This window comes from Dama dama, chromosome 4 (genome assembly GCF_033118175.1).
Source record: "Dama dama isolate Ldn47 chromosome 4, ASM3311817v1, whole genome shotgun sequence".
In the NCBI taxonomy this organism is placed as follows: Eukaryota; Metazoa; Chordata; class Mammalia; order Artiodactyla; family Cervidae; genus Dama; species Dama dama.
Window position 1 is genome coordinate 60,424,829 of NC_083684.1, and position 141,323 is coordinate 60,566,151.

The following is a 141,323-nucleotide window of genomic DNA, read 5'->3' on the forward strand; positions in this document are numbered from 1 at the left end:
GGTAACCGTGTTTGTTTTCTATGTCTGTGGGTCTATTTCTGTTCTGTAAATAAGCTCATTTATATATATGTATATATTCCACCTGTAAGTGATATCATATGATATTTCCCTTTCTGACAGTAAGAATACATTTTAAAATATGATCTGGTATATATGGTGATTGTAGCCATGAAATTAAAAGACGCTTGCTTCTTGAAAGAAAAGCTATGACCAACCTAGATAGCATATTGAAAAGCAGAGACATTACTTTGCCAACAAAGGTCCATCTAGTCAAAGCTGTGGTTTTTCCAGTAGTCATGTATGGATGTGAGAGTTGGACTATAAAGAAAGCTGAGCGCCAAAGAATGGATGCTTTTGAACTGTAGTCTTGGAGAAGACTCTTGAGAGTCTCTTGGACTGCAAGGAGATCAAACCAGTCCAATCTACAGGAAATCAGTCCTAGGTGTTCATTGGAAGGACTGATGCTGAAGTTGAAGCTCCAATACTTTGGCCACCTGACGGGAAGAGCTGACTCATTGGAAAAGACCCTGATGCTCGGAAAGATTGAAGGCAGGAGGAGAAGGGGATGACAGAAGATGAGATGGTTGGATGGCATCACCGACTCAATGGACATGAGTTTGAGTAAGCTCTGGGAGTAGGTGATGGACAGGGAAGCCTGGCGTCCTGCAGTCCATGGGGTCACAAAGAGTCAGACACGACTGAGTGACTGAACTGACTGACTGATGTATATGTGTATATATGGAAGGCTGCAGACATCAATACTATGAAGAGGGAAGTTCCTATCTATCTAGGTCCTAGTTCTTTCAATAGTAACAAAAATAGCTAATATTTATTGATTACTTTCTAGTGTTAGGAACCATGCATGATACAGTTGCATACTCTGTGGGTCTCATTATTCATGGATCCCATATTTATAGAAGTACTTACTTGCTGGAATGTATTAAGGACCACAAAGTCAATAGGCACCCATTGCCTTTGCAGAGTCCTTCACAGAACCGAGCAGAGCAGTGGTATCATTGAGGATCTCAGTGTCTCTGTGTTCCCAGTTGAGAGACAAGACAACAGATCTCCATCTTCCTGTTTCAGCCTTCATACTACAAATGGTTCCATTTGCAGTGCATGTGTTGTGTTTTCTTTCTGGTGATTTTTCTGTTTAAAATGCTTCCGAGTATAGTGCTGACCTACACTCTGGTGTCTTAAGCCCAAGGAGGCTGTGATGCATTACCTGGAGAAAATACGTGTGTGAGATGAGACTCCTTCAGCCTTCAGTTATGCTGCTGTTGGCTGTGAGTTCATTGTGAATGAACCAACAATATGTATTGAATAAGGTGTCTTTAAACAGAAACACATAAAACCAACCTATGTGTTGATCACTTGGTGCCCATGTTGTGAACGTGTCACCCTGTATTTCACTCTGGAACCATGAGTCAGCAGTCACTAACTCAGCATTCATGGCAACTTTATCGGACATAACATGGCGAATAATGGGAATGGAGTGTATCGTTTTATGTGCACGGTGAGCCATGAGACATCTACTGTGCTTATTTTATTTTTAGTAATATTCTCATTTTATTTTATTAAATAGTGACTTATCTGGCTTTGCCAGATCTAAGTTGTGGCATGTGAACTCTTAGTTGCGACGTGTGGGAATTAGTTCCCAGACCAGGGATTGAACCCCTGCATTTGGGAGGGCAGAATCTTAGCCACAGAACCACCAGGGAAGTCCTTGTCCTTATTTTATAGATGAGGAAACCGAGGCTTAGAGAAATCAAGGAAATTGCCTGTCATAAGTGGCACAGTCTGGATTAGTAAATATATCCCTTTGATGACATGCTTGCTGCAAATATATTCTTTGACCGTCAATGAATTCTTTAAGGAAGATCACAGCTGTTTAGGAAATAGATGTCCTCTGCCAATGGGATTTTTTTCCCATTGCGTGAACTGGGCTGGAAAAGATCGAGGGCAGGAGGAGAAGGGGGCGACTGAGGACGAGAGATTGAATGACATCACCGCCTCAATGGACATGAGTTTGAGCTAACTCTGGGAGGTGGTGATGGACAGGGAAGCCTGGTGTGCTGCAGTCCACGGGGTCACAAAGAGCTGGACATGACTGAGCGACTGAGCTGAACTGAAAGAGAAAAATAGAAAATGTGAACGGGGCGGGAAGACTCAGTGCAGGGAATTCACCTGAATGTACTTCTGGGATGACATATGGATGGAGTGAGTCAGAGAGGCTCAAATCTGAGTGTACACAGAGATTACCCGAGGACCTTAAAAAAGTGTGTAAATCAATTGGCACTGGATACTGTTCCTTACAAATGTTCCAACAAATGATTCTTTGTGTTGCTGTTCTTATAAAAAGAATCTTGAGAGTCTGCAAAACCACAGGGAACGATATTTTTCCCTTCCTCCTGAAACTCTACCTTCTAGTCAGTATCTAAAAAACTTTTTCTTCGTCCCGAGGCATAGGGGATCTTAGCTCCTCACCCAGGATTTGAACTCACACCCTCTGCTTTGTAAGGTGAAATCTTAACCACTGGACTGCAGGCAAGCCCCTGTAGTCTGAGTTTTGATTGCCTTATTTGTTAGTTAATTTTATGGGTCAACTTGGCTGGGCCATGATGCTCAGATATTTGGTCAAATGTTATCTTGGAAGTTAAGGGGAATTTTTTTTTTTTTTTTGAGGGGGTGAGATTTATTTTTATATATGTGATTAATCTATTTGCTGCTTTTACATATGTTTCATTTCATTTTTTTACCAGCTTTCCTGAGATATATATGATCTATAACTATGTAAGATAAGGTAAACAGTGTGATGATTCAATACATACATATATTATGTGAAATGATTCCTGTAATAAGGTTAGTTAACACCTTGATCACCTTGCAAAGTTACCATTTGTATCTGTGTGTGTTGAGAGCATTTAAGATTGACTTTCTTATCAATTTTCAACTACACAATATTAGATCTCCAGAATTTGTTTATCCAGAACTGAAAATGTGTACCTTTTGATCAACATTGCCCATTTCCCCCACTCTCTCAGCCCCTGGCAACCACCAGTCTACTCTGTTTCCATGAGTTTAGCTTTTTTAGATTCCACATATAAATGAAATAATATGGTACTTGTCTCTCTCTGGCTTCAAAGAAGAAAAAAAATTTCTCTCATGCATCTTTGTTCATCTCTTTCTCTATAATATTGCTCACGGCAATGCTATAGGGTAGAACTCTAACCCAGAGAGTTAGAGGTGGTCAGTAAACAGTGAGTTTTCCATACTAATTGGTGGAGACTGGATGTTGGCAATCCAGTTTTAGCTCTCTGCAGGGTAAGTGCCATCAACCCCTTTCTATGCTTTCAGTTCAGTTCAGTTCAGTCGCTCAGTACTGTCCGACTCTTTGCAACCCCATGAACCACAGCACGCCAGGCCTCCCTGTCCATCACCAACTCCCGGAGTCTACCCAAACCCATGTCCATCGAGTCGGTGATGCCATCCAACCATCTCATCCTCTGTCGTCCCCTTCTCCTCCTACCCTCAATCTTTCCCAGCATCAGGGTCTTTTCAAATGAGTCAGCTCTTCGCATTAGGTGACCAAAGTATTGGAGTTTCAGCTTCAGCATTAGTCCTTCCAATGAACACCCAGGACTGATCTCCTTTAGGATGGACTGGTTGGGTCTGCTTGCAGTCCAAGGGACTCTCAAGAGTCTTCTCCAACACCACAGTTCAAAAGCATCAACTCTTCTGAGCTCAGTTTTCTTTATAGTCCAACTCTCACATCCTTACATGACCACTGGAAAAAACATAGCCTTGACTAGATGGACCTTTGTTGGCAAAGTAATGTCTCTGCTTTTTAATATGCTGTCTAGGTTGGTCATAACTTTCCTTCCAAGGAGTAAGCGTCTTTTAATTTCTGTGCTTTACTGCATCTCTAAATGATTCAGCATGAACAGAGGACTAAAACTCAATCCGATGGCATGCTCTATTAGTCAGGGATCTTGCTTACAAACCAAAAAAGTTGGCGTTGGTTAATTTAGACAGTGCTGTGTTTAGTCACTCAGTCATGTCCGACCCTTTGGGACCCCATGGACTGTAGCCCGCCAGGCTCCTCTGTCCATGGGGATTCTCCAGGCAAGAATACTGGAGTGGGTTGTCCCTCCTCCAGGGTATCTTCCCAACCCAGGGATCAAACCCAGGTCTCCCACATTGCAGGCAGATTCTTTACCATCTGAGCCACCAGGGACGCAATTTAGACAGACAAGCAACTTCGTGCAAATTATATTAGGAGAGGCTCATGACTACTGCAAAGTATGTGAAAACTTCAGAGCTGAAGGAAATGAAATTTTAGTTCTTGACAAGTGCAGGTGAAGGTGACGTGAAGGAAACCCACCAGGTCCTTCTCTGTGGTGGGCTTTCTCTCTCTCTACTTTAGGGTCCTCTATTCTTTCCTCTATATCCGGTTTCTCTTGAGTCTGAAAATTCAAGTTCTCTGTGATGGAGGAATGTATCTGAAACCACATCCATCTACAGTGGCCACCTGGCTCTATTTGTATGCTTGAGCCATAGTCACTCCATTTTGATTTTTTAAAAAATAATTTTATTTATTTATTTTTGGATGTTCTGGGTCTTTGTTGCTGCACGTGGGCTTTCTCTAGTTGTGGCTCACAGGTTCTAGAGCACAGACTCAGTAGTTGTGGTACAGGGGCTTAGTTGCTCTGTGGCACGTGGAATCCTCCAGGACGAGGGGTCGAACCAGTGTCCCCTGCATTGGCAGGAAGATTTTTACCTACTGCACCATCAGGGAAGTCTGAAACTCATTCTTTTTTTTTTTTTTTAATATTTATTTATTTGGCCATGTTGAGTCTTAGTGGCAGCATGCAGAATCTTTAGTGGCAACATGTGGGATCTAATTCTCTGACCAGGGATGGAACCTGGGCCCCCTGCCCTGGGAGTGCTGAGTGGTGTCAACCACTGGACTGCCAGAGAAGTCTGAGCCTCATTCCAACACTTCACCTAGTCAACACCCATGTTTCCACCTTCCGTCCCGTCTCAATTATCACTTATTTTTTCTTTTTAAAAAAATTATTAAAATAATGAATTTTAATACATTTTAATTTTTTAGGTGCACAGAAAAATTGAGCAGAAGATACAGAGATTTCTCATATAACCTGCACCCCGTTACAGGAACAGCCTCTCCATAATCAAAATTCTCCAACATCGGTTCTGATCTATGAACCCACATTGACACATCATTACCACCCAGAGTCCATACACTTTTTTAAAAGGACCCAATTTTACATAACCAGCAAGTTAAAGTGCTGAGGCTTGAATATATATATATATATATATATATATATACACATATATATATATATATATATATATATATATATATATCAAAACCTTATACTCCATAATCAAAATCCCAATTTATTTACAGCCAATCACCTTCCATTCGTATCTCAGAATAAAATTCTTTTAATGAGAGTCTTACATGCTCCTTTCCCAACCAAAATTGTACAATCTTTCCCATGAGAACAACTAAACATCTTCATGTCCTCCCCTAAATAAATCTCACCATCAGTCACAGTATTTCCAAACCTTGTCCTTGTTATAATTCTGGGTGAGTGAACACCATGCTTTCCCAAACGAATCCCCATCCTTGGTACATTCCCAGTAAATGAGGTGTCTGTACCAGAAGGGAAACACACATTTTGCAAAGTCTACAGAGAAGAGAGAAGTAATCAAAATAAGAACACTTTTCATTTTGTACCTTGTCTCTGTCATCACACACACACACACACACACACACACACACACACGTATGCACACATGTTCCCACTCCCATCTGCTCTGCTCTGTTCCACTATATGCATATGCAAACAGCATTGGTGAGGGATTGAGGTTCTGCTGAAAGGTTTCTTTTCAAGGTAACATGGTCGAAGCACTCAGATGCCTGGTGCAATGTGATTTTTCTCACTGTCAGAGAACCGTTCATCCCTTATTTCACAATTTAATTGACTGTGAATTCCCGTTGCAGAACCCTCTTGTGATCTCACCCACCCCCAGTGCCTCCACCCCAAGACCAACATCACCACCTTGAATTCCGAGTCAAGACTCTCACCTTCTTCAGAACAGTACTTCCAATATCCTTCGTAAGTTTCATTCAAGGAACACCACTTGTGTTTTACCTTGAACTGGACACAGTCATAGAAGATTCCATCTCTATAGTGGAATGGAAAGAAACACTTGCCCTCTAGAGAAAACAAAGATTCGGGTCATCCCTCTCTGGGACTGTTCATTGAGTTGTTATGTTACTTTCCTGCTAGGGGCTAGAAGGGGGTTTATACTCAAAAGTCAGAATCAGGACCCAATTTTATTGAGCAATATTGAGTCACACAATATAGTGGAGCTGTTGGAACTCTATTAATAAAGGTTTTTTTTCCCGCTTGTTTGTTTTATACTCCTACATCCATCCCACTATTTTCTATGGCATCAACAGTCTTGAAATTTTGCTCAGAATTTGACCCCGGTTCCAGAAATATATCTTAAGCTTAGAAACATAAATGTAGGCATCTATCTATTAAATGATTACCACCACCTCCCACCATATCTCTTTTCTTCATCCTCTTCCACCATCATACACCCTCATCCTCACACACACAAGCACGTACACACACAGCTATTTATACTATTATATTTGTGGTTTATTTCCATACCTGATAATATTAATATGTGGTATTTCTCAACCCCAGCACTGTTTTTGTTCATAATATTCCTAATTACTATTGGACATTTTTTTTCTATATTAACTTTAAACTCAGATATTTTTCTATTGGATTGGCAGAAATTAAAGTGCAGAAACAGACAGTGCCAGTGAAATTTCAGAGTGGTTTCTCCATCTTGTTTTTGTTTGTTTTGTTTCTTGGCTGCACCATATGGGATCTAAGTTCCCCGACCGGGGATCGAACCCAGTCACCTGCGTTGCAAGGCAGATTCTTAATCAATGGACCACTAAGGAAGTCCCTATATTACATTTTATGAAAGGAGAAATAAGATCATATTTTTAACCAGGAAAATATCCCACTGATATCCCTATTTTTACATTTTTTTAAAAAAGTATGCTTGTTAGCAGAAGTTTTCTGATCAACTTACCTTTGACTTCTGGAAGATGAGTTATAGTTTCTGAAAAATAAATTTGAAGTTGACATTTATTTCATTATTCCCATGTCTTTCATCCAAGAACATGGCATGATCTTCTACTTTTTTAGGAATTTGGTTTCTGTTCTTCAATATGATTATATCACTTACTTTATATAAGTCCCGCATATTTCTTCCTGATGTAACCCCAAAACATTTTGTGACGTTGATATAAAACAGAATGACTTCATTTTCTATCAGTGTCTAGTTGGTTCTTACCAGTATAGAGAAAAACTACTGATTAATGCACTGATAGGTCTATCTTCAATTCAGTCATGTAGCCTGATTCTCTTTCTAAAACTAGTCATCTACTAGTCTTCCTAAGGACTTTAAGTATACAACCATAATTTTGCCTGTTATGTTCTGCAGGCTTACAGATTATTTCCTTTTGAAAATAGCACATACATTAGAACCACCTCCTTCCAATGATTTTCATCAGTTCTATTTATAATAGACATCTCAGTGGTTTCCTGGTTTTAGTTGGAATGACATTAGGATTAAGGATGGTCATTTCAGCATGGTTAATAACAGTAAAAGAAAAGAGAAAAGAATCCAAAAGTGTCAGTCACTAAGGGAATTTTAAAACAAAATATAGCTTTATAACATCATACAAGCATCAAAAATGATGAGCATATAAATAGATATGGAAACAGTTACACTTTGTTTTCAAATGACAAAAGGCATTTTCTATTTCATTTCATTCTATAAGATGTTATCTTTGAAAAATAAAATCATGTTATAAAATTGTATGTAATGAAGATATTTGATGACCTAAAAATATTATCAGTAAAGCATACAGTAAAATTATGATTTCTCTCTTCTTTTTTCTTAACTATTTTTTAACATGGAATGTCCTTTATCTTATATACAAGGACATAATATAGCAGTTTCATGAAAAATATGATTTCTTACCAAGAAAAGAAGTACAGTATTCAATTGCTTCACATTTTACTGCAAAATTTTAAAAGACTTTTCAACTCACCCATAGTTGGTGAATATTTATCTGAAAGACACAATTTTAAACAAATTTTCAATTCACTAGATTTAGCCTTTAAAATAAAATAAAAAGAAAATACTTTACCAAATTATTCTAGTAAAAATAATATTTTAAAGGTAAAAATTCAATGTTTATTTCCAGTGGTGTTATTATGGGTGACTTCTAATTTTTCCTTTTGCTTTAACTGTACTTTCCAAATATTGTGAATAAGGCACAATTAAAGTTATTTTTTTAAAAAAGAAATTCAGCAGGCAAAAGTAAATGATTTACTTTTTCCACCTTCCCTACAAAATAAATCACACAATAATAGGAAAAATGTATTTTATCATTTCACCATTATTTCTTGTTTTGTTTTATTCTATTTCTTTTCAGTACTGGCTGCAAAGTAAAATTTGAAGCAACCATTTACTTAACTGTCTTAAAATGAGATCCAATTAGTTTTAGTGTCTATTAAAAAAGGATCTTTTCATTAATTTCACAGGTTTGTTGTGAAGATTAAATCAAAAACATATGTTTTGAGCTAACTGCCCAGAGAGTAGTTAGCAAGCACTTCGAATATGATAGCAATTGTACTGCAATGATAAGGCTTTCTCTTATTACAACAATCCTGATTATTTTCTACCATTAAGTGTAAGACTTATTTAAGCTTGCGATCTGATATGCTTAGTCGCTTCATTCGTGTCTGACTCTTTGCAACCCCATGGACTGCAGCAGGCCAGGCTCTCATGTCCATCCATTCGGTGATGCCATCCAACCATCTCATCCTCTGTTGTCCTCTCCTCCTGCCTTCAGTCTTTCCCAGCATCAGGGTCTTTTCCAAAGAGTCAGTTCTTCGCATCAGGTGGCCAAAGTATTGGAGCTTCAGCTTCAGCATCAGTCCTTCCAAAGAATTTTTAGGGTTGATTTCCTTTAGGACTGACTGGTTTGATCTCCTTGCATTCCAAGGGATTCTCAAGAGTCTTCTTCAACACCACAGTTCAAAAACATCAATTCTTTGGCACTCAGCTTTCTTTATGTCCAACTCTCACATCCATACATGACTATTGGAAAAACCATAGTTTTGAGTAGATGGACTTTGTCGGCAAAGTTATGTCTCTGCTTTTTAATACGCTGTCTAGGTTGGTCATAGCTTTTCTTCCAAGGAGCAAGTGTCTTTTAATTTCATGGCTGCAATCATCATCTGCAGTGAGTTTGGAGCCCAAAAAATAAAGTCAGTCACTGTTTCCAACCACAGTGCCTCAGATTTTCTTCTATAAAATGAGGACCAAAACTTTACCTACCCCAGGGGACTATTAATGGGGCGGCAGAGGATGAGATGGTTGGATGGCATCACTGATTCCCTGGACATGTGTCTGAGCAAACTCCCAAAGATAGTGAAGGACAGGGGAGCCTGGTGGACTTCAGTCCATGGGGTCGCAAAGCATGGGACATGACTGAGCAACTGAACAACAAGGGACTGTTAGGAGGAACAGATTATTACACATACAAAGTACTTAGAATGCTGCCTGAAACAAAGAACTTAATAGCCTGTAGCTGCTATTGTTACCAAGAATGTTCTAACTACTGAAATATTATCACCATCATCATCATCACCATCATTTCATCACAACTGTCATCATTAATAAGATTCAAGCCAATGTACAAGATACTGGGTTGGCCAAAAGACTTCATTTCAGATTTTTGCATAATATCTTATGGGGAAACCCGAGCAGACTTTTGTGGCCAGCCCAATACTTGTTTCACAGTATCACCTGTGTGCAACATAAAATTATAATGTGAGCCTCACTGCTTAATGCTAGAAATTTTTTCTTCCACTCACACAGAAGGGAGGGCATTAGACAATTCTTTGGAGTATGTGGAAATGCTTGCATGACACAAAGATTTTAAATATTTTTAAAAGGAAACCTGACCTAATCACAACAGCAAAGAATTATACAGCATTTGTGGTAGGAATGTAAAATAGTACAGCCCCTAAGAAGTTTCTCAAAAGATTCAAAATAGAATTGCCATAGGATCCAGTAACCCCACATCTGGGTATTTATCTGAAAAAACTGAAACCAGGATCCTGAAGAGATCTGCACTAGCACATCATATCATTGCAGCACTATTTACAGTAACCAAGACATGAAAGCAACCTAAATGTCCATCGATGATGAATGGATAAAGATGTGGTTCATATACAGAACAGAATATTTTTCAGCCTTAAAAGGAAGGAAATCTGGCCATGGGCAAAGATATGGATGAATCTGGAGGGCATATTATGCCAAGAGAAATAAACCAGACCTAGGGGGAAAAACACTGCATGATTCCACTTTATATCAAGTGTCTAAACCAGTCAAACTCATTCTGTGAATGTTGTCACTGCGGTTTACTCGCTAAGTTATGTTCGACTCTTTTGTGACCCCATGGACTGCAGCCACCCACCCTGGAGAAGGAAATGACAGCCCACTCCAGTATTCTTGCCTGGAAAATTCCATGGACAGAGGAGCTTGGTGGGCTATTGTCCGTGGGACTGCAAAGAGCCACACACGACTGAGCGACTAACACTTTGCTGAAGTTTAACTATTAGTGTTAGCCAGTGGGCGGTCCAGCCCCACAGGAGACAGAAATGGTAAGAGGCAACGGATGAAAATCCCAGAACTCTGGGTTCACATGGCATTTCAGGGTCTGCCCACCTGGACAGTCCTTCCTGCAAGTGACCCCACTGTCATGGGATCCCTGAGTACGCCTCGAAGCTTGTTCTAGTGGAGAAATTACATTTTGTGCATGGCACATTTCTCACCCTGGAACAAGATCAATCGGATGAGCCTTCTGTGAAGTCTGGCCAGGTCAGTCACATGTCCAACTTCAGGACAGGCAGATAGGTGATTTAGCTTGTTGTTGTTGGTCAGTCATGTCCAACTCTTTGTGACCCCATGGACTGTAGCCTGCCAGGCTCCTCCGTCTATGGGGTCCTCCAGGCAAGAATACTGGAGTGGGTTGCCATTTCCTTCTTTAGGGGAATTTTCCCAACCCAGGGGTCGAACCCATGTTTCCTGCATTGGCAGAAGAATTCTTTATCATGAGCCACCAATGAAGCCCAGGTGATTTAGCGCTTACAGTCTTCCTTCTAGCCTGTGAACTACTGGAGTGGAGGTACTCATGTCATTTAATCTCTGCTTCCTGTGCTCCTGAAAAATGGAAAGTGTTTGTTGCTCAGTCGTGTCCAACTCTTTGCGATCCCGTGGACGGTAGCCCACCAGGCTCCTCTGTTTATGCAATTTTGCAGACAAGAATACTGGAATGGGTTGCCATTCCTTTCTCCAGGGGATCTTCCCAACCCAGGGATTGAACCTGGGTCTCCTGCTTTGCAGGCAGATTCTTTACCATACAGGATCCAAAACCTACTATCTCATCGCTCCTAAGATGCTAAAATACTTGGCTTTTCATGTTCAAACATTTCCAATATCAGAATGTCCCCTTACACCTGCTGGCATCTTATTATCTGCAGATCAGGTTGCTATGGAGACGTGGTGGTTATGCATGCACTGAAGATGACAGTATTCAAGAAGTCAGCATCAAAACGAGTAGTATGGATGTCTGCAGCTCAAAAGAGAAACCCCTGGAGACAAGAATAGGCTTTCTTAACCTCTGGGTTACAAGAGGAGAGAGAGGCAGTGAATAAGCAACAGTTTCAAAGACTCAAAGTAGATCACCCACTACCTACTTGTTAAGACTGGCTCCCTGCCCAGGACCAATGAGTTTTAGTTGTTGTATGCATTGTTTCAGGAAATGCTGCCATCACTGAGATTCTGTGCAGCCAAAAGATAATGTTATATGGAAAAATATGACTTTAATAATTCAGAAGGCCAGACACAACAAGCGGAGAAATTTTAGGAACATCTTAACTAGCTTCTTTCACGTATAATCTCCTTCTTATGAATGTACAAAAGTGACATCTTGTAAAAAACCTATGTATAAGCAAAAGTGTTGTTTTTCAACAAGTGTAAAAAAAGTCTAACTGATAAGGTAGTACTAGTCATACCAAAAGCATCTTTTCCTTTTTTAAAAACAATTTAATCAATACTATGTTTGATTTATCTTTCCATGCAAAGATGACCTGAAGAATACTTGAAAGTAGTTTGTGCAAGATCATAGTTTTTTGCCATTCCATATAAAAGTTGTTTTGACAACTCTATGTAAGTCTCTTCAGACATGTAAGAAATGCACCCATAATGAAATCCCTTCTTTTATTGCCACTTTATAGCAGTTGAAGGCAACATGATTTTGGTAAAAAGAATTAAACAGTCTTTCCAAAAATTAGTTCCATTTTCAAAACATCTTCATAAGGCATTTAAAATATATTAGCATGTGAATTCCCTGGTGGAGCAGTGATTAGAACGCCGTGTTTTCACTGCCAAGGGCCCCAGGAACTAAAATTTCACAAGCCTCACTGTGTAGCCAAACCTTCCATCCCCCCAAAAAAACAAGACATAAGTACATAAACAAAATATATTAGCATGAAAGGAGACATGTGGTCATCAAGGAACATGACTTCTGTCAACAAAATTTTCTAATTCACATTCCTGTTCTTTGTCAAATCATCTTATTAAAAAAAAAAAAAGCCTAGGGCTTCCCTGGTGGTCCAGTGGTTAAGACTCCATGCTGCCAATGCAGAGGTCATGGGTTCAATCCCTGGTCAGGGAACTAAGATTCCACATGCCAAAAGAATTTTCTAAAAAAAAAAAAAAAAAAAAAGTTCATCAGTGGGTTGTGTCTATTTTATTTTCAAAAAAAAAAAAATTACAAAGAGTATCTTTTTCTTTCTGAGGGACCACGAGATAAAGATGGCCCTTACCCTTCATGGCGTCTCTGATTTGATTACATATGGCAGGAGAGGTTTTCAAATGTCCAGCCCCAGATACTGTCACACCGCTCCTCACCTCCCTGTTGGGGACCAGCCACACTGTGGAGCCAGGAGACTGAAAGCAACAGAAGCCCCACGGGCAGCGCCATGCTCCTCCCTCCAGGGAGCAGTGGTCCACCGGGGCGGACCCTCAGGAGTTTATAGCCACAACCCCTGTCCCCTCCCTGTCCCCTCCCCTTCATCCCTCCTCCTCTTTCTCCTTCTTCTGGTTTTCCATCAACCCCAGTCTCCTCCTTCCCCTTTCCTCTTCTCACCTGCCTTCTCCACCTTCACCTCCTCCTCTTTCTTCACCTTCCTCTTCTCTCTCTCTTGGCCCCAAAGCCAGACCTCCTCCTTTTTCATAGGAAGATACACACACAAACACACACGCAATAATAAGTTGGCATTCAATAAGACAAGGATTAGAAGTCATCACAAGGAATTTCCAGTTGTTTCCATGACAACAAGGATCACAGGAGCAGTCAGAGATTCATCCAAGTCTTGGACCTTACCGGTCTTCGAAAGCCAGGGCTGAAGAATCCCCTGCAGGATGCCAGAGAGGCTGGGGGAAGCAGGTTTGTTTCAGGAATACAGACATCTCAGTGTACGCTCCGTGAACCTTCGGTGTGAGCCAAGGTTCTCTCATGGCCCTTGATAATCTAGCTAATGAGTTACAGGTGACTGCAGTTCTGGGAATGAGCAATGCACCATTTATGGTCACTTACATCCCACAACTCTGAGAAGTAAGGTTAATTGGTCAGTCATGCAGTGAGCAGTACAAACTTGGACTCAGTTATAGTAATTGTTGCTTTCTCTTCTTGTTCGTAAAAAAACCAAACAAACTACTGGCAGCGCTAGTGGTAAAGAATCTGCCTGCCAATGCAGGAGATGCAAAACATTTGGGTTTGATCTCTGGGTCGGAAAGATCCCCATGAGTAGGAAATGGCAACCCACTCCAGTATTTTTGCCTGGAAAATTCCATGGACAGAGGAGCCTGGAGGCTACAGTCCATGGGGTTGCAGAGTTGGACACAACTGAGCGCATGTGTGTGTGTGCGCGTGCACACACACACACACACTTCCCTTCATTCTGGAAAATTCTCAGACTCTAGGAGCTTCATTATCCAGCTGAAACCTGTCCACTTCCTTGCAGCTCAATATCCAGGAACTCTTTCTCCTCTGTTCATTAATATTCTTGTCTAAGATCCCAGCCCCCGCAAGACCCCATTAATATATCCATGGTTGAATTTTATGAGCCTCATAGATATGCATGAGATCCCCTTGGGACATCATTAACCATGGGGTTATCCCACCCAAACTGCCCCTGATTGTAACCACTTACAGAGAACCCTCCTTGGGGGAACTGCAGTCTCATCCTACAGACAGGTTGGAGCCAAAACAATCGGGCCAGTCCCCAGATAATCCAGCGATTTTGGAGGCAGAACCTTAAAGAGGGCTCACGGAGAGAGCTAGGGTGGAAACGACTCTCTCAAAGGTATACCTCAACCTAGAAACCCGGGACGGTATGAGAATCGGGACCTGGGGGCCCCCACAGCAAGGAAGGGAGGGGTCTAGAGCAGCGCTGTCCACTGGGACAAATATGATGTGAGGTGTTTATATCATGGTGGTCACATTGATAATAAGAAAAATAAGAAGAAACAGTGCCATTTAAAAAATAATAATTTTGTTGAACCATGATATCTAAAAGATCACCTTAACAGGTCCTCAACATAATATTGATGAGATACTTTACATTTTTTTACACCCTGCATCTTCAGAGTCCAATGTTTTATACTTACAACCTATGATGATTCGAACTCGCCGCGTTTCAAATGCTAACGGGCCACAAGTGGCCACCACATGCAGCTCTAGAGCTCTGGAAATGAAAATCCAGAGAAAGCGGAGGAGGAAGCCTTGAGGGCAGGTCAGGAGTGGGTGAAATCACATTGTGTGAACAATGTCATGCTAAGGAATGCTGCCTTTACCCTGACTTTGGGGGAAAGAGACGGAAGAAAAGGAAACTAGCCTAGACAAATTGCCTGCTGAGTTCCTGCTAGCGGACGAATAGCTTCATGGTTCTGTGAGTCTTTGCATTCACTCCTCTAAGGTAAGGTTCACTCTTTCTGTTTGATGAGGGAGGAAGCTGAGATTCAGAGAGCTCTTTCCGAGGTCCTGTTCTCCTCCCTCCAAAGGCAGCCTGAATCCATAATAGAAGAGGGGTGTGTGTGTTTGCGGGGGAGACTTATGTGGAGGTTTTGTTTCGGACATGGAGTTATTTGCTGCTGAGAAGTGAAAGAACTCGGTATTTTGAAGGTACTCTGCACTCCGGTGGCTTTATGCTCATAAGCTCCCTTAATCCTCACAATAGGTGTCATAGTTGGGTTATTATTTCCACTTGACAGATGAAAACATTGAAATCTGGAAGTCAGAGAGGTGAAATGACCTTTCCAAGGCTACCCAGTAGACAAATGGAAGAGGTGGGCTCTGAACCCTGATTGGTTGGGTGCCATTCTTTTCTCATTGCTCCGCTGTGATATTTTTGGCTTAAGAAAACCAGAGAGCAGAGGCTGTAGGCTAGGCTGTTCCCTGGCCTCCCACTCAGCACCTTAATACTACCTGGTGTGGCTGTTCTTGTTTTCCACCTTGGGTGATAGATACAGATGTCTCAGATCTGACTGTTGAAGTCAAAAATGGTGTACAGTTCCTTTTGGTAGCTGCCAAATAAACAATATAAATGGTAGGGTTGTGTAATAGTTATTGAATGAATAGATAAAAGGATGGATGAAGAAGAGATGGGGAGATGGAAGGATGGATAATGGACAGAAGAATTGAAGGATGGATGGAAGGAAGGATGGGAGATGAATGGAAGGATGGATAATGGACAGATGGGTGGAAGGACTGAAGGACAGATGTATGGATGGGAGGAAGGATGGGTAGATAGATGGAAGGATGGATGATGGATAGATGGACAGAAGGACTGAAGGAAGAATGAATGGATGAATAGATGAATGGAAACAGGTGAACAGATATTAAGAATACAGAATATCATTAAGTAGGGAAAGCATTTGCTAGACAGTAACATTCTCTGAAAAGTTTGGGAGACAATAAATAACAAAAAGGAAAAGAGAGAAGAAAATCTTAAAATATTCCCAAAGTAAGTTTTCTTAATTAACTAATTGCGGCAGATCTTGCTTGGAGTCACTCTGCCAGTGATCAGTCAAGTGTCCACACGGTCTCTTAATCGCTATGAAATGCTGGCTCTGAGGAAGACTCGGGTATTCTGCCTTGCCCTATAGATGTTCCGTAAATTTGGTCCCTAAGAGCTACTTTATAAAGTCAATCCACCCTTAAGCCAGCTATCTATGTAGATTTGAGATTTTGTCATTTTAAATTTGTAATTTTGTAGTTTTGCTTTTCTGCATAGCTCTTCTATGTTTTCTTTCCAAGTCTTAATTACTTGCATGTCTGTGTATATATGTATATGCAACGTGTACATATTTGTGTATATGTATTTAAATATCTATCATGTGTCTGCCTGCAATGCAGTAGACACGGGAGATGCGAGTTTGATCCCTGGGTCAGGAAGATCCTCTGGAGGAGGGCATGGCAACCTACTCCAATATTCTTGCCTGGGAAATCCTATGGACACAGGAGCCTGGTGGGCTATACAGTTCATGGGGTCGCAAAGAGTCAGACAAGACAGCTCAAGCACCGGCAGCATAGACTATGCGTACATGTGTATGCATGCATGTATATAACCATATTATGTATGCACACAGATACAACATGTACAATTTTTGTTTTTAGTTAAGAAAACCATGTATATGGTAGATGTACCATATACATCTAAGGTAACAATTTACATGGGAAAAGTCTCACATGTGCACTGGGCTGTTTATTTCCACTTCTCAGAGTTGACCAATATTAACTGCTTTCTCGCGTGTCCACTCAGGAGAATTTCTGTGCAAGCCCACGCAAAACACAATTGCAGTGTCTCATGGAGAACCACAAGGCTCTCAGTGGCTGATGCTCTTTCCCTCCCTTGGCCCTCAGCGTGGCCTGGTCACATGGACCTCCTTCTGGTCCCTAGGAGAGCCCTCTCTGCTGTCTTTGCTCTTACTGTCCCCTTGCCTGGGATGCTCATCCCCACGACTGTGTAGCTGACGCTCGGTTGCGACTCCAACCTCACCTTGGTCATGCTCCGAGGGGACCTCCCTGATTGCCTAAAGCAGACACCTGTCAGGCACCATCTACCACAGCCCCCTGCTTATTGTCTTCATTGCACTTATTCTGAAATGATTTTGATGATTTTTTTTTTTATTGTGGTAAACTGCACATAACCTAAAATGGACTTTTTTGGGGGGGGATGCATCATATGGCTTGAGGGAATCTCAGTTCCCCCACCAGGGATCAAACCCAGCGCTGTGAGTGAAAGGGTGGAGTCCTAATCACTCCCCGTGGATATCCGGGGAATTCCCTAAAATGGACCATTTTAAAATGGACTAGTCAGTGGCATTAAGTACATTCCCAATATTGTGCAACCATGACTCCCATTTTGTTCTAGGATTTGTTTATCATCCCAGATGGAACCTCTATTCCTTTTTTCTCTCTCCCCCATCCCAGTAAAATACTAGGCTTTAAAAAAAAATTATCTTCACCTGTGCAGGTGACCACACTATATCGTGGATGCATAACAAATGTGTAACAAATGAGTAAATGAACATCTGAGTGAATCAAATAGTGGATATAGATATTTTTACATACACTTGGAATCACACTGTCCACTATTGTCTAGAACTTGGACTTTTCACTTAATACTGTATTTTTTCAGCAGAATATACACATCCAATTCATTCTATTTAAAAGTATCTCAGGGTTGGCCCATGTGGGTAAATCAGAACTCACTGTACCAGTTCTCTCGCGTTCACTATTCATCTTGTTTCCAGTCATTGCTATTAGACAAAGTCCAGATGTTTTTGAACATTATGGTCTCCTGTAATTGATGCTTCTCCAGCAAACTTAATGAAATGTGACCCTTATTTGAGGAACAAAAGCCAGATTCACAAGAGATTTGGGGGGGATGGTAGGGTTGGGGAAGCTGACAATCTTTGAAAGGTTTGAGGTATATTGGTTTGGCAGCTGATAAGGTCATGATAACAGGGTGTTAGAGGAAGCAAGATGTAGATTAAGAACAATCAGTTCAGTGTGTGATTGAAATAGTAGCTTTGAAGTCAGACTTTGAACTGTACAGAGAGTGTCATGATGGTTAGGGTGAGCACCTCTTTGCATCCTTAATTCTTCAACCAACCTAAGGTGGTACCCCATTCTCAGACTTGTTTCCCTTCTGGTCAAAGCTGGGCAGTCTTTCTGGGCTCCAGGCAGAGTGGTTAGTAACAGTCACAACTATGGTATCTTAAAGTTAAGAGAGTCTTAAAGTCCGAAGTTGCATTGAATCCTCTCATGAAACTTGGCTCTGAGATAAGTAATAAAGCTGGTAATTAAACTTGTAACTCAGTTGATAATAAAGTGGTTATCACTCACTGGCATTATATATGATTTGAGCTCTGGGCAATTTGAAAGGGTGAGGTTTGTGTCTTTGTAGCAGTATTTTTATTAGAAAAGAGTCCATTGGCCTTTAACATCCGGCCCTTAGTCATCTGCTGTTGATGAATTATGGGTTTTAGGGTCTCATTTAAAAACCTTTTCCTGATGCATGACAAATGTCATTGGTACCTACTCATTTATTTGTTTGTATTTAGTTTTGCTGTATTATTTATTTTCCCAGCATTTTTTTCTCCTTATGATTATAATATTCTTTAGTATTAAGCCAAGGCATTGATCATGTATCTGTCTCCATAATGAATTAATAAACTAATTTCCAAAGGAAAAAAAAAGAAGAAACTTGGCTCTGTAGAAATGCACCCCCAGTTTGGTTTGACGATGAAGCACATAGCCTCTTTGGGTTGCCTGGTTTGAGTTATGTGTCTACTTTCATAGGTCATCACTGTATATTTCCATGCCTATTTTTCTATCACACAAACTAATAATAGTTCTGCCTCCTGGGGTTTTTAATCGAGTTTTTTACAATTAATTTTTACTTATTTATTTTTGGCTGCCCTAGGTCTTTGTTGCTGCGCTCGGGCTTTCTCTAATTGCTGTGAGCGGGGGGCTATTCTTCACTGTGGTTTGCGGGCTTCTCATTGCAGTGGCTTCTCTTGTTGTCGAGCACGGGCCCTAGAGCTTGGGGCTCAGTAGCTTTGGTACACCGCCTTAGGTACCCAAGGGATGTGGGATCTTCCTGGCCCAGGGATCGAACCTGTGCCCCCTACATTGGCAGGCAGATTCTTAACCACTGGACCGCCAGGGAAGTCCCACCTCATAGGGTTTTATGATAATTAAATGCTAATTAAACAAAGCACCCAAAGTTATGCTTTGCACACAAGTGCTCAGTACATATTGACCTCTGTTATTTACTGAGCTTATTTATTGAGCTCATGTAACAAGAATTCTGCTTAGGTGGTCTCATCTCATTCTGAAAACAGTCCAACGGGGTAAATTTCAGTAGTCCCATATATATACCAAGACCCTGAAAGTCAGTCACTACCCGTATCACGTCCAAGATCCCCTGGATAAGCTGGAATTCACGTCTGGACCATCCTTTGTCAAAGCCACAATGATAAATATATTTAGCAGTTGTTAAAACAGATATTATGAGAGGCGAAATGCTCAGAATCACAAAGCCAGCTTATGAGGAGGACTAGGGTTGGAAATGATCTTTCCTGGACATCTTCCAGGATGACTGACTCAGATGGGGACAGTGATGACGAAAATGATAATGACTCATATTTACTAAGCACATTTTATGGTGTTCAAAGCCTTTTGGGTCTGTATTAGTTCCCTATGGCTGCTGTAAAAAAAAAAAAAAAAAATTCATCCAGCTGAAAACAACGCAGATCTAGTCTCTTACACTCTGTAGGTCAGAAGACTTGCTGGGCTGCAATCAAGGTGTTGGCAGGGCTGTGTGCCTTCTGGAAGTTCTAGGGGAGAAGCCATTTCCCAGATTTTCCAGCTTCTAAAGACTTGCCCCTCTGTAGGACTTCCCTGGCAGTCCAGTGGTTAAAATCTTGCCTTCCAATGCAGGGGATGCAGGTTTGATCTCTGGCTGGGAAAACAAGATTGCACATGACTGGGGGCCAAAAAACCAAAACATAAAACAGAAGTGATGTTGTACCGAACTCCATAAAGACGACCTGCCTTCCTTAGCTCATGGCCCCTTCCTGACATCACTCGAACCTCTACTTCCCTTGTTCCATCTGATTTCCTGCCTCCTCCTACCTCCCTTAAAAAAACAGGCATTTATTTATTTTTGGCTGCACTGGGTCTTCACTGCTCTATGAGGGCTTTCTCTAGTTGCAGTGAGCAGGGGCTACTCTCTAGCTGCAGTATGTCGGCTTCTCACTGTGGTGGCTTCTCTTGTTTCGGAGGACGGGATCTAGACACGTGGGCTTCAGTAGTTGCAGCTCTCCACGCCAGTACTCTTGACTCTAGAGTGTGGGCTCAGCAGTTGTGGTGCCCAGGCTTAGTTGCTCAACGGCATGTGGAATCTTCCTGGACAAGAGATCGTGTCCCCTGCCTTGACAGGTAGATTCTTATCCCCTGCACCACCAGAGAGGTCCCTGCCCCTCTCTTATAAGGACTCTTATGGTTACTCTGAGCCCACCCAGATCATCCAGGGTAATCTCCCCATCTGAAGATCCTTAATGTAATCGAAATCCCCACCGTGTACTGCAACATATTCACGGGTTCTGGGGATTAGGGCGTGGACATCTTTGGCGATGATGAGAATCTGGATATTAGCATCTACTAACTACCTCACCCTGACTTTTGGAGGCAGCAGCAATTACCATCATTGTCTCCATTTTACAGATGAAGAACTGGGACCAAGAGCCTTGAATAACTTTCTTTTTTAATTTATTAGGGTATAGTTGCTTCCTAGTGTTGTGTTAGCTCTGCTGCACGGCGAAGTGAATCAGCCATATGTATTTACAATCACCAGGAAATAGAAGCAAATGTCCACCGACAGACGACTGGATGAAGAAGATCTGGTGCATAAACACGATGAAGAACTTTCTTAACATTGTAAAGGTTCTAAGAGGCAAAGCTTTCCAACCAAGTTCAGGCCTTTAACAGCATTCCAAATTCTGCCTTTGGGGATATCTTAGTATATAGGCCAAAGATGATTAATTAAATTTGAATCTTGGGAAAGGGGGTTTGAAAGGAAAACTTGAGGTGAATGAATTAATGGAGGTATAGATATTGGAGAGTATGGTGAAGCAGAGATATAAGCATGAAATTGTAGGTGGTAAAGAGTTTAGAAGAAGTGGTTCAAATCTGTCTCTCCCCCATATTCACAAAGGGTAGTTATTATCTTGCTTGTACACCCTCCATCATTTGCAAAGTACTTTCCAACATCTATGGCTCTTATCATAAGGTCCTTTGGTGGGTTTTACTCTCCCTGACTTGATGACTGGGAAAACGGCACCCACGCCGGACCGTGGGTTGACTCCAAGAAGCCAGCAGCTCGCTTGCCTACCAGCCAACAGTGTGGTGACAAGGGCAGGAGGCCAGCCCCAATGACCCCGTGGCCCGGGACAAAGTGACCTCCAAAGCGTGTGGACGTGCGGGTACTTGAGGAATCGCTTGGTCCGAACCTGAATGTTCCAGACGTTCAGCTACTAAGACTCACTTTATAGCCCATTTCTTGCCTTGAACCACCCCCAACCTATTTTCTATTAATATCCACGACTTGATCCAAGTAGACTCATTAACCTTCCAGGATGGCAGTCCACATCAACTCCTCGAGTCCGCACAAAAATCCTTTATGATACACATGTCTGGTGTCCCATGCAAATGTCTGGTCTGAGTGGGGGCTGGGGGCAGAGCACCCAGGGGAAGAGAAGAGCAAGACCCTGAAGCATAAGCAAGCTCAGCTGGTCTATGCAAGAAACAGCAAAAAGACTAGTGTAGTCTGAACAGATCACAGGAGGGGACGAGAGATAAGGAATGAGCTTTGAGGGGAGGGCTTAGCATAGACTGTGAATTTTATGATAAACGTGGTGGAGAATTCTGAATTGATGAATGCTGCTTCTCCCCACTTTAATCCGTCCAGTGGCTTTCGGTTGCATTTTAAAAATAGTTTTATTTATTTCATTTTGGCTGGGTCTTTGTTGCTGTGTGGGCTCTCTCTGGTTGCAGCGAGCAGGGTCTACTCTCTAGTTGCGGGGCGCAGGCTTCTCATTGCAGTGGCTTCTTTTCTTGCGGAGCACGGGCTCCAGGGCGTGTGGGCTCAGTAGCTGTGCTTCCCTGGCTCTAGAGCACAGGCTCATAGTTGTGGCGCTGGGGCTTAGTTGCTCCAAAGCCTGTGAGACCTTCCGGGACCAGGAATCGAACTTGTTTCTGCTTCATTGGCAGGCAGATTCTTTTACCACTGAGTCAACAGGGAAGCCCTCCAGTTGCATTTTTTAAATATATATATATATATATATATATATATATATTTATTTATTTACTTGGCTGTATTAGGTCTTAGTTGCCCCACGGCATCTTTAGCTGCCGCAAGCAAACACTTAACTGAGGCATATAGGATCTACTTCCCTGACCAGGGATCGAACCGGGACCCTCCTCTGCATGGGGAGCATAGGGTCTTAGCCACTGTGCCACCAGAGAAGTCCCAAACTTGCATTTAGAAAACAATGATGGCTTTGCAGGGTCCACTCTATTTGCCTCACCAAGCATTATTCATAGCGCCAGATATGAGTAGTATCTAGTGACACCACTATATCCCACTGGAGTGATATAGTTCCAGCTCGTCTTATTCCTTGAACACATCTAGCTATTTTTCATCTTAAGCCTTTTCTCACATCCTGCTGTCTCTGCCTAGATGAGCCGCAGACACACAGCCTGGCTCCGCTCATGTCTGCTCATTCTTCTCTTCCCCCGGGTCTCAGTTTACATGTCATTTTATCTGAAGAGACTTCCCGACCTCGAAAACCTTGCCCCTGTTAGCCTTTATCACAGCCTCTGTTCTCCCGCCTGACTGCTGTTCTTTGTCACTGCACGTTCTCATTCCTCTGATCCTGAACCATCGAGTCAGACTTTCTGAAACTCAAGAGATGTTCAGGAGACTGAACAGTTCTTTGGGGATGTGAAGGGGTCTGCTCCAGAGAAAAGCCCGTCTGGGGATTGCTCGGTTTCAATCTCCCCCTTTTTTTTGTCACTCCTCAAATCTGAGGGGGTACAGAGGTGGAAAATGGGAAAAAAATAGAATAAGGTTTGGATAGAGGAGTTAATCGCAAAGTCAGCAGGGGAATTCTATTTCAGCAGCCCTGTATAGCAGACTGGAAGAGACTGGATGTATCATCAAAGGGAACACAAGAAGCGTTTAGGGGAGAGACGGTAAAACCCGGACTTTGATCAGTAACGGTGGGGACAGAGAGAGGGGGGTGGATACAGGAGCTATTCAAAAAGTAGAATCACCTGGGTTTGATGACTGATAGGATGTAGGGAGGAGACGGGAAGAACAAAACTTTACTCTTGGGGGAGTAACTCAAGAGACTGGGAAGAATACTGACAGCAATTGAACCTGCTCTCTGTCACTTACCATCTGTGGTCTTCGGATAAGTTATGCAACCTCCCAAATTCCAGTTTCCTTCTGCAAAATGGAGATGATCACCATGCCGGCTCCTCCGCCTGCTGGAAGGAGTAAAGTGGATACAAAACCTAGACCATCTAGCAGACAAGAGGCACTCAGTAACTGGGAGCCGGTAGTAGATAAGGCAATAGTAGCTGGGCCTCTAAGGAAACCCAGACCGCCTAGGCTAAGACCGGCATTGTCGTTTCTGCCAAGAATGGCATATTTATATGTCACTGAGGAAATGGCATAGAGGCAACCAGAGCCAATAGAAATTATGATTGATGAGGATAGTAATGCTGATTGATAAGGTACTTTTCATAGCCAGCCGAGGAGATGGGTGTGGTGCATGAGAACCTAGTGGCATCAAGTATGTTGAGCGTCTAGCCTGGAATATAGTAAGTGCTCAACAAATGCTTCATTTTTTCCTTTCCATCACACCCTTCCCTCCATAACGACAGAATATATATATGTATATATCTCCCTGCAATATGGAAGACCTGGGTTCGATCCCTGGGTCGGGAAGATCCCCTGGAGAAGGGCTACCCACTCCAGTATTCTTGCCTGGAGAATCCCATGGACAGAGGAGCCTGGTGGGCTACAGTTTGTGGGATCAAAAGAGTTGGACACGACTGAATGACTAACCCTTTCACTTTTCACTTTGTAAGAATAAGCTATTTTTTTCCTTACCCCCTGGGGATAGAAAGAAAATAGCCTGCATGACATCAAACCTGGGAGTTAGTGGAAGAGGAAGGAAACCCATGGGGACCAAATTTTTGTCTTCCTTCAATCCAGAAAGAAGAAGCCAGCCGAGATGAATGGATGGCCCAGTTACCTGGTGGGGTGGATGGCCTTCCTCCTCTACTCCTATGAAACAACTGGAAGTGAGTATGCTGGGAAGCGATGGGGAGGGTTTGGCACCTGGAAAGAATGCATGAAGTAAAGATGACTGGATCCAAGTGGGGAGAAGATAGCCTAGTAGAAATCTCAGGCCGACATGGGGTGTGGCCCCTGGATCTGCCACTTTTTCTCTGTGTGACTTTGGTCATGCCCTGTAACCTCTCTGAAGTCAGTCCGCAGCCTTGAAAGAGGAATAATGGCATTTACCTCCTGGGACAATGTTGAAGCCTAAATAAAACAACAGACACAAGCCTCTTTCAAAGATTCAGCGCAGGGCAGTGAAGTCGCTCAGTCGTGTCCGACTCTTTGTGACCCCATGGACTATAGCCCACCAGGCTCCTCCACCCATGGGATTTCCCAGGCAAGAATACTGCAGTGGGTTGCCATTTCCTTCTTCAGGGGATCTTCCCGATCCAGGGATCAAACCCCGGCCTCCAGCATTGCAGGCAGACTCTTTACCATCTGAGCCACCAGGGGAAGCAGCACATGGTAAGGGGGATATAAATATTTTAATATAAAGGGGGGGGGGCTCTATAATTCCAGTACACTGAAAGCTCAGAATCCCCTACTTGGACGTTCCTTTTATACTCATTTAAAAAAAAAAAATTGTGGGGCTTCCTTTTTGGCTCAGTGGTAAAGAATCTGCCTGCCAAGGCCAGAGACACAGGTTCAATTCCTGGTCCAGGAAGACCCCACATGCACATGTTTATAGATTAATTTATTCAATACACATTTTTATATTTATTTACTTATTTGGCTGTGACAGATCTTAGTCACAGCACTCAGGATCTTTTAGTTATAGCAAGTGAACTCTTAATTGCAGCATGTGGATTCTAGTTTCCCAGCAGGGATTGAACCCTGGACCCTTTTGCACTGGGAGTGTGGAGTCTTAGCCACTGGACCACCAGGGAAGTCCTTTCAATACATATATGTTGAGTGACTCCTAAGTGCCTGGATTTGTGCTTTGGTCCAGAAACATAACAGTAAGTAAAACTCATGCCCTACACTCAGAGTGCTTATGATGAATGGAAGAGAGAGATACATAAACTGATAATATTATCTTAAAAACTGAGTATGTCACTGCTATATTTAAGATGGATCACCATCAAGGACCTGCTGCAAAGTGCAGGGAATTCTGCCCAATGTTATGTGGGTGGCCTAGATGGGAGGGGAGTTTGGGGGAAAATGGATATGTGTATATGTATGTCTGAGTTCCTTTGCTGTCCACCTGAATCTATCACAACATCATTAGTTGGATATATTCCAATATAAAATCAAAAGTTTTTAAAAAATGGTAACTACGTTTACAAAGATTGGCCCAGAATATTATAAGAGCAAGCTAGTGTGTTAATCCAGGCTGAACTAGGTCTTGATGAATGAGTAGCAGACAGCAAAGTCGTTGTGGGCAGGATGAAGAACATGAGCAAAACTCCAAAGACAAAGAACATGGAGGAAGGTCAAGGGAATGTTAATCGCAGAGTGAGAACAGAGAGGTTAGCAAGTCTCGGATTATGGAGGGTTTTAACCCAGTTAAGAAGATTAGACCATCTGCTGGACTACTTTACAGATGGCTAATAGTATCTATTAGTGTTGATTTTTGCTAACAGCTCCCAAGGATAAACTTAATTCTGTACACGGGGTACCAGCCTGCCCCCTCCCCACCACCACCAGCAGCCTGTATACTCAGGGGTGTTCCTGGGTGAGGACAATCATTGATGATGATGACAGTTAACTTTTGTTGAATAGTATCTGCCCACCATGCAGGAGACTCGGGTTCAAGCCCTGGGTGGGGAAGATCCCCTGGCAAAGGGAATGACAACCCACTGCAGTATTCTTGCCTGGGAAATCCTATGGACAGAGGAACCTGCCGGGCTACAGTCCATGGGGTCGCAGAGAGTCGGACAAGACTTAGGAACTAAACAACAACAACATCCTAACTGTGGTCCAGTGTTTAAGAATCCGCCTACCGGTGCAGGGGACACAGGTTCAATTCCTAGTCCGGAAAGATTCCATATGCCAAGGGCCAACTAAGCCCATTTACACCACAACTACTGAGGCCCTCGCACCCTAGAGCCCATGCTCTGCAACAAGAGAAGCCACCATAATGAGAAGCCCGTGCACCACAACTAGAGAGTGGTCCCCACTCGCCACAACTAGAGAAAGTCCATGCATAGCAATAAACACCCAGCACAGCCAATAATACATTTTAAAAAGAGATGTTTAGCAATATCCTTGGCCTCTACCCAGTAGATATCAGCAGCACAACTACCAGTTCCTCCCTCTCCCTCTTGTAACAACCAGAAATGTCTCCAAACATTGTCTAATGTCCCCTGGAGGAGGGGAGGTCATGATTGCCCCTTCTCCATTGAGATCCATCATTCTATGCCCAGCTGGCAGACAGAGAAACAAAGAAGTGTGGATGGTTGATTGGAAAATTTTTTTTGAGCCAGGAAATGATAACATCATTTTAACCCACATTTTATGAGTCATAACTTAGTCCACGGCCCCACCTAACTATCAGAGAAGCTGCAGACCCTTCTCCAGCAGTCTGATGGTTAAGACTTTGCCTTCCAGAGCAGCAGGTGTGGGTTCGAGCCCTGATCAGGGTGCTAAGATCCCACATGCTTTTCAGCCAAAAAACCAAAACATAAAACAGAAGAAATACAATAACAAATTCAATAAAGACTTTAAAAAACATGGTCCACATCAAAAAATCTTTAAAGAGAGAGAGACAGCAAAATGGATTCTGGCTACAAGCTCAGAAAGAGAAGGAAGCTGGGTTTGGCGAATATATGGAAGCTTTGCCTCACCATCTTTGTAACATGAGCTAACACACATGCACACACATGCAGGAAGACAGCCATGTACATACATGCACACACATGCATGCACATATGTGTGTGCACACACATAACCTATCAGAGCATCTTACTCATAGTAACCCATTATTATATCTTTGAGGGAGGGAAAGAGGAATGTGGAGGAGACGGCAAAGTGAAAGCAAGGGCTGTTCCGATCCTGCTGAAAAAAATCCAAGTCCTCATTCTAATTGTTGTTTAGTTTCTAGGTTGTGTCTGAATCTTTGTGACCTCATGGACTGTAGCCTGCCAGGCTCCTCTGTCCATGGTATTTCCCAAACTAGACCACTAGAGTGGGTTGCCATTTCCTTCTCCAGGGAATCTTACCAGAGCAGGGGTCGAACCCATGTCTCCTGCATTAGCAGGTGGATTCCTTACCACTGAGCCACCAGGGAAGCTCTCACTCTACTAGTTCTGCTCAAAAAAAAAAAAAAGAAAGGTATTGACTTTAAATCACTCCTTGTATGGGTCCTCACTTCATTCTCCATGAAATGAAGAATTGGGTTAACACAGCATTCATTTCATTTTTTTAAGGTGTTTTTTTTTTTTTCTTGATGTGGATCATTTTAAAGTCTTTATTGAGTTTGTTATAATATTGTTTCTGCTTTATGTTTCTTTTTCCCTTTTTTGGCCTCAAGGCATGTGGGCTCTTAACTTCCCAACCAGGGATCGAACCAGCACCCCCCAGGTCAGAAGACAAAGTCTTAACCACTGGACAACAGGGAAGTCCCAGAACAGCATTTCTTAAGATATGTTTCAGGGACCACTCATCTCTAGCCCTATTGAGTAAAGGGGAAAAAAATAAAAAGGACAACTCAATATATTCTGTTTCACTCTTGTTAACTAAATCCTCATTTGCAAAGGGACTTTTGTGATGAATCCGTCATTGAAGAAACCTGTTTAACACTATTTCACATGGTGTTTCCCAAACTTATTTTATTCTGTCAGTTATTTTTTGAGCACCTGCTATGATCAAGTCCCTCTTCTAGGTTTTCAGGATACCTGGTGTAAAAGATAAAGTCCCTGTCCTGGTACAGAAAGATAGAAAAGTCAAGAGTTGTGTTTCCTAAACTTTATTCATTCAAGTTCACCCCCTCCATACCTGCCACCACCTGCATGCCATCAGAAATATTCTGTACTCAACATTTCTCTTTCAGTGTGCTTACGCTTCCTGAATATGTTTATTTTAAACGAATTGTTAGCATCAGCCCTGTAATCTATAAAAGCACTCCTACTGCCATAAACAGGAAGTACCAATAAAAATAAATTCTATGAGAGCAAAAGCCTATTATTAAGTTCTAGTAGATACCATTGTCCTAATAGTGCTTTGAGCCTGAGTCCTGCTCTCTCTCTCTCTTTTTTTTTGTTAAAAAGGGAGATTATTACGTATTAGAGACATGGTAGTGAAATACTAGCATTAAACTGAGGCTTTTTCTTTTATGTCATCAGAAGGATTGAAAAAGCATTGAAAAACGAAATGGTTTTTTAGTCTGTGATTCAAAATTATTTCACGTGTGTCTTTTCAAGACCAGATGGAATCTTGTAATTTACCAAATTTTTTTTCAAAGATTTTTTGACATGGACTATTTTTTAAAAAGTCTTTATTGACTATGTTACAATATTGCCTCTGTTTTATATATATATAATCTTTTTTTTTTTTTTTTGGCTGCCAGGCATGTGGGATCTTAGCTTCTCCATCAAGAATCAAACCCCTACCCCAGTGAACCCACATCCCCTGCATTGGAACATGAAGTCATATCCACTGGACTACCAGGGAACCCCCTAACCAAAAGTGTCTTGTATGACATTTGTGGTAGCCATGCTAGTTTGGAGACATAATGTATCTTGGTTGCCTTCATAGTTCATGAAACTCATCCCTACTACTCTGGGTCCAAACTTAAGCTGGAAATGTTCTTAAATGTCATTAGGAAGTTAGATGCAAAGACTATACATGCAGACTTCAGGCCATCATATAAAGCAGACCAAGTCTCATCCTTGGCTCCTTCTTTGGGACTAATCCCCTACTTTGTCCATCTGTCCTTCAGATAAGAAAGATCCATGCATCTTTCCCTTCACCTACAAGGGTTCTACTTACTTCTCTTGCACCAGAACCAACAGCTTATTCCCTTGGTGTTCGACCAGAGCCGTGTATGACGGACGGTGGAAACACTGTATGACAGAAGGTGAGTGGTACCATCTCGTCCTGTCAGCAGGTGTCCTCAGAGCATGGATCACAAATGAGAATGTGTAGGCGTGGATAATATGATCTTTTCTTTTGGCAGACCAAACACTGAGTGTTAATAATGGGTAAGAATGTTAAGGATCAGAGAGTGAGGAGTTTCCCAGCTGTCTAGGGTTGAGGACTCAGCACTTTCACTGCCGAGGGCCCGGGCTCAACCCCTGGTCAGGAAACCAAGATTCCACAAGCCACATGACATGGTCAAAAAAAAAAGGGATAATGGTGTTAAAAATAGTGCTCTTCAAGACATGGAAGCAAACTAAATGTCCATCGACAAATGAATGGATAAAGACGATGTGAGATACACACATGCGCGCGTGCGCGCGCGCGCGCGCGCACACACACACACACACACACACACACAGGAATATTACTCAGTCATTAAAAGGAATGAAATAATGCCGTTTGCAGCAACGTGGATGGACCTAGAGATTATCACACTAAGTAAATCAGAGAAAGACAAATATCTCATGGTATCATTTATAAGTGGCATCTAGAAAATGATACAAATGGACTTATTTATAAAACAAACAGACTCACAGACACAGAAAACAAACATACAGTTACCAGAAGGGAAACAGTGCAAATATTGCAATAAGGTGAGTCATATGAATTTTTTGCTTTCCCAGAATATATAAAAGATATGTCACACTGTACTGCGGTCTAAACATGCAATGGCATTATATGTCTTTTAAAAAAGTACCTACCCTTAATTTAAAAACTCTCTCATTGCTCAAAAATGCTAACCATCCTTTGAATCTTCAGTGAGTTGTAATCTTTTCACTGGTGGAGGTCTTACCTTGATGTTGATGGTTGCTGACTGATCAGGGTAATGGGTGCTGAAGGTTGGGTGACTGGCAATTTCTTAAAATAAGACAACAAAGAGGTTTACTGTATCTATTGACTCATCCTTTCATGAACAATTTTTCTGTAGCCTGCGGTGCTGTTTGATAGCATTTTTATCTACAGCAGAACGTCTTTCAAAATTGGAGTCAGTCCTCTCAAACCCTGCCGATGCTTTATCAACTAACTTCATATAGTATTCTGTATCTTCTGTTGTAATGTCAACACTTTTCACAGCGTCTTCACCAGGAGTAGTTTTCATCTCAGGAAAGCACTTTCTTTTTTTGTCCATTAGAAGCAACTTCTTATTCATAGGTTACATATTTCATGGTACCTCAAAACAATTACATGCATCACATCAAATATCATTGATTGGGTTTCCCTGGTGGCTCAGTGGTAAAGAATCTGCCTGCTAATGCAGGAGACATGGGTTTGATCCCTGGTCCTGGAAGATCCCATTTGCCTCAGAGCAACTAAGCGTATGTAATAAAAAGGGGAAAAAAATCACTGATCCACCATAACAAATACAATAATAATTTCAAAGTGTGGAATATTGGGAGAATTACCAAAATGTAACACAGAGACACAAAATGAGCCAATGCTCCTGGGAAAATGGCTCCAACAGACTTGTTCAAGGCAGGGTTGCCACACACCTTCATCCTGTGAAAAATGCAATCTCTGCAAAGCACAATAAAACAAAGTGACTAAAAACAAGGTGAGCCCGCACTGCCTCTGTTGCAAAGTCCTCTGCAGTTCAAACAAATCGGGATCAACTGGTTGAAACTGAATAAGAAAATTACAAGTAGATATATATATTTTTTAATGCTGGAAAAGAGGTCCACAGGGGCCTCCCTGGTGGTTGAAAGGTTAGGATTCTGCTCTTCCAATGCAGGGGGCACAGGTTCAATCCCTGGTTGGGGAACTAAGATCTTGCAGCCAAAAATGAATGACCAGAGAAAAGTGAACGCACTCATGGACTTCTCTCTGTGCAGATTACCCACGGTGTGTCTTTCCCTTCATCTACCGAGGAAAGCCCCATAATGGCTGCATCACGGACGGCAGTTTCTTTGGAAGGCAGTGGTGCTCAGTCACTTCCAGCTTTGATGAGAAGCAGCAGTGGAAATACTGTGAAACCAATGGTGAGGCACGGCAACAAGGAGGGTGTGTTTGGTGAGGGTGGGGCCGGTGGCCAGTAATGATTCTCGTGAGGGCATGGGGCAGGGCAGTGAACACGTGTGCTCAGTTGCCCAGGCGTGTCCCACTCCTTGTGACCTCGTGAGCTATAGCCCACCTGGTTCCTCTGTCCATGGGATTCTCCAGGCAAGAATACTGGAGTGGGTTGCCATTTCCTCCTCCAGGGGATCTTCCTAGCCTAGGGATCAATGCAGGGTCTCCTGCATTACAAGTCCCCAAGGCCAGCATTAAAAACCACTTGTGCTGAGGACCAAAACCATGGGCTGTAGTTCTGACACTGGTTTTCAAGGATTTCTATTTCTAGAATCAACAGTAATTAGGTTCACCCAATGCCACACCCAAACTGCATTTCAATGCATCTTAACATTTACTCTTACTTCTAGGCTTCCTCTTAACTGAAAACCCCCATTCATTCTCTTGCCTCCTCTGTGTTAGACCCTGATCCAGAAGCTCTATATATAACAACCCAATGAATCTTCCCATGGAAGCTCTACCAGATGCTATTTTTTCCCCACTATTCAGTAAATAGTCCGAATAAAACAATGGCCCAAGGTGATGTCAGAGTTAAAATGTGAATTCAAGTCCATTTGACTCCAAAGCCTGTGCCTTTTTACCTTCTCACTAAGCACTGCTGCCTCTAGAGATGAAAATGCATGCAAAGCACCTATCTACGACTACACTTATTCCTACGTAAGATTCTGCATGTGTGTGTGCTAAGTTGCTTCAGTCCTGTCCGACTCTTTGCAACCCCATGGACTGTAGCCCGCCAGGCTCCTCTGCCCATGGAATTCTCCAGGCAAGAATACTGGAGTGGGTTGCCATGCTCTCCTCCAAGGGATCTTCCCAACCCAGGGATGGAATTCGAATCTCTTCTGTCTCCTGCGTTGGCAGGCGGGTTGTTTTTTTCTTTTTTCTTTTTTTTTACCACTAGCGCCACCTGGGAACATAAGGTTCTAATTATGTTCATTTCCATTATTATTTTCAGAGTACGGGGGAAACTCTTTCAGCAAGCCCTGCATCTTCCCTGCCATGTACAAAAATAATGTGGTCTCTGAATGCCTTGAGGATGAAAACAACAAGCTCTGGTGTCCAACCACAGAGAACATGGATAAGGACGGGAAGTGGAGTCTTTGTGCCGACACCAGTACTATGGGGAAGGGGATTGGGTGGGCATGGGTGGATTCCTTCATTCATTCACTCAACAAACATCTATTCCAGCCCTACTGTGTAACAGACCCTGAGCCGAGCACTGGGGCTATGATGATGAATATGCAGATTCCTGCCCACAGAGATCTGATGAACAAATAGCATAAAGAATGCCATAATACAACAGGCAAAAAGGTGGTCTCCTTAAGATTCAAGAGAAAGGGGCCAGTATAAAATTTGCAAAATATTAAATACCCAACACTCATACAAATAATGAGTATGCTATATGATAGGGTTTTGAAAAATCTGTTAATAATGGAACTGGAAAGATGGTGAAGCCAAGTCAAAGGACTTACAAGAAGCATCCAAGGATGCTCAAGTCCTTTATATAAAATGGTGTAGAAGAGTTGAAAGTGAAAGCTGCTCAGTTTTGTGTCCGACTCTATGTGACCCCATGGACTGTAGCCTGCCAGGCTCCGCTGTCCATGAAATTCTCCAGGCAAGAATACTGGAGTGGGTAGCCTATCCTTTCTCCACTTCATCTTCCCAACCTCGGTATTTGCGGGTTGTGGATCCACAGATTCACTAACTAGATATTGCATTCCTCAAGTGGAATATTGAATCCTCAGAGAACCTGTGACTACTGAGGGCCGATTGTACATAGTCAGTGAAGAAAAGAATGCCAAGCTGAAGCAAGATTGCTAAATTAGATACAAGATCCGTTAACATCTAAAAACAATCAAACCTTTGGGTTTATCTTGTCTACCAGATAGAGATGACTGGACTCTCTCTTGAACAGATTGGGCTTCCCAGGTGGCACAGTGGTAAAGAATCTGCCTGCTAATGCAGGGGCCCCAGGAGACTCAGATTCCATCCCTGGGACAGGAAGGTCCCCTGGAAGAGGAAATGGCAACCCACTCCAGTATTCTTGCCTGGAGATTCCCATGGTCAGAAGAGCCTGGCTGGCTACAGTCCATGGGGTTGCAAAAGAGTCTGACACCACTTAGTGACTAAACAACAACAATACATCACCCCTTCGGCAGAAGCCTCTGAGCAAAGCTCAAACAACACAAGCTTAAGTAAGGATGAAGCCTTCACTGTAGTGTAAAGACACAGGAGTAACCACCGTCTTATCTCCATTTCCTCCCTAGGAATTTCCTCATTGGTTCCTGGCTTCCCTTGCCACTTCCCGTTCAACTACAAAAACAAGAATTATTTTAACTGCACCACTAAAGGATCAAAGGAGAACCTTTTATGGTGTGCAACCTCTTACAACTATGACCGGGACCACACTTGGGTGTACTGCTGATGCAAAGGTGAGCTCTTTTCCTTCCAGCATGATTTGCTGAGTTTTCCAGCAAGACAAGTTCTATTTCTCAGAGAAAAGGTGAACTTAGCCAGGGTGGGGGATGCTGGGACAACTTCCCAAAGTAGAAGACTAAAAGAAATCGGGATGTCTCTGAAAAGCAGAGGAGCAGGGTGAGGAGGCGAGCGAATGATTTCAGAACCAGAAATGTGTCATTCCAAAGTTTAGGTCTGGGAGGATTTGGATGTGAAAAACTCAGAAAGTGGAATTTCTTGAGTTGAGACTTTAAATGAAAGGACAAACTTGAAAGGAGATAACCAAGACCTCTCTGGTCCCCCTGATGACTCAGCAGTAAAGAATCCGTCTGCCAATGCAGGAGGCGCAGGTTCAATCCCTGGGTTGGGAAGATCCCCCAGAGAAGGAAATGGCAACCCACTCCAGTATGCTTGCCTGGGAAATCTCATGGACAGAGGAGCCTGCTGGACTATGCTCCATGGGGTCGCAAAGAGTCAGACATGACTCGTGACTGAGTACACACACACACGTCCCCAGAAACCTTGTTGTTGATCCCTTACCTGCTTCACTGAGTAGCTAACCAAGGAAAAGCTTAGGTTCACCTCTCACCCTCTCCCCAACCTCAGCCCATACATCATCAACTGTCTCCAGAGGACCCATTTCATCCTTCCTTTTTTCTATTCTTTGCCTTCCAGCTTCCATATTCTAATGCCTAAAACAATTCTCTCTGGACCTTCTACACTGACCTTGTCACATTGTAATTCTAGAATTTGAAAGTAAACAGAAGCCCTCTCATCAGATATGCGACCATGCTGGTGATTCCAGCAGTATTTATCCTTGCGATTGCATGTGGCTTGAGTGAAGTCGCTCAGTCATGTCCGACTGTTTGCGATCCCATGGACTGTAGCCTACTGTTTGCGATCCCATGGACTGTAGCCTACCAGGTTCCTCCGTCCTTGGGAATTTATAGGCAAGAATACTGGAGTGGGCTGCCATTTCCTTCTCCAGGAGATCTTCCCAACCCAGGGATCAAACCCGGGTCTCCCACATTGTAGGCAGACGCTTTACCGTCTGATAGAACCAAAATGGGTGACTCTTCCTGAAATTTAGTTTGATGGTGAAAATTATCTTCCATGTACAGAGGAAAGGCAAAGAAGTCGGTTTGGGACTCTAGGCGCCGTCTTAACAGTTGTTGGTGGTGTTGTTTAGTCGCCAAGTCGTGTCCGACTCTTTGCGACCCCATGAACTGTAGCCTGCCAGGTTCATCTGTCCATGGGATTTCCCAGCAAGAGTACTGGAGTGGGTTGCCATTTCCTTCTCCAGGGGATCTTCCCAACCCAGGGATGGAACCTATGTCTCCTGTGTCTCCTTCATTGGCAGGTGGATTCTTTGCCATTGTACCACCTGAGAAGCCCCCATCTTAACAGGGTGAATACTAAAAAAAAAAAACAAAAAACAAAAATCCACAGTCGTCTTCAATCTGTGGCTGTGTATAAGAACATTTTTAGTCTCCAGTCTCAAATTTGTAACCATCAGAGAGCTATCTCGGGATTCCCCTGGCGATCCAGTGGTTAGAACCCCATGCTTCCACTACAGGGGGCACAGGTTAGATCCCTGCTCACAGAACTAAGATCCCCACATGCCGTGCCACAAGCAAGCAAAAACAAGCAAACAAACAAACAAAAAGAGCAGAACCATTTCCTTGCAAGTCCTGCTCCTACCGAACCTATTACAGCATACGTGAGGTTGAGGTGCTTATTATTCACTGACTTGATCCCATGAGCCAGGTGAGGCGCAGGGGGTATCTAACTGCTCTTGGCTCAGCTGCATCATCTTATTCCCAACTGAATCTTAAAAATCAACATGAAGTCACTTCTTAATTCACGTTACATTTGAGTCAGTGTGTACCTGTTACCTGAACACTGGCTTTTGATTTTATTTTCAAGGGAAGGAGACACGTCTCCAGTGGAAGGCTGACATATTAAGTCTGGAACCTGCTTCATCTTTTTCATCGAATCTTTCAAGCTTAGATAATCACCTTTAGAAAGAACCTGTTCACCATCTAGCTTCATCACTTGGTCCTTTGTGAAGAACAGAGGGAAAATGTGGTCTAACCACCAAAAGGGAGCCCCACATTAACTCTGGGGCTGCCTTTTCCGCTTCCTAGAATGACAGATATGGTGAGGGATCCAAAAGTGTGGGGAAGGAAGCACTGGTGAGTCACACGGTGCAGAGATCAGAGTCTCAGCCCAGGGACTCTAGGAAATAATTGCAGCCTGCTGTCTCTTTCTGGGAAGTTACAGACTTGGGTGGAGCATTTGTAGGTACTTATTAAATCACTAATAAATAAATTAGTTCATCAATGGAGGGTAGAAAATTCATTGCAAGATGGCCTCAACTATTCCTTTATGGTGCCTGTGACAGACATCAATAATCGATTACAGAATCTGTTTCCTGTGAGCCCAGATGCAACCTCATGTTGTTGATGTTCTTCCTCTCCATTCTCTCCTTCCTTCTCCTCTTCCCTCTCCTCCTCCTCTTCTCCCTCCCTGTCCTCCTTCTCCTTCGTAAAATCCCTCTCAGTGGACTTCCCCAGTGGTGCAGTGGATGAGAATCTGCCTGCCAATGCAGGGGACACGGGTTGGATCCCTGGTCCGGGAAGACCCCACATGCCGCAGAACAACTAAACCCCTTTGCCACAACTACTGAAGCCCAAGCTCCAGAGCCCGTGCTCTGTAACAAGAGAAGCCACCGCAGTGAGAAGCCCATGCACCGCAATGCAGAGTAGCCCCGCTTACCACAGCTAGAGAAAGGCCACAAACAGCGGCAAATATCTGTCACCATCAAAAATGAATATTTAAAAACAAAACAGAAAAACCCTCTGAACAACTACTACCATTGTCCCTCACCACAGCCAGACATTAGGAATAGATTTTAGCCATTCAGCCTTGTTCACTGCCAGTCTGATCGTTACATTCACATGATGTCGCATTGATGTGAGAGACACATGAAAGCTGAATGGTCGGTCTTTTTCACTTTAGTTTAACAGCCAGAGCACAGATCTTCACTCAATCATATAAAAACACCCTAGTAAGCGTCATCGTCCTGTTCCCAGATCCCACATCTCCGTGCCTTGTTTAGCGCTTTCCTACATCTCATTTTCTACCCCCCCCCCCCACCTCCTCACTCACTACTCAAACTGCTACTCTGTTCCTTGAACTCATCAAGCTCACTCCAGCCTCTGCCTTGCTGGTGCTGGAGTTCTCTTCTCCTCTTGAGCTTCTGTAGCTCTCCTCCTCACCTTGTTCAGTCTCTGCTGAAATGCCCTGTGATGGAGAGGGATGTGTGTCACCAGGTCTACAGAAGACTTGCCGCCCACCTCTGGGGAGTGCTGTCTGCAGGCAGCCTTCAGCAGTCAAGCTGGAATCAGGGATGTCCTCCGCTTCAGAGAGCCCTCCCTTGCCCGAGCTTATGCCCACCCCCCAGGACAGTCCATATGCAAGAATTAACTACGGGCAGATTTAAAGACCTGGCCATTTCAACCCAAATGAGACAAGTTGGAAGAGCTGTGTCAAGAGCGCCTGTGGACTCCGCTGAGATTCTTGAGCTTGCACCATTGTTCAGCTTCTCCCTCTGCTCAATCCCAGTTCCTTCCCAAGTATCGAACCCAAGGATACAGTTTGATAAACCTCCTTCATGCTCTCCTCCACTCTCAGACAAGGAAGAAACCCTGGAACCCAACTGGAGACAGCTCACCTCTAAGTGCCCTCCTGACCTTTTCAGTAAATTAAATTTCATATAGACTTGCTTATGTGCCTTCCCTCCAATTCTCTTGGTATAACCACTCCACTTCCTCAAAGTATTCATCCCACTCTTAAATGATCATTTTTGTCTTCTCCCCTCACATCACACTGTAGGCTCCAAGAAAGTAAAGACTTTATCACTTAACTATCTCCAGGACCTAGAATAATCCCAGGCTCATAGCACAAACACGCACTGTCCACTGGGGCTTCCCTGGAAGCTCAGCTGGTAAAGAATCCACCTGCAATGCAGGAGACCCCAGTTCCATTCCTGGGTCGGCAAGATCCCCTGGGGAAGGGAAAGGCCACCCCCTCCAGTATTCTTGCCTGGAGAATCCTGTGGACGGAGGAGCCTGGCGGGCTACTATCCATAGGGTTGTGAAGAGTCAGACTCGACTGAATTGACTTAGCACAGCCACATGGGGCTATTTAAATTTAACAAATAATTCATAAAACCAATAATGTATTAAGAAAATGTTATTGACTTACTGAAATAAAAATCAAATGACATCCATATTCTCAGCCTCCCCACATCTAATACTCAATAGTGACACATAGCTGGTGGCTACCATATTGGATGGTGCAGCAACTCTAGAGCATTTCCATTATCACTGGGAGATCCCATTGGCTTGTGGGGCTCTGGACTACAAGCTTCTTGAGGTCAAGTAACTTATCCTTGCTCTATTTCCATCACTTGGAACAGTGCCAGGCACATATCAGGGACTCAGCAAATATTATGTTTGAGCAGGTGCAGGAATGATTGGATGGGTGACTCGATGACTGTAGAGATGGGATGTGATGGGTAAGATAGGAGGTTGAAGTCATCTGTTAAATGGGATATGAACTAGGACACTTCTCTGTTCCGTACCCTCCAAGGTCCTCAAAATAGCCTCTAAGAATGCATGCTTTCATGAGTTGACTCCTGATCCACTCAGACCCCAAACCATCTACCCCTCTCCAACCACCCTGGTCTCTTTACAATTCCTCCAGAACTCCAGGTGCAATTCCTGTCTTGGGCCTTTGCATTTGCACTCTATCATGTCTGAATTGCCCTTTCTCAGACATGCCCCCAGGGCTCCATAAACTCCCTGATGTGCCTACAGAGAATGCAACCCCTCCCCACCTCCAGAACCTTCTCATTCTTCAACCCATTTCTGCTCCTTTTCCCCCCACATCTCATCACCTTCTAACATTCTAGATATGATTATATTTACTCATTTATTTTGTTCTATGTCTGTCTCCTCACATTATAATGGAAGCTTCTTGAGTCTAGAGTTTGGGGCTATTTTATTCACTGCTATAGCCTCATTTTTCCTCATGCTTGGAAAAATGTCTGGCACATAGCAGGCACTTCAGACGTTGCTGCTGAATAAATTAAAGGTAGAAGGGGGAAAGAAGGAAAGGAAGGAATAAAGAAAATAAAAAACATAAAATAGTCTTGGGATAGTGAACAGCATGGCCACAGCGAAGTTAGAAAACATTCCACTTTTTAAAATTTAAATTAAAATTTTCTACAAGGGAGGCTATTGAACTAGGTGAGCCATTCTCCAGGTCTATACTTAGGACTTTAAAGGTGAAAAAGAGGGACCTCCCGGGTGGATAAGGGGGCGTCCCAGGTGGCTCAGTGGTAAAAAGAAATCTGTCTCCCAATGCAGGAGACTCAGGAGACTCCTGTTCGAATCCTTAGTTGGGAAGATCCCCTGGAGAAGGAAATGGCAACCCACTCCAGTATTCTCACCTGTAAAATCCCATGAACAGAGGAGCCTGGCAGGCTACAGTCCATTGGGTGACTAAGAGCTGGACATGACTGAAGCGACTGAGCGCACACACATGCTCCCACTGCAGGGGGCCCAGGTTCGATCCCTGGTCAGGAAACCAGATCCCACACGCTGCAACTAAAGCTCTTTAGTACTGCAACTAAGACCTGGCTCAGCCAATTAATTAAGAATAAATAATTGAAGAAGGTTTCAAATGAACTCTTTATTTGGAGGACCTTGGGGTTACCAAAGAGGTAAGGAGGAATATATCTTTCCAATTTCTAACACAGATCAGGGTCAGGGTATGAGGGAGAAAACTGACTTCCAGTCTAACAGAGGGACTATCCCTGTATGGCCCCTGACACAGAAGCAGGGGGCTTCCAGGAATGGCTTCTTGGTGACCCGGCTGAGCCAAGGATTTGGAGGTGTCTGTCCTCTCTCTCTTTGCATGATGTCGTTTCGAGGGGGGCTAATCCCCTGGGGGATAAGCTTGCCCTAAACCTTGATAATCCAGATTTGTGATTTAATTCGGTGACCGAAGCATCTGACACAAGGAGGAGGAAGTCGGGGGCTAGAGAGATGAAAAGAGACTGTGCTTCAGGGAAATCAAGTTGTGGGGGGCGGGGGGTGGTAGGTTCACTTGGATGCCTCTTTAATTAACCCTTTCCAAACCCAGTCTCATCAAGAACCCTGTTTCTAGCCTCATGATGGACATGCCTTCTTCGACCGAGAGGAAGAAACTAAGGGGGTTCAAGGCAGTTGAAGCAAGAATGGGGAAAGGTAGACGCTGTGTTGAACTTTCTGAATCAAACAGGAGAAGAGACTATTTTCACCCAGAGGAAGTGGGGGAAGAGACCCTGCCAGGTTGGAAGGATTTAGGATTACGAGTTGAAAGATGTCATTAGTCTTTCTTTGGGATTTGGGGCAGTGGCAAGGAGACCCCAGTACTGTTCACACAGATCTCTTCCTCCTTAATCTAGTTCCAGGGATGTAATATAACCCCATCTGGCCAAAGCTATCATTTCTAGGCTACCCTCAATCCATAGCGCTGCAACACCAGTCTCCACCCACCCTCCCACCCTCTCTCTCTGGAGGGCCCGTGGGGCACGTGGTCCTCCTCTCCACCATGACTTGATCCACGTTGAGCAGGTGGAGAGAGGCTGGGGATCCCAGGACCTCCTCAACGAGACATCATCTTCACAAACTCTGCAGAAACAAAATTTCTGGTGAGGCAGAATAGGGATTTGTGTGTGTTTTTAAATTATTGAAGTATAGTTGATTTATGTAGAGGGGCATGGCAACCCTCTCCAGTATTCTTGCCTGGAGAATCCCCGTGGGCAGAGGAGCCTGGTGGGCTCCAGCCCATGGGGTCACAAAGAGTCAGACACGAGTGAAGTGACTTAGCACGCACACACACAGTTGATTTACAATGTTGTGTTAGTTTCAGGTGTACAACAAAGTGATTCAGCTATACACATAGATGTAGTCTTCTTTTTCAGATTCTTTACCCATATAGGTTATTATAGAATACTGAATAGAGTTCCCTGTGCTCTACAATAGGTCCTTATTGTTTATCTCTTTCATATATATTATACATACTAGTGTGTGTATTAATCCCAAGCTCCTAATTTATCCCTCCCCCACCAAGTGAGGACCTGTTTGTAAGAGCAGCTCTCATTAATTTTTTCAGCCCTTACTACATGTCAGAAACCACTAAAGATCTTTGGGAAATTAATGACTTGATCCCTCTACACCTCAATTTCTGCTATTTACCTTATAAGATCTTTCACATGGCTTAACCATATAATGCTTAGAAGACACAGAGTTCAATAATTAGTCATTGTGAGTCTCTGATTTCATCTTTTCAACCAATCCAGGAGGGTTAAATACCATTTTACAGATAAGCAAGCTGAGGCTGGTGAGGTTGACCAATGTGCCTGAGAGTGTGTAGATGGTGAGTGGAGAACCCTGGAAGGAACCCCGGTTGTACCTGACTTTGCCGTGACTCAATGTCAGGTGAACTTATTGGTCCCACCCAGGTCTCAAGGCTCATCGGTCCTTCTCTTGCCTGTGGTTGGCCCGAGGGTCTAGTTCCTCAAAAATTCTACGTCTTCCAGATTTTCACTGATGTCTACTATGGGGCATCATGGATGAATTTGAATATCAAACTAAGGATTTTAGACTTTTGCCTTATAGACAGCAGTCAGATGCTGAAATTTTTGCACCAGAGAATGTCATAATGAGACCATGACATGCCATATCTGTGTCTCCCACAGAAATGACCCCCATCCCTTCCTCTCAAGACTCCAATCTTTCTCATTTATTCAATCAGTCAATGTGTGTGTGTCCTCCGTCACTCAGTCATGTCTGGCTCTTTTGCGACCCCAGGGACTGTAGCCCAGCAGGCTCCTCTGGCAAGAATTTTCCAGGCAAGAATACTGGAGCAGGTTGCCATTTCCTCCTCCAGGAGTCTTCCTGACCCAGGGATAGACACGTCTCCCGCGTCTCCTGCACTGGCAGGCGGGTTCTTTATTACTAGGGCCACCTGGAAAGCCCAACCACTCAATACACGTGTTGAACTCTGTGCCAGGACCTGGGGGTATAATGATGAACCATTTTGTCAGTGGCCTCAGAAGGAAACAGGTCATCAACGACTGGAAGCTATCATGATGTCATGTGTCAGCATCACCGCAGAGGTGGGTGTGGGTGTTACGGGAGCTCAGGGATGCTGAGCCTGGCCAGAAAGATGGGGAGGTGGCACCATCCAGGAGCATAACTGAGGCTTAACCAGTGAAAAGATGAAGGCTGCTTCAAACAGCATACAAGCAGAGGAATCTCTAGTGCACGATTTCTTTTAGTTTTTCGCTAAAACTTTGGGAGTAAGGTGTCCTTACCCCCATTTTGCAGATGTGAAAACTGACACTGAAAGACAGAAAGTGACTAGGATAAGACCACATCATTAGTAAAAGACGATCCTGAACTTGAACCCCATGAACCTGACCCCAGCGTCCCAGCAAATAACTAGTCCACTCTCCTTCGGATGGGACATTCTGTTCCTATGACAAAGGTGCCCAGGGAACAAGGAAGGGATGGGAGAGGTGAGGTCGGAATCGGCTTCTGGACAGGGTGTTCCAAGGAGTGGCCAAGTGCAGATATGAATACAAGGAGAGGTGAGAGGCATGAGCTTTTGGAAATGACATGGGCAGAAAGGGAGGCAACACACAGTTCCGAAATCTAACCCTGGCTCCTCCAACTTCAAACTGAGGAAGAATGAGAAGGAATGGCCAACTTGGAAAAACAATCACCCTGGGGAGGTAGGGGTGTCTGCCCCAGACAGCGTCACCTTCAAAGTCGACGGTGCCGTCTCCATTAACGTCGGCCTCCTGGACCACCTCGGAGATCTCCTGGGACGTCAGCTTGTCCCCCAGGAGCCTCTGCATGGCCTGCTGCAGCTCCCCCAGCGTGATCGCCCCATCGCCGTTGGCATCAAACTGAAGCGGGGCACAGGGAACAATGTTAGCCGCAACAACCACATTAATAATGCAGTGTGTACTGATCCCTTACTGTGAGGCAAGGACTCAGCTCAACAGCAAGGGCCTACTGAAAAGCACAGGGAGTTATACTCAATATCTTGTAATAACCTATAATGGAAGGGAATGCTTTTAAAAAGAATATATATGTGTGTGTGTATATATATATATTTGTGTAAGATGGCTCAGATGGTAAAGAATCTACCTGTGGTTCAGGAGTCCCGGGCTCGATCCCTGGGGCGGGAAGATCCCCTGGAGAAGGGACCGGCTACCCACTCCAGTATTCTTGCCTGGGAAATCCCATGGACAGAGGAGCCTGGCGGGCTACAGTCCATGGGGCCACAAAGACTCAGACACGACTGAGCGACTAACACACTATAACTGAATGAATTGACTGTTCACAGAAACGAACACAATGTTGTAAATCCACGATACTGCAATAAAATTAAAAAAAAAAAAGGCGGGGAGAGAGAGAGAGAGAGAGGCATTCCCTGGTGGTTCCAGGGGTTAGGACTTGGTGCTTGGGGCTCATCCCTGCTGGAGGAATTAAGATCCCTCAACTTGTGGCCAAAAAAACACTCAGTTAAGAGGTTTGGTTCATCATCTGCTAAATGTCAGCTCCTTGAAGGCAGGTTCAAGGACCCTTGTTCCCTGTTGCATGCTTACCCCTTGGGATGCTGCACACCTTTAAAAAAAAATTTTTTTTTTTTGGCTACACCGCACTGCCTGCAGAACTTGGATTCCCCGACCAGAGATCAAACGTGCACCGCCTGCAGTGGAAGCGCGGAGTAATAACCGCCCGACCACCAGCGAAGTCCCTGCATGCCTTTAACCTACTAGAAAGTCTTAGAATGTCAGTTCTGCGTCCAAACGTGTCTGGGAGCCAACTGTCCTCCGGCTACACCGATGCTAACCGGGTTCAAACCACAATCCTCTCCTGCCTGGATCATGGCTGACAGCCTCCTGTCTGGTTCCAGCTGCCACTGCAGTCCTGCCTAATCTGTTCTCTACCCGTCGGAATTTGACATTCGAGTTCATGCAAAACACCAGTCAGGGACTTCCCTGGCGATCCCGTGGTTAGGACTCCACACTTCCACAGCAGGGGGCATGGGTTTGATCCCTGGTCGGGCACTAAGAGCCCAGGTGCTGCGCGGTGTGGCCAAAAAAATAATAAAAATTATTAAAAACAGCACCAATTGGTCTTGTCCCTCCCTAGCTTAAAGTCCTCCAGTGGCTTCCTAGCCCACCCAGAAGAAAATCCTGCCACCGGTCCACAACAGGCATGCTCCTATGGGGTGAGGACCTGGCTTCAGCACCTCTGAGACTTTGTTTATCTCATCCTCCTCCATCTCCGGCTCATGCCTCTCCAAATAGGACAGGCTTCTTGCTCTTCCTCAGACATGCCTTCCTGCCTTCCAGCGTCCCTACCTGCTGCTTCCTAATCCTGAGATCTGATTTCCCCTAGAGCAGTGCCCTGTCCAGAAGAAATATGGGAACCTCACGGGTAATTTCAAATTCTTCTAGCAGCCGTCCCCCCACCACACACATTTAAAGGGAACAAGTGGAATTAATTTTTTATAATTGATTTTACTTTAAAATATCATTTCAGCATGCAATCAATTTTAAAAGTATTAATGGGGACCTCCCTGGTGGTCCAGTAGTTAAGACGCTGAGCTCCTACTGCAGGGGGCCTGGGTTTGAGCCCTGGCTGGGAACTAAGATCCCACTCGCCCCACAGAATGGCCAAATAAATAAATAATATGTCTTTTAAAATTCATTAACGAGCTATTTTACATTCTTGTTTTCTCTGGGATTAAACTATTTTATTGATGGGCTTCAGAGGAGGATCAAAGGGCTGGGAGGACAATGAAATCAAATGTTTTTCTCCCATTTGGAATCTCCCCAGCTTCATAGTTGTTGAAAAGCTGTTATATACTTTCAGTGCTGTATTTCATAAGACTTAGTATAATACCATACTGGAGTACTTATTTAGTATGTCCTTAGCATGGCTAGTTAACACAGCCAGCCTCCAAGGACACTCAAGCTAAAATAGTAAACCTTAATCCAGCGTGTATCTTACACTCAGAGCACACCTCAATTCAGACACGAATGTTATAAGAAATACCTGATCTGTGTTTAAATTTGGTAAAATACATAGTTGAGAAGGTAGATTAGTACACCCAGTTGTTCCACATCAAAGTTTTCCAATAATTGCTTTGAGTATTCATTTTCAGATTTAAATGAACTGAAATCATATTCCATTGAATGCAAATAGAAATGAATTTAATAGAAATTAACCAAAATTAAATACAATTATATATATGTACATGGACATATTGCAAGTCTCATTCATTGGCAGGTGGGTTCTTTACCGCTGAGCCACTAGGGTTTTGTCCCCCATTGATGACTAATCATAGAACCCTGGGGTCTCCTTCCACCACCTCCAACATTAGGAAACTCACTTCCTTGAAGGCATCTCGCATCTCCTGGACACCAATCATCCCAGCCGTTTCTGCAAGCAATTTGGGGGTCATCAGCTCCACAAAGTCATCAAAGTCTACACGGCCACCCACTGGGGACAGAAGAGGCAGGTCTGGTGAGACTTCATACGCCCCTACCTTCCATTCCCTCATTTTGCCCTTCAACTCTGTTCAAGAAATAGATCTGCTCCAATCTCTCTGCCTTCTAAGAGCTTCCTCTTTCAGCCAACTCAAGCCCTCTTGCTCCTCTCATCTGAACAGGAGCAGGACGTACAGTGGAAGTAACTAACTGCTGATGTGACCTTAGGAAAAACCTCTTAATTGGTTCAGACCTAGGCTCCCTCATCTGTAGATTTGGAGAAGAGAGAGTGTGAATTAAATGAGCACCAAATCCCTTCCAGAGGTGAATCTCCTTGAATTCAGTGTTGTTTACTCAGGAACATGCTCAGATGCAAACCCATGAGCAATCTTATCAATCACAAAATCAACTCTAGTCTCCATCTAAAGACCCATCTTTTTTGTTACATTATTCAGCAACAATTAGGCTCCAACTCCAAGTATGTTTTCAGCATCAAATACAGGTCCAATCCTGCACTCCACTGATGAATCTTAGTGGTGGTAGCAATGACCTATATTTAATAGGCATTTACTGGAGGCTAAGCTTTTACCTGTATTAACATCTTTATCCCTTCCTTTCTACAATCTCACTAAGTAAGGAGTGATAACATCTTCACTGGGTGGACGGGGAAACTGAGATTCAAGAGTGGGGTTAACTCTGCTTCTCATAATGACTACAATTAGTAAACAACAGAACTGGGACTTGAACCCAAATCTATCTTAAAAATCACCCTTTTAGCCACTTCACATGCTGCCTGCCTAAGTACAGTCTGAGCTGTTTCCTTCCAGACTTCTAGCCCTGCTTCCCTCCTCCCCATCTCCAACTCTACTCTCAACCTCCATGTCCTTCCTAACTTCACTTTTAACCCTCCCCCAAAGCCCCATCATTCCTCCCACCCCCAAGCCTCACAGTTCATCCGGATTTGCTGGCCCAGTTCAATCAGTTCCATCTCCGTGGGCATGTAACCCATTGTCCTCATGAGATTCCCCAAATCCTTACAAGAGATGAACCCATCTCGGTCCTTGTCAAACTCAAGAAATGCTTCCCGGAGCTCTGAAAGTTAAGAGGCAAGAACTTTGGGGCAACTTGAAACAGTCATTGGGGAAATGGAGCATCCCTTGAAACTGTCAATGAGGCACCAACTCAAGACTCCTCAAAAGAGAATACATTTAATAAGAATACATTTTAAATGTATTAAATTAAATTAATTAAATTAAATGTAAAAGAATACATTTAAAAATGTCCAATAGGAGGGATATATGAAGTGTGTTAGCAAGAGGAATAATTCCCGAGACCACTAAATGATAGCACTGAAGTCCTTCACATTGTTGGGTGAAGTAATGAGAAACTTCAAAATCACCAAGAGACAAAAAAGAACAATTCTGGACTCATCCTTAAAACTCAGGCATCATTCATGGGTCTCCGAGACACTTGGGGGTCAGGATGGCTTCTGAACACTTTGGGAAGTACTTAAACCGCCACAAAATCACAGTTGAGTGGGAAGAGAGAGTGATGTAAACTTTTTGTGTTGAGGGATTTATATTGAAATACACAAAGGAACAGAGTGCAGGTGAATGGGCGGACGGTGGTACGGGGATGTTTTGGGGGAGAAATCGTTACCTTCAATCTCATCTGGTCCCAGTGGTCTTTCCTAGAAAGGAAGGCAGGGAGTGGGGGCAGGATTTGGAAAGAGAATCAGAGATCCACATTCATTTCTCCAAACACGTCTCATCCTCATCCTTTCCTGGTTCTTTTCCCTTCTCCCTCCCCTCTACCCTCCTCACCTTCCTCCTCCCACCTCCTGACTCCCCTTCCCTGGCTGTGTGCTCCTCCCACTCCTCCTCGCCCCTTCTCATTTCCTCTCTCCCATCCTTGAACCTTAGTCTCTCTTCTCCTGCCTTTCCCCAGTGCACATCCATCCCACTGTGCCGAAACCGATCCTGGAGGCCAATCTCCTCCTCCAGATGAGGAAAGTCAGAATCAGTTAACATATTCAGAGTGCTAACTGTGCCAGGCTTCCACAATCATTTCATTTAAACTTCAGAACCACTCTGTGAGGTAGAGCCAAATACCATTCCCATCTTACTTAAGAGAAAGCTGAGGAACAGAGAGGTTAAGGAACCTGTCTGAGGTCACACAGCTCATAAGTGGCTGGGTGAGAATCTCTTGGTGTCAGAGCTGTGTTCAGCAGCATCCAGGCAGGATGAGCACCGCCAGCATGATCAGTTTCTGAAACCTTTCATATTGCCACTAGCCACGCCAGGACATACCTGAAGTGTCAGGCTTGAGCACATATCACATCCCCAGGGAAATTCCATCAACCCCTGGCCTCTTTCACCAACCCCGCTCCCCATACCTTGGAGACTTTTCCCCACCTTCTCTTTTTCAGTATCCCCTTCCCCCCTCCAGTTGGGGCTTCCCTGGCAGCTCAGAAAGTAATCTGTCTGCAATGCAGGAGACCCAGGTTCAATCGCTGGGTCGGGAAGATCCCCTGAAGAAGGGAATGGCAGCCCACTCCAGTATTCCTGTCTGGAGAATTCCATGGACAGAGGAGTCTGGTGGGCCACAGTTCATGGGTCACAAAGAGTCAGACACGACTGAGCGGCTAACACTTTCACTTTCTCCCCAGTCAGTATGTCTTAAAGACTAACGGTGAAAAGCATGCCCATTGGAATCAAACGGTTCTGGCCCTGCCATTCACTAATTGTCAAAGCTTAAAGCAAAGGACTTCATAACTCACAGCCTCACCTTCCACATCTGTAAAATGGGAATGAAGGTATTACGGACCTCATGAGTCATTGATTGTGAGGATTAAACAATATCAAGAATGCAAAACCGTTTGCACAAGTCTGGGCACACAGCAATGACTTAAGTGGCAGCTACAGACTTTCCTGGTGATCCAGTGACTAAGACTCTGTGCTGTTAATGCATGGGGGCCAGGTTCGATCCCTGGTCAGGGAACTAGATCCTACATGCAGAAACTAAGACCCAGCACAAATTTAAAAATTATAAATGGCAGCTACTGTTATCCCCACCACCACCATCGTCACTGGCATCACTATAGGTGTCCGTAGAAAAGAATGATGTTGGTCAACGGTGACGTCACCCCAGTTCCCCTTTTCTTTGTCTCCTCTTTCATCTTCCACCTTTCGGTCCTGACTTCTGATTTCATCCTCCCCTCCCTGACCCACGTGTCCCCACCGTACTCTCTTTAACCATCTCAGTTCATGCTCTCCGCGCCCCCCCCCCCCCCCGCCCCGCTCCCCTCTTCCACTGTACCGGTCACAGCCCTTCTCTTCCCCTCATCCCAGCTCCCTTTGCCCTTCCCACCGTCCTTCCCCACTGCCCCCAGCCTCACCCGCTGTTTCTCCGCGATGCCTTTTCTTAGGAAGATGCAGGCAGGGCCCATGGGAAACTGCATGGAAGGTGTCATGGTGGAACTCATCAGGCTCCAATCTCAAGACGCCGCCCCCCCCACTTCGGGTCCCCCTTTGGTGGCTCAGCCTCCTTTGCTTCTCCGCCAGTCCTCGGCCAACTCTGCCTGCCTCTCCCCCGGTCACCTTGGCTCCCTTGGGGCTGTGACAGCTGGGTGGGAAATCTCTACTCGAGTTGGGGAGGGATCACAGTTGTTCCTGCCTCCCCATCTGGCTTGAGGGAGACCGGAGTGAGGCGGGGAGCAAGTGTCAGGCTCTGACCTTTTATCCCCAGAATAGAATTGGAAGGATAGTTTCAAAAATGAGGATTAGAGCAGAGAGCATCCATTCATACAATGTTGCAACAGGCATGTGGTGTGATCGGCCTAAGCCTGGCCTCTGCTGGCCTTTGTGCACGTGAAGATGGAGAGGGCATGGCCCCTGGCTTCCAGGAGCTCTGGAGTAAGCCAGGAACGTGAGTAAATGAGCAGAATGTGAACATCGCGTGACAACCTGACTTTGACAATAGGCATGTATAGTGGCTAGTTCAGTCGCCAAGTTGTGTCCGACTCTTCGCGACCCCCATGGACTGCAGCACACCAGGCTTCCCTGTCCCTCACCATTTCCCAGAGTTTGCCCAAGTTCATGTCTGTTGAATCGGTGATGCCATCCAATTATCTCATCCTCTGATGCCCTCTTCACTTCTGCCCTCAACCTTCCCCAGCACCAGGGTTTTTTCCAGTGAGTCAGGAGGGTGGTGTTTGATCTTCCTCTGCTCATCTCCTCCTTTCCTTTCTTCCTGAACATTTCAGGGCAGGAGGGGCAAGGTAGGCATCCATGCCGATGGGGGTAGTCAAAGGCCACGGTGAAGCGATGAAGAGACTTCCCCAGTGAGGGAATTTAAGACCCTGGGCTTCCACTGCATGGGGCGCAGTTTCAATCCTCGATTAGGGAACTAAGAGCCCATGTGCCACGTGGTGTAGACAAAAAAAAAAAAAAAAGAGGTGGGTGGGTGGGGAGGCGATAAGGGTGTCTGCATGGCCCAGAGTGTTGGGGCCTGGGAAGGTGAGGATGAACCCATGGAAGAGCAGCCTGGTATGGGATACTGGAGCATGAGCTGGGTGACGAGGTTTATCTCCACGTAGGTATCACATCACCTAGGGTAAGGGTTAGCACTGTGAGCAGAGTGAAGATATCCACTCATGGAGGTGGTGTGGTGTAGGGTGTTGAAGCCAGATCATGGCGAGAAAGGTGTCCCCACAGGAGCAGATGGCAAAGAAGGGAGATTGGTTACACATGGGATTATACTAAAGATAATGGGAATCGGGTTTCTCACTGTTGGTAAAGGGAGCTTTTAATACAGAAAGGGGAAAAGATAGAACAAGCTCTGTGGTGTTGGATTGGAATTGGAGGCACTGTTATACACTCATGGACTTCAATACATAGGGAGGGATACACAAATAAACGGGCTCCCCAGGTGGCACTAGGGGTAAAAAGTGCCTGCGTTCCAACTCAGAAAATGTCAGAGACTCAGGTTCTATCCCTGCATCGGGAAGATCCCCTGGAGGAGGGCACAGCAACTCACTCCGGTAATCTTGCCTGGAGAATCTCCACAGACAGAGGAGCCTGATGGGCTACGATCTATGGGGTCGCACAGAGTCAGACACGACTGAAGCAACTCAGCACACACGAACGCATACAAGTAAACACAGACGTCACGTGTCTGTGGGGACTCAGGAACATATATTCTCTAGCTAGAAGGACACACCCTAGTGTTAATGAACACCTCTAGCTTCCAGACCCTGACCATTCTTCACCAAATAGCAACCAAGACTCCTGGAAGCAACGGCTGATTTCAGGTCTGGAGCAGGACAAGTGTTACAGGATGAGCCTAAAATGTATGTCTTCTTTTGCTGTAAAGCAAGAATGTGTTCAGAGAGTTATGGGGGCATGCCAGAAGAACAGAGGGGCTTCCCTGGTGGCTCAGCGGTAAAGAAACTGCCTGCCAATGCAGGAGACCCAAGTCCGATCCCTGGGTTAGGAAGGTCCCCTGGAGAAGGAAATGGCAACCCACTCCAGTATTCTTGCCTGAAGAATCCCATGGACAGAGGAGTTTGGTGGACTACAGTCCACGGGGTCTCCAAAGAGTTGGACACTACTTAGCAACTAAGCAACAACAAAAGCTTGAAGAAGCTCCACTGGCTGTTTGATGGCAATTTGAAAATCAAAATAATAATAAACTATATCAGATAAATAGGGAGCTGGGAGTCTGTACAAATATAAAAAGTACAAAGTTTGATAATACATAGATAGCTTAAAGCACCTCCACACAAAATACCGGGCTTCCCAGGTGGCACTAGTGGTGAAGAACCCTCCTGCCAATGCAGGAGACAAAGAGACCTGGGTTTGATCCCTGGGTCAGGAAGATCCCCTGGAGGAGGGCATGGCAACCCACTCCAGTATTCTTGCCTGGAGAATCCCCATGGGCAGAGGAGCCTGGCGGGCTACAGTCCATTAGGGTAGCAAAGAGTCAGATGTGACTGAAGCGACTTACCACACACACATGTACAAAATACTAATTTCAGAAGAGTCACTTTATAGTGGGGAAACCCCATAGATACTTTCTTAAATAGTTAAAATGAAGGTCACCAGTAATGTAGCAAATCAAAATGACACATTCCAACTTATATGCGACTATGAGTTTTTGTTCCTGCAAACCTGACTGCCCTCCCGCCGACTCTCCCCAGAGCCCAGCTCTAAGCATCTTCTCCCGATGGGTTCCAACTATTTTTGAGAGGAAGTCGATGTCACCAGAACATGGTCTCCACCACTCCCCTCAGCTCCAGGTTCATCTCTTCAGGGTCCATGTACTCCAACATGATTTTTTCACTCCAGACCTTACCAGGTCCCTTCTCTGCCTGAGATAAGGTTCCACACCCTGTAGCAGCACGTGGGGCTCACCGCCAGGCACTACAGTTGGGGGCTGAGTGCAGACTGCCCAGACCAAACCCTGGGCCTCCATACTCTCGATGGTAGACCTGGGGAAAATTACTCACATCCTGTGCCTCAGTGTTCTCATCTGCTTAATGGGGATAATGAAAGCATCTCCCTAGCAGGGGTGTCATGAGGGTCACTAGTGAGCGAGATCCCTGCCCAACCCTGGCAGAGCAACATGGACAGTCATGGGTGCTTGAGGAGTGTGCTCTCAGGGGCCCCGCAGGGGTGTGGGGGGGAAGTGTCCTTGGTTCCAGTTTCCTCAGGAAGACCCTGTTCCACGCCTAAGGGAACCTCAGGATTCCGCACAGAGCTGGTCACTGGGATCCCCAGACACACAATATTTAACAATATGTTACTTGAACGTGATAAATATGGATGCACATTAACTTGCCAATGCTTTAAGGTAGAACTCTTAACTATGAGAAACAAACCCCATTTGTACAGTGGTGTGATCACAAGGGAGTTTATTTTTTTCTTCCACTCCCACCCCACCCCCCATGACAAGAAGTCCAGTTAGGCAGCTGCTGCCCTTGGTTCACTGGTTAACGGTTATCAGGGTGACTTTCTCTGACTCTCCTGGCTTGTTCCTCATGATCACAAGGTGGCAGCCCCTGCTCCAGCCATCATGCCCACAGTTGCATGTACACGTGTGCTCAGTTGCTGAGTTGTGTCCGACACTTTGCAACCCTATGGACTGTAGCCCACCAGGCTCCTCTGTCCGTGGGATTCTCCAGGCAAGACAACTGGAGTGGGTTGCCATCTCCTCCTCCAGGGGAGCTTCAGGGGTCAGATCCCAGTTCTCCGGCAGCGGCGGGTGGACTCTTACTGCCAAGCCACCAGGGCAGCCACACTGTCACACACGACCAGAATGTGAACTGTTGAGGCCATACCCCCCAAGCCCAGCAAGGACACAGAGCAGGTGTTCAATAATTATTTATTGAAAAAAAATGACAGAACCCCGACCCCCGCTGAAACCATCCCCTCACACACACCTGACTTTCAAACCCCACATGCGCAGGGCACCACCAGCCGTGCAGAGCACTAGCAGCCACACCCCCGACCCCGGCGCCCCCAGCCCCCCGGGCCAGCAGGAACTCTAGTAGAACTCTTCCTGCTCGGAGTCCGGCTCAGCACCCTGCTGGTTCTGAATCTGACTTTGCTTCTTGTACAGACCGGCCACCTGAGGTGAGAGGGTGGTGGTGGTGGAGTCAGAAGCCCCGGCGCAGACCCACCTTCTTCCCGGCCAAATCAGCCCACAGCCCATGCTCTCCGAGAGGCTGGCCTGGCGAGGTGAGCCCACCCCTCTACCACGGGCCTCACCTGGGCACTGGTAGTGGCCTGCTCCGGCTTCTTGTCCTCACGGACACGAATAAACCGAGGGAAGCGGAGGGAGATCCCCTTCTCACTGTCCACCTGGGGGAGGCGTGGGGGAAGTGGTAAAGAGAGCAGGCAGAATTCCCCATCCAAGGTCTCCTCCCTGCTCCTGTGCCTCTGGGCCTCAGTCTCCTGATCCATACAATGGGGCTAAGTGATGGGTCACTGTAAAAATCACATCAGGTAAATGTTTGGGGCTGCACCAAGTGGCAGAAGAACTGGGGGCTGCTGTGGCTTCTGTTGCCATTATTACTAGGGCTGAAATGCCAGAGGGCACAGAGCCAGAGGTGGACTCTAAAACCAGACTTCGGGGTTCAAATCCCAGCTCCCAACTCAGAAGCCAAGTGAACCTGGGCATTAGGCACCCTCGGACTCGCTTTTCCCATCTGTTAAATGGGAAGGTCGGTGTTTTTCTGAGGATGAGTGTGAACAAGTGCTGTGCCTGCTTCACTTAGGTGCGTGATAAATGCTGCTCCCACTGCTTGTTACCAGGGAACCCTGACTGCCCCAGGTGAAGGAGTGAGAAATTTCAAGAAGGAAACGAGGTAACAAGTATATAAGCTTTGCCTTTATGTGGAAGTCTGCTGCTAAGCAGAAATGCCCATGCCAGATTTTGAAGGATCAGAAGAAATCCCAAAGGGAGTGCATTTTTAAAGTTTCCTATTCTTCAGTTAACTAGATTTCAATTTTAAAAAATTCTATTTCCTGTTCTTTGGAAGGAGGATGCTAAGAGCTGCCCTAGTGCTGGTCGGTGGCAGGAAGTGGGGGTCCCCCGGGACACAGACCCTTTGGCAGGCGTGGAGAATGGAATCACTAGTGAGAGAAGTTAGCCAAGGAACATTAAACCTTGGAACGTGAAAACGAATTACCATTGATCAAGAAACAGAGTAGTTTCTTTTTCTCGTAAATGGTCAGCAGGAAGTATCCTAAGTTTTTACTGAAAAGAACTGTTTTCAAAAATTATTTAAGAGCTGAATGTGAGACTGATATTTAAGAAAGTGACTTCAAAAAAAAAAGTGATACAAATGTGGGCTTCCCTGATGGCTGAGCAGGTGAAGAATCCACCTGCAGTGCAGGAGACAGGTTCCACTCCATGGATAGAGGAGCCTGGCACGCTGCAGTCCATGGGGCCGCAGAGTCAGATACGATTAGTGACTAAACAAAACTAACTGAATCACTCTGCCCTACACCTGAAACTAACAGAACTTTGTAAATCAACTATACTCCAATAAGAACATAAAATTAAAGACAGAAAATGTAAAAATTTGAAAGTCAAAGAAATCAATTTCATTGTTTTCTACTCCTGGGGAATTTTTCTTTTTTTTTTTTTAATGAGACTGATCTCATTGTCTGAAACCCAAATAAAACGCCAGCTCCGGTCTTCCGAAGCATCACCCCGGAAGCACAGACATGGGCCCCAGAATCCCCTCCCGCTGCTCTCCTGCCACTCAGCAAGGATTCTCTCGGAGGGTCTCCTCAGGGTCCCCCAGTTACTCACCAGGCCCCGGGCCGCAGGGTAGATGGGGGACAGGGAGAGGTCTGCGCACTTCACCTCCCACACGTCGCTGGGGTCCAGCCAGTGGTCGGGGGCCACTGCGCCGTCGGCCCGGACGTAGGAGCGCGGGGTGGGCAGCACTAAGGCCTGCAGCCGGTGCGAGAAGGGGGAGAAGGTCTTGGATCTAAGTCAAGGATGAGGGCTGGGGGAGGGAGGGCAGTGAGGAAAGAGGGAGAAGATGGGGAAGGGGAGACACAGACAACCCTCAAATTAAAACGCGGGCAGGGGAGAGGGTGATGAAAGAAACGGGAGGAGGAAGAAATGGAGACCCTGGGAGCCGAGACAAGAAATTAAAGGCAGACAGAGAGGAGCAAAGACCCAGAGATGGAAGTCAGAGACCGAGAGAGACAGAACCAAGACGGGGACACAGAGATCAGACACAAACACGCAGGAAGCCAGAGCGTGCCCCAGACGCCTGGCATCAGGACGGCGGACACCCCACGAAGAGGGGCTGCACTGGCATTCCGAGGGCGGACCCGGGGAGCCAGCAACACGCCCGGCCCTGAGTGCAGCAGACAGGGCTCCCTGATGGCGTCTCTGCCCGGAGCTGGCAGGGCTGGGACTTGAACTTGGACGTGCTGGGCTCCCCCAGCCAAGCCTCCCGGAGGACAAGGGTCCCGAGCGGGCAGGGAGGGCTCACCTGGAGCCTCTGGTGGTGCTCTTCCAGCTCCTCGTCACTGAAGCCAGTTCCGAGCTGCAAGGAGGACAGGGGTCAGTAGCTCTGCTTCCCCCCAGCTCCCGCGGGCCCAGGATGAGCCTGGTCTGCTCCTCCCTGCCCCCCGCCTCCGGGGTCCACCCGGCACCTTGCAGATGGCCTGGAACTCCTCGCTCTCCTCATCGTACGAGGCCAGCAGGAAGCCCCCGTACCGGCCGGCCCGTTTCCCCTTGCCCAGGTAGGCACCAATCACCACAAGGTCCAGGGTGTCGCCCACACCCTCGAGGTAGTCCTTCTTCAGCTGGGGGGAGGGAGGGTCAGAGATGAGGGTGGGGAGTCAGGTGTGGACCCCACTACTGGTGTGAGGGGGGGCTGGGTGAGAAAACCAAGGACAGACACTGGGAGGAGAGTGGATGAGGGACAGGTTTCTCGGCTGATGAGAAAGGGGCCACTCTGATGAGAGGAGGAGGGGAGATGGAGGGGACGGGTCAGATGGGGAGACTTCGGGGGGGGTCACCCCAGATCCCCCCTTCCTTCAGTATGGAGGGACATTCCACTGCTTCACAGGGAGAACATTTATCCACTCATTCCATAAACTAAATTAAGTGCCAACTGTGTGCCAGGCAGGAGCTTGTTCCTACCCCAGGGCCTTTGCACTTGCTGTGGCCCTGCCCCCGACTTTACCTTGCTCATTACGCCCCATCTCTATCCCATATGCATCCTGGCTGACCTTCTGGCGGAAGGCAAGAACAGAGAGCTCCCCAGGCTCCCTCATCTTGCCATCTGGGGCATCCAGATAGGCGGTTCTCCACCAGCCCTTGGTGAATTTGCTCACGGGGAGCAGTGAGGGCCGCAGGGCCGAGGCGGCTGCTGCGGGAGGTGGGAGGGAAAGAGCCAAGGGCTCCAGAGCTCACATGGGGTGAGGTGGGGATGAGGCGCAGAAGCTTGGGTGGCTTCTGGGCCCCGAGCTCAGCGGGTAGGTGGGGTAGGGGGGTGGGCGGCACCTTGAGCCAGTTGTGTGACCTCTTGGCGATCTCGTAGGTGGCGTCCACGTCCAGGGTCTTCACCATCAGCCCCTCGCAGGAGTCTAGGGACCACAGGAGGGCCACGTGAAGCCCCGGCTCACAGCCTCACCGCAGCCATGGGCGGGACTCTGGTCCAGTTGTCTAGGGTGGGGTGGGGTGGGTGCAGATCACGGAGTGGGGAGGGACAATGTGGAGGGGCACAGACCTCGCGGGACGCCCTCACCTTTCACCGACTGCTCCAGGAACTCGGCAATCTGCTCCATGTCCTTGGTGTCCAGGGAGGTGGCAAAGACGAACTCGCCCTCTGTCTCCACGAAGTTCTCCCGGAGCAGCTGCCGGCGTCGGGAGAGGGGCTCACGTACCAGGGACTGCAGGGCGGGATGAGAGAGACGGACGTCACCATGAAAATAAAGAGGAAAAGCCCAACTTCGGGCGAAGCAGGAAGCAGGTGGGTCACAGGTCACCCTGTGGCTGATGGAGATGAGTGTGAAACGGGGCATCAGTTTACATTTTAGGCAATGCTCTAGTGTCTGGCTTAATAGAGGCTGGATTCTCACATCTGCTCCTGCCCTCAGGCTGCAGTAGGTTGTTCTGGTTGCAAGACAGGCACACAGATGGGGAGGTGGAAAAGGGAGGCCTCAGGGGCCACACTTTTAGAGAGCTGCTGCCCAAGCGTGGCCTCCCAGCTCAGCCCGCTGGTTCCCAGGTTTACACACCCCCTTCATCCCCTGACCACCCGAGACACAATGCCAGAACTCACCTCTCCGTTGAGGTAGATGAGATCGAAAGCATACAGACACACCTGCACCTGGATCTCTGCCGCATCCACCTCCTGGTGTTGGGGCGGGATGGAGACCCAGAGTGGGGGGTGGGGAAAGGTGAGATGGGGCTGGGTGGGTCCCCTCCCATCACGCCCGAGACAGACACCCAGTCACCTGCCACTCTCCCCTTCTCCCAGCCAAAAGGTTGCATGCCTATAAGCACAGCGATGATGCCAGCCGCTGGCACTGAACTATGATAGCAACCATCTCATTCCTCTCTGCTAGTTATTTACTTGCCCAGCCTCCCTCACAACTAGTGGGGTGACATGACAATTCTGGCCAATGAAAGTAAAGAAGTTTTCTGGGGTGCAGGTTGAGGGAGCTCCTGGAACAGATCTTTCATAATAAGAAAAGAACCCTTCCCTCCTTCCTACTTGGCATGCTGGGATAAGAACGTGATGGCTGGAGCTGTGGCAGCCGCGTTGTAAAAGGCTGAAAGAACTACATTCCAATTGACAACTCTGTCTGTCTGGGACAGGGCAAGATTGTGTAGAAGATGACGGCAGATGCTGGAGTAGGGCAAAGGCTACCTTGCGTTTGCGGGTGGTGAGCACTTGGAATGGTTGGATCTGCTTCTTTTCCCGGTCCCAAGCTACAGCTTCTGTGTCCAGGATGAAGGATGTGACAGATGGGAGTTTAATCTGAAAGGTGAAAGGGGAAAACCCAGAGCTCATGAGAGGTGGTGGATGAGGCCAAAAGACAGATGGAGAGAAACCAGTTTCTTTCCCTTCTGCATGGAGAAGATCCAATGACAAACTGATGCCAGCCTTAGAGACACGTATGAACACAGACCCCTTCTGTTCCCCACTGAGAGGGGAAAAAAACTAGGTTTTCTGAGGACTTACTATGTGGTCCCACAAGCTGGAAACCCAGGAGCCTTTGTTATCTTCCTCTTCTGCCCACTTTACATTCAATTCAGCCGTAAACGTGTCCATTTTCTCTCTGAAACCTCTAAGTCGTCCATTTGCCACCACCTCGCCAAGCCCAGTCCAGCCTAAGCATCCTACCAGTCCCCCTGCCCCTGCACTGACTCTGTCCAATATACTCTCCTCACAGCAGCCAGGCTGCTCTCAGCAGACCTCACGTCTGCTCGGTGCTCACCCCTGCTGAAAACACACGGCTCCGCAGAGCTTTGGAACCTCTCCTTGGCCAGCCCCCGCGCCCCTTCACCTCACCTAGCCCTTCAGACTCACTCTCTGCACCCCCACACACAAGCCTTTCTGGTTCTGGAATGGACTGTGCCCCTCCAACCACAGGGCCTTTGCACATGCTCTGGACTTGAGAATCTGCATGGCTCCCAGGGCCATCCACACTGTATCCTGGGCTGTGTTTCGTGACGGCCCTGTCTTCCTGACACCAAGGCTAGGTCTTATTCTGTTAAAGGCTCAGAGGACGCTGGACCTTTTCTTCAGAGCCTGATCTCTGAGTGAACTCAGAGGCAACAGCAGAGCTCTGATGAAGACCTGCCTGCTCTGCCATCTGGGTTAAAGTCGCTGCCTCCAGCACAGGGCTCAGCACAGAGCAGACGCCCAGTAAATACTTGAATGAATGGGTGACAGAAGCCAGATCTCACTGACCCTGTACTGTGACCGCTTACACGAAGCTCTAGCACAGGGAAGACGAATTTATACCAACGAAAAAAGCAGATCGGTGGTTGTTGCCGCAGGAGATGGATGGTGGGGGTGGGGAGAGGGGCCTGCCTGGCATGGGGCACAAGCAAACTCTCTGGAGTGATAAAAACATGGAAATGTTTTATATGTTGATTACGTGGCTGGGTGACCTTGTCCAAACTCTTCAAATTCTATACGTAAAGTCAGAACCTTTAATGGAAGCTACACCTTAAGTTGGTTTCAAAAATAAACAGAACTTAGCACATCACAGGAGCTCAATTAATGCTTGCGCTGCACTGTCCCTCTGTCCTCACTGCTCTAGGAAGGAACAAACGTCCTCATTAATTACGGAAGGCTACTCCTCTGTGGGCTTCCCTGGTGGCTCAGTGGTAAAGAATCTGCCTGCACTAGGGTTCGATCCCTGTGTCAGAAGATCTCTTGGAGAAGGAAATGGCAACGCACTCCAGTCTTTTTGTCTGGGAATCCCATGGACGGAAGGGCCTGGCAGGCTACTGTCTATGGGGTCACAAAGAGTTGGACACGACTTAGCAACTGAACAATAACAAAGTCCTCTTTGACTGAGATCTCCTAAAGTAGGTCCAAACAGCCCTTGGGAGCAGAGACAGCCTGGCTCCAGGGCCCTAGAGATCCAGCGCTATTTACAGACTGTGGGGCCAGCGTGCAGGCTTCATCCCAAACTCTCTCCCCATCAGAGCATGATTCTGCCTTTCCCAGCCTCGGCTGCACCAGTGCCCGTGACCTGGTGCTGCACAGGGGACCCCCCAAGCCTGAGTCAGCCGGGGGTGATGGGAGGTGCCCGGAAAAGTGCTAACTTTCCTCATGGGAGGGGACAGCAGCTGGAACCCCTTTCCCATCTGTCTTTCTGTCTAGAAGTGTGGCGGCTACCTGGAGACCAAGGGGCCAGGCATTGGGATGAAAAGGCAAGGAGCAGAGGACAGCAGACCCAGCTGGGTTTGGGAAGACCTTGGTCCTCAGCTGAGCCCGCCCATGGCCACCCGCCTTCAGATTTAATGGGGGAAAAAAAAAAATCTGCAGGCGTTCTATTATCTATACCCCAACATACTCCAATCTCCTTCCAATCACTCCCGCTGCACCGGGCCGGCCTGGCTGGCCCTCCGTTCCCTGCTCCCCTATCAGCACCCCGACAGACCACCCAGGTGGAGCCAGCGGCAGGAGCTCACCTTGGGGATGCGGCTGATGATGTCGGGGTACCTTCCAGTATTGTCCTCCTGATTCCTGCTGAAGATCTTCACCTCCCCGCCTTCCAGAACGTGGATCTGCCACCGTGGGGGAGGGGAGAGGGACTCAGAGACGGGCCCACCCCCGGGAGCCCCGACTTTCTCTTCTTGACCCCACTTCCATGGGGAGGAGGTTCCAGAAGCTCTGCAGGAGAAACTGATGCTGAGACCTGAGTGAATCCTCTCCTGGGTTCAGAGAGCACCTCCGAGGCCTGTCTGTGGAGCCCCTGCCACCTCGGCTTCATCTCCAGTCCACACCCTCCTCTCCCGGCTAGCAAAGGTGCTTTGGGGTGTGTGTGTGTGTGTGTGTGTGTGTGTGTGTGTGTGTGTCCCCGGCTAGCAAAGGTGCTTTGGGGTGTGTGTGTGTGTGTGTGTGTGTGTGTGTGTGTGTGTCCCCGGCTAGCAAAGGTGCTTTGGGGTGTGTGTGTGTGTGTGTGTGTGTGTGTGTGTGTGTGTGTGTGTGTCTCCCCGGCTAGCAAAGGTGCTTTGGGGTGTGTGTGTGTGTGTGTGTGTGTGTGTGTGTGTGTGTGTCCCCGGCTAGCAAAGGTGCTTTGGGGTGTGTGTGTGTGTGTGTGTGTCCCCGGCTAGCAAAGGTGCTTTGGGGTGTGTGTGTGTGTGTGTGTGTCCCCGGCTAGCAAAGGTGCTTTGGGGTGTGTGTGTGTGTGTGTGTGTGTGTGTGTGTGTGTGTGTGTCCCCGGCTAGCAAAGGTGCTTTGGGGTGTGTGTGTGTCCCCGGCTAGCAAAGGTGCTTTGGGGTGTGTGTGTGTGTGTGTGTGTGTGTGTGTGTGTGTGTGTGTCCCCGGCTAGCAAAGGTGCTTTGGGGGGTGTGTGTGTGTGTGTGTGCGCGCGTGCATGCCCGGCTAGCAAAGGTGCTTTGGGGTGTGTGTATGTGTGTGTGTGTGTGTGTGCCCGACTAGCAAAGGTGCTTTGGTGTGTGTGTGTGTGTGTGTGTGTGTGTGTGTGTGTGTGTGTGTGTGTGTGTGTGTGTGCCCGGCTAGCAAAGGTGCTTTGGTGTGTGTGTGTGTGTGTGCCCGGCTAGCAAAGGTGCTTTGGGGGGGGGGGTGTGTGTGTGTGTGTGTGTGCCCGGCTAGCAAAGGTGCTTTGGGGTGTGTGTGTGTGTGTGTGTGTGCCCGGCTAGCAAAGGTGCTTTGGGGTGTGTGTGTGTGTGTGTGTGTGTGTGTGTGTGTGTGCGCGCCGATTTGTCTGGATGTTGTGGTGCTGTAAATAACATTCTGGTTTTCATGATTTACATGTATTCCCTTTAACGTGTCTGGATCCCAGTCCTTGGGCAGAGCTGTATTATGTGCCACAGCAGCAGCAGCGTGTTTATCGCCCCAAGAAACAGTAGCGTACGTGTGTATAACACATGACTTCAAATATACATGTGTGCAAGTCACTATCGCTATCTTGAGTCACCTTACTGATTTTCTGCTCAGCGCTGTATTTCGAAGATCCATCTGTGCTGAGTCTATCGAATCTACTGCGTGTAGCCTGTACCACAGGGTGGCGCCCACCAAGCTCGCTTACCTGTCCCCAGGTGAGACCAGGGAGCGGCCCCCACCCCCCCAGGACAGAAGAGCCACCACAAGTATCCTCACAGCCCAGACCAAGGCCGTCTCCGGCCCTGGGAGCCGGGACACACGTCCAGGTAACCTGAGGGGGACGCAGGGCACCTGTCACATTAACACGCCCCCCGGCAGCCCAGGCTTGAGCTCCCACTTCCGTGGGTCTGGACTCTGATGACATTACCTAGTGAGATCTGTTTCCAGAGGAGCCAGTCAGGTGGCTATTATCACACCACTGCCTGGAGTGGGAACTAACGCCCCGAGGGCTGTGCGAGACCAGATGAGGAGTCATGGCGAGCCCGGCCGGCCCTGAGCTCGGGTCTGAGGGACCTCCCTTACCTGTGCCCTCTGCCCATCGTATTTGTACTCGCAGGTGAAAGCTGCCTCCTCAAAGCGCTTCAGGACCTCGCTGACACCCCGGGTGGGGTGGGCCAACATTGGTTTCAGGGGAACCCCTGGGAGGAGAGGAGAGAGTGAATTCAGATAGAATTTACTGGGGGTGGGCGGTGAATTCACGGAGGCGGGGTAGAGACTGCTAATCGCACTCAGAAGCGATGCAAGCAACACCTGGGTTCTGTCATCACAGAGTCTGGCCACCCCTTTCTCGAAAACTAAAACAGAAACGCCAGTGGTCTCTGGTCACAAATATTAGAGCGACAGCCTTGGGATTATGAAGTGAAGAGAGAAGGAACTTGGGTGGGTGAGCCCTGGAGCGCGGCGCGGCCCTTCCCCTGCCGCCTGCCTCCCTCCGGGCCCTTCCGTATACAGAAGAACAAGAAGCTGTCTGCCTGCCGCCTGCCCCGCTCCGGGCCCTTCCGTATACAGAAGAACAAGAAGCTGTCTGCCTGCTGCATGCCTCTCGGTATCTCGGTACAGAGCTCCAACACAGAAGCGGGGACTCCATGGAGACAAGGCACGGCTCGGGGGACAGGGCTGACTTCAGGGGAGATGGGGGTGCTCTCTGAGCAGGGGGCCCTGTGCTGGCCACCCCGGGGGATGGAGGGAGGGGAGCCTGATGGCATCCAGCCTGGGGCGAGGCTGTGGATGGATGGTAGGGGGCGGGAGGGATCTCACGGAGGCCAGTACCTGGGCTCAGCCTACAGTGCTCCGGGAGCCGCTCCAGGCCGTGCTCCAACAACACCGGGACGATCCGGTCCAGGTCAGGCACCTCACTGGGGCAGGGAGCAAGAACAAGGCAGGTGGGGGTGTCCTTCTAGAACCCTGCTCGCTGGCTGCAAGATCCACCACTACCTGCCTGTCACCCCTTCCCAGGGTCGGCTCCTGCCTCCCTCGACTCCCCTCATCGACCTGTCTGTCGTGGTCCTTCATGTTTCCTCCAGGCCGGCCTCCACCTCCCAAGACTCCAGTTCAACTGGTCTGGGGCCAGCCTGAGAGAGACAGTCTGCAGGTCTCCACGCAGGGGCAGAGTCCTCTCCATGACCGTCATGACCCTCATGGTGTGCCCGTCACCAGGCCCCGTCTGGGTTTCTCATGGCCTTTCCACAAGCACAGTCCTGCCTGGAACTCAGAAGCCTCTGCCTGCTTCTCTCCTTGGCTGTCAGGATCTCCGCGTCCCTGTGTCCCTGACTCCCCGTTGTTGGCCGCCTCCCTGATTTTTGTCACCTCCCTGTGCCCAGAGCCCGTACCATCTGGATCCCCACCCGGGGCTCTGTCACCAGCCCCATGAGGGTTATGGATGCTTGCTGGCCGCTGGCCCCTCCCAAGTCACCCACGGCCCCCGGGCTCCCCCACCGGGCCCCCAGGTCTCACCAGAAGGTCTGCTTCAGGATCATGCCTTGCTCCTCCAGCCACGTCTTTCTGGCTTCTGCCGTCTTGCCCTTCCCGGCATCCACCAAGGCCGGGGGGCATTCTAGGATGAACCCCAGAGGAAGGGGCTTTGGGATGGGCCCGACCCCCCTCAGCCACCCCCGGGTCCACAGTGGGTGCTGGTGAGAGGTTCCTCAGGTAAAGGGGCCTGAAGGGGCAGAGGGAACCGGGTGGGGGTCAGGTGGCCAAGTTAACGCGAGTGGTGGGCGTGGGTCCGGCCATCGGGGCTCACCTTGACTGGGGGGCGTGAGGCTCACAGCCTGGGCGAGGGCCGCCAGCACCGACTGCTCGGCCAGCCCGAGGCGCAGCCGTCCACTCAGGGCTCTGCGGGGACAGCGGGTAATGGGGATGGGCCTGTTGAGCCCTTTGCTCCTCCCTCCTCCAGTCTCCCCACTGCGACCCTCTCCTCTAAACCAGAGCAGCCTCCAGAGCTGGAAGGGACCCACGATCACACAACCCCACTTGACAGAGGAGGAAACTGAGGCTGACCATGAAGCATCATGACCGCGGGCAGTGCCTACGGGCAAAACTAGGGGCCTGGCAAGGTCTCCGTCTCTCTCCTCAGCTGCTCTCTTACAAAGCAGAGATGGTGGAGCTGGGGCACGGCCGGGCCTGGAACAGCCTGCCCCGGGGTGCCAGGTATGATGGCCAAGAACCTGTCCCCGCAAGGGAGCTTGAGCCAGCGACCTCGGGCAGGAGGGTGCACCTCCTGTGCCTCCATCTCCCCTTCTCTAAATGGGGGTGAGGCTCACAGCCCCCCGGAGCTGCAGGGAGGAGCTCATGGCAGAAAGCGCAAGGCACAGGCCAGGGCAACCAAGAAACACCCCAGTGATGGCAGCAGGCAAAGGCCCCCACGCAGGCAAGGGCAGACATCACTAATCGACCGCAGCACGCTTTACCCACGAGCCCAGCCTTCTCCAGCCAGCACTGCTGAGAAGAGGAGCGCCTGGGCTCCGTGACGGTGCTCCCATCTGAGGGCGGTCAGGGCACCAGCAGTGATGCGCCTGCCAGCCCTCCTTCCTACCTCACAGGCCCACACCCTCACCTGGCAATGAAACGTGCCTCTGAGTGACGGCAGGCCACAAAGAGGCCTTTGATGACATCTATCTTCTTGGTTGTGGACTGGAGAGAAGGGGCAGGGCGGTCAGTAACGGGGCTGAAGGGAGGGTGGCCATCCTCGCTGCCTGGGGAGTTGCCACCCTTGGAGATCTGCCCGCCTCCCACCCCTGCTCCCCAGTCCCACCGCCCGGAGCGCAGAGAACAGTGAGAAGCTGGCCCTCCTTCTGGCCTCCCACCCCGGCTCTACTCAGCAGGTGTTCACGGAGCCCCACAGCCCACACTACATCGGGGCTATGGTCTCAGGAGGAGGGTCCCGCAGTCTTGAAAGCAGCAGGAGGGGAGAAGCTCTGATCCCAAAAGCAGGCAGGACCGAGGCGACCCAGCCTTGAGCAATCGAACCAGAGCCTTCTGGGTCCCCAGGAGGAGAGGGTCTGGGGAGGGCCAGCCCCCTGCCCACTCACAGCGCTGCCTGCCAGCTGCGCAATGTCCCGGAACTTGGTGAAGACGCCGGCGGCGGTAAGCGCGGGCGGCGGCAGCACGAGCCTCTGGGTGCTGCGGCTGCTCTCGGCCACCAGCCCCACATCACCCTTCTCAGCCACCTCGGCCCGGACGGACTCCAGCTGCCGACCTTGTGGGGGAGAGGGAGCGGGGGCTGAGCACCAGGAGGGGTGTGGCTGCCGGGCTCCCTTCTCCAGAAGCTGGGATGATGAGCCCATCTACACTAGAGGGGTTGTCTGGGGCGGCATCATCAGTATGGAGATGGGATTTAAAGCCCTGGATCTCGGCCCCGACTTCCTCCCTGGCCTCCTGGTTTCCTGTCCGTCCTCCACACGGGTCCAGAACTGACCCTGCCTGGGACCTTTTCACGGTTCCCAGACGCCCTCACAGTAAAGATGGAGCACCCCAGGCCCTGGACAGGCAGGCCCCGCCCACTCGGCCAGCCTCTCCCAGGCACCAAGAGCTGCTGTCCCTGACCACAACTGCACTCTGTCCCCAGCTCCCCTCGTGGCTCTGCTGGTCAAAGCCCTTAAGGACCTCTGCAACCTCCACAGCCCCGACCCTCAGCCTTGCTCTGTGCCTGTGGCATCCCCCTCTCCCATTTGGACTGGGTGCAGAGCTGGTCCTGATCTCCCCCTGCCATCCGGCCCCTCCGCTCTCAGCCCATCAGTGGCCCCCCTCCCCCTCCCACACCCTCCCAGTCCCTCCCCATCACCTCCTGGCCTCTCCACGTCCTCCCTGGAAGCCCCTCCCATCCAGCCCTGGGCGTCCACCACCACCCCCGCCTCACCCGTGGCCTGGGCCACCGCCTTGAGGAGGATGCCCTCTCCGATGCCGAGCTCCAGGCCCTGTTGGGGCGGCCCCAGGCGGTTGAGGCTCAGGTAGAGGACGGGCAGGAGGTCGGCAGGTGACAGGGCCACCACGGAGCGCAGCAGGTTGCTCAGCGTCTCCACCATCCGGAGCCTGGAGGAGGGGATGGGGGTGAGACCACCTGAGATTTCAGGGTCACGATGGGGTAGGGGAGCATGGTGATAAATGCAGGAAGAGACGAGGAGAGAGCTCCTGGCCAGCACCTGGCGTGTGACCCGAGCCACAGGGGCCGTCACAGGCTGCTGGTGGGAGAGGAACCCCATCAGACAACAACAAGGAAGGGGACGATCACCTACAGGAAGTAACAGCTGATGCGTATGGACTGTTTTCCAGGTGCCAGGCATTGGTATTAAACCTTCAAAGTGCTCTCTGACTCCCTGAATTCTCACAGCTGCCCTGAGCTAGATATTATTTCATTTTACAGGTGAAAAAACTGAGGCACGAAAGACTATGTCACTTGCCAAGGTCAGAGAGCTAGTGAGTATCGGGCTGAGATGGGTTCTCGCTACAAATAAGACGCGGGCTCTCTCTGACACTGAGGATCGGAGATCAGCCAGGCTGCAGGTGCTCTTGGTTACTGGAGCTTAGTATCCAGTCCCTGCCGCCAGGCCTGTCTCCCCACACCAGGGATCACGGGTCACCCTCCTGTCTTGCTCTGACCAACAAACCAGGCAGAAACAGTGGACTGTGGCCGCTCTTGTGGCCAGGCCTGTGGTCTCGTGCGTGAGGGTGCAGCTGAGCCAGGAGGGGGTTAAGAGGATTAAACAGCTGGAGGCACAGACAGAACCAGGAGAGGCCCCCCGACCCCGGCCAGGGGGTCTGGTTAATTACCGAGCAGAGACCTCCTCAATCTTCTCGAAAGCCCGGGCCACAGCCAGATAAGGGACCCTGGGGGAGGAGAAGGAAAACAGGAGCATGTGTACACCCACACTGCCCCCGCCCAGCCCCCTGCCCCCACACGCCTCCCGGTCAAAGACCTGCTGATCCCTAGGTGCTCGCACACATCCCGCCTGACCCCCGCCTGGGGTTCTCTCTCTCCATCCCCTTCAGAGCGGCCAATGGTCTCCCGAAAACTCTGAGGGGTGTGTGGGGGGGAAGGACTGGCAAATCTCTCACTGAAGCCTCCGGGACAGGGCCTCCCACAGTGCCAGAAGGGTTCTGGGGAGGGCCACGCCTCACCTCTGGCCTGCCTTCCAGCAGGCATCTTCGATGGGGTGGTAGTTGTTCTTGGCAGGATTGTAGCTCGGTGGGTCCAAGTGTCTGTGGAGGGAAAGGGGAGGCTGCAGGGTAGATGCCTGGGTCGAGAAGTTTGAGAGTCAGGGGTGAAAAACAAACAAGACCAAAAAGCAGAAGAGAATAAATCATTTTAGGTATTAAAACATTTTTAAGACAAAAACCAAGTAGGGGGAGAAATCAGAAAGGCAGATGCTGCTTCAGAGGATAGTTGGGGAAGGCCAGAGGAGACATCCAGGCAGAATGATGTGAGGGGTTAGCAGAGTGGGGACCAGGGAGAAGAGTATTCCAGAGGGGAGCTGCAAGTGCAAAGGCCCTGAGGAAGGGACACGCCTGGCATGTTGGAGGAACAGGAAAGGGGTCAGTGTGGTTGAAGTGGAGCAGTGTGATCCGAACATTGTTCAGTTTAGTCGTTCAGTTGTGTCTGACTCTTTATGATCTCATGGACTGTAGCCCGCCAGGCTCCTCTGTCCATGGGGTTTCCCAGGCAAGAATACTGGAGTGGGTTGCCATTTCCTCCTCTGGGGGATCTTCCCGACCCAGGGATTGAACCCATGTCTCCTATACTGGCAGACGAATTCTTTACCACTGAGCTACCTGGGAAGTCCATGTTGTTCAGAGTCCACTCTGAGAGGCAAGGATCCCCCCAGCGCCTCTGGGTCAGACCCGCCCTCACTCTGGCTGGAACAGGAGGAAGGTGCAGTCCCTGGGTGCCCCAAGGAGCCAGGCACTGTGCTAAGGGCACTCCATCTGCTAGCAAATCAGTCCTGCAGGCAGGGACTCATCTACCCCACCTAGTCACATAAGGAAACTGGGCACAGAGTGGTTAAGTAGCTCACCCAAGTTCACACAGCTAGTAAGCGGCACAGTTCTGAGACTGTTCTAACCCTCTACATCATACGCGCCTTGGGAAATGCCTCACACCCACCCCGTTAGAGCCACCGCAGTGCAGACTCTGCAGTCACACTCATTTGGGTTAAAATCGCTGCTCCATCAGTGACCAGCTGTGTCCTGTTGAGGAAGCAATTTCCCTCTGAACCAACCGTATGATGGAGCTACCTGGAGTCCCTGCCCTGACACGTCCTGAGGTTAAGGAAGAAATTAGGGGGAGAGTTCTCTGTGCTTTGTGGGGAGCATTTTTACAACACTGACTCCCCAGCCTCAGACCTATGTCTCTGCCAAACGTGGGGTGAGGGAGAAGACTGCTGACTATTTATAGCTCTTCAGCTGATCCTGTGCAGACAGGGCTGAGGATGGCTGAGCCGGACGGAGCACGCACAGTGAGTTGTATGGCCTCAGTATTTGATAAGGGGTCACCCTCCTGGTTCTTCCTATTATATTACAAGGAGAAACGGCAGAGTTGAGGTGTAAGAAATTCTGCAGCCATGCTGCCTGGCTCAAATCCCAACTCTGCCACACTCATTTGTGGTCTAAGCAAGGCAATCAAAATTAATAACAACAGCAGCTACTATTTGCCAAGTGTGGGCATGGCCAGATGTTAGTCTGCAAACCCTCAGGAGGAAACTGGCCCAGAAAGGCTAAGTCGCTTAGCCAAGGTCACAAGCTGACAAAGGTGGAGCTGGGATTTCCAAGCACTCCAGAGCACTCTCCTGCCTCCACGCCTCACTTTTCCCATCGGTGAAATGGGAGTCCCAACAGAATCAATGCACAGGGTTGCTGTGAGGCTTCAATGCACCAGGACATGGAGGGCACAGTGTCTGGTGACGGGCACACCGTTTACAGTGGATAAAAGGGTGTGATTTCTACCATTAACAAGTCTTCATATTAAAGGTGAGGAAATTGGAGGTCCTGACAGTTTGTCTGTCTCCTGGAGGCAGCCATCAGTGATCAGGTTGAGAACGGTGTAAGAAAAACAATCACAGTATCCCAAGAAATAAAAATCAGGGCATAGAACTTCATGTCAGACACCAAGTTGGTGAGAGAAACTTACAAGTAATATAAGCACGGATGCGTGCCCAGAGGCACAACAGTGGTGCAGAAAAGAGGCCCGGCTTAGGAATCAGGGGAACTCCGCTTTCAGGCCTGGCCTTACCCCCACCCTCCCTGTGTGTTCCAAGGGAAGATGACCTAGCTGCTCTGGGCTGCTGGTTTTCATGCCTGTGAAACGGCTAAAACACCAGCTTCTGCACAGGCCTGCAGAGATGAAGTAAAAAGGCATAAAAGAAACCTTTCGGATGTGATTTCATACAGAGGAGGCTCAAGAAAAGGAGCCGACCGTTCCTACAGCGCAGTCACATGCTGAAATGGGGCCATGTAATCTCACTAATAAGGTTCCGACTGGGGTACAAAGTTGTCATTAAGAACCCCGAATTTTTTATTAGAATAATTAAACCTGAATCACAAAATTCTAACGCTGAAAGGATACTGGGTGATTACTGGTCTCCGTTTTGGAGGCCCACCTACAATCAGACCGGTGAGACCTGGGACTCACTGGCTTGCTTTGTTTCATCTGCTGTTCTCTTAATGGATCCTGACTCACCCCTTGGTCTCCTCCTTTCTCAGAGCACCAGGTCCTTCTTCTTTCACTTCTTTTTTGACAGCTGGCTTCCGGGGGGCTGGGGAATGAAGCAGGGGAACAGTGGACCCTTTCTCCTTCCCACGCCCCCACCTCCCAGGAACTCTCCAGGTGGCATTCGCCCCGTGCTTGGGGCGGGAACACGGCAGGAGGGGCGAGTTAGGCCTTCTCACCCACAGGGAGGCTGAGCTCCTTGCAGCAAGACCCACCCACCTCTTTCCTGCCCGGCCCTGTGAAGTGCGGGGCAGACACTCACAGAAGAAACTGCTGAGGGTCTTTGGCGCTTTGGGGGGCACCTGAGCCTGGCCGTCCTCCTGTGGTTCCTGCTTCACCGTCACCTCAGACTCTGAAACGCTTTCTGGCAGGGACTCTGCTGAAAGTGAGAGAGGTCAGATGGTGATGCAAACTTTAAAAAAGTGTCTTTTTTGGCCATAAGGTATGTGGGACCTAGTTCCCTGACCAAGGATGGAACCCAGGCCCCCTGCATTGGGAGCACAGAGTCCCAGCCACTAGACCCCCCAGGGAAGTCCCCGGTGCCTATGACTTCTGAAAGATAACTTGTTGGAGGATGACCAGCTCTTTTTCCCCCACATGTGTGGAGAAAAACAACAATAAAAATAACAATAGTAACAAAACCTAAAGTTTCCCTAGAATTTGCTTTCAGAGAAGACACTGGAGAATCTTATTGAAGTCTTATCTAAGCCTTATTTACATTAACTGTCCTCCAAAGACATGTGACCCCCCCCAAAAAAACCAGAGAGAGGGGGCCCCAGGGAGGAAGATGGTCAGACACTCACTGGCGGTCTTCTGGGGCTCAAGGGGCGTCGTGGGCTGGTCCCCGCCTTCCACTTCCTCCTTGTTGCCCCCTTCAGGCTCTGGGAGGCTTTCTGTTGGTATCTCTGCTTCTGATGACAGACAAAAAAAGCAGATGGTAAAAAGTGTCACTGTGAACCCCTCCCCAAGGGCATTTGAATTCCCAAGACTCTCTGCCCCATTTTTTCTTTGCTGTGCTGACCGCACATATGTGAAGTGATGGGAGGTGTGAGGGTTGGTCAGCCCTGGGCCACATGGGGACCTTGAGGGAAGCCAACCCTAATGCTTGCTTGTATAACTGAGAAACGGGGAGGGCCAGGCTTTTCTTATAATTTTTGAATGATTGAATTTTTTAATTATTCATGGTGAAATAGAACTGGAAAGGGTTCAAAATGCCAATGATAACTTGTTAGTGATAAAAATAAAGCTTTTTTAAGCTGACTGAAAAAATAAAAAATCCCCACCTCCAGGGTAATAATAATAACTGCATCAACTGACTTGGGAATAATCTGTCTTAGCAGAAAGAAGTCATCCTCTGACCTGCATCCTCTGACCAAAACCCCTGGACACAGATAAGGGCTAAAACTGCATGATTTACAGTAAAATTTGTTACTGACTAAAGACTGCCGACCAGAAATCAGATCTCCACCAAATTCAGACCTTACCTGGAAAGGACAAACCCAATAAGGACCTCTTATTAAAACAAATGATGGTGACAAAGACTGATTATTATAAACTTGTAAAGGCCCCAAATGATCTGTGGATCAGATGTTTATGGCTGTATTTCCCAGGTAAGATATTTTACATTTTCAAGGCAAATGGGCTGGACACTGTATGACCTACTAGCTCAGGGCATTTCACTTGTCATTATTACATCACATTCTTGGTAATTCATGACATAGCTTTCTGCAAAGCTGGGTACTCATGGGTGGTGTGGTAAAAACCAAGTATTACATGAAAATCAACATAAACAGAAAACAAGGACAGCAGTTTTCAACTGGACTCCAAGGTCTGAGCAACTGTGCAGTGCCCAGGAGACATCCTGTTAGAAACCAACTGTGATTATTTAGGAGTGAAACATTACTTTTCCTTCCTTTCAATGCTATGTATATTATTTTCTCAAATGCCCAAGCTGCAAGAACATAAATAAATAGTTGTTTGGACATAACTCGACAAACTGAACAGTAAAGGCCTTGGGGCAATGAGGCAGTTACTAAGACACCTCTGCTTTTTGGCAAAACTTAAAAACAAATCATTTAGAGGAAAATATTTTCCATACGAGAAATAAAAAGAGAGAAAAATAGGAAACTGTGTATGAATTAAGATGGCCAAACTAATGTATTCCAGAATGCTTTCATGACAAAATTCCCTGGGTGGCGGTGTGGGATTCTGACAGACACGTGTGGATTCCCAGTCAAAGTGTCAAATCAAGTGGGGTCCCCACACCCTGTCCTCCCAGACAGGCCCCCACCTTTCCAGATCCCACACACACAGACACACACAGTTAGCCTCTCCACTGCTTCCTCCCTCCCGACCAGGGTCTCACCTTCTTCCTCCTTCTTCTTCTTAGTTTCTGGGTCCTCGTCCTCGTCCTGCTCTTTCAGCACATCTCGAAATGTCCGTTTGGGAAGCTGCTTCCGGGCTGGAAAGACAAAGGGCTCAGTGTGGCCTCCTTGCTGGCCCACCGGACCCGCCACAGTGGGCTCAGACCCCCGTGGTGATGGCCCCTGAGAAGGCTCTGGGGCCCTGCCCTTCTCCACCTGCCCCCCCCAGCCACCGCCCTGGTGCAGGCCTCATCCTTCAGGCTTCTGCTTCCTGGCCGTGTGACCGTGGCAGGTAGGTTCCTTCATCTTGGGAGCCAGCACCCGCCCTCTTCTCTGCCTCACCTCTCGCCACACGCTATCCTCAAGCCCTCCCTGCTCCCCACATCACATCTCATTCTCAGAGACTCCAAGGTGTGTGGGATTCCCCCACCTGCTGTGCTGTTCCCACCGAGGCCTTCACATGTGCTTTTCTTGGCAGCAACATTTCCCTGTCACCCTTTCTCAACAGAACCGACCCCGACCAAGACCCTGATCCAAGACTCAGGCCAGACTGCCCCTCCCCTGGGCCCTGCCTCAATCTGCAGCTACCCCCGTGCGGGCTCGTCATTCCTTATAGCAGCACCGTCAGTGACACACACTGAGCCACACATGTCATCTTAAACTTTCCAGTGACTACACTGAGGAAAGGAAAAAGAACCAGGTGAATTTAAGTTTGGGTAATCTTGTTTACTTAACCCAGCATAACCAAAATATGATGATTCCAACATGTTTCAAATATTTAAAATCAGTATCATTCTTTTTCCTATGCTAGGTCTTCAATATCTGATGCACTTACAAGCACATCTCAACTGGACACTGAATTTTCATCAGAAATACTTGATGTGTTTAGATTTCATACAATCTACCGGTGAGAAAGCCCAGAGAAGGGAAGTCATTTGCCCAAGGTCACAGTCAGGGGATGGTGGAGCCATGCTCTTAACCTCAATGCTAAGACCAGAGCTGTCAGGAGGATGGCTCAATGGTGGAGAAATCCACAGGTGGACAAAGACAGGCAGCTGAAACAGCGTGGCCCGGGGGTCCTTACCCGTGCGACGCTTCGGGATCCCTGATGGGGAGACAACCGCTGGAGAGGGGTTGGAGCGGGAAGGGCTGCTCTCAGGCAGTATGACAGGACTGGGAGGTGAGGCCTGTGGAGAGTCTGAAGCAGGCTTCTGGAAAGAAAGAGAAAGAGCAACTCTTGAGTTGGAGGAGGAAGGAGACAGCACCCAGCTATATCAGTTTCCAAAAACTTGAGAGAACAGAGTGACTCAGCCCCAGCTCTGGCCTCTTACCTGGGCCATCACTCCACTCCCCTATGTAGTTTCATGGTCCCAGACTGTCCCTATTATGGACCACGGTAACAATTCTTTTTTTTTTTTTTCCCCTAAAGTGACAAGATCTTTGATTTTTAGCTAAGCATAATATGGCCCAACCAAAAAGTGGTGGCTCAGATGGTAAAGAATTTGCCTGCAATGCGGGAGACTTTGCAGTTCCCCGGGTCGGGAAGATCCCCTGGAGGAGGGCATGGCAACCCACTCCAGTATTCTTGCCTGGAGAAACCCCATGGACAGAGGAGCCTGGTGGGCTACTGTCCACAAGGTCGCAAAGAGCCAGACACGACTGGGCGACTAAGCACAGCACAGCACATAATATGGCCCAACCAAAAACTTCCCAGACTCCCTTGCAGGTAGGTGTGGTCAGGAGCCTGAGGACTACACTTCCCAGACTCCCTTGCAGCTAGGTCAGAAGCCCCAGGTCTACCCAATCAATGGAAGGGCAAGTGGTTCAAATAACATTCACCTAAATGCAAGTGGAGTGCCCTGCTCTTCCCACTGGCTGAATGTGGGCATTCACTTGGACGACTTCATCTAAGGATGGTGAGCAACAATACAGAAGCACCCTGGGGCAGACTGAGCCGAGAAAAAGACGGAGATGATAAGAGGCGGCTCACGAGGGGCCTTGGAGGCTTCATCAGGACTGTCTTTGTCCTGAGCTGGCAACCCCAGGTTTGGGGGGAGGGGAGAGCTGAAGACGGAAGTGGGGTGAGCAGTGGGGGAGACAGGATGTCCATTCACCATCGACAGACTGAGAAGTGCTGCACTTTGGATGTTATCTTGAGAGCAGCCAACAGGCAAGAAATGACTTAAATGAGGGGAGCAAGTGAACTGATGCACTTGGGGAAGATGGAAAGCCTTCGATTCCATGGGTTCTGAGCCCTTCCTCCACAGCAGGCATTCTCTCCCATCACTGTGTAAATCAACTCACAGCACCTCCATGGCCACCTGTGATGGGGGAAGCTACCCGGAGCTGCCTGAGCCACCTGAGGCTGCCTGCCAAGGCATCACCAGGGCAAGGAGCCACAGCCAGGCCCCAGGGCAGAGGCGGGGTTAGGAGCACAGAAACCAGGCACAACCACTGAACTCCTCTGCCCCCTGGGGCATCAGCTCCAGAATTTTCCTGAGTAGCTGCTGCACTCAGCTCCAAGGCCAAAGAGAATGACGCATCTGGCAAATGGGGGCAGGCTGCGGGGGCCCCACCTGGCTTCTGGGGGTGGTGGGGGCTTCCTCCTCCTCCTCCTCGCCCTCGCTGCCCAGGACCCGGGTCGCCTTCCTCCCCGGCCTCTTCACTGGAGAGTCGCCCTCGGACACCACTCTATTCCGCTCCTTCAGTGCCACCCTGGAAAGTGAAAAAATGGAGGTTTTTCCAGCAGACAGAGTGGAGACGCTGCCCCCAGACTCTCCAGCAATTTCATTGCTTCCTTGCCTTTCCCTTCCTTGCCTTTCAAGCATGCAGTGAACATTTTCGAGAAGCCTCCTTGGCATATATATTTTTTTAGGCTATGTTGGGTCTTTGTTGCTTTTCTCTACTTGTGGTGCATGGGCTTCTCATTGCAGTGGCTTCTCTTGTTGCAGAGCAAGGGACCTAGGGTGGTCAAACTTAGTAGTTATCACTTCCAGCCTCTATACTGCTCAGGCTCAGTAATTATGGCACATGGGCTCAGTTGCTCTGCAGCATGTGGGATCTCTCTGAACCAAGGATTGAACCTGTGTCTCCTGCATTGGCAGGCAGATTCTTCACCACTGAGCTGCCAGGGAAGCCTTCAGCATATACTCTGAAATACCCATCGGGGGTCCTCCCACTTCTCTGGAGGGTTCCTGTGTGCCCACCCTGTGGTGGGCGATGCTGGAGGAACACATGAAGTCCCTACCGAGGGCAGACAATGGCCTCCAATATTCCTTTGGAGACTTTCTTTCAGTCAGTCATGTAAGACCCTGATCCTCTAGGTAGGGACTACACTTCCCAGCAACATAAAAACAAAAAGGGTGGATCTCAAAGTCAGATTTAGGTAGATTTAGCTTACCTTCCCAGTTTGGCACCCTGGGAGAGTAACTTCACTTGATCTCAAAGTCAGAAATGTTGATAAATCATGACCTGATCTTTATCACTTGCTGAGCATCTTTTATGAATCAGGCCCTGTTCTGTAAGTTGCTAGTGTGTTAATGCATCAAGTCCACACTGAAAGCCTGATACAGATCATGATACCCCATTACCCAGGAGGAAACCAGGCGCAGGAAGTGAAGTTACTCTCCAGGGTGCCAACCTGGGAAGGTAAGCTAAATCTACCTTGAATGGTCCAGGGACACAGTCTTCCCAAGAACTTATGACAAGAATGGTGGCGGAGAGAACACTGTTCTCTTCTCTTCAGAAGCAGCCAGTGGCAGGGTCCCTGCTTTGTGAAGGAAGTCTGCTCCAGATGAAGTCAAGACACTGGGCCACAGTCCTGAAGACAACTCGGAGGTGCTGGATCCAACTATACCTGAAGCTGACACTACCTTTAGCCTTTCACGTTACAAGAATCAAAAATTTCCCCATGGAGGCCTGAGACATTCTGAGCCGAGTTTGTTAACACTTGCAGCCAAGAAAGTCCTGACTGATGAAAGGAACAGATTCACGACCTCCCAGCCCCAGAACATACTTTGGAGGGGACTCCGTTTCTCTGATGCTGTTGGATGTCTCCTTCTCTGGCTTCTTCACTTTGCCCTCTTTCTTGGGCTGGAAAAATGACCTGGAGGAGCAGAAGAGGGGGAAGTGAATGATAATAGTACTAATACCCCTCCAACACATGCTATATCCCACAGCTTCCAAGGTCTGTCCCCATTTCTGGCACACCACAGAAGACTTTGAACAATCCCCTTAGATGGATGAGGAAACTGAGGCTCGGACAGAGGAGGCAGCACTATGTACTCTTCTGCCTCAGCTAACCTCTCACGTGAGACCTAGGACACATCCCAATTTCCATTCTACAAGTATTAACTGTGCACTTACTATGCGGCAGGGCCTGTCCTGGGAACCCAGGGGCACAGGAGCAGTCCAGACACATAAAGTGCCTGCCCTCAAAGGGCTGACGCTCCAGACATTAAGTAATGTGTTCATTGCTTAATTGTGTCCAGCTCTTTGCAACCCCATGGACTGTAGCCCACCAGGCTCCTTTGTCCATGGGGATTCTCCAGGCAAGAATACTGGAGTGGGTTGCCATTTCCTTCTCCAGGGGATCTTCCCAACCCAGGATCTGGGTCTCCCGCATTGCAGGCAGATTCTTTATTGTTTGAGCCACCAGGGAAGCCAGTAGCTAATATGAAATGTTTGTGGAGGTGTTATGTGCTCTGGAAAAGGTAAAGTAATGGGCCCTCCCTTCCACCCAGGCGTTACCGGCCCTTTATGCTAGATCACACTTTGTTGTGCAGGGCTACCTGGGGCACTGTAGGATATTAACAGCCTGCCCTGCCTTTACCCACCAGATGCTAAGGGAGGCCCCCTCTCCCTCCAAGTGGTGACAACCAAGAATGTCTGATATTCCCTGCTGGGGGCGGGGGTTGGAAACTGCCCCAGATTGAGAACCACAGGGCTAGGGTCTCTGAACCTTGCAGCAACTGAAATTCTCAGTTACTACACCACCTGGTTTTCCAATCCCCCCTCCCCACTCTCCATACTGCTCAACTCCTGGAAATTCCTACATGAAGACTAATCCAAGTTCTCCTAAGATAAGGGCAGAGGTAGAGACATGAGCAGAGAATTTGGAGAACGGAAGCTGCTGGTGAGTGGGGTGGGGTTCCTTACATGATACTTCGCTGCATGATGGTATCAGAATTCTCTCCCCACTCCTCCTCTTCTCTGGTCACCAGTTTCTGAAAAGAACATCCAAAAATACTTGATGAGAATACTCATTTTCGTGCAGAGATCCAAGCACAAAACACACTGATTGTGTGGAGATCGGAACACACACACCTTTGATGGGAGAGGAGAAACTTTCATGAATTGAGGTTTGGGGAAATCACCCTGAAATCTACATCATTTGGCTCCAACTTCACACTGACAGACCTGACATACGGGCTGTCAAACATAATATGCAGCTGCTTTAACCAACTAAAGAAGAGAATGCATTTGCCAGGAATAAAAAGTCTACTCTGAAGACAGGGCTAAAAGTCTTCCTTCCTATGAACCCAGACTAGCAGCTCTTCAAAGACAAGGTTCCTTTCCCAGGTGCCCAGGCCATAATGACTGTATGTATATGTTAATCTTTTTCTTCTTTTTGAAACCTTGAAAGAATGTGTCCCTGGTCACATCTGATATACATTCTTCGCTCTGTTATTTAGTCACTAAGATGTGTCTGACTCTTTTGCAACCCCGTGGGCTGCAGCCCCCAGGTTCCTCTGTCCATGGGATTTCTCAGGCAAGAATACTGGAGTGGGTTGCCATTTCCTTCTCCAGGGAATCTTCCTAGCTCAGGGATCAACCAGCATCTCCTGCACTGCAGGTAGATTCTTTACCATGGAGGCCCACTCTTTGTTCTAACAAGATATAAATCTGCTGAAAGCCACGCTTCACTAGAGCAGTTCCTAAGAACTGAAAGGCTTTCTCCTGGGCTAGAATCCTCCTTTTGGCTCAAATAAAACTCTTTTTCCATTCCTTTAATATTATTTCTATTCCAACTTCAAATGTTCCCCAGTCCTTCCCTAAGTCTGTAAGCCAGTCAATGCTCCCTCTTTTCACTGTCCTTCCCCATCACGTCCTCCCTTCCTTACTTAACTCTGGCAGACTCGGGTACACCTTTCATCGCTCTCTGGGCCCTGCCTCCTGCCCTCGTCTCACCGGGCAAAACCCCGAAGCTGCTGATTGAAGCCAACTTTCCACCCACCCTGTTCCTGCACCCGCAGAGGAGAGCGGGACTGGTCGCCAGGAGTCCTTCGGGTTGCGGTCCGAGCCTCTCCATTTCCCCAGACCATTTAATTCTCCAGCTCTCTCAGGCTACACTTCAAAGCGGCTTCTTCAGCCAACACCGACTCCACGCTCCGCCGCCGCCGAGAAAATGCAAGCAAACTCAAGAAAGGCAATTTCCCACCGCCTTATCTACCTCCTGCTGCGCCTGCGCACCACTCCGAATCCCAGCTGCAGGTACTTGACCACCCAGCTGTGCTCTCATCTGAGATAAGACCCTTGACCTGCGCACCAGATCTCATGCCCTCTCACCTCCTCAAACCCTATGCTCCAGTAACCCCTCCTTTCTCTCCTCTAGATCAACTTTTCTCTATTAGACCATGCCTATCGATTTACAAATCTGCTGTGATTTGTCCCATCTTAAAAATCAAACAAAATCCCTTCTCTTGAGCCTACATGTTCCAGCAGCTATCACTGCATCTCTCCTCCCCTTTTCAGAGACGTCATAGAAAGAACTGTCCCAAGACATCATCTCCAGTCTCTCTCCTCCCATCCCTGCTTGAACCTTCAAGTTTCTCCACATCCCTCAGCTGGCCCTGCTCATCAAGGTGATAGAGGATCTCTGGGTTGCTAATTCCGGAAGTCACCTCCTGTTCCTCATCTTGGCCCATCAGCAGGATTAGAAACATCTGACTCCTTGCTCCATTGAAATTCTTTCTTCATACCACACCCTCACCTTGGTGTCCGTAAATAAATATTAAAAAAAAAAATTCAATGACTCATATTTCTAGTTTTCTATGCTGATATCTCCATCTGGATATCTAACCAATATCTCAGACCCAATAAAACCAGCTCAAGATCCTTCTCTCTTCCCTCCCCAAGCTCTTCTAGCCCTCCCTCCACCATCCTTGGCAATAACAAGCGCAGTGTTGTGGGTGCTAAGTCGTTTCAGAGTTTTGCGACCCTATGGACCTTAGGGATTTTCCTGGCAAGAATACTGGAGTGGATTGCTATGCCCTCCAACAGGAGATCGATCTTCCAGACCCAGGGATCGAAGCTGTGTCTTTCAAGTCCCCTGCATTGACAGGCAGGTTCTTTACCACTAGCGCCACCTGAGAAGCCCACAATAAGCCCAGACCTTTCAGCTCCCCTCCCCTGGAACCCACCCCTTCACGTCTCTTCCCTTGACTCCGCCCCCTCAAAAGGCCTTTGCTTTAGGTCTAGATCTTACCACTGACTTGCCCCACCCCCCGACCCACCTCCTTCTCCCTGGGTTCTCCCCTTAAAGCTTACCCTTCTCCTTCAACCTTTTCCCCGGCCCCGCCCACTATTAAACTTTTCCCTAGACCCACCCCATTCCAGGTGGGCCCGCCTCCCCGGCCCTCCCAACTTCCGGATGACCCCGCCCACCTACAGCCTTTCCCCGCCCCCTCATCACTATATAACCACGCCTCTTTCAGGTAGTCCCGTCCATCCAGGCCTCTCTTCAGATCCTGTCCCGTGCAGAGTTTTCGGTCTTCGTCTACCTTCTACCTGATCCTGAACCTCTGACGGACGCCGTCCTACCCCCTCCGGCGGCCCGCAGCCCGCGCACTCCCCTCCGCAGCGCGCTCCCGGCCACCTCAGCGTGCCCCCATGTCCTCCTTTGCAGCCGACCTACTCAGCGAAAGCTGAAGCCCCAAGTTGCCGACGCGCGTTGTTCAACAGCCTTGAAGCCCCGCAAGGCTGGTGCCACTTGCCTCGCGCCAGGCCCGCGCGCCGCTGTCCTGAGCGTCTCGCCCGGAACCTCCCGGCGCGACCCCGCAGTCCCAAATTCGCGCCACCGACTTCGCGCGCAGACTTCAGCGGGCGGGGGCGGGGCCCAGTCGAGGGGCGGGGCCGGGCGACGTCCGCGCCGCCGTCGCGAGGAGGACGCTGGGAGTTGTAGTCTCCCGGACGTGAGACTCCCTGGAAAGGGAATGAAATGGGGCGAGCCCTCCCGCAGAGCACGCTGGGAAACAGCCCCGAGCCACTGTTGCTCTGGATTGAGGAGTGACCAGCGGGAAAACGGAGACTCGGTGGGAGCCGCCGCGCGAGGCACGGCGGGAAGAGAGGCGGGAGGCCGCGCGGGGCATCCCGGGAGCAAGGGCCGGGCCGGGCCGCGGCGCGGGGCATTGTGGGAGGTGGACGCCGCTCCGGGGCGGGTAGGTGAGTGGGGAGGGGCGGGAAGGGTGCACATCTGGGGGAGGGGAGAGGCACAGCTGGGTGGGACAGCCGGGATGGGAGGTGCCGCGGCTGGCAGGGCTGGGAGGGGTTGTGGAGCCTGGAGCCGGTTGGGAGTGGCTCCAAAAGTGGGGGAGGCGCAGCTGGACGTGGGGGAGCATCTGGGGCGATGCAGCCCGTCTAACGACAACGGGCCACGTCTAGGGCGAGGACGCGAATCTGGGGGAGGATAATAGCTGGACGTGGGAGGAGGGGGCCACAGCTGGGCCGCGCAGTTCATCTGGGCAGATGGGGACCGCAGATGAATATTGGTGACACTTTTGAGAATTGGCCATAAGTGAATGGGGCACACACCTGTATGCGAAGGGGCCATACTCGATGTGGGGAGGACGTCTGGATACGAGAGCATCTCTTGGAAGTAGGGGCACAGCTGCATGTGGCAACCCATGGGGGCCCCATCTGGGAGAGGGGCAACAGCCGCCTAGTATCTGAGACACATCTGGGGAGGAGAGAGCCACAGGTGCATGAAGAATAAGACTGGGGATGAGCGATCCATGACTGGAGGTGCGGAGCACATCCGGAGATCGAGCAACTTTAGATGGGCGGGGGGGGGGGGGGGGGGGCGGCGCTCACAGCTGGATGTGGGTTACAGCCCCCGTATAGGCACCTGAAAGTGGACGTTCTAGTTACCGCTAAGTGCAGAAAGCACATCCGGAAGGGGAGGAAATCCTACTCGGAAGCTGGGAACACATTCGGGAAGGGGTCCACAACTGAGTTTTAAGAGTCATATTTTGGGAGAGGGACCGCAACTGTAGTAGGGATCACGTACGTCTATGAAGGAGGAGACCAGAACTGGAGTTAAAAGATCAGCCTGGCAGGTTCCAACTGTCCCAGGGATATAGCTGGGCGTGGGAGGAGGCCAAAGATGGGCTGGAGATTAACGGGTACACCCCGCTCCCCGCCCCCGCCCCCGGTCCCACCTGGAGAGAGGCGTCAGCTCTGAAGAGGCAGGCGGAGACTGGAGCAAGCGGGAGACCTCCTCGGGAGAGGATGGATCTGATATCCAGGTGTCCTCCCCACCTCTCCCACCCAGGCGCCCCAGGATGGAGCCTCCACCCGGCACAGCGGCGGGGCAGGAGGAGCAGGAGCTGCGGGAGAGGGCCTTCTTCTCGTGGGCCGAGTTCAGTCGCTTCTTCGACGCGTGGTGCCAGCAGCGGCTGGCACTCTTCTTCGTCAAGAGCTCCATGCACCTGGCGCGCTGCCGCTGGGCCAGCGCGCCCCCGCTCTACACGCTCATCGACGTGCTCAAGTACAGCTACGTGCGGCTGGTGTGCAAGGACGTGCGCGCGCCCAGCCGGCCCGCCGTGGGGTGCGTGAGCCGGGCTGGGGGCTGGCGGGGGGGGCGGGGGGTGCGTCCTGGGGGAGGGGGAAGCGCGAGCCCGCACACGGGAGACCGGGAGGGGAGAGATGTCAACTGAAACCGCTAAATACACCTTGAAGAGAGACTAAGAGGGTCAAGGAGGGAAGTTTCCTGAGACAGAAGCAGTTTGCTAGAGGGTTGGAGAGCCACTTGCAAAGTGTGGCCTCCACTTAGAGAGTTTATTAGAGACCTGTGGAGAGGCACAGAGCGAGACAGACACACACCCCCAAGAGACATTAAAAAAGAAAATTCCGAAAACATGGAGACATGGCGCCAAAGACACCAGCCAGCCAGAAAAACAGATGAGAGCCAGATTTAGGACACCTATGAAGAGGCTAGCTGCAGAGAAAGCCACAGGACAAAAATAGCCAAAAAAAAAAAAAAATCCGTGCATTCAGTAAATGCAGGGCCAGGTCCCCTGCCAGGAGGTAGGGATATTTCACTTGGGGGAGGTGGGGAGTTTAGCAAGACAGACAAATTCCCAGCCCTTCTGCTTTCAAAAGGAGAGAAGACTGACATGATATGAACGAGCTCACGGATAATAGTTCCCTCTAACTGTAATGCTTCAGAGGGCTTGAGGAATCCAAGAGGGCTAGGAGGCACAACCAAGTGGCCAGGGGTATTTTAACTGACCCTAATTTTAAACCCTGCACATTCCCCATACAGTCTTGGGTTTCCACCTTCCCTTGTGACTCGGGAGGAGGCTGACCTTGTTCCCTTGTGGCAGACAGCCACCCCAATCAGACGGGGCTCTGGCACTCAGGTTTGCCCCAGACCCCACCACTCTCTGCCACCTCCTCCTTTGCCACTTCCTTCGTCTGTCTGGTTGCCCGTGTATGAGTTGGAGACCCTTGGATGGGGAGCCAGGGACAGAGGGGTTCGCTTAAGAACACAGGCTCTGCCTGTAGGCTGCTTGAGACTGGCTCTACCACTTCCTGGGTGGGTCTCTTTGGGCGGCGAACTTGACATCTCCAAGCCTCAGTTTTCTCATCTATGGAGAGGGCTGTTGTAAGGTTACCGTGAACAGGAAGGCGGCTTTCCAGTGCCTGGAACACGGGGCAGCTCAATACATAAGAACTGTTATAGCAGTCACATGCACAGAGCCGGAAGCCGGCAGCCTGGGGCCCCCCCACGGCTCCACTGCTCATCAGCCCGTGATGTTGAGCTTGTGACATCCCCTTTCTGGGCCTCAGTTACCTCCCTGGGAAAATGGGAGAAGTAATATATTAATGGGCTTCCCAGTTGACTCAGTGGTAAAGAATCCACCTGCAATGCAAGAGATACAGGAGACGGTGGTTCGATCCCTGGGTCAGGAAGATGCCCTGGAAGAAAGCAGGGCGACCCACTCCAGTATTCTTGCCTGGAGAATCCCATGGACAGAGGAGCCTGGAGGGCTAGAGTCCATAGGGTCACAAAGAGTCGAAGACGACTGGAGCAACTTGGCACGCATACACACACGCTAGTATTGATCAATAGGTTTTGTGAGGATTCAGTGAGCAAATAGATTGAGATCATTCAGCCCAGGTGATTGCTTAGTAACTACAGTTCTCATTCAGAGTTTATTAAGTTTTTATTGTGAGGATTACAATTCTCAGTAGCTTCAGTTCAGTTCAGTCGCTCAGTTGTGTCCGACTCTTTGCGACCCCATGAATCACAGCACGCCAGGCCTCCCTGTCCATCACCAACTCCTGGAGTCCACCCAAACCCATGTCCGTTGTGTCGGTGATGCCATCCAACCATCTCATCCTCTGTCGTCCCCTTCTCCTCCTGCCCTCAATCTTTCCCAGCATCAGGGTCTTTTCAGTAGCTTACCCACTGCTTATTCTAGAAACAGACTTGGAGAGCTAGAAACAGAACAGCATCAAACACTCATTATCACCCGGACACCTAGAACATGAGAGCTCGTTGGGAGCTCAGGCCCAATCTGGAATCGCTCCTTGTTTTTGTTTTTTCTCTTCATTAATAGAACCCAATTCAAAGCAACAGACACTGAGCCCCTACCGTATTCATGCTCTTCACAGGGCATGTGGAACCCAGAGAGCTGATGTCTGCCCTTGAGCAGCTCAGGAATCTAATAGAGGAGACAAAGGCCACCACCCCCAAGAAATGGCCCAAAGTAATGAGAAAGATGGGCTTCCCTAGTGGCTGAGTGGTGAAAAATCTGCCTGCCAATGCAGAGACGCAGTTTCCATCCCTGGATCAGGAAGACCCCCTGGGGAAGGAAATGGCAACCCACTCTAGTATTCTTGCCTGGAGAATCCCATGGACAGAGGAGCCTGGGGGGCTATAGTCCATGGGATCGTAAAAGAGTTGGACACAACTTAGCGACCAAACAAAACGCCACAACAACAACAACAAAAAAAAAGAGAAAGATGGAGGAGGATAAAAGAGAAATGATCAGCTCTACTGAGAGCTCCCAGGGTAGATCCGGAAGGCTTCCTGGAAGAGGTGACCAGTAGGTGGTATTTTCTCTATATGTTTGTGTTATGTATGTTTGTGACTTAACAAACACATGGCACATACTACATGGAGGCACTGTCCCTCTACACATTTCAGAGGAACCCAGGGGGCAGGAGGGATGGGAGGGAGTGACAGAGCAGCAAGGGAGCAAGGACCGTGCCTTGGGCTTGGGCCGGGTGACTGGGAGGACAGTGGGATGGTCCCAGGATGCAGAGCCTGGGAATGGAGGTGGTTGATGAAGTGGCTGAGGACATGGGGGCCCATCACTTCTGAGCCCCTCTGTTCCCTCCAGCTGCTCAGGCAGGGCCTGTCCAGTTTCCATGGACTGAGGACAGTGTCTGGGGATGTAGTTCATGAGAAAGGACCGGAGACATGGCTGGAATGGTGTCAGGCCCAGACCTGCAGAGCTGAGTCTAAGAGCTGCGACTTCATCCTGGTGCTCCTTGGGGCTGTGAGCAGGGTCAGCTCTGGGGATAGGAAGACCCTCTGGGGCCTGATAGGGGATGGACTAGAGGTGGGAAACCAGAGGCCAGAGAGGCAGCTGGGGCTGAGGGTCCAGGAAACACACAGAAGGGCCATCTTTCTAGCCCATCCTTTCCTGGAGGTTGCACACTGACCCCCAAATCACCATTGGTGTATCTCCCCCAGCTCTCACAGCACTCCCCACTTTAGAACAGAACTCCCAACCTTTCCCAACACACACTAGCCTTTGAAAACACAAAGATCTTGAGAACCTGAAATATCCAGAAGAACTGTGTGAGTGGAATGCAGAACACAGCAACAGTACTTTTTTTGACGGCAAGACTTGCAGGATCTTAGTTCCCCAACCAGGGATGGAACCTGCACCCTGGGCAGCAAAAGTGCAGAGTCCTAACCACTGAACCACCAGGGAAGTCCTAGGAAGGGTACTTTTAGAAGAAAAAAAGATGTTTGAAAATAGCAGCTACTTTTTAATTAACTGTTCATTAGATGTCAGCCCCCTTTGTCACCATATATTTTAATCATCTCACTGAATCCTCAACGACCCTGCAAGGTCAGTATGATTATTAGCCTCTATTTCCAGATGAGAAAACTGAGGCGCAGAGAGGTTAAAAGACTTTCCCAAAATAACACAGCTGCTAAGAGGGAAAACCAAAATTTAGACCCACACAATTTGACCACAAAACCCAGGCTTTTAATTACCATCCTATCTCCCTCTTTTTCCTCTCATCTTTATTTCAATCATGGATCATTAATGTGAGAGTTGAGTGTGCTGACACCCTAAGGATATTTTGGTCCTAGGCATCTTGCATTTGTTCATTTCATCGAGTTTTGTTTTGAGCATCTACTATATGCAGGGTGTATGTGTTTTAGGTGCTATGATTTCAGTGGGGAGCATTCATTACAGATGCACATCAATCAAATCATCATGCCAATATTGTGATGGAATCTGCCCAGGGATGGTCAGGGAGGGCTTCCTGGAGGAAGTGATGCTGGCTCTGAGTTGTGAAGGATGAGTAGGAGTTATTTAGATGAAAAGAAGGGAGAAGGATGTTACATGAAGAGGGAAAGAACTTATGGTAGGTTGGTTGCAATGGAAATGGAGGGGGGGATGAATGGTTTGGAGAGTTTAGAAGGTGTGATAGGCAGGACTTGGTGGTGGGTGATTTTGGTGGGATGAGTAATCAGTGGTGTACCTGGGGTTCAGACAGTGGCATACAGTCATTCACTCATATATTACTGAGCACCTCCCAGGGGCCAGAGCTGTTTTAGGCATAGAGGATCCAGCAGTAGACAAAACAGACTAAAATTCCTGCCCATGTGGAGCTGACAGTGAGAGGGGCTCATGATATTATTCCCCCAGTTAGATGGAGAGAAGTGGCATGTTGAGGCTGCCATAGACCATTGTGAGACATACTGGGACCCCATAGAGGGCACATGCCATTCTCTGGTACATCCATTCTTCTGGATGCATGGCTTCCCCCGGAGTTGGGGCTTGTTCTAGGGGCTGAAACACCCAGGCCCAAAGAGGTCAGACCAGAGAGAAAGCCCATGAGTTTTCCTAGACAAATGTACTGGGTAGAACCCCATGAACTTGTCACTTGTTTAGATTAGAAATGGCTGCATGTTGGAAATTCTTTGAGTTTCATCAGTTACCACCATGGTGACTCCACCGTGCTGTGCTTAGCCGCTCAGTCGTGTCTGACTCTTTGCGACCCCGTGGCCTGTAGCCCACCAGCCTCCTCTGTCCATGGGGATTCTCCAGGCAAGAATACTGGAATGGGTTGACATGCCCTTCTGCAGAGGATCTTTGCAACCCAGGGATCAAACCCAGGTCTCCCACGTTGCAGGCAGATTCTTCATCATCTGAGCCACCAGGGAAGCCCATCAGGGAGGCTTCACATCTATATTTTATTTAGAATGATTTGTACACTGAAGATTTTTCCAAATTTGCATTCTTTCTGTTACTTTAAGTTAGGCAAAAAGTCTCAAATGCTTTTTGTGGATTTTTAAAATCTCTTAAACGCTTGGGTTTTGCTTTGTGCATAGAGGGGAAAAAAGAATTGTCTCCAATTTAACAGAGACAATCCCAAGTATTTAGACTGGAGGTTTCTCAGGTTGATCCTGAGAAGGATCACCCTCCTCAAGGACTGTTTAGAAAGAACGTGGGAACATTTAGGGGTTGGGGTGTGCTACTGGCATTTACCACCCAGGAGCCTTCTTAACTCTACCAGACCCCACATAGTCTATGTTAGAAGGGTTGGCAGACTAGGAGCCCTGGGGCCAAATGCAACCTGCAGCTCATCCTTGTAAATAAAGTTTTATTGACACACAGACACACCCATTCAGTTACGTATCATCCATGGCTGTGTCTATGGTACAAGAGGACCTGTACGTTTGCTGACCCCTGCTCTATAAACGTGAAATCTACCAAAAATGCCAGTCTCACCTCCCCATGGAGAAACACGGCCCCCACTTTTGGACAACAGATGTCAATTTAAATATTATCAGAGAAATACACTCTGATTTTCTTTTTTCTTTTTTTGGTACCCTGATTTTCTTTTCCCTTATTCTCTTCTGTTTTTCACCGTGCCGGATGGGATTCCCTAAGTTGATGCCAGGTGCCAGAATGGGCCATGCCCCGCAGTTTGAAAACTTCTGTCTGAGATGGGCTTTTCCTCACGCACATAGAGATGTGTAAGGGAGTGTTAGCTCACGTGTTGTCTGTAAGAAGGGAGAACTGGGGACAACCTAACAGTTGGCATAGTTGTAGAGTGGAATATTAGGCAGCAAATAATGAAAGAGAAAAGTCGTGGAGAGCTAATGAGTGAGAAAGCTACGAAAGGTTATACAGAGTGTGATGCTTGTATTAGTTTCTAGTTGCTGCTGTAACAAATTACCACAGGCATAGTGGCTTCCCACACACATCATACAGATGCGTGATCTTACACTGCTGAAGGTCAGAAGTCCAACACCGGTCTCAGTGGGCTAAATCAAGTTGTCTGCAGGGTTGTGTTTCTTCGGGAGGCTTCAGGGGAGAATCTGTTTCGTTGCCTTTTCCAGCTTCTAGAGCCCACCCCCATTCCTTGGTTTGCAGCCTCTTCCTCCCTTTTCAAAGCCAACAGCATAGCATCTTTCAATCGTTCTCTGACTTTGATGCTCCTCTTTCCTTTTTCCCCTTATTTAAGGACCCTTGTGATTCCACTGGGCCCGTCTGGATAACCTAGTATCATCTCCTCATCTCAAATCCGAATTTAATCATATGTGCAAAGTCTGTTTGCCCTATACAATAACATTTGCACAGCTCCTTCGACTAAGATGTGACTATCCTTGTGGGCACGTGTGCGTGCAAAGTTGCTTCAGCTGTGTCTGACTCTTTGTAACCCTATGGACCACAGCCCACCAGGCTCCTCTGTCCATGGAATTTCCCAAGCAAGAATACTGGGGTGGGTTGCCATTTCCTTCTCCAGGGGATCTTCCCGACCCAGGGATCAAACCTGTGTGTCCTGCATTGCAGACAGACTCTTTACCACTGAGCCAACAGGGAGCCTATGTTATATATAGTAGTGTGTATACTTTAATCCCAAAGTTCTAAGTTACCCCACCCCCTTCCCACTTCCCCTTTGGTAACCATAATAAGTTTGTTTGAGTCTGTTTTGTGAATAAGCTTGTGTCATTTTTTTCAGTTCCACGTATAAGCAGTGTTGTATATTTGTCTTTGACTTAACGTCAGTATAGTAGTCTCTAAGTGCATTCATATTGCTGCAAATGGCATTATTTTATTTTTATGGCTGAGTAATAGTCCACCATATCTGTATCTACATCTATATATAATATAGATGTCTCATCGTCAAGGTTTGTGTTCCTTTGATACCTAATCAGTTTAAGCACCTTTTCATGTATACAGAGTTTTAAAACCTAGTAACACACTTTTCATTGCTTATGAATACATAAAATCACATGGGGGAATGCTCAGTACCCCCCTTTGGGGAGTACTACCTCTGGGGACAGAAGGATGGAGGGGATTTTGTTGGGACAGAGTTCACAGAAGGCCTCAGCTTGCAATGTTATTGCTAAGTCAGAAGCGGATACAGGAGTATATGAAATGTTGTATTTCTTCAAATTGATTAAGGTAAGTAAAATAAACCATGCATTCACTTTTAATAGAGCTAGGGGTGGTGCATACAGAATTCTAGCAAACATACAGCCCTCCCCCATGTTCCAGACACTGTTTTCCAATACTTTCCAGGTAGCAACTCTTTTAATCCTCCCAACAACCCTATGAGAAATGTGTGATGATTGTTACCTCCCTTTTAAGAGGAAACTGAGGCCGGGAGACCTGAGGCAACCTGCCCAAGGTCACATAGCCGGCATATTCTTAAGGCCCTCTACTCTTCTCTATGCTCAAAACAATTCTTTTTAAAACAATTTTATTGAAAGATAGTTGATTAAGTGTTGTGTCAGTTTCATGTGTGTAGCAAAGAGATTCAGTTAAGACATATATTCTTTTTTTTAAGATTCTTTTCCATTGTGGGTTATGACAGGGTATTGAGTATAGGTCCCGGCACTATAAGGTAGGTCCTTGTTGGTTATCTAGTTTATATATAGTAGTGTATTTATTTTATTTTAGTACTGTGTATGTTTTAATCCGTAACTCATAATGAATCGATCAGTCCCCCACCTTGAAACAATTCTTACTGTTAAAAACTAAAAATAAAGGAGAGAGAGAGAAGGCAGAAGAGGGCGGGCAGCGGGGTGATGTGACTGGCGCCGTGATCCTTCTTCCGCAGGCCCCCCCAGCCTGGCTGCCCGGCCTTCATCATCGTCAAGCTGAGCCCGCTGCGGGACCGCCTCGTGGTGACGGAGTGTCAGCTGACCCACTCGCACCCGGCCTGCCCGCTCGAGTTCGCCTACTACTTCCGCCCGGGCCACCTGCTGGCCAACGCCTGCCTGCCCGTGCGCACCACCAACAAGATCTCCAAGCAGTTCGTGGCCCCGGCCGACGTGCGCCGCCTGCTCTCCTACTGCAAAGGCCGCGACCACGGCGTCCTGGATGCCCTGCACGTGCTCGAAGGGCTCTTCCGCACCGACCCCGAGGCCAAGGTGGGGTCTCGCGAGAGGCAGGCGCGGGTTGGGGGGTGGGGGTGGGGGCGGGGGAGAGCCACGCCCAAGTCTCGCGGGTCTTTAATTCATCCATCCATCCTCCCATTCATTCATTCATTCTTGTCTTTCATTCATTCCTTTCCTCATTCATTCAGCACTTATGGAGGCATGCGATGGGGGTGAGAGGCGGCTGCCAGCAGGACACACACAGTCCCTCAGAGAACTTATCCTCTAGGATCGCGCCCTGCAGTAGACCTTTGGGGGGCTGTGGAGAGAGAGACAGAAAGAGAAAGAACCTACGCACACATGGGAGAGAGAGAGAGAGAGAGCCCTTTGGCTCCTCTTTTTATATGTTTTTTTTCTTCCCCCTGGGCCTGCCCTATGCAAATTGGGCTTGGGCAGGAGCTGTTCTACCTGAAGTCCTCACTCCGGTCCTTGGACCTTCCTTTGACCTTCCTCTGTTCTATTTTCGCGGGCTTTTCCCTTCCTTGTCTTTTAGCCACCGCCATTTTGGACTCCTTTTCCCTATTTCTAACTACCTAACAAGATGAATGGGGGTTGCGGGGGTTGGGGGAGAATCGTAAAGGAGAATAGGGCAAGGATGTGGACAGGGACCGTTGTAAGGGGGCTATTTTAATGTGAGTGGTCACGGAAGGCCTCTGAGGACATGATGGTGAAGCTGAGGAGACAGATTGGAGGGAGGGGACCCCCACCCCCACCACCATTCTGTCTTCAGAAGGAAGCGGGTTCCAGGCAGAGGGAACAGTCATTGCAGAGGCTCTGATGCTGGGGGGAGATCCAGGTGCTGGAGGAACGGTGAGAATACTGCTCCTCAGTCAGGAATCTCTCTGCTGCTTTGATCAGACTTCAAAGCCAGGGAGGACTTGAAGGGAAAGAAGGAAGGAAGGGAGGGAGAGAAGGAGGGAGGAAAGAAGATTGGTTTCTTCTTTCTCCTTGTGGCTGTGCTTTCCTTTCATGCATGGAAGAGGTCCCAACTCAGGATAAAGATGAGGTGTGAACCTGTTACCAAATCCAAGCTCACTCTGCTTGCTGCACAAGAGGCCAATAAATCCAAGGGACGAGGTGTTGAAGGAAGGACTATGACTTTATGCCGAAAGCCAGCTGACCGAGAAGAAGGCAGACTAATGTTTCAAAATAACCGTCTTCTTAGTTACCAGGAGGAAGCCAGTTCTGACTCCAAGTTGGAAACTGTTTCTTTGACTTGCTTTTATTATTGTAACCATACTCAATGGCTTGCCTGGAGGACCCTGCCCCTCTGCTTGACTGTAAACTAAAGTGCCTTTGTTCAGCTCCTGGAGAGATAGTTTGTCCCTGCCCGCCTGTGAATAGAAGAGATTAACACACCTCTTCTGAAGGTTGGACATTCCCTTGGAGATGTTTTGCAAGACTGAAGACCCTTTCACTTTACTTCCCCACTGCATCTCCCTCTCTATTCTGCCTTTTGACTTTAGTTCCTCGTTGCCTCTTTCTCTCTGATCTGTAAAACAACCTGGCGTCCACACCCCAATAAGATGGTTATTTTGAGGTGCTAGCCTGCCATCTTCTCAGTCTTCCGGCTCCCCGATTAAAGTCTCTTCCTTGCCTCAACACCTCACCTTATCTCTCGGATTCATTGGCCTATTGTGCAGCAAGCAGAGCAAGCTTGGACTCGGTAACATTCTCAGGGCCTGGATGTTCTTTTATGTTCTTTTATGGATAGGAGATGGAGGGAGGCGAGGAAACAAGTTTAAAAGACCATTTAATTCTTGGAAATACCTCCTAGAATGGCAAGTCTCAGGCAAGAGAATGTGTTAGTTTTTCTTTACAGTCGTTCATAGGTAGATAGGGGCAGGTTATCTCCCTGTGAGCTAAACAAACACACTTTAGCTTAAGGGTCAGACCAAGGAGACAGGGTTCTCTGAGGCAGGCCATCATGTATGATTATAACAAACAACAAAAACAGCAAAAAAAAAGAAAAAACAAAACCGAGGGTTAAAGCCATAGAAACAGCAAGGAGTCAAAATTAACCCTTCCCAGTAATAAACCCACTCTCTAGAATCAAGTCCAAGCACTCTTCCCATCCCTACCTCATGCCCAGTAACAAGCCCTCTTTCACACCCAGCCCTCTGTCCACACGTAATATTGATAATTTCACTAACATTTATCAGGGACTTACTATGTGCCGGGCACTACCCTAAGTGCTTTATAAATTGTAATTTGTTTAAAATCTCACCAGCACACGACAAGGAAGGAGTTCACCATCCTTATTTTCATTTTGCAAATGAGGAAACTGAGGCACAGAGGGGGCAAGTAATTGGCCGGAGGTCACACAGCTCACTTAGCGACAGAGCTGGACTTCAGACCCACTGTCTGGATCCAAGGACATACTCTTTACCACTGTGTATATCCCTCGGTTTGGAACTGAGGTTCCCGCCCCTCCTTGTCAGTTCCAGCTTTTGCCTGGAAACACTCTGTGTAGGGTCACCCCTGCAAGAAGCAACATGTTCATATCGGAAAGACTACAAAGTCAGTGGGTCATCCTTTTAGCTCCGAGTTTGGAGGCTGTCATGAAATCCAGCCTAAACTGAGGTTGGTCCTGGGTCTGTGACTTGCCCTACCTTAATTTTTTCAATTGAAGTATAGTTGATTGACAGTTTCAGGTATAGAGCAAAGTGATTCTATTAAGCATATACATATATCTATTCTTTTTCCTTATAGGTTATTACAAAATGCTGAGTTTAGTTCCCTGTGCTATACTCAACTTTGGTGCTTTTCTCTTTTATATATAGTAATGTGTATATGTTTCTGGAGGACAGCATGGCAACCCACTCCAGTATTCTTACCTGGAGAATCCCATGGACAGAGGAGCCTGGTGGGCTACCGTCCATGGTGTCACACAGAGTCGGACACAACTGAGCGACTAAGCAGAGTACAGCACGGTGTGTGTATGTTCATCCCAAACTCTTAGTTTATCCCTCCCCCTGCCTTTCCCCTTTGGTAACCATAAGTCTTTTTGCTTCTAAGTCTTTGAGTTTATGTCTATTTTGTGAATAAGTTCGTTTGTATGCTTTTTTCAGATTCCACATATAAGCATTATCATATGATGTTTGTCTTTCTCTGCCTGGCTTACTTCACTTAGGATGATAATCTCTAGGTCCATCTATGATGCTACAAATGGCATTACCTCCTTCTGTTTCATGGCTGAGTAATATTCCATTGTGCACGCACGTGTGTGTGTGTGTGTGTGTGTGTGTGTACGCTAAGTTGCTTTGTCATCTGTGACTCTTTCCCACCCTATGGACTGTAGCCCATCAGGCTCCTCTGTCCATGGAATTCTCTAGGCAAGAATACTGGAGTGGGTTGCTGTGCCCTCCTCCAGGGGATCTTCCCAACCCAGGTATTGAACCTGGGTATATTATGTCTACTTACATTGGCAGGCAGGTTCTTTACCACTAATGCCACCTAGGAAGCCCATTTTATATATATATATATATATGTAAATATATATATATGTATGTATATATATACACACACACACATATATATGTATATATACACACACACCACATCTTCTTTATCCATTGATCTTCTGTCCATGGACATTTAGGTTGCTTCCATGTCTTGGCTCTTGTGAATAATGCTGCTGTGATCATGAGGGTGCATGTATCTCTTCAAATTAACAGTTTTCTTTGGATATATGCCCAGGAGTGGGATTGCAGGATTATATGTCGACTTGCCTTAATACTTTTGAAAGAAATGAAGAAATTCTAGAAAACCAAGACACGGAGTAGTGAAAGGGCTCTTCGTTTTAAAATAAAAATTTAAATACTGGTGTTTTGCATATGTAAGACATTCACATGGTCCTAAATTCAAAAGGTACGAAGGGTATGTAGTGACAAGTCCCCTTCTCATATCCTGTCTCTCAGGGCTCCTCCCTAGAGGCTGCTGGAGTATTCAGTGGCTTATTCATTTGTATCTTTCTGTTTTATAGCCCAGTGCTGTCCAGCAGAACTTTCTGTGATGCTAGAAATGATTTGTGTCTTGCTGTCCAGTAGGCTAGCTCATGTGGCTATTGAGTGCTTGAAATATGGAAATATGGCCAGCCTGACTGAGGAACTGAAGTCTTTTATTTTATTTGGCTGTGCTATGCCGGATTTTTAAGTTGTGACTTGCAGGACCTTAGTTCCCCCACCAAGGAACCAACCCATGCCCCAGTGGAGTGGAAGTGTGGAGTTTTAACCTCTGGGCTGCCAGGGAAGTCCCTTGAATTCTTCATTGAATTACATGAACAGAAATTTCAGTTGCCCCATGTGGCTACTGCCTTCTGCACAGACTGAACGCACAGCTCTCTGCACAGATAACATTTGCATGTGTTTATTTTTAATCTTCTTTCCCCTCACCCCCTCCCCCAGCAAGGCAGCACATCACACCCACTTTCCTGCATCTTGCTCTGTATGCTGGGACCTGCCAGATGCTAGCATCTTTTGTTCTTCCTCTGGGGCCGCTCAAATCCCCCTGAGAAAACTCCAACCACTTGGCTGGCTGGCGGGTAAAAACAGACAAGCACATAGAGCCGTTTCACCGAGGGTGTCCCAGAGCCCTATCTGAATCTGGGGCTCATGCACCCCCTGGTCTGTGGTTACCCTGATCTCTCACAGCTCAGTCTCAGCCTTTCTGCCTCTTGTTGGCTCCCAAAGCGAATCTTCTCTGTGTCCTGTTTTTTACATCAGGATAGTCATTTGGGGGGTGATATAGTAACAGCTAGAAATTTGCTTTTATTTATGTGGATGTACACTAAAAACATGATATACATTCTAACTGTACCATTTCCTGGCTGGGGAACATCCAGTAAGTTGTGAACATAACTTATTAATACATAACCTCTTTGGACCTTGGTTTGTTCATCTGTAGAATGGAGATAATCAAAGATACTATTTCATAGGGTTTGGGGCTTGGTTTAGGGTCTGGTGGCTCAGACCATAAAGAATCTGCCTGCAATGTGGGAGAGCTGGGTTCAGTCCCTGGGTCAGGAAGATTCCGCTGGAGAAGGGAATGGCTGCCCACTCCAGTGTTCTTGCCTGGAGAATTCCATGGACAGAGGAGCCTGGCGGGCTACAGCCCATGGGGTCGCAAAGAGTCTGACATGAGTGAGCGACTGACACTTTCATAGGGTTTAGGGTTACTCTGTGTGTGTGTGTGTGTGTGTGTGTGTGTAAGGAACAGAGCCCAGAAAGTTGGAAACTATATGATTTGGCTATTTAGCTATTATTTGTATTCCTTCATTTTGGGGGGGACAGTCTGGACACTGTCCTCATGGTGTTCTGTTTTTCTGTACATGTGAAAAGGGAGGCTGTGTGCCTGAATATAGGAAGATGTGTGGGTGGGGAGTGTGGGGTGGCATGGTTTCCGATATTCACATCACATTCTGATGTGGAATCTGGTCTATGGATGCTGCATCCCAGGGCCGTCGACCTGTGTGTCTGAGACAGTACCCACGCTCATTCTCACCCTCCCAGCTGCTCCTTCCCCGGCCACTCCAACCCTGCTCGTGCCCTGCCATCCACTGTGCACCTCACCCTGGAAGCCTGGGAGGCAGGGCTGATCACTTTTGTGAAGGGTCTAGTGGTCAGAAGCACGGACCCGGGCCAAGTGCCTGAGTTCAAATCCCAGCTCTGCTGCTTACTACCTGTGTGACCCCAGACAAGCAACCGAACCACTCTGTGCCTCAGTTTCCCCGTGTGAAAAACAGGATGGGAATAATGGGCCCTGTTGTTCAGGATTGTTGTGGCAGATTGTTGAAAAAGTTAATTTCTCAGAACTGTGGGGTTAGTTCTTCCCAGCATTTTGCACATGTGCTAAATCGCCTCTCTTCAGTCGTGTCCGACTCTTTGCCACCCCATGGACTGTGGCCCGCCAGGCTTCACTGTCCGTGGGATTCTCCAGGCAAGAACACTGAAGTGGGTTGCCGTGGACTCCTCCAGGGCATCTTCTCAACCCGGTGATCAAACTGATGTTTCTTACATCTCTGGCATTGGCAGGCAGTTCTTTACCACGAGCACCACCTGGGAAGCCCTTTGTGCCATTTGCTATTCTCTTATTCTTTTTCCCAAGGAGAAAAAGATAAGAACTTACTTAATACAAGGGAAACATGTAAGGTTGTTCTGGGTTTCTTTTAACCCATTGTATCTATTAATAGTTTCTTTTCATTTCTGTTTTGTAATTGAAGTATAGTTGATTGGCAGTGTGATTCAGTTGTACACTCATGTACATTCTTTTTTCCATTATTTTCCATTATGGTTTGTCACAGGATATTGAATATAGTTTCCTGTGCTATACAGTGCTGTGGTTAGTCACTTAGTCGTGTCTGACTCTTTGCGACCCCGTGGACTGTAGCCCACCAGGCTCCTCTGTCCATGGGGATTTTCCAGACAAGAATACTGGAGTGGGTTGTCATGCCCTCCTCCAGGGGATCTTCCCAACCCAGGGATCCAACCCAGGTCTCCTGCATTACAGGAGGATTCTTTACCATCTGAGCCACCCAGGAAGCCCGTGCTATACAGTAGGACCTTGTTGTTCATCCTTTCTTTTTCTTTTTTTGAGACGTAATTGACATATAACATTCTGTTAGTTTCAGGTGTACAACATAAGGGTTTTTTCTTTTATCTTTACTTATTTTTATTTATTTACTTGACTGTGTCTGGTCTTAGCTGTGGCATGCAAGATCTTCCGTTGGGAACAATGATTCTCTAGTTGTGGTGCCCAGACTCCAGAGCGTGTTGGGCTCGGAAGTTGCGGCGCTGGGCTTATTTGCTCCACGACAGGTGGGATCTTAGTTCCCCAATCAGGGATCAAACCCGCATCCCCTGCACTGCAAGGTGGGTTCTTAACCCCTGGACCACCAGGGAAGTCCCCATAAGGGTTTGGATATTTGTATATATTGTGAAATGATCGCCTCAGTAAGTCTAGTTAGCATCTGACGACCTTTATCTTTACATTGGTTTCTACACCAGCTCCATCAAATAGGACTTTCTGTATTGATGGAAATGTCCCATCTGCCCTGACCCACGGAGTAGACATTAACCTCGCGTGGCTGTTAACCAGTGAAATATGACCGGTGTGACTGAGCAAGTGAATTTTTACATCTTTTTAAATCTTCATTTAAATGTAAATTGCTACTGTATTGAACAGAGCTGTCCTAGATGGAAACATCTGCTAAGATAAATTAAATCATAAAGTAATTGTAGATATAAAAATTAATGGTGGTTGAAAAAGTGATTGTGGTGCTGTAACTGGTTCAGTGGTAAGCTGACTAGGCTTTTTCATAAAATGTATCGAATGCCTCTGCTCATTAAGATGCTGAATGTATAATTTTAGGGTGGAGAAGACAATTTCTGTGTTCTTTTTGGACTCCACTAGGCTTTTTTTTAATTGAAATTTTTGTTGTTGTAATTGTTTTGGTGTTTGTTTTTGTTTTCTTCTTTTCCTTTGAATGTGGAGAACTGTGCACTGCTTTTTAACCCATTTTGAGGGATGAGGTCAGATTATGGCAGAATAGTTTGTGGAGAGATCTATGCTTAAACTATATTCCAACCCTGGTTCTTCAGCTATGGGTCAGCTCTGCAGGGCCTGGCCGAAACAGCCTAGCAGCCTGCCTGGTAGAAGGGACCTAAGCTCATTGCCACTAATCTGCCTACCCCATTAAGTGACTTTCATGCAAAAATAATGGGGCCAGAGTGGCTGAGGCCAAGGCAGATGAGAGGGACAGGAGATGAGGTCCAAGGACCCAAGCATTCAGCCAGAGAGCTGTGGGCTGAACTCTGGATTTGACTATCATCCATGCTTAAAGACCAGGTGTGATCGGAATTTCTGGGAAAGGTTTTCAAGCAGGGGAGGGGGTGGTCTCATCTTGAAAATGCCCCCCTGGCAGCTCTGTCGGGGACTGGGAGAGACAGGGAGCCCAGGTGGAAATGGCTACAACAATCCAGGTGAGAGATGGTGATGGCTCTGACCAGTAGCCACAGGAATGGGGAGAAGGGGTCAGATTCTGGACTCATTTTGATGGTTGCTGCTAGAATTTGGGGATGGGCCGAATTTTTTAAAATATATTTATTTGCCTGCTTCAGGTCTTAGTTGCAGCATGCAGAAGAATTTTTAGTTGCATCATATGAACTCTTAGTTGCAGGATGTGGGATCTATTTCCCTGACCAGGGATTGAACCCGTGCCCCCTGCATTGGGAGTGAGGAGTCTTAGCCACTGGGCCTCCAGGGAAGTCCCTAGGGGATGAATTGCTTCTGGAGGGTGAAGAAACAGAGGAGCTAAGAGTCAGTTTTGAGTGCTGGGGACTAGGCTATAAAGTTGGATGGTGGACTCGAAACTAGGATTCAAAACCAGCATTCCCTGAACTTCCACTCCAGAGGTGTGGCCAGTGGTGATCACTACACACTCATGCATTCATTCCCTCACTCACTAGGGGTGTATTGAGCTGTGGCTCAGGCCAGGTGCCATTCAAAGCACCAAGGACTGCAAAAGTGAAATGAAGCAGTATCCTTGTGAGGCTGACATCCTAGGGAGGACAAACAGGCAATAAGTGAAACAGCAAATAAAAATGTAACATGCTTCGGGGGGTAAGTGCCATGGCTATAAGTGGCTAGAGAGAGATGGGTGTTTGCTTACATGGGGTGGTCAGAGAAGACCTTTGTGAGCACCTGGTCTTTAAGCATGGATGATAGTTATGATAATAACAAACACTTCAAGAGCACTTACTGGTTATTGAGTGAGTATTGTTGAATAATAGTGATATTATTTGTCAGTGCTGCATGTGTGCATGCTCAGTCGCTAAGTCACGTCCGACTCTGCGACCCCATGGACTACTGGCCGGCCTCCTCTACCCATGGGATTTCCCAGGAAAGAATACTGGAGTGAGTTGCCATTTCCTTCTCCAGTGGATCTTCCTGACTCAGGGATTGAACCCAGGTCTCCTGCATTGGCAGGAGGATTCTTTATCACTGAGCCACCAGGGGAACCTGTTTTTGCCCTGAGATGTTCTAAATACTTCCATTCATTTCATCTGCCCAATCACACTCTCATCATCATCATTTGCAAATGATAGAGGTCAGGGAAGTAGTCAGAAGCAACACACAGGTAGGAAGTGGGGGCTCTAGGGTCTCAGCTCAGGCCATCTAGCTCCAGATGCTATGACTATCCATGAATGAAGGAATGACTCTTCATTGCCCAGAAGGGGGAATTGGGAAAAAGGAGGTTAAGGAGTAAGCTGAGGCACAGAGAGCCTAAGTCACAGGGTTAGAAAGTGGTGGTGCAGGGACTCAAAGCCAGGCAAACTGGCTCCACAGTCTATGCCCTTGAGTTCTACAACAGTGGCTCTCAGACTTGAGCATGCCTGGGAGCCCCAGGTGCATGCGTGCTCAGTTGCTTCTTCCTGTCCGACTCTTTGTGACCCCATGGACTGTAGCCCACCAAGCTCCTCTGTCCACGGGATTCTCCAGGCAAGAATACTGGAGTAGGTTGCCATGCCCTCCTCCAGGGGATCTTCCCAACCCAGGGATCCAACCCATGTGTCCTGCCTTGCAGGCAGATTCTTATACCACTGAGCCACCAGGGAAGCCCTGGGGACCCTGGGAGAACTTGTCAAGGCAGATTGCTGGGCCCCTCCCCCTGAACTTCTGACTCAGCAGGGCTGCAGAGGGCCTGGGAATATGCATTTCTGTCAAGGAACCAATAGGTGATGCTGATGCTGCTGGTCCAGGACTTAACACTTTGAGAACCACTACCCTAGACTGCCTTTGAGTGTAGGAAGGAATGACTACCCACTTTCTAGTAGGGGGAACTGAGGTTCAGAGATGCTGTCTAGTGGGCAAAAACCACACAGCTCTTAGATGGTAATGCCAGCATCGCAAATCCAGGCAATCTGGCCTGCGAGCTCAGTGTCTCAATTGTGTCCTGTTCTGTGTGACCCCATGGACTGTAGCCTGCCAGGCTCCTCTGTCCATGGAATTTTCCAGGCAAGAGTGCTGGAGTGGCTTGTCATTTCCTACTCCAGGGGCTCTTCCCCATCCAGGGAATGAACCCCCATCTCTTGCGTTTCCTGCACTGGCAGGCGGATTCTTTACCACGGCTCCACCTGGGAAGGCCCGGACAATCTGGAATCTGGGTTTTAAATAATTCCCCTGCACTGCCTCCTGCTGGTCAAATGGATAAATGCAGGCACTAATGAATGAATGGTTGGATAGCATCACAGACTCAATGGACATGAATTTGAGCAAACTCCGGCAAATAGTGAAGGACAGGGAAGCCTGGAGTGCTACAGTTCATGGGGTCGCAAAGAATGGGACACGACTTGGCCACTGAACAAGAACAGCAACAATGAATTAATGAATGGAGTCCCAGTTCCCGCCGAGGGGGAAATAGTGGGCAGGGCGACGACCCCTGCGCCTCTTGACAGCTCTCCCCGCCTCTCCGCTCCCGCCCGCAGGTGAAGCTGGTGTTCGTGGAGGACCAGGCGGTGGTGGAGACCGTGTTCTTCCTGACGTCACGCACCCGGGCGCTGCTGCGGCGCTTTCCACGCATGCTTCTGGTGGACCGGCTGCCAGGGCTGCAGGGCGCGCTGGATCTGCTGGCGGTGCTGTGCGTGGACGGCGCGGGCCGAGCGCGTCAGGCCGCTTGCTGCGTGGCGCGCCCGGGCACGCCGAGCCTGCTGCGCTTCGCGCTGGCCTCGCTGCTGCAGAGCGCGCCAGACGTCAAAGGCCGCGTGCGCTGCCTGACTGCCGGGCCCGAGGTGGCGGCGCAGCTGCCCGCCGTGCGCCAGCTGTTGCCCGGTGCGCGCGTCCAGATCTGCAGGGCGCAGGGCCTGGAGACGCTCTTCAGCAAGGCGCAGGAGCTGGGCGGCGCCGGCCGCGAGGACCCGGGCCTGTGGCCCCGCCTGTGTCGCCTGGCGGGCGCGTCGTCCCCCGCCGCCTACGCCGAGGCCCTGGCCGAGCTGCGCGCCCACGGCCCGGCCGCCTTCGTCGATTACTTTGAGCGCAACTGGGCACCACGCCGGGACATGTGGGTGCGCTTCCGCGCCTTCGAAGCGGCCCGCGACCTGGACGCGTGCGCCCTGGTGCGCGGCCACCGCAGGCGTTTGCTGCGCCGCTTGAGCCCCTCGCGCAGCGTGGCGCAGTGCCTGCGCGATCTAGTGGCCATGCAGTGGGCCGACGCCGCTGGGGAGGCGGCGCCCGACGTCTCCGATGACGGGGGCCCATGGCTGGAGGGGGAGCCAGGGAGGGGAGCCCAGGTGGAGAACCAGAGGTTGAAGGGCCTAGAAACCGGAGACTGGGGAGGGGCGGGGAAGGAGGGAAGTTTTTGGAGAGAAGCCCAGTTGGAGAAGGAGTGGGCCCGAGGGCTGGAGACCAGAGACCGGGGAGGGGCTCAGGTGGAAAGTGAGAAGGGGAGAGGGTTGCAAATCCGAGACTGGAGAGGGGTCCAGTTGGAAAACCAGGTGAGAGGGCTAGAGGGGAGTGTCTGGAGAGGGTCCCAGTTGGAGAAGGAGCGCTTGAGAGCGCCCGAAATCAGAGACTGGAGGGGGGGCCCGTTGGAGGGTGAGAAAGATTGGGGACTGGAAGGTTATATCTGGAGGGGGGCCCAGGTGGAGGACCAGAGGTTGAGGGGACTGGAAGGGTATACCTGGAGGCTGGCGCAGCTGGAGGATCGAAGGGTTAGGGTGCTGGAGACCGCAGATGGGAGGGGGACCCAGTTTGATTGCGAGAGGGCCAGGAGTCATGATGGGAGCTCCTGGAGGGGGCCCAAGTTGCACGATGAGCGGGTAAGTGGCCTGAAAACCAGGGACTGGAAGGGGCCGCATTTGGAAGCCGAGAAGGAGAGGGGGCTGGAGGTCAGAAACTGGAGGGGGATCCCTGTGGAGAAGGCCCTGGAACTGGTCCCCGAGAATGGAGACACCAGGGGGCCCCAGTGGGGAGATGGGAGGCAGAGAGGGCCAGAGACTAGAGAAGAGGGAGGAGCGAGGTTGAGTGTCAAAAGAAGAAGGGGCCTGGAGGATGTAGTTCTGATCCAGCTGGGGGACCCAAGGGTGGCGGGCCTGGAGAATGGAGAGGGAGGGGGTGCCCAGGCTGGGAGCCCCAAGAGCAGAGGGGGGCAGGGCAGGGAGTGTGGGGACCCAGGAGCGGGCTGTTTAGGGCTGGGGGATGGAGTCATGTGCAGCACCCCAGGGGGGACGGTGTCGGAGGGTGACCCAGAGCGGGCAGCGAGAAGGAGGAGGTACCCGGCCCCTGGGGAGAGCTTGCAGGAAGGAAGTGGAGGAGAAGGCCCAAGGGAACCAAAGAGGCCGTGCTGCCCCTCAGGGGACGAGGAGGTGGACTGGGAGCCCCTGGCCAAGTTCCGAGCAGCCTGCGGGCCAGAACTGGCGGAGCTGGTGGCCGAAGAGCTGGCCTTTGCCCGGCAGCATGGGACCCGCGGTTTCCACTGGACCGGGGCTGGCTTCGCCCTGCAGGACGGCACCTCGGACTTCTTCCTGGACGGAGCGCTGACGCGCTGCACCTGCTCCATCCACGCCGCGCGCCGCCTGCCCTGCCGCCACGTATTCGCCGCGCGCCTCCTCACCGGGGCAGCCTTATTCCACATGGACCTGCTCAGGGATTGTTGGGGGAGGGCCCCCGAGCCCTGAGCCCGCCGGCCCCTGCCCGTGACCCTCCACGGTGGGGGCGGGAGGGCACGCTTCGATCCCAAAGATAACAGGGCTGCGGCCAAGAGGGCCACCCCATTCTGTCCCCGGCCACCTCCTGGGGTACCCAGGGACCCCATCTTGGCAGCTGGCCTCTCTGGATCCGAGGGGGAGCCGACAGTGTGGTCTCTGAGGTCCCTCCCGTGGCAGATGGTGGTGGCCAAGGGATTCTCCTTCGGAGAGGAAAGTCGGGGTGAGAGAGTGTAGACAGGGTCAGGTCGGGACAGAAGAAGGAAGGGGATAGAGCTGGGGGAGGGGAGGACACCAGGATGTGGGGAGAGTCTGGCAGGAGGAGGGAGAAAAGCAAAGGGGAATGAAGGAGAGGGGAGGGGAGGCAGGACAAAGGAGACACAGACACGGAGGAGCGAGGACAAGGAAAGAGGCAGAAAGGAGGAAGAAATGGAGACAAGCAGGAGGAGGGTGGGGGAGGGGCGGAGGAGATGCGGATGAAGCAGAGGGAAGGGGAAAAGGAACCGGCAAAAGAAAGGAAGGGGAGAAAAGAAACGGGAGGGGGTTGATTTGGGGATTTCTCTGAGGCCTGGAGTCGGATCGCCTTCGCCTACAGGTTGGTCATTCCAGGAAGAGACAGAATAAGAGGGGGGCCCTGGGGGCCTGATGGGATGGGCTGGGGGCTCTCCAGCGGGGCAGGGGAACCGTCTGGACTCTGGCGCTTCAAGATTGGAATAAAACAGTACTATTTTGGTTTTCGTGCTGAGTTCTTGGCTTGTTGGGGGTGGGTGGGAGGCCCAGGCCCAGACTACAGTTGAAAAGGTTCAGCATTCCTCAATTTTTTTTTTTTTTCTATCAACAGGCCCTACAGGGGCTTGACGGAATGTGGGGACCCAAAATGAATCCATCTCCATGGCAGCTCAGGCCCCATCCTCCCTTGCCTGGACCAGTAGGCCGTGGGGACACCTTGCCATCTGTGGAAGTCCATGCCAATCTCAGCCACTGCCAGTGATTGGTTTAAGATGGAGCATGTGGCCTGATCCAGGCCAGTGGGTCTGCTTAGGGCAGGAGACTTCTAAAAGTTCTCTCAATCCTAAGGAGAAGCCCCAGAATGCGATAGTTAGGCCTAGAGCTTCTTGCAAGCATCCTAATAAAATGTGAGAATGAAGGATGTCATTGAGGACGATGGAGCTAAGAGAGGAAGAAAATCTGGGGAATCCCCTGGTAGTCCAGTGGTTAGGACTCTGCACTCTCACTACTGAGGGCCCGGGTTCAATACCTGGTCAGGGATCTAAAATCCTGTAAACTGCGTGGCCAAAAGGAAAGAAAGAAAGAAAAAAAAAAAAAAAACACCTGTATCTGGAGTCTGCCTACTGGGGAGCTTCCTAAGTAAGATAAAGATAAGTTAATACTTAATGGCAGTTGGAGTTGGGGTTTCTGTTATTGTAGGTGGTGTGGGGGACTGTATTCTCCTGCAGGTGATAAAAATCCAAGCAGAAATAGCTCAGCACTCCTCAAAATGTATGAATGGATGAATCACCAGTCAGTCTGAAATGGGGCCCAATATTTTATTATTGTTGTCGTTTAGTTGCTAAGTCGTGTCTGACTCTTTCAACACCTCATGGACTGTAGCTGGCCAGGCTCCTCTGTCCGTAGGATTTCCCAGGCAAGAATACTGGAGTGGGTTGCCATTTCCTTCTCCAGGGCATCTTCCCAACCCAGGGAAGGAACTGGCATCTCTTGCATTAGCAGGCAGAATCTTTACTGCTGAGCCACCAGGGAAGCCCCCAAGATTGTATAAGTTTCTCCAATGATGTGGTTACTGCTGGACTGTGGAGCACACTTTGAGTAGCAACAAAGGAGCTTGATATAAAAGGTGGTCCAGCCATTCACATCACTGGGAAATCAGAGGCTTCAAGTGCAGCTGAATCCAGGAGCTCAAATAATGTCAGGTTTGTCCCTTGTGCTTCTGCCTTTTGTGTATCGTTTCTTTTAAAAGAAGGCTATCTCCCTTGGCTGAGAATGATAGTGACTTGGAGCCCTAATCTCATATCCTCAGATTTTGATCCCCACAGATCTTTCCATCAGCATCCCTGTATCAAGTCTCAAAGAAGAAACTGATTGGGTGTACTAAGTGTATTGGTATCAGTTATCTATGGTTACATTAATGCTGTGTAACAACCATGACACTTCAAAGCTATTTAACAATAAGCAGATTTTTTTTTTTGTCTTTCATTGTCTCTTGTTTATGTGTTGCTCAAACTTGAGCAAGCCTCAGGAAATTGATCACCTAGAGACCTTGTTAAGACATAGACATCACCCTGAATTTCTGATTGAGTAGGTCTGAGGTAGGGCCTGAGAATTTGCATGTCTAATGATGCTGATGCATCTGGTTTAAAGACCATGCTCGGAGAGTCACTGCTCTGATCAGTCAGCCTGGATATCTGCCTATTCCTATAAAAGGAAGACAGGCCAGACAATGTACAGGATCACAGAGAGTGAGGAGTTTGGGGTTTTTTTATATTTATTATGTATTTGGCTGCACTGGGTCTTCATTGCAGCATGTGGGATCTAGTTCTCTGACCAGGGATTGAGCCCAGGTACCCTGCATTGGGAGCATGGAGTCTTAGCCACCGGACCACCAGGGAAGTTCCAGAGAGGGAGAGTTGTTCAAGAAAGGAGGCAGGAGGAATTCTGAGCAGGCAAACCCCACCGCAGTCCAATGCACGTCAATGTCCCAAACCTCCCCACTTAACTGTTTTATACTTAGATTCTTGGACGTGGGTTAGGGAGAGTCCTAGGAGGGAAAGATCTCGGCCATACTGTAAATTGAAGAAGGGGGTCAGGGTATGAGAAAGGGAGAGATGTGGATAATGACGTCAGGACCTTAAAGGTACAGGAGGAACAGGAGGAGATGAGTACCGTGGGAGCAGTGGGAAGCCATTCAGTTTTTCATGTGGGGTGAGGGGAGTGGGGCTCCCTGGTGGTCCAGTTACTAAGAATCTGCTTTGCAATGCAGGGATGTGGGTTCCATCCCTATTGGGGGAACTAAGATCCCACATGCTGAGAAGCAGCTAAGCCAACATGCCACAACTACAGAAGCCCAGATGCCACAACTAAAGAGTCGGTGCCCTGCAGTGAAAGAGCCCACGTGACACAAGGAAGATCCCTTGTGCGGCAACTAAGACCTGATGCAGCAAAATAAATTAATTTTTAAAAAAGAGATGGGGTAAAATCTTACAAAAAAGTTTTTTTTCATACAAGGGCATGGCTTGACGGGGCTCCCCTGGTGCCCCATCAGACAGTAAAAAATCCGCCTTCAATGCAGAAGATACAGGTTCGATCCCTGGGTTGGGAAGATCCCCTCGGAGAAGGGAATGGCAATCCACTCCAGTATTCTTGCCTGGAGAATTCCATGGTCAGAGAAGCCTGGCGGGCTACAGTCCAGGGGGTTGCAAAGAATCGGACACGACTGAGTGAAAGACACACACACCCCTGGCTTGGTTGGATGTACAGAAATAAAATCACCCCCGACAGCTTTCTTGTGACAAAGGGATCAGATGTGCGTGCAGAGGAAGAAGAGGTTTATGGTCAGCAAAACAGGACAGAGCAGAAGTTTCTTCAGAGAACTGGATCTTGAAGGATGCATTTGACAGGGTAAGAATGGGGAAGTGCATTCTCAGTAGAGGGAACATCGCATGTAACAGTTTGCCCTTGGGGAAGGCAAGAGAAAACTAAAGTTCAGTGACCCTTGGACCTCTACATCGTCTACATGCCCAGCACAATCCCTTCAAGCCTCTGTTCAAATGACACCTTCTTCTAAAAGCCATCCCTAAACTGTCCATTTAAAGAGCCATCCCATCCCCTTTCTCTGCTTTATTTTTCACAAGCACTATCACTGCCTGAAATCACACCACACTTCCCTACCAGGTCAGCACTTTGGTTCAATCCCAGCTCCACTCCCTGCCATGTGCCCTTCCATTGCTTAGTCTCTGTTTCTGTAGCTTAATCTCTGTTTGTTACAGACTGGGGACAACAGTACTTCTCCCACAGGGCTTTGTGAGATAGATGAATTAGGGTGTGTGCGGATGTTCTCACATGATCTGCATTCCCTCTTCTCCCAAAGCATCTCAGTTACCTATTAATACACCGTTTGCTCTAGCGATTTGCTCTAAGAATGTGTTCATTGTTATTAATAGTCCATCTTTCCCCGTCAAAGTATAAACTCTTATTTTGTTTCCCACTGTATCTCCAGTGCTTAGAACAGTGTCCAGTGCAAAGTGAGCACTGAACAAGAAAGATGAAAGAATAAAAATGGCAGACTGGCTTGTAGGGCTAGAGCTTCATCATGCCTCATTGTTGCTATGGTGACATTGAAGCCTGCCAGACGATTCTCAGCTTCAGTAACTGTTTTTATCCGGCTCACCCATTGGCCACCGGTGTCTCCGCTGTAGCAGTCAGAAAACTACAACTCCCGGCAAGCTGAGCGCCTGCAGCCCCGATCGCTAAGCATGGCGCCTGCGCAGTAGAATCTGCCGCCCGGAGGTCCACTAGAGTTGTGCCGGGCGCAGGGCGCTGGGTAGGATGGGAGCAGAAGAATGGCGCGGGGGGGGGGGGGGGGGGGGACCCTTTGCTCGCTGAGCATTGTGGGGCCCCCTAGTTTCTTCTGGCTCTCTCGGGTCTAAAGGGTCTGGGTCTCAGAACAACTCACCGTGAGGTGGGTGGAGGAAACTGCTCCGGTTTCCATGGTGATGAGCCTGGCTAGGTGCGCAGAGGATTGCTGCGGGGGACTGCGGGCAGAGAGATCAGAGATGGGCGTTGCCATGGTAACCCTGGGGCAGACGAGGATGGGGGTGAGATGAAGGGATTTAAGGGTTGTCATGGGAGAAAATAGAATAACAGCCCGAGGAACTGAGATGCTCGGAGGAGCATCTTACACAGGTGCTCTGTACACACTGTGCCCAGGAGAGTGTGATGGGGGAATCGGGTGTGAAATTGGGGGCGTTATGAGATCCTAGGGGAGTGGGAGTGTTTTAGCAAATTCATATGTAAAAAGAACAGGAATGAGAAGAGGGTTGTTTGTGCGGTTGTTACAGGATTCTTATAGAGACGAGTGGAGGCTTGTAGGAAGCATTGGAATGTTTGGGGTTAGTGGGGGAGTTACAGGAAGAGTTTGATGTTGAGGTGTAATCAGAAGTTGTATGGGCTTCACTGGTGGCTCAAACGGTGAAGAATCTGCCTGCAGTGTAGGAGACCCGGGTTGGATCTCCTTCCTGGGTCGGGAAGATCCCCTGGAGAAGAGAATAGCTACCCACTCCAGTATTCTTGCCTGGAGAATTCCATGGACAGAGGAACCTGGCAGGCGACAGTCCATGGGATCACAGAGTTCGACATGACTGAGCAGCTCGCACTGTACCGCTATGTTGTCCAATACCGTAGCAGGTAGCCGCATGTGGCTAACTTACAGTGAAATATAATTAAAAATTCAGTTCTTCAGTCACAGTCACTCCATTGCAAATACTGTATTGGACACTGATGATATAGAACATTTCCATTATCAGAGAAAGTTCTGTTGGCCAGCTCTGAAACAGCGCTGAATTGGGATGCTAAAGGGAACTGGAGTTTCCTGACTCCTAACTTCCAGACGTATCTCTTATCGCTTGCCATGCTGCCTCACCTGCAGCTGGCTCCATCCCTTTCCAAAAACAGGACCAGCTTAATTCATTGTTTGCCCCTTCCAGTCCCTCTACCTGGATTGCTCATCCAACTCTTTGCCTTTCAGGCCTCCCAGGAGAGGATGCCCTGGACAGCCCTATTTAAAGTAGCCACCACCCTCTTCCTACCAGGAGCAACTATTCCATCTCCTGTCTTATTTCTTTCAGAAACTTCATCAGAATCTAAAAAAGTATATTGTTCATCATTTATCTTTTAATTGCTCATCTTCCCCACTAGGGGGAGGTCTTGTGCTGTTTACCATGAAAAATTCCAGTGCCCAGAAGAGTGCCTGGCACAGAAGGGACACGTCATAAATTTTGTTGATTAAACGAATGGAGGCGATTCAGAATTTGAGAGCTGTGGTGTTACAGGGGAGATTAGGAGTGTTATAATCATAGTAGAGTCGGGGAACATAGAAGAGGAACTAATACCAGGAATTCAAGTGATAAAAAAGGAATTGGGACATAAGGGTTACATTAGAAAACGAATGTGTGCTCCAATTAAAAAGTAAAAATGAAAAACTTTTAAAAGAAAATGTATGAACAAAGCAAACAAACAAAAAGACACATAAATGTGGGGGTGGAAGAGGAGGACTTGGGATGTTCCGTGGAACCCATTGCTATTTGCAGGATTATTAAATGCCCAGTGCCTCAGTCTCCTCACCTGTAAAATGGAAATAATAGTAGTATCCATCTCATAAGTTTGAAAAATAACTAAGGAATAATACATGCAATATGTTTGGAAGACTGCCTGTCATCATCAAAATTATTACTGAAGTTAAAGCAGGAGTTGGTATACACAGGGTCCTGCCCCCTTGCCCCACCCCCAAGCTTAGTCTCATGAACCTGGGAAGAACCCTAGGGTTCGAAAAATATGGTTTGAAACCCAGTCTGCTGAAGAAGGCCATTGGAGACTGTAGGCCTGTGTTCTTTGTAGTAAAGGGTAGCAGTAACTCTTTGTGTAGATAGTACAGAACTCTCTTCATAATTGGCCTCTTCCCTCATCAAAATCCTATGCCTGCCCCCAGGCCGGTATTTAATTAGCCCTCTACTACATTATGCCAGGTGGTTTACCTACAGGATCATCCCAAACACTCAAGGAAGTGGGTATCGTGACAGTTTTCCAGGTGGGGAAAAAATTAAATCAGAAAGGTTCAGCGACTTTCCTAAGAACACACAGCAGAGAGGAGGGTAGTTCCCCGCTCGACCTCCACCCCTGCACTTCCAATGGCTCTCATTTTAGCAAAGAATGTCTGAACGGAATCATACACAGCAGGCCACCAATAAGGCTGTCACGCATTTGTTGAGGCTCCTTCTATCTGAGCCTCAGTTTCTTCATGTGGAAAACGGGGATATAGTAATGCACCAAGGCTGTTTTGAAAATTGAGAATACTGTGCTTATATTCGGCACATGTTAAGCACATCAGTAATTGGTTATTACTATCTATCAGCCTTCTCCGTTTCTTTTTGAGAGATTGAAGCAGTGGTTTGACGTTAAGTGGAGATTAGTGAAGTTACAGAGGGACAGAAAAAACCCCTCGTCAATCTCCGGACAAAAACCAGCCACTGTACCAGAAATGCACTACGCATGCGCACTCGGGTGGGGGATGGGCCGCGGCCTCCATTCCTATTGTGCATGCAGACTCCTGTGAATCCGCAATATACCTGAACCGAGAGGTGAGGCGACGAAATTTGGGAAGATACGGGTCGAATGTGAAAGGCACTGGGGGAGGCAGAGGTCCGCTCAGTCCTAGTTGAAGGGCCTCCCTTTATACTTCGCACCCCGCCCCGATTCCGGTTCTCTGCCACCACTCCGGGACATACCAAGTTTCCAGCAGAGGGGTGGGTGTCGTAGACAGGGACCACTCAGCAGACGAGACCCTTGTCTCGGAGGTCAAGAAAAAATGAGGGGAGGGGGGAAAGGGGGTCCACACAGAGGAGGAGCGGGGAGGCCTTCAGGAGACTGTGTCAAGGGGGCGGGGCCTGGAAGACCTTTGTCAAAAAAAGCAGGCGGGGCCTCTGGATGGGCGAGTTCATTGGGTGTCCGACTGAGGGGGATGAATGGTTGGGAGAGACCATTGTTTGGAGACATTTGGGCAATGTTTGGGAATGACCTCTGCGCGTATGAATGGGGAGGGTCAGAGTGAATGGATGCGCAGGTAACAGGTTTGAATTGTACCTTAAGACAGGAGTTGGATTCTGACAGAGAACAGAGGCTTTGAGATGTGGGTGAACAACAGGTGCAAACGCCCCATTGACAGAAGAGTTAAGGACCTACCTGCAGAAGGAGGGTCTGCCTGTTGGAATGTAGGGTCCACGGGCAAACATAACGAGAGTGATGCTGGAGAGGATGCAGGGGACATATCAGCGGGGCCTGGACGGCCAGGCTGAGGGGCCTGACGCTGTCCCGCCGTACTGGGGAGCCACGGGCGGGTTGTGAGCCGCAGAGGGGCAAGATCAGCTCTAGGTGTAGAAAGACCTGCCTGGGGCCGTGTGAGAGATGGACTGGAGAGGACAGACTGGAGGCAGGGAGGCCAGGGAAGAGGCTGGGCGAGGACACACGTGAACCGGTTTCAGGGCTGTGGCGAGGGAGACTACAGTATATAGTTGGTGGCGGAGGCCATGGGAATGTCTGCCGTTGTTCCGAGGAGGGTCTTGGAGAGAGATGGCCTTCCCTGCTCCCCCACCCCAAACCCCCCCTCCCCCCCCACCCCAGGGCAGATGAGAACTCGGAGGAGTTCTCTCTTTCAACACCAGCGGCGTGGAGAAAACCCTCCCTGTCACTTCCCTTCTTTCTTCCACAGTCCCCTTTGCCTCCTCACCACTAGGAGTTGACCTGTAGCAGCCCTGCCTCACCCTCACTTCAGCATCCAGAGCCCAAGAGCTGATCAAGGACAGACTCCACCTCATGAAGCCGGGAGATGGAGAAGTGGATCCCGGAGAACCCCCAGACCGTCTGGGGTTCGATCTGTCTCACCTGAGGACACACCCTGAGGATGCTGAGGACCCAGAAGAGGTGAGACCCCACCCCCAACCACCCCAGGAGCTGGGTCTCAGTCTGCATAGAGGTTCAAGCAGCTGTGAGTTTGACCCCCAGGTCTATCACCTCCTGGCTTGATGAGAAGGAAAGTGACATTTGACCAAAGACCCGATCAAGGTGAGGGAAGGGGAAGAGGGTTCCAGGCACCAACTCCCTTGAGGAGGCTTTGGGTGTGGCCAGAGCCTAGTGAGCCTACGGGAGACGGCGAGAGATGACGTCAAAGGGGGAACACAGGCGGGTCATGCAGGGCTTCCTGGGTCTTGGTGAGGACTCGGGCTCTTCTCTTGGGGAGCCTGGAGAGGGCACTGAGCGGAGAACCGACGTGAGCTCACGTAGGTGTTAACAGGCGCCCTCTGGCGGCCGCGTGGGGAACAGACCTGGGGATCGGGGTCTGAGGCAGGGAACCCAGGAGAGAGACAGTTGCAGGGGCTTCCCAGGTGGCACCAGCTGTAAAGAACCCGCCTGCGAGTGCAGAAGACATAAGAGACGCGAGCTCGATCCCTGGGTCGGGAAGATCCCCTGGAGGAGGGCACAGCAACCCACTCCAGTATTCTTGCCAAGAGAATCCCATGGACAGAGAAGCCTGGCGGGCTACGGCCCATAGGGTCACAATGAGTCGGACACGACTGAGCACGCCGCATGGGCAAGAGATGATCATAAGAGGGTGATCATAAGAGGGTGCTGTCTGTGGAGGTGTTGAGATGTGGTCCGATTCTGGATGTATTTTCAAGTTGGCGCCAACAGACTTAATAAGGGATTAGATGAAGGTGTGTGAGAAAGAGGTGTCAGGTTTTTGCCCCGAGCACTTGGAAGGAAAGAAGCTGCCTTTTCCTCAGATGAAGGCATCAGAAGGGGCAGGCCTGGAGTGAGGGGACAGGATTTCAATCTTAACCCATTTGATCCGCATCGTAGCCGCTCCAAGAGGGAGGTCCCGTTATCTGCCCATTTTGCAGATGAGACAGCTGCAGTTCCAAGCCACGGTCACGCCTGGTTAGCGGGGGAATGGGGCGGGGGGGGGGGGGGGGCGGCGGATGACTTGAGGACTGTGCCCTCTCTCCACCTCTCCCAGGCTCCCGGAGGAGCCGAGGCGGAGGCGGGGACCCTGGTGCAGCTCATCGACGAGCACGGGGCGTACTCGACCGCACGCGTGGTGCCCGACGGTTCGGCGGAGGAGCGCTCCGAGAAGCGGGGGCCAGGCTTGCTCCGCGCCAGCTCTGAGGGTCGGGAGGGGCTGGCGCGGCCGTGGCGGTTCAGCTGCGCCGCCTGCGGGAAGGCCTTCAAGCGCGCGTGGGAGCTGCTGAGCCACGAGGTGGTGCACACGGCCGCGCGGCCCTTCCGCTGTGGCCTGTGCACTGCCGCCTTCAAACGCCACTCGGACTGCAAGAGTCACCGGCTGGTGCATAGCGACGAGCGGCCGCACTGCTGCGACGCCTGCGGCAAGCGCTTCAAGCGAGCCAGCAACCTACAGGTGCGGTCCGTGGGGCGGGGCCTGGGGTGGAGCCAAGAGAGGCGGGGCCTGCAGAAAAGGAGTAGGGCGGAACTGGGGCTGGGTCAGATGTGGGCGGGGCCTGCACGAAGGGGCGGGGTCTGCGGGAACGGGGCGGGGCAGGGCGTTGGACCGGATGTTCAGTTGCTCAGTCGCTGACTCTTTGGGACTCCATGGACTGCAGAACGCCGGGCTTCCCCGTCCTTCATTATCTTTCGGAGTTTGCTCAAACTTACGTCCATTGGGTCCAGGGACCCTGGAATTCTTTGTCCAAAGAGCCCTAAGGCTGCTTCCAGGACTCTCTCCAGATCCACCGTCCCCAGGGTGCACTTTGCTCCCTCTAGCAGGCATAACCCTCTAGCCTGAAAGGGAGGCAGGGAGGCTTGGGCATCTGGGCAGGGCTGTCCAACTGTGGGTGCAATATCCCCTGAGGCCTGGAAAGCCCCAGCCAGCTGGCAGCAAGGTGCCAGGTGACCTGGGCCACCAAGTTCTAGTGTGCAATTCTGAGGATTCCAAAAATTGTGAATTTGAACCTAGGCTTCTAGATCATGGTGAAGGTCTATTTGTTAAGGGAGAAGGAAGAACTTATTTTATTTGATAGTTTGATTTGTAATTTTAAAAACGCTTTAACAATTGGTAAGTGTACTTTCATGGGCTTCCCTGATGGCTCAGTGGTAAAGAATTCACCTGCCAAACAGGAGGTGCGACTTCAGTTCGGTTGGGAAGAGCCCCTGGAGAAGGGAATGGCAACCCACTCCAGTATTCTTGCCTGGGAAATCCCATGGACAGAGGAGCGTGCCGGCTACAGTCCATAGGGTCGCAAAAGAGTTGAGCGTGACTCAGAGACTAAACCACAACAAATGTATACTTTCACCTGGTCTCTTCCCTGGAGACCTGCGAGGACTAGGGGTGAATCTGTCTGGAGAGGCGTGTCGTGCAGATATGAGTGTCCTCACCCCCTATGCTGTCCCCCTCCCCAGGAGCACCGCCGCATCCACACGGGCGAGCGTCCCTTCTCCTGCCAGTCCTGCCCGAAGCGCTTCAAGACCCCCTACGAGCTGCACCGCCACGAGCCGCTGCACGCCCCCTCGCGGCCCTTCCCCTGCCCGGACTGCGGCAAGGCCTTCGCGGCCGGGCCGGCCCTGCTTCTCCACCGGCGGCAGCACTGCGTGGACAAGCCGCACGCGTGCGGGGTGTGCGGCAAGCGCTTCACCCACAGTCACAGCCTGCGGGTGCACGAGCGCGTGCACACAGGCGATCGGCCCTTCGTGTGCCCGCTGTGCGCCAAGGCCTTCAAGCAGTCCAACGCGCTGGCCTCTCACCGTCGCGTGCATTCGAGGGAGCGGCCCTACCGGTGCGCCACGTGCGGCAAGGCTTTCAAGCAATCGTCCTACCTGGCCATCCACCAGCGCACGCACACAGGCGAGCGGCCCTATCCCTGCGATGCCTGCGGCAAAGCCTTCTCCAGGCCCTGGCTGCTCCTGCAGCATCGCCGGGTGCATAGCCCCGTGCGCCCCCACGCCTGTCGCTTCTGCCCCAAGCACTTCAAGGACCTGAACTACCATGCGGTCCACGAGAGGCTGCACACGGGAGACATGCCCTACAAGTGTAGTCTCTGTGGCAAGGGCTTCGCGCATCCCAGCAACTTGCTGCAGCATCAGAGCATGCATCCGGATGGGTGAGGGTGGGGTGTGGGGCCTCGAGGAGTCCAATGAGAGCTCCGTGTCCCCAGAGCTGGAATGGGAGGGAACCGGGTCCAGTGGACGCCCGGTTTCAGACAGCGCCGTCCAATAGCATCTCTGCAGAAACACTCTGCATTAGGCCGTCCAGTGTCTTAGCGACCAGTCACCTGTGGTTCCTTTGAGCGTTTGAAACATGGTTAGTGCCCCTGTGGACGTGATTTTTTTTTTTTTTTTTTTGGAGGGGTGTAACTTTTTAGTTTGCAGTCCTTTAAGACTCACAAGAAGTTGCAAACATTAGCACAGAGCTTTCCCATGTACCCTTCACCCAGCTCCCCGCCATGGATACCATCTTAGATAGTCTCCCTGGCACCGTGTGCCCACGTGCGTGCTCAGTCCTGTCCGATTCTTTGCGACCCCATGGACTGTAGCCCACCAGGCAGGCTCCTCTGTCCATAGGGTGTCCCAGGCAAGAATACTGGAGTGGGTTTCCATTTCCTTCTCCAGGGGATCTTCCCGACCCAGAGATTGAACCCGCGTCTCCTGCACTGGCAGGCGTGTTTTTTGTTTTTTTACCACTGAGCCACCTGGGAAGCCCCAGCATACTGTCAATAACCAGGAAATCAATTCCCATAAGATTCTGTTAACTCAGGTACAGATCTTATTCAGAGTTTGTCAAAACATAAGTGACTATTTAAGCTCACTGAATTTGAATCAATTTCCCTTTAAACAGCCACTGTTATCTAGTTGCTGCCATCCTGCACAGTGCAAGTCTAAGGCTTGAAGGCAAGAGGGGTGCCCGGCAGTGTCTGTGACATTTGAAGAATTGCTGCACACGCCCATGTGAGCCACTTAATATTCTTGAGAAGGACTTTGCAGAGGACCTTTAACAAAGCCTTCCCCTCCGCCCCCCCCCCCCCCCCCCCCGCCCCTTAAAAGCCAAGAGGAAAGTTTATAAATCTCATTCCAGGGCAGAAAGTACACACATTCAAACCCAACACACTGGTATTATGTGGTGTAAATGTACATGGTAATAACTTTGATCAAACCACAGCTGCTTCTGGGTGTAGCCTGTTAGGTGACCCTTTGGCTGTTTCGGCATTCCTCATAACTAAAACATTAACGTGGTAATGGGGTCATGTGGTCATCTTGTGTCTTCCCATACATAAAAAAGCGTTTAATTCCTTCACTTGGAATATCTGGTTTTCCTTAATTAATAATAATCATTTGACGTTCTGACTACCTGCCCTTTGTTGCAAAACCTCTATATGACCTGGCTCGTCCCCTTGCCTCCTCAGAGCAGTTCTCTCAGGGTCATTTGAGATGCTGCCTCCCAGGCTTGAAGTACTAAAAATTCCCACCGAATAAAACATAACTGTCAACTTTTAGGCGGTGACTGTTTTTTTTTTTTTTTAAGTCGACAATGCAATTGGCTATATAGTACTGTGCCACAATAGATCTGTAATATTTTTCACACAAATAATACATGAAAAAACAGACACTAAAAATAAACTATTTTTAATCTTAGAGAACCTTGAAAAGTACAGTAGTGCAGTACAGTAGCTGGCATACAGGGGCTGGCACCGAGTGAACAGGAGAGAAGAGTTACTGACTAGACGAGGGAGACGTGGCAGAAGCATCGTCAGCAATAGGAGACAGAGGGCAAGCCACAAATTCAACCACTCCTGACGCTGATGGCACAGATTCTGGTTCCTTGCTGGATTCAATTTTATCTACTCCCTTGAAAAAATGATCCGGTGATGTCTGGTTTGTAGCTCTTTTTTTTTTCCTCCTCATAGACGACACAGTAATACTGGATTGCATTCTGAATGGCTGCCGCAACCTCCCTCTACCATTCTACGGTCAGGTCCTGTGCTTCAAAACGCGAACAGTGCTTCCTGGAATGAAGAAAATCCCCTTGCCCTTTCCTGCATCGTGAATCTCTTCGGTTCTTCCGTTAGTTCTTCTTCCTCTTGTCTCTCGACGTCCTTTCTCTGGGCTTCTGATTCCATCAGGTCTTCATCAGTTTCATTAGTAAGGTCCTCGTTGCACACCAGGGAGTTCAATGAAGTCATCCTCTTGTAGATCTGGCTTGAAATAAAGGTAGAGTACCACAGTACTCTACATAGTACTGTCCAGTAAAGGACGCAAAACACAACCACTTATAGAGGTTGTGTGCATGAGACAATGTACTCCAGCTATGTGAACTAACTTATGTGATTGGACGTGATTGACAACGCACGTTCCCATCTTTGAGAGTTCACAACCTGCAGGATCGTATGTAGGGCACTTACTGTATTCCCAGAGTTGATTGAGCGAGGTAGCAGCCACATTTTTAATAGAGCAAAATCAAGCAGATAAAGTTAGTTTTAATCACATTGTATAACGTACTTTAACTCAAAATATTGTAAACAAGTAGTATGGAAATTATTAATTTCATATTGATGTGCTCTTTTTCATTATAAGACTTCCAATCTGTATGTATTTTTTTAATGGAGAACTTGTCTCAATTCATACTCAGCTCCATTTCAGAATTCAAGAGCCACACAGCATTTTTTTTTCCCTTCTATAAATTATGGAGACTCTTTGGTTGTCACAGAAAGTTGTGGGTATGAGACCATCTATTGAATATCTTTCAAGAAAAGATGATTCTCAGCTTCAAAAGGGAAGAAGTCAATTTGGAAGTAATCTTACTGTTTTTCAGCAGCACGAAAGGGCAGATGGTTGGGTAGCAGGATGAAAATATCCCAGTAATTCTCTTCAGTCTTGAATTTTTCTCAGGTTTATGAAACAAATAAAAGACAATGAAGTTGTTTGAGCAATGGAAGAAAACAAAACAACTTACCAGCAAAAGAATAGTGTGGGTGGCTTTGATTTCAGGAGATGACTGGGGAGAGAGGCTGGGGCTGTGAATGTGCTGGGCCCTTTGGCGGTGTTTGTAGAGGAGATTCACGGTGTAGAGACTGGACCACATCACAAGGATCACAAAGAGGAGATCTCGAATTATTACAACACTTCCAAATGCAACTGAATGATTCTGTCTCAACTGATTCGTTTGGCAGTGTAGTGTAGAATACTTCAAACCAACAATAGTGAAATTGTGATCGGCTTCTACAGTTTCAATGATGTAGATATAGATGAGCATGTTGGTGATCCAGAAGAAAAGGAAAGAGGAGTAAATGCACATAGAGAGTTTAGATCTAAGCCATACCCACCTAGAATGAACAGGACTGATAGTAATGGCTTGGTACCCACTCAGGAGAGCAGTGGTACATATGGAAAGACCCCGGGTAACTCTATGTATGTACAAAGTTGCCTTACAACCAACATCATCCAGAAAATGTTTTACTCCGAAGGATGACACAATGTCTGGTATCAACTTGAACAAGATGGTCAAAGCATTGACCGAGGTCAGATGTATACAGATCAAATCTATGGGTTTTTTCAGGTGATTTTTATCTAAGAAGATAAACACACAAAGCATGAAAAGCAATGAGTTCCCCATGAACCCAATACTAATTTGAAATACAAAGAAAAGTCCCCAAATCATGTCACTTGGAAACATTATGAGATTGATGTTTTATACGCTATAATGGAGTCAACCAGGTTTAAAATAAAATCAATTATATTGTGAAGTTATACATAATGGAGCTTGTGAAAGGGCATAAGGATTGACAGTTCAGTGTGAAGGTAAGGGGTAGGAACATTTAACTCTTCTGTATTTCAGGCCAAGATGTGTCACTTCCAGACCCTCAATTCCAGGAATTCTTGAGAACCTCTGATATAGAATTAGGTGTCTAAAAAAGGGAGAATTCACAAATACTATCAGAATTTTAAAATGTTAGGACGGCAGTGGAGAAGTTGACAAATATTAGAAAAATAACATGATACTACAATTATCGAGCCAACTCACTGGAAAAGACCCTGATGCTGAGAAAGATTGAAAGCCAAAGGAGAAGAAGATGACAGAGGAAGAGATGGTTGGATGGCATCACCGACTCAATGGACATGAGTTTAAGCAAGCTCTGGGAGATGGTGAAGGACAGGGAAGCCTGGTGTGCTGCAGTCCCAGAGGTCTCAAAGAGTCCAACGTGACTTAGCAACTGAAAACAACAACACCATTATCTATGCCAGTAAATTTGGAAACTTAGCAGACTGGGGGACAAAACTCCAGAAGACTTTAACTCACCCCCCCCAAATATATTGAAATAATAGAAAGACATAAGTATATAAAGTTCCTCATGATAACACTGATCTGCAGGAAGAATTCATCCAGAAGATATATCAAAGAATGCTTCGATGTTGAAGTGTGCCAAACACTACCAGATATAAATAACATCTATGAACCACTGCTAAGGAGAGAATAACAGAATATTCCATCAATCATATTATGGGCTTTACATAACTTTGGAAGCAAAAAAATAACAAAATATGAAAAAGACAATGCCAACTCTATTTCATAAGCAAAAACTTTTTTAAAAAGTTACAGAATAGCTGTAAAATTATGTTTACAGTGCATAAAAGCATCAGGCACCTAACCAAAGGTTTATCTGAACACAAAACATAAGCTGAACAGTTGAACCTTCATCTGCACGATTACCCAAACTAGTAGGCTAAAAGAACAAAAGTAGATGATCACTTTAATATATGCAGAAGATCATAGGATAAAATTTAAGATATTCAACATATATTTATGATAGAAATATTTAGGTATTAACAATAGAAAGAAATAATCTTACCCTGATAAAAGCATCAACGATGACAAGACTCCTAATTCAGGTTACATATGAAAACCTTTACATTTGAGATCGGCTCCAAGTAAAAATATCTTCTCTCACTCCTATTCCTCATTTTATCAGATTTCATGGGCTTTACTGTAAAGAAAGAAAGTGAAGAAGGAAGACTTTTTGTCATTGACAGTATATAAATGTAAAGAAGGAAACCAATAGAATCATTGGTTGAATTATCAGACTATATAAGAGTGCTTTTCAGGATTACTGAAAGCAAAGTCAGTAAAAAAATTTTTTTTGGATTTCTATGTGCCAGCATAAAAATAGTTTTTAAGTGCAATTTAAAGTGCTATTAATATAGCATAAAATTTGTTAAACCTAGGAGTTAATGTATAATTAGAAATATGTAATACCTCTAAGAGAAAACAATGCCATATATTTGTCTACAAGTGCTTAAAGCATTTTAATTGAAAATGATGTAAAATAATTTGAGATAAATGGCATTATCCATAAAAATACAATTAATAGATAATACCCATTAAAAATAAAATCTTAAAATAGAAAAACAAAAGTGACACATACTCATGGCTGGGAAAGGAATGAAGTGAAACTAGGAGGCAAGTTTTATCACATGTACATTTATAACAACTAAATGTAGAGAAAGGGCTTCCCCCCTGGCTCAGTAAAGAACCTGCCTACAAATGCAGGAGACATAGGAGATGTGAGTTTGACCCCTGGGTTTGGGAAGATCTCCTGGAGGAAGGAAATGGCAACCCACTCCAGTATTCTTGCCTGGAGAATTCCAGGGACAGAGGAGCCTGGCGGGCTACAGTCCATGAGGTCTCACAGAGTCAGACACGAGTGACGAAGCACAGCACAAATGTAGAGAATAAAGAAGAGACAAAAGAAAACATAAATAAGGGGTGATATTAGCTGATATGTGGACCATATGGAATTTTCAAATAGTTGCACACAATACACTGAAAGTCAAAATACAGTAAAGAAAATGTGATATGGTTTTAAATGGAAACAAAAAGAAGGACAGTGAAACAGTATTGGAGAGGGGTAAGTGATGCTAATGAGTAAAAGAAATGAAAGAATGAAGAAAGCAAAAGCAATAGAAAAGAGAATGGGGGCAATAGTAGAAGAAAGGAGATAAAATATGCTGTATTGAACAGAAAATTTAACTGAAGGTTAAGTCTGGAAAAAAATGGCAGACTCCATAAGGAAGCTTTGGATGGGGAATGGGAATACCGAAAAGTCTCCATACCGCTGTCCCTTTCTCGAGGCTGAGAGTCTCAGATCCTTAAGGAAAGCAGTCAGATTCCCCAAGAAGGTGGAAGCATCTTGGACAGGCCGGGTCTGACACACAAAGACTGTATATCAGGGACCAGATGGCAGGGCGTCCCCTCCCAGCGGTCCCCTCGTCATCTGCTGTCTCCAGTACATTGTTTGTTGGGGTCATCCTGACGCGCCCAGAGGGGCAGCAAATTGCTCTCCCAGATGCAAAATGCTTCTCCTGGTAAACTTATTAGGTTTATTGACGAGGAGGCAAAGGCACGGTCTGGGGATGTACATTTCCCCAGTAGATCTATATCATGAACTTCAGAATTGAGAGACATGATCAAAGTCAGTTTTCATTTTGCTGATGGAAATTCCCCCAGGACTTGTTAAACTCTGACCTCAGAGCAGCTCCTCAGAAATCACGGTTCACTTTCCCTCTTTAGCCTTTTATGCCTCCTGCTTTTTTAAAAAATTAATTAATTAATTAATTAATTTTAATTGGAGGCTAATTACTTTACAATATTGTAGTGGTTTTTGCCATACATTGATATGAATCAGCCATGAGTGTGCATGTGTTTCCCATCCTGAACCCCCTCCCACCTCCCTCCCCATCACATCCCTCAGGATCATCCCAGTGCACCAGCCCTGAGCACCCTGCCTCATGCATCAAATCTGGACTGGTGAGCTATTTCACATATGATAATATACATGTTTCATCGCTATTCTCTCAAATCATCCCATCCTCACCTTCTCCCACAGAATCCAAAAGTCTGTTCTTTACATCTGTGTCTCTTTTGCTGTCTCGTATATAGGGTCATCGTTACCATCTTTCTAAATTCCATATATATTATGACTCCTGCTTTTATTGTTTACTTTTCCCACAGCTTTGTTGAGATAGAGTTGACATGTAACGTTGTGTAAGTTTAAGGAGTATAATGTGGTGATCTGATATGCTGAACTACATGGGTTTGCAAATGAGCAGATCCACTTACATGTGGATCATTTTTCCCACGAAATAGGTACTGTAGTACTTACTACATGATCCACGGTTGACTGAACTCACTGATCCAAGACCACAGATACAGAGGGCTCACTGGATTTTCAATCGTGCGGGCATCAGAGCCCCTGACCTTCATGTTGTAGGTCAGCTGATATTGCACAATGACTACCGTGATAAAGCCAGTGTCTCAGGCATCTCACACAATTACCTGTGTGCCTGTGTCTCTCTGTGTGTGTTGAGAACATTCAAGATCTACACTCCCGGCCACTCTCAAGTATACAGTGCAGTACTGTTAATTAGTGTTAACTATAGTAACCAGGCTATGGACTATAGTCCCAGAAATTATTCATTTTAGAAATGGCAGTTTGTATCCTTTGACCAAGATCTCTCAGTTTCCCCCATTGTCCAGCCCCTGACAATCACATTCTGCAGTCTGTTCCTAGGAGTCAGGCTTTCTTAATTTTCATTTTAAAATGTTAAATTATGATATTTTTTATTATTTTTAAAATTTTTATTGAAATTATGTTGTTTGTTTCAGGTATACAAGGTGATTCAGTTATACATGTACATAAATAGACTCTTTTTTAGATTCTTTTCCCATATAGGCCATTACAGAGTGTTGAGTAGAGTTCCCTGTGCTATAAGCAGGTCCTTACTAGTTATCTCTTTTATATACAGCATTGGGTATATGTCAATCCCAATCTCCCAGTTTACCCCCCTCCCCACCCCCACTTTTAACCATATGACTGTTTTCTACATCTGTGATTCTATTTCTGTTTTGTAAACAAGTTCATTTGTACCACTTTCTTCGACACCACATATAAGCAACACCATTGGATATTTATCCTGAATTAGGCTTTTTTAGATTCCACATATAAATGAGATCATGTGGCTTGTCTTTCTCTGTCTGACTTATTTCGAAAAGCATAATAATCCTCAGTTTCCCAAATTGTTCCAAGTGGCAGGTTTTCCTTTTTTAAAAAAATATTTATTTTTGTTTATTTTGGTTACACTGGGTCTTAGTTGTGGCCCTTGGGATCTTTAGTTAGTGCATGTGGAATGTAGGTCCCTGACCGGGGATCAAACCCGGGCCCCTGGCTTTGGGAGCACAGTCTTAGCCACTGGACTGTCAGGCAAGTCCCATCTGTTGTTTTTTTTTTTTTTTTATTGCAGCCTATTGATATTCACCAATCCAAAAATCCAGCCATTCATAATTGCCCTATTTTACCCAGGCTTTGCCTACTAAAGGTTTTTTTTTTTTTAACTGAAATATTGTTGCTGGACATCATGTCTGTTAAGGTTTTAGCATGCTAGTAGCTAGGCAAAAAAAAAAATCTTTTTCAAATGAAAGACAATTACACAAGAGAAAATAGCTTGATCTTGAAGAGTGAGGGAGAGTGTGGCAACATTCGTTTGTTTATCCCGATATTCCTTGGGTGTCTATATGGGCTACACATGAATCCAGCCATCTAGGATGCTGGGAATGGCGAAGGAGACATACACATTGCCCCTTCCCATACTGGATGAAAAAATCACACCAAGAAACCCAAAGACTCTTATCATCTGATTGATCAGACATTTTAAAGAATGGAAGCAGGACCAGGTATGCCAAGACCTGGAGAGGCAAGTGTCCAGCTGCCCTGGAAGGTGACTGCAGGCTTGAAGTCCCAACACACAGACAGGACCTAAGCAAGATGGTAACTTGCCTGGGCAAGAGGAGATTCATCATGCAGGTGACCTTGAATCTCTGGACCCTGTCGTGGGGCAGGAGATGAGATGACATTGTGAAGATTCAGTAGAAGGATGACCAGTAGCTGAGGACCCCAGAATGACAGGGTCAGCTCCACCAACAGTGTGACAAAGTCAACTCATCCTAACAAAATACATCGGCAGCTATAGACAAAACTCAGTGAAAGAGTCAGAGATTGTTTCATGACATGGATTCTCCCACTTTGGTTTCCACTATTCCACTATTCTCAGGAATTCAATTGGTTTTATTTTCCCCACTACATATAACGGTTCAGGGAATATCTTTCCATGTTCTTGCTCTGCATATAGGTGCTCTTACGTTATAGAATTGATTTCTAAAGGTGGCTTTTGGGGTCAAGTGACAATTCAAAATTTTAACCTATGTTTCCACACTATTCAAAAAGTTTAAGGCAGTTCATAGCTCCTCTACTAATTTCATCTTATAAAGTCTTACATAAATGGTTCTTTGCATAATATTGCCCAAGGTGATGAATTTCTACTCTTGAAGACATTCCTTTCTGAGTCTTTATAAGTATCAAATAGAGAAAGTCCTTTACAAAAGATGTTGTATCAGATTTTTTAAAAAATATCCAGCATCCAGGGATTTGATAACCTATAGAAGATTTTTTGGCCTATATCAGGGGGTATATCTCATCTTGATGAAATCATGTTTATGATGTCGAGTTTATGTAAATAGATAAAACGTTTTATAAGAATATTCATCAGGTTGTCTAAAGGATATGACACGCCAAATTAAGAAGGGTGACTGTGTATATATATTTTCATAAAAGTCATTTAGGGTATTTTCTTTTTAAAACATGTTTATTCATTTCCTTTTGACTATGCTGAGTCTTCGTTGCTCCTAGGGCTTTTCTCTAGTTGTGGCAAACAGGGGCTACTCTTTAATTGCAGTACTTGGGCTTCTCATTGCGGTGACTTCTCTTGTTGCAGAGCATGGGTTTCTAGGGTGCACAGGCTTCAGCAGTTGTGGCTCAAGGGCTTAGTTGCTCCGTGGCATGTGGGGTCTTCCCAGACTAGGAATTGAACCCATGTCTCCTGCGCTAGCAGGCAGATTTTTATCCACTGTGCCACCAGGGAAGCCGAGGGTATTTTCTTGATATTCTAATTCAGTCTTTTTGTATGAGCCTTAATTTTGATGACAGATAAAATTTTATGGCAGGACATATGTGACTTCTAGGAATTTCTACAATTTCTGGGACACTTATACCTCTATAGGCACATTGTTAGTAAATTGTTAATGTTACTTATTTGACAATGCTTCCCATGTAATTTAGTACATCAAATATACCTAGTTAGTTTAATCTCTTTTTTCTCAATAAGGAGAGAAAACAAATCTTTGAGATATTTCAGGGGCCTCTGAATATCTTAAAATTAGTCCAAAGTCAAAAAGACCTTGTTTAGAATTTAACTTAATGTTTTAAAAGTTTGTAAAAACTATTTAAAGGGTTTTAAAACACTCAGTCAGATAGGTCAGTTGGAAACAATGCTTAGTCATCCATTTAACCAAAATTACAAAGATTTCATAGGTAAATAGAGAAGCTAAGAGAAAACTTAGATCTTTTAATGCTATCAAGACCAGATCTACTTAAAAACCAAAGACATGATGAAGATAACGTAGAACATAACTAATTATTTTGACGTGGCACAAGATTTTTATTTATTCAGGCAAATGACTTAAAGGTAAGGAAAAAGTTTTTTAGAAACCCTGGTGGCTCAGAATTCAACTGCCAGTGCAGGAGACGCAGCTTCAACCCCTGGGTCAGGGAAGATCCTCTGGAGAAGGAAATGGCAACCCACTCCAGTATTGCCTGGGAAATCCCATGACAGGGGAGCCTGGCGGGCTACAATCCATGGAATCGAAAACAGTCAGATGGGACTTAGCGAACAAACAACAACAGCGACAATCATGTGCAGACCAATTTTTTTTTTAAATTTGTCCTCTCAACAGGTAGAAAACCAAATTCCAGTTTTGCATCAGTTTACTTTAGATACTGGGGGCTTCCCTGGTGGCTCAGAAGGTAAAGAATCTGCCTGCAATGAAGGAGACTTGTGTTTGATCCCTGGGCCAGGAAGATCCCCCAGAGAAGGAAATGGTAACCCACTCCAGTATTCTGGCCTGAAGAATCCCATGAACAGAGGAGCCTAGCGGGCTGCAGTCCATGGGGTCGAAGAGAGTCAGACACGACTGAGTGAACACCACCACCACCAGTGGTTAAGACTCTGAGCTTCCACTGCAGGGGGCTAAGGCCCCATCCCTAATTGGGGAACGAAGATCCAACATGCAACATGGGCAAAAATAAATAAATAAATAAATATTAAAATTTAAAAAAGAAACCTATAAGACCTTGGCTGGACCTTGAGAGCATTAAATGGTGTAGGTCAGACAGTGAAGGACAAAGGCTCTGTGATCTCACTTACGCGTGACATCTACAACATCCAAACTCATGAAACAGAGCAGAAGGGCGGCTGTCAGGGGCTGGGGTGTGGGGGAAACGGAGAGCTCTTAGTCAAAGGCCATACACCTCCAGTTCTAAGAGAAATAGTTTGGAGGAATCTAAGGGACAGCACAGTCAAGTATACTTAACAATACTGTACTGTTCACTTGAAAGTTGCTAAGAGAGCTGATCTTAAATATATTCTTATCACACAAAAAAATGATGGTAATTATGTGAAGGACTGAGATGTTAACCAACTTTTATTATGATAATCACTTTGCAATATACAGGTGCTTCAAATCATCACACCTTAAATTTACTCAACGTTATATATTGTACTGCTGTGCTAAGCCACTTCAGTCCTGTCTGACTCTTTGTGACCCCATGGACTGTTCCCTGCCAGGCTTCACCGTCCATGGGATTCTCCAGGCAAGAATACTGGAGTGGGTTGCCATGCCCTCCTCCTGGGGATCTTCCCCACTCAGGGATCGGACCCAGGTCTCTTATGTCTCCTACATTGGCAGGCGGGTTCCTTACTATTAGCACCACTTGGGAAGCCCATGTTATATATTGCTTTGTGTCAGAAAAGATGTTTTAAAAAACAAGCTTCAGAAGAGGAGGCTGAGTTGGAAAAGTGAACGTATCCTTTGAGATGCTGCTCGGAGGTAGGCTTTTATCAGGTCCTGGGGGAATTTCCATCAGGGAGTGGAAACTAACTTTGATCACCTGTCTAGACTCTGACGTTTACTTAATGATGTAGATCAACCTGGGAAAAGTACGTCCCCAGATCTTGCCTTTGCCTCCTGTCAATAAACCTAATAAGTTTACCAGGAGAATCATTTTGCATCTGGGAGAGCGACTTGTTGGCCCTCTGGGGGCGTCAGAATGACCCCAACAAACAAGGTGCTGGAGACAGCAGGTGACGAGGGGACCTGCTGGGAGGAGACTCTCTGCCATCTGGTCCCTGATATACAGTCTTTGCGGGTCAGACCCGGCCTGTCCAAGATGCCTCACCTTCTTGGGGAAGCCTGTTGCTTTCAGTAAGGATCTGAGACACTCCGGTTTGAGAGCCAGAAAGAGGTATAAAATCCTTTTTTAATTTTCTTGAGGAGGAGGGGGAATCCTAGTTCCACCGCCAGGAATTGAACCCGTGCCCTCTGCAATGGGAAGTGCAGAGTCTTAACCACTGGACTACCAGGAAAGTCCCTAAAAATCTTTTCAATATTTTCACTCCCAATCCCAAGCTTCCTTACAGAGACTTCATTATTTGCTCAGATATAATCTGCTAATTTTCTGTTTGATGTGAATATATTTATCTTCTTTCTCACAATATTGTCACGACTTCTTTTCCTTCAGGTATGTTGCTTTTTATACTTCATTCTTTTTCTTTTTTAGTATTTCTTAAATTAAATTTCTTAAATTGCTTAAATAATGAACCGCTGTTCATTACTCTTTCACTGTCTACAATTCATTTTTCTTCTAAAACTCTAACATATTTTTTACATTGTACTTTTGACTTTTTTGTTTCTTAACAGCTGTTTAAAATTCCAAACAATTCCACTTGACAAATATCTCTTTTTTAATGCTTTTTTTGGTCTCTTTATTGCCTACACCTTAGTAGTAGTAGTTAAGTCACTAAGTCGTGTCCTACTCTTGCAATCCCATGGACTGTAGCCTGCCAGGCTCCTCTGTCCATGGGATTCTCCAGGCAAGAATACTGGAGTGGGTTGCCATTTCCTTCTCCAGGGGATCTTCCCGACCTAGGAATTGAACCTGGGTCTCCTGCATTGCAGGCAGATTCTTTACCAACTGAGTTATAAGGGAAGCCCTTAACTGATATTTATTTACATTTGATATAATGCAATGCCTCTCAATTTCATCTAATTACTATTTTATAATCTTATCTTTACTTTTGTTTTTCCCAGCATCTATTTTTATGTATATAAGTTTTTATCTCAAATTGAATTACAGTATACTCATTTTCATTTAAAACTGCTTGATTGCATCATTTATCTTAGAGGCTTTACATATTTTCTACTAAATATATATTAATTCTGGGGTTCAAGAAATTTTTATGTTGTTGAGATGTATAATTCCTTAAATTTCATTTTAAAACAGTTATCCTACTGGAACACAGAAATTCAGATGATTTTTATACTGACTTTGCTTCCAGTAACCTTGTATATCACTTTAAAAAATTCTGAAATTGAAGCTGATGATTCTATCAGTTTCCTTTTTAACATGTATAGATTATGTTATGATAAAAGGTAGTGAAAAAAATTCTTTCTAATTTTTTCTTACTTTATTACAAAGTCCAGGAAATCGGAAATCATGAAAACTCCAAGTTCCAAGAAACATGAATGAGGTAATAACCTTGTGAATTTGAATGTCAGCCTTAATGGAGGTCATACCATTCTTACACTCTATCTGTGAGCTGACTAATTCTGGTTTTGTAACAAGCACATAAAATTGTTTACAAGAAGGTATGAACTGGAGATATTTGCAGTCAACAATACACATGGAATATTGGTTAGCTTGGGTTTTATCAGCCACAGTATGCCTGCTATTTAAGGCTAAAAAAAAAATTCCCTATTGTGGGAACACACCCTTATACTGTGAAATGTTTAGCAGTATCCATGGCCATTACCGATTAGATGCCAAAACTTGTAGTACTTACTATTAAGAACAGAAAATGTCACTGAAAAATGCAATTGACCTATGGACAAAAGCAGCATGAGGCAAATTGTCCACTTGGAAAATTCTGTATGAGATGATTTGTGTTGCGAGTGGGAAGCCATGCAGCACTGCATATAGGATCTTAGTTCTGGAACCAGGGATTGAACCTGCACCCCCTGCATTGAAAGCACAGAGCCTTAACCACTGGAATGCCAGGCAAGACCCCGAGTTGAATTTTTAAGTGGTAATTGTCTTAGAAGTATTGTATAACGTAGTCAAAATTCTAAACACGAACTTCAAATACATATGATTCTCTTTAGGTTTTAGAAGTGTTAAAAAAAAAAGAAGTGTTAACATTCTCTAGAAATGTCAGACTATTGAAGCATATGGGTTCAGATACAAAATGCAATCTAAGACACTTAGGAAAAAATGTTTTCCTTTTTAAAGAAATATTATATGGATTTGTGCATACACTTTCGTTTTTTAAGATTTTTTTTTTTGGACCACTTTTAAAGTCTTCATTGAATTTGTTATGACATTGCTTCTGTTTGATACTTTGGATTTTTTTGGCCGTAAGGCATGTGCAATCTTAACTCCCTGATCAGGGATCGAACCCCCACCTCCTGCACTGGAAGGTAAATTTCTTTAGCCACTGGACCACCAGGGAAGTCCCTGTGGATCACACATTCATTATATTTAGTCAATTAAAAAAAAAAAACGTGGAGAGTTAAAAATAATTCTTGAATCCCATTTCCTGGAGGTAATCTTTTTAGCAGAGAAACACTCACTATACCTCTTTTTTTTTCTCTTTCTATGAGCAATTTCCCCCAAATTGGAACCAGTCTGTATACAGCTTTTCTGTCTTACCATTGTCTCTCATTTGCACTTGTCATTTTTTAAACATTCTTTTTTGTATTCTTTTCCATTATGGTTTAGCCCAGAATATTGAATATAGTTTCCTGTGCTAGCCAGTAGGACCTTGTTGTTTATCCATCCATATGTAATAGTTTCCATCTGCTAATTTCAAACCCCCAATCCATTCCTCTCCCCCAACCCTTGGCAACTACAAGTCTGTTCTCTATGTCTCTGAGTCGGTTTATGTTTCATAGATAGATTGGGTTTTGGCATATTTTAGATTCCACATGTAAGTGATATCATGTGGTATTTGTCTTTCTCCTTCTGACTTACTTCACTTAGCGTGTTAATCTCTAGGTCCATCCATGTTGCTGCAAATGGCATTGTTTTATTCTTTTTCATGACTGAGTAGTATTCTACTGGGGCTTCCCGGGTGGCACTAGTGGCAAAGAACCCACCTGCAATGCAAAAGACAAAGCGACACTGGTTCGATCCCTGGGTAGGGAAGACCCCCTGGAGTAGGGGACGAGCAACCCATTCCAGTATTCTTGCCTGGAGAATCCCAAGGACAGAGGAACCTGGTGGGCTATAGTTCATGGGGTGGCAAAGAGTCGGACATGACTGAAGCTGCTTGCACACAAAAAGAATTCTATTGTATGTATGTACCAAAAATGCCTTCTAGAGACTTCCCTGGTGGTCCAGTGGCTAAGACTCCGTGCTCCCAATGCAGTGGGCCTGGGTTCTATCCCTGGTCAGGAAACGAGATCCCACATGCTGCAACTAAGATCTGGTGCAGCCAAGTAAATCAATGTTCTTTAAAATGCCTTCTAAGATGCAAATTAAAATTTGTCTTTTTTTTCAATTGGCCCAACATGCCATAGGTAATATACAAAAATTAATGATGTTAGTATTTGAATTCCACCTTCTTCATAAAACTGAATTCTGTACTCAAAAATTCTCAAGAATCCTTGTAATCCAGTTCTGAAAGCACCATATGTGGGTCTGAAATACAGAAAAGTTGAACAGACCCTATAATTTACAATTTCAGAATATAATCTATTTTGCTTTGTTTGAAGTCTGGTTGACCTAATGAAAGCCATAAAACAGGATTAAGAGAATGCTTGCGAGTGATGCGATTTTGGAATTTTTCTTCATATCTCAGATCTGTATTGGGCTCACGGGGAACTCGGTCCTCTTCAAGTTAAAAATGTGCACTTTCATAACTCACTCTCACCTGAAAAAGCCCACTGATGTCATATTCATACACCCAACTTTGGTCAATGTCTTGACCATCATGTTCAAGTTGATACCAGATGTCATGTTGTCCTTTGGAGTACGACATTTTCTGGACGATGTTGGTTGTAAAGCAACTTTGTTCACACACAGAGTTACCCGGGGTCTTTCCATCTGTACCACCGCTCTCCTGAATGCCTACTAAGCCATCACCGTCAGTCCTGTTCATTCTAAGTGGCTTAAATCGAAACTCTATACATGTATTTACCCCTCTTTCCTTTTCTTTTGGGTCATCAACATGTTCATCTATATCCACTTCATCAAAACAGTAGTAGCCAATCTCAACTTCACAATTGTTGGTTCTCGGTATTCCACATGATATTGCCAAAATAACCAGTTGGAACACCACTATTTTCAATGGCATTTTTGAGTGTCATCTTGATTCGAGATCTCCTCTTTGTGATCCTCATGACATGGTCCAGTCTAGAGACTGGTGACCCTCCTCTACAAACACCGCCGGAGAGCCCAGCATATTCACAGCCCCACTCTCTCTCCCCAGCCGTCTCCTGAAATCCAAGCCACCCACATCATTCTTTTGCTAGTCAGTTGCTTTGTTTTCTTTTATTTCTCAGACAACTTTATTACCCTTTATCTGTTTTATAGACATGAGAGAAATTGGAGACTGAAGAGAATTAATGGAATCATTTCTTCCTGCTTTCCAATGATCTGCCCTTTTGTACTGATGAAAAATAATAAAATTGTTTCCAAATGTACTTCTTCCATTTCAAAGATGAGAATGACCTTTTCTCGAAGAACACTGAAGCGATGACCTGATACCTGCAGGCAATGTAGGGGTCTCTATAATGATTTATATAAAGAAGAAAATGCCACGTGGCTCTTGAACCCTTAAAATGGGGCTAGTAGGCTAAAATGAGATGAAATGTAAATTTAAAATACACATAGATTTGAATCTCACAAGGAAGAAGAGTACATAAACATCCCATGAATAACTTTCCTATTTCATCTTGATTACTTATTTCTATTATAATAATTTGGGTTGAGCAAAATGTAGTATAGTCATATCATTAAGTAATCTGCTTCGTTTTACTCTTTTTTTTTTAAACTGCGGCTACTAGAAGATTTAAAATTACATTTGGGACCCACCTTATATTTCTATTAATGTGCACTGCTCTAGGGAAAGTCATTTATCTATTTAACAAATAGATATAGCATGTCTAGGCATTATACATGTTCTAAGTTCTCAAAAGAGTGGCATGCAAGGCTGATTAATACAGGCAAAATATAATTACTGGGGTGGTTATATGCAATGTTCTCTAAAAAATGCACATGATAGAGCTATAAATTATTCAAGCAGCTAATACAACTTTGTAAGTTAACAATATTTCACTAAAATAAAATCTTTTTAAAAAGGAAGGCAATAATTTGAGCAGGATAAGTGAATTGGGAGTACCGGGGCTGTTACCCTTATGCACAGCGAATTGCAGGAGGTGTCTTTCAGTGTCTGTGTGAATCTATCCATGATAATATTCCCACCAATGTTGTGCTCATATATTTGCAATTTTCAATACACTCTGTGATGATAATGTCAATGAAATGTGTCCCTCCATTTTCAATAATTCTTTATTAAACACAGCCTGACACTTATCTACTACTATCTACTACTATCCTATCTACTCTGCTGCAAAGTTTGCTTTAAATAGATGGAATTTGCACATTTCTTTGTTCCTCATCATTTTTCTTCATCTTCAACTTGTGTTGTTCTGAAGCCTTTGTTCAGTCAATTCATTGTTTGCTTTAAGTCCTCAGGGTTATGATGAAAGTGACACAGACTTTGAATATTTGTTCCGAATGTTTGATGTATTCCGCTTTGCCCAGGCATAGGATTATGGGCTTAACCCATAACAGTTCACTTTTCCCCTGACATCCAATTTTCCCTGGTGCAGACGAAATGAGTGATTCTTTTCCTTTGAAGAAATTTCATGTTCTCCATGAACTTTTAAAATTGAACTTTAACATAGAAAAAAAACTTATGATTACCGAAGGGGAGGGAGAGGGTGGATAAATTAGGAGAATGGGATTAACATATGCACACACTATGTATAAAACAGAGGGCTTCCCAGGGTAGCGCTAGTAGTGAAGAATCCACCTGCCAACGCAGGAGAAGCAAGAGATGTGGGTTCAATCCCTAGGTCAGAAAGATCCCCTGGAGGAGGAAATGGCAACCCACTCCAGTAATCTTGCCTGGGAAATTCCGTGGGCAGAGGAGCTTGGAGGGCTACAGTCCATAGGGTCTCAGAGTCAGACTGAGCAAACACGTACCACATGATACACTAACCCCACTTTGGGGTTTACTTTGAGGGAAATGAAATTACCAACTTTAAGAGATCTATATACCCCATTTTTGTAGCATTATTCATATACCCGAGACTCTTGAAAAGCTAGGAGATCAAACCAGTCAATCCTAAAGGAAATCAATCCTGAATATTCTTTGGAAGGACTGATACTGAAGCTGAAGCTCCAATATTTTGGCCACCTGGTGCAGAGTTGATTCACTGGAAAAGACCCTGATGCTGGAAAAGATGGAAGGCAGGAAGAGCAGGGGACACTAGAGGATGAGATGATTGGATGGCATCGCTGACTTAATGGACATGAGTTTGAGCAGACTCTGCCAGACAGTGAAGGACAGGGAAGCCTGGTGTCCATTGGGTCGAAAAGAGTAGGACATAATTTAGCAACTGAACAACAAGATATCAAAACAAGCTCTGTGTTAATAAGTGGATGAATGTGTGAATAAAACCTGGTATATATATATTTTTTCCTGTCTCTATATTGAAATATTACCAGTTATTAAAAACCGAAGAAGGGGAGGGATGAACTGACAGTTGGGGTTAGTAGATGCAAGCTATTACATATAGCATGGGTAACAAGGTTCTATTGTAGAACACAGGGAACTGGATTCAATATCCTGGGATCAACCGTAATGGCAAACAACATAAAAAAGAAAGTATGTATTGTGTAACTGAATCACTTTGCTACACGCCAGAAATTAATGCACCATTGTAAATCACCTATACTTCAATAAAAATTAAATTTTAAAAAATGAAGAAAATCTTGCCACAATGTGGATGGATCTTGAAGGCATTATACTATGTGACACAAACTAGGCAAAAAAACAAATCCTGTATGGTCTCACTTATACGTGGAATTTAAATATGCCAAACTCGTAAAAGCAGAGATCAGATTGGTGGTTGTTTGGGGCTGAGGTGTGGAGGAAATGGGGATATCTGAGTTTAAAGAGTATGAGCTTCCATTTCTTAGATGAATAGATTCTGGGGATCTTAAAGGGCAGCATGGTTACTAAAGTGATTATTGTTCAGTTGCTAAGTCATGTCCCGCTCTTTGCAACCTCAGGGACTGCCACACACCAGGCTTCCCTGTCCTTCACCATCTCCTGGAGTTTGCTCAAACTCATGTCCATTGAGTCGATGATGCCATCCAACTGGCTCATCGTCTATCGCCCCCTTCTTCCGGACTCAGTCTTTCCCAGCATCAGGGTCTTTTCCAATGAGTCGGCTCTTCGCATCAGGTGGCCAAAGTATTGGAGCTTAAACAATACTGTATTGTATATGTGAAAGGTGTTAAGACAGTAGGTCTCCAATGTTCTCATTATTAAAAGTATGCTAATTCTGTGAGGTATTGAGATGCTAGCTAACTTTATTATGGTAATCATTTTGCAGCGAACACCTGCATCAAAACAACACACTGTAGATCTTAAACTTTTGTTGTTATGGTTTAGTCGCCGAGTTTTGTCCAACTCTTCTCGATGCCATGGACTGCAGACCTTACAGACCTAAACTTACCCAGTGTTATATGTCAATTACACTTGACAAGAGCTAGCAGCTCTGGGCAGGGAGAAAGCCCTAAAAGTGGAAGCACAACAAGGGAATTGGAAAAGTGAACTTTTGCTCTGAAGAGTTGCTCTGAGGTCAGATTTTTATCAAGTCCTGGGGGAGTTTCTATCAGTGGGGTGGCAATTAACTTTGATTTCTAATGTTCTGAAGTTTACTTTTTAATGTAGTTCAACTGGGGGAAAAATTACATTCTCAGATGATGACTTTGTCTCCTCATTAATAATCCTAGTAAGTTTACCATGAGAATCATTTTGCATCTGGGAGAGCAATTTGCTGCCCCTCTGGGCACATCAGGATAACCCCAACAAACAAGGTGCTGGAGACAGCAGGTAACAAGGGAAACCCCTGGGAGGCTTTGCAGGTCAGACCCAGCCTTTCCAAGAAGCCTCATTTTTTTTGCAGAGGCTGGTTGCTTTTAATAAAGATCTGAGATACTCAGTTTTGAGAAGAAAAGAGGTACAAAAATCTTTTCAAGATTTCCATTTCCCATCCTAAGCTTCCTTACAGAGACTTCCTTTCTTTTCAATTTCAAATTTAATCCTCCATCAATTTTCTGTTTGATATGATTGCATTTTATTTTCTTTCTCATGATATTGTCACTATTTCTCCTTTCCTCCATAGATATTCCTTTTCATTTCTTCATGATTTTTCTTTAGTATTTCCTATACCTTTCTTGTATTCTTTTATTATTCACAATATATTTTACTTTAAAACTATATCTATCACACTTCCTACATTGTATTTTGACATTTTTATTTTTAACAACTATTTGAAAATTCCAAACCATTCCACATATTGGTTAATACTTCTCCTTATTGTATGCTTTACTTTCACATCACTCCTTTATACTCTACACCTTGGTTGATATTTATTTACGTCTGATATCATGTCATGTCTCTCAGGTTCATTTAATTTCTCCTTTTTACAATCTTCTGTTATACTCGTTTTTGTTTTTCCCAGCATCATTCTATTTTTATAATAATATCCCTTATTTCAAATTATAATATACTAATTTTATTTTTAAAATACTCGAGTCATATTTAGACTCAATTAGTTAGACTCAAATAGTTAGAACTGGACATGGAACAACAGACTGGTTCCAAACAGGAAAACGAGTGCATCAAGGCTGTGTATCGTCACCCTGCTTATTTAACTTATATGCAGAGTACATCATGAGAAACGCTGGGCTAGATGAAGCACAAGCTGGAATCAAGATTGCTGGGAGAAATATCAATAACCTCAGATATGCAGATGACACCACCCTTATGGCAGAAAGTGAAGAGGAACTAAAAAGCCACTTCATGAAAGTGAAAGAGGAGAGTGGAAAAGTTGGCTTAAAGCTCAACATTCAGAAAACTAAGATCATGGCATCTGGTCCCATCACTTCATGGGAAATAGATGGGGAAACAGTGGAAACAGTGTCGGACTTTATTTTTGGGGGCTCCAAAATCACTGCAGATGGTGATTGCAGCCATGAAATTAAAAGACACTTACTCCTTGGAAGGAAAGTTATGACCAACCTAGATAGCATATTAAAAAGCAGAGACATTATTTTGCCAACAAAGGTCCATCTAGTCAACGCTATGGTTTTCCCAGTGGTCATGTATGGATGTGAGAGTTGGACTGTGAGGAAAGCTGAGCATCGAAAAATTGCTGCTTTTGAACTGTGGTGTTGGAGAAGACTCTTGAGAGTCCCTTGGACTGCAAGGAGATCCAACCAGTCTATCCTAAAGGAGATCAGTCCTAGGTGTTCATTGGAAGGACTGAGGCTGAAGCTGAAACCCCAGTACTTTGGCCACCTGATGCGAAGAGTTGACTCATTGGAAAAGACCCTGATGCTGGGAGGGACTGGGGGCAGGAGGAGAAGGGGACGACAGAAGATGAGATGGCTGGATGGCATCACCAGCTCGATGGGCATGAGTTTGAGTAAACTCCGGGAGTTGGTGATGGACAGGGAGGCCTGGCGTGCTGCGATTCATGGGGTCACAAAGAGTCGGACACGACTGAGCGACTCAACTGAACTGAACTGAACTGAGTCACATTTATATTAATTGATAACATTATTTCTCCTTAGAGGTTTTATACATTTCTCATTGTTGTCGTCTAGTCACTAAGTCATGTCCAATTCTTTTGTGACCTCATGGGGAATAGCCTGCCAGGTTCCTCTGTCCATGGGATTTCCCAGGCAAGATTACTGAAGTGGCTTACCATTTCCTTCTCCAATACGTTTCTTATTATATACTAATTCCTAGGTTCAACAAATTTTCATGGTTTGTAAAAGATGCTATTTTTTAAATTGCATTTTAAAACAAGTTTCATGCTGGCATATAGAAATCCAAATGAGTTTTGTTCTGACTCTTCAGGACTCTTGAAAATTGTTCTTAAAAATTCTAATCATTTAACCAATGATTACATCAGTTCCCTTCTTAAAATTTATGGAATGTTTTAATGATAAAAGATAGTAGTAAATAATTCTTTCTAATTTTTTGCTTCTTTCTTGACTATAAAGCCCAGGGAGGGACTTCCCTAGTGGTCCAGTGGTTAGGACTCTGTGCTTCCATGGCTGGGGGCATGGGTTTGATCCTTGGTCAGAGAACTAAGATCTCAAAAGCGATACTGCTGGGCACACACACAAAAAAAGAGTTCAGGGAATCTGAAAACATGAAAAATAGAAGTGATGAAGCAGATATTTTTACTCACAGCCGATCTCAGATGAAAAGCTTTCAGTATACAGCCTTTAATATAATACTACTGCCCCTGTTAGATAGCATCACCAAGTCAATGGACATGAGTTTGAGGAAACTCCAGGAGACAGTGAAGGACAGAGGAGCCTCGTGTGCTGCAGTCCATGGAGTCACAGAGACTGTGCCATGACTGAGCAACTGAACAGCAACTGCTTGTCTGGGTACAAGACCATTCCTTCCTTCTGCTACATAACTAAACATTTTTATCGTAAGTACACATTGAATTTTGTCACATGATTTTTTGCATACATTGAAGTGACAATATGTTTTTGTTCCTTGTGAGCAATCATACAGATGAAGTTTCAAATGGTAAAATTACCTTCCAGTTAGGGATAATTCTATGGCCAAGTGCTTGACTCTTTTTGCTTATTATGGACTCAATTTTTACAATCATTTTGATGGATTGCTTTTAATTTGGTTCCTGAAATAATCTCATATTGTTGCCCTTTTCATTATAAGTTATGTTTTGCTACCAGGGTCATGCTAATCTCATGATGTGATTAATGGAATGTTCTCCCTTTTTTTATCCTCAGCAGTTGTTTGTATATATTATTTGTTTCCAAAGTGTTTGCCATACTTCACCATCAAGCATTCTTTAGAATTTCTTATGGAATGATTTTTACCCACTCTTCAATTTGATCATGAGGAGCATTGTCCATGTATGACCTTCTATGACACAAATATCTTTCTTTGGGTAAGTTAACTCTTAGGTATTTGTCCATATCTCCCAAATTTCCAATTTATTGACAGAGTTAATCATACTTTCATATTATTTTCTAGTATTTGCAGCTTCTGTGTTGCTATCCATTTAACGTTTTAAATCTTGATAGTACTTGTGCTTACCTTGAGGAAAGTGGAACAGTCTCACTGAAAAGTGAAAAGTGTTAGTCACTCAGTCATGTCTGACTCTTTGTGACCCCACAGACTACAGCCGGTCAGGCTCCTCTGTCCAAGGAATTCTCCAGGCAAGAATACTGGAGTGGGTTGCCATTCCCTTCTCCAGAGGATCTTCCTGCCCCAAGGAATCTTCCTGCCCCAGGGATCGAACCCAGGTCTCCTGCATTGCAGGCAAATTCTTTACCACCTGAGCCACCACAGAAGCCCATATGGCCTCGTGCTTATATGTTTACATGTATGTATGTACTGCATGGGGCTTCCCAGATGGCACCAGTGGTAAAGAGCCCACCCGCCAGTGCAGGAGATGTAAGGGATGCAGATTCAATCCCTGGATCGGAAAGATCCCCTGGAGAAGGGCATGATAACCCATTCCAGTATTCTTGCCTGGAGAATCCCAATGGACAGAGGAGCCTGGTGGGCTACAGTCCATGGGGTTGCATAGAGTCAGACACAACTGAAGTGACTTAGCATGCACACATGTACTATATGTACACACAATTCTTTTTGTGTGCCAGAACTGTTGAATACAGTGTTCCACAGAAAATTTAGAATACTAAAACATATAGATCCAGATATTAAAATGCAATCTAGGGACATCTGGTCAACCAAGTCAGTTTGTGAAGTGGTACCTTGTGGAGATATCTCTGTGTGTGTGTGTGTGTAAGTCAGTCCTGTCTGACTCTTTGTGACCCCTTGGACTGTAGCCTGCCAGGATCATCTGTCTATGGAATTCTCTAGGCAAGGATACTGAGGTGGGTTGCCATTTCCTTCTCCAGGGGATGTCTATGGAGGCTGCCAAACCTGAGGAAGCTGAAGCCAAGTGCATGGTTGTTGGCTTGTGGCCATTTTGGGGGATAAACAAGCTGGGATCTAATACTCTTAAGAAAAAATGCCCTCTAACATGCAAATTTCATATAGGTCCAACATGTCCTAGGTAACACACTAGATCAGTTTTTCTTTGTTATTATTATTTTAACCTTTTGGCTGCACCATGCAGTATGTGGAATCTGCTCTGGAGGTCACCTTTTACCAGGTCCCGGGGGAATTTCCATTAGCAGAGTGGAAACTAACTTTGATCACTTGTCTAGATTCTGAAGTTTACTTTTTTTGTTTACTCAATCATGTAGATCAACCTGGGAAAAGTACGTTCCCAGATCATGCCTTTTCCCCCTTGTCAGTAAAGCTAATAAGTTTACCAGGAGAATCATTTTGCATCCATCTGGGAGAGCAATTTGCTGCCCCTCTGGGCGCGTCAGGATGACCCCAACAAACAAGGTGCTAGAGATAATAGGTGACAAGGGGACCCGCTGGGAGGAGACGCTCTGCCATCTGGTCCCTGATACACAGTCTTTGCGGGTCAGACCCGGCCCATCCAAGGTGCTTCCACCTTCTTGGGGAATCTGACTGCTTTCCTTAAGGATCTGAGACACAGCCTCAAGAAAGAGACTGCGGTATGCAGACCTTTCCAGTATTCCCGCCCCCCATCAGAAGCTTCCTTAGTTTTTGTTTCAGATTTAATTTCCTGTTAATTTTCTGTTTGACAGAAATTATTCTTCACCTTCTTCCTTACATTATTGTCCCTCTTTCCCTTTTCTTCCGTATATGCTGTTTTTACTTTTCTTTATTCTTTTGTTTTTTGGTATCTCATCGCTTTCCACTCTTATTTCATTGTCTCGGTTATGCTTCATTTAAAAACTGTATCAGATTTCTTCATTGTATTTTGACTTTGCAGTTTATTATTCACAATGATTTAAAAACTCCATACATTCCATGTATTGGCTATAGCTCACCTTACTTCTGTTTTCATTCTTTTATTCTCTACACTTCATTTGCTTTTCATATACACTTGATATAATTTGATTGTCACTTTACTTCTTTTTTTGTTTTTTGTAATTAACAATTTTAATTGAAGTGTAGTTGATTTACCATGCTTCAGCTATATGGAAGAGTGACTCAGCTATGCATATGTGTGTATATATATATATTTATTCTTTATCAAGTTCTTTTCCATTACAACCTATTACAAGATATTGAACGAAGTTCCCTGTACTATGAAGTAGAACCTTGTTGTTTAGCTATTTAATATATAGTATGCATTTTATTTCTTTTTAAATCACCTGTTAATCTTACTTTTTTACATGGCATCATTCTATTGTCATAGATAATATACTTAATCTCAAATTATCATACCTTGTTTTCAAAATGCTTTGTTCACAGACTGTAGCATTGTTTTTTAAGATGTTTTACATGTTGTTATTGTATTCCTAGATTGAACAAATTTTTATATTTCAGTTCAGTTCAGTTCAATTCAGATTGAACAAATTTTTAAATTTAAATGGTATCATTTTTCCAAATGTATTTTAAATTTCTTTTTACATTGGCATATAGAAATCCAAATGATCTTTACCCTCCCTTCTTTTCAGTAACATTGCAAATCACTCTTTAAAGAGTCTAATAATAGACCAACGATTTTATTGTTTTCCTAAAGTTTATATAATCTGTCAAAGATTAGATAGTGTCACTTTCTTTCCTATTATTATACATTTTACTTTCTTTAGTATAAAGTCAAGGAAAGAGCCATAAAATCACCATGAAATATAGAAATGGTGATAGCAGATAATTTTACTTATAACCAATCTCA

General features: G+C 47.1%; 6 protein-coding genes across 14 annotated transcripts; 3 read left to right on the plus strand and 3 right to left on the minus strand.

Annotated features, from left to right (window-relative positions):
* Nucleotides 1–5,429: 5,429 nt before the first annotated feature.
* BSPH1 (binder of sperm protein homolog 1) lies at nt 5,430–13,695 on the minus strand. Its single transcript, XM_061136071.1, has 5 exons — nt 13,589–13,695; nt 8,177–8,197; nt 7,150–7,179; nt 6,119–6,250; nt 5,430–5,717 (listed from the first exon to the last, which is right to left on the minus strand). The coding sequence occupies exons 2-5, from the start codon at nt 8,178–8,180 to the stop codon at nt 5,575–5,577; spliced, it is 309 nt and encodes a 102-aa protein (XP_060992054.1). The 5' UTR covers nt 8,181–8,197; nt 13,589–13,695; the 3' UTR covers nt 5,430–5,574.
* Nucleotides 13,696–24,579: 10,884 nt separating this feature from the next.
* On the plus strand, nt 24,580–34,254 carry ELSPBP1 (epididymal sperm binding protein 1). Its single transcript, XM_061136084.1, has 5 exons — nt 24,580–24,649; nt 29,569–29,706; nt 31,598–31,744; nt 32,785–32,943; nt 34,097–34,254. The coding sequence occupies exons 1-5, from the start codon at nt 24,580–24,582 to the stop codon at nt 34,252–34,254; spliced, it is 672 nt and encodes a 223-aa protein (XP_060992067.1).
* Nucleotides 34,255–41,003: 6,749 nt separating this feature from the next.
* On the minus strand, nt 41,004–49,372 carry CABP5 (calcium binding protein 5). Its single transcript, XM_061136097.1, has 6 exons — nt 49,310–49,372; nt 47,572–47,602; nt 46,861–47,004; nt 45,816–45,925; nt 43,167–43,314; nt 41,004–41,029 (listed from the first exon to the last, which is right to left on the minus strand). Exons 1-6 carry the CDS (start codon nt 49,370–49,372, stop codon nt 41,004–41,006), a joined length of 522 nt encoding a protein of 173 aa, XP_060992080.1.
* Nucleotides 49,373–53,279: 3,907 nt separating this feature from the next.
* Nucleotides 53,280–80,724, minus strand: LIG1 (DNA ligase 1). Of its 4 annotated transcripts, none has more exons than XM_061139724.1 (28): nt 80,599–80,724; nt 77,762–77,829; nt 76,620–76,709; nt 75,181–75,319; nt 73,689–73,815; nt 72,607–72,702; nt 71,045–71,152; nt 70,504–70,620; nt 70,212–70,287; nt 67,658–67,738; nt 67,310–67,366; nt 66,399–66,571; nt 65,572–65,738; nt 65,097–65,173; nt 64,284–64,375; nt 63,995–64,094; nt 63,311–63,396; nt 62,564–62,679; nt 60,604–60,699; nt 58,322–58,432; nt 57,731–57,802; nt 57,194–57,338; nt 56,950–57,032; nt 56,094–56,246; nt 55,931–55,984; nt 55,234–55,377; nt 53,682–53,774; nt 53,280–53,541 (listed from the first exon to the last, which is right to left on the minus strand). In XM_061139724.1, the coding sequence occupies exons 2-28, from the start codon at nt 77,776–77,778 to the stop codon at nt 53,458–53,460; spliced, it is 2,754 nt and encodes a 917-aa protein (XP_060995707.1). In that variant the 5' UTR covers nt 77,779–77,829; nt 80,599–80,724; the 3' UTR covers nt 53,280–53,457. The 4 variants fall into 4 exon arrangements, with proteins under 4 accessions (XP_060995707.1, XP_060995708.1, XP_060995706.1 ...); XM_061139725.1 differs by having other exon boundaries at nt 80,520–80,671; XM_061139723.1 differs by lacking the exon at nt 80,599–80,724 and adding an exon at nt 78,840–78,991 and having other exon boundaries at nt 70,504–70,617.
* A 135-nt stretch (nt 80,725–80,859) lies between these two features.
* On the plus strand, nt 80,860–103,962 carry ZSWIM9 (zinc finger SWIM-type containing 9). Of its 5 annotated transcripts, none has more exons than XM_061139730.1 (4): nt 80,860–80,916; nt 82,155–82,430; nt 90,212–90,524; nt 101,015–103,962. In XM_061139730.1, the coding sequence occupies exons 2-4, from the start codon at nt 82,165–82,167 to the stop codon at nt 103,199–103,201; spliced, it is 2,766 nt and encodes a 921-aa protein (XP_060995713.1). In that variant the 5' UTR covers nt 80,860–80,916; nt 82,155–82,164; the 3' UTR covers nt 103,202–103,962. The 5 variants fall into 5 exon arrangements, with proteins under 5 accessions (XP_060995713.1, XP_060995710.1, XP_060995711.1 ...); XM_061139727.1 differs by lacking the exon at nt 80,860–80,916 and adding an exon at nt 80,999–81,042; XM_061139728.1 differs by lacking the exon at nt 80,860–80,916 and adding an exon at nt 81,009–81,046.
* Nucleotides 103,963–110,317: 6,355 nt separating this feature from the next.
* LOC133054597 (zinc finger protein 664-like) lies at nt 110,318–116,036 on the plus strand. Of its 2 annotated transcripts, none has more exons than XM_061139732.1 (4): nt 110,318–110,598; nt 111,750–111,937; nt 113,031–113,429; nt 114,428–116,036. In XM_061139732.1, the coding sequence occupies exons 2-4, from the start codon at nt 111,830–111,832 to the stop codon at nt 115,127–115,129; spliced, it is 1,209 nt and encodes a 402-aa protein (XP_060995715.1). In that variant the 5' UTR covers nt 110,318–110,598; nt 111,750–111,829; the 3' UTR covers nt 115,130–116,036. The 2 variants fall into 2 exon arrangements, with proteins under 2 accessions (XP_060995715.1, XP_060995714.1); XM_061139731.1 differs by having other exon boundaries at nt 110,319–110,598; nt 111,726–111,937.
* The last annotated feature ends 25,287 nt before the right edge of the window (nt 116,037–141,323 follow it).

What these genes read in the sequence shown, in the direction of transcription:
- BSPH1 (XM_061136071.1), bottom strand. An exon ending in TCATCTTCCAGAAGTCAAAG is followed by an intron (nt 6,251 to 7,149) that starts GTAAGTTGATCA and finishes TGTTTTCTCTAG; the next exon opens with AGGGCAAGTGTTTCTTTCCA. An exon ending in GAAGTACTGTTCTGAAGAAG is followed by an intron (nt 5,718 to 6,118) that starts GTGAGAGTCTTG and finishes TCTTCTCTGTAG; the next exon opens with ACTTTGCAAAATGTGTGTTT.
- LIG1 (XM_061139722.1), bottom strand. Translation starts at nt 78,914, where the DNA reads ATGGAGAGGCTCGGACCGCAACCCGAAGGACTCCTGGCGACCAGTCCC. An exon ending in GCACTGTAGGCTGAGCCCAG is followed by an intron (nt 62,680 to 63,310) that starts GTACTGGCCTCC and finishes CTCTCCTCCCAG; the next exon opens with GGGTTCCCCTGAAACCAATG. An exon ending in CCTGGAGCAGTCGGTGAAAG is followed by an intron (nt 57,033 to 57,193) that starts GTGAGGGCGTCC and finishes TGTGGTCCCTAG; the next exon opens with ACTCCTGCGAGGGGCTGATG.
- ELSPBP1 (XM_061136084.1), top strand. Translation starts at nt 24,580, where the DNA reads ATGAATGGATGGCCCAGTTACCTGGTGGGGTGGATGGCCTTCCTCCTC. An exon ending in CTCCTATGAAACAACTGGAA is followed by an intron (nt 24,650 to 29,568) that starts GTGAGTATGCTG and finishes TCTGTCCTTCAG; the next exon opens with ATAAGAAAGATCCATGCATC. An exon ending in GAAATACTGTGAAACCAATG is followed by an intron (nt 31,745 to 32,784) that starts GTGAGGCACGGC and finishes TATTATTTTCAG; the next exon opens with AGTACGGGGGAAACTCTTTC.
- LOC133054597 (XM_061139732.1), top strand. Translation starts at nt 111,830, where the DNA reads ATGAAGCCGGGAGATGGAGAAGTGGATCCCGGAGAACCCCCAGACCGT. An exon ending in ATGCTGAGGACCCAGAAGAG is followed by an intron (nt 111,938 to 113,030) that starts GTGAGACCCCAC and finishes CACCTCTCCCAG; the next exon opens with GCTCCCGGAGGAGCCGAGGC. An exon ending in AGCGAGCCAGCAACCTACAG is followed by an intron (nt 113,430 to 114,427) that starts GTGCGGTCCGTG and finishes CCCCCTCCCCAG; the next exon opens with GAGCACCGCCGCATCCACAC.
- ZSWIM9 (XM_061139726.1), top strand. Translation starts at nt 81,403, where the DNA reads ATGGGGCACACACCTGTATGCGAAGGGGCCATACTCGATGTGGGGAGG. An exon ending in TACGAGAGCATCTCTTGGAA is followed by an intron (nt 81,480 to 82,154) that starts GTAGGGGCACAG and finishes TCTCCCACCCAG; the next exon opens with GCGCCCCAGGATGGAGCCTC. An exon ending in GCACCGACCCCGAGGCCAAG is followed by an intron (nt 90,525 to 101,014) that starts GTGGGGTCTCGC and finishes TCCCGCCCGCAG; the next exon opens with GTGAAGCTGGTGTTCGTGGA.
- CABP5 (XM_061136097.1), bottom strand. Translation starts at nt 49,372, where the DNA reads ATGCAGTTTCCCATGGGCCCTGCCTGCATCTTCCTAAGAAAAGGCATC. An exon ending in GCATCGCGGAGAAACAGCGG is followed by an intron (nt 47,603 to 49,309) that starts GTGAGGCTGGGG and finishes CTTCCTTTCTAG; the next exon opens with GAAAGACCACTGGGACCAGA. An exon ending in CCAGCAAATCCGGATGAACT is followed by an intron (nt 45,926 to 46,860) that starts GTGAGGCTTGGG and finishes TTCTGTCCCCAG; the next exon opens with TGGGTGGCCGTGTAGACTTT.